Source organism: Hypanus sabinus, chromosome 29 (assembly GCF_030144855.1).
Source record: "Hypanus sabinus isolate sHypSab1 chromosome 29, sHypSab1.hap1, whole genome shotgun sequence".
In the NCBI taxonomy this organism is placed as follows: domain Eukaryota; kingdom Metazoa; phylum Chordata; class Chondrichthyes; order Myliobatiformes; family Dasyatidae; genus Hypanus; species Hypanus sabinus.
The window spans coordinates 30,982,241-31,126,419 of record NC_082734.1 but is presented as its reverse complement, the minus strand read 5'-3'; the positions used below and the strand labels follow the sequence as shown (position 1 = coordinate 31,126,419).

General features: G+C 44.9%; 1 protein-coding gene across 1 annotated transcript; it reads left to right on the top strand.

Annotated features, from left to right (window-relative positions):
* The first annotated feature begins 29,145 nt into the window (after positions 1-29,145).
* On the top strand, positions 29,146-123,728 carry LOC132383210 (transmembrane protein 184B-like). Its single transcript, XM_059954100.1, has 9 exons — positions 29,146-29,258; positions 59,622-59,837; positions 64,925-65,090; positions 82,019-82,109; positions 83,766-83,841; positions 89,768-89,859; positions 100,959-101,128; positions 108,301-108,495; positions 118,960-123,728. Exons 2-9 carry the CDS (start codon positions 59,622-59,624, stop codon positions 119,196-119,198), a joined length of 1,245 nt encoding a protein of 414 aa, XP_059810083.1. The 5' UTR covers positions 29,146-29,258; the 3' UTR covers positions 119,199-123,728.
* Positions 123,729-144,179: the final 20,451 nt, after the last annotated feature.

Genomic DNA, 144,179 nt, shown 5'->3' with positions numbered 1-144,179 from the left:
GAGGAAACTACAGCCTGTTTTATCATGTGTCTCCATGTACCCCAAAACCACATCCTTAACAATCGACTCCAACATCTTTCCAACCACTGAGGTCAGATTAACTGGCCTATCATTTCCTTCTGCCTCTCCCTTCTTGAAGAGTGGAGTGACATTTGCAATTTTCCAGAACCATTCCAGAATCTAGTGATCCTTGAAAGATCATTAGTAATGCCTCCACAATCTCTTCAGCCACCTCTTTCAGAACCATGGGGTGTAGACCATCTGGTCCCAATGACTTACCTACCTTCAGACTTTTCTGTTTCCAAGAACCTTCTCTCCAGTTAGTGTTAACTTCATGACCCCTGACACCTGGAACTTCCACTATTGTGCTCCACTGTAATGCATGCTGCATTCTCGCTGACTAAAGCATTGTGGTCAAGTGAAACACCTAGGCAAAAGCAGAGGAGAGTGAGCAGTTCTTAGAGAGGTCACTGGTTCATGTTGCTTTCCACGGAGCTGTTGGTTTGAATTGCTTCCCTCGGAGCTGGGTCCCAGTGCTCTTGGAGATGTTATCGAAATTCTGAGATTAACAGATTCGACTGTCTTTCAGCTTTATGTTTTTTTGTGTGTTTTTGCTGTAGATTGGCGGGCTGGAGTTTGGGTGATCTGTTAGTTTTTGTGCGAAAGAGGGGTTCAGGGTGTTTGGGTTTTGCAAGTTTTTGTTTCTTTTTCTTTTCGTATAGAGGGGTGGAATTGATGTCCCTCTTTCAACTAGTTATATGGTTTTTCTGCGACTATCCGGAGAAAACCATTCTCAGAGTTGTATTCTGCATACATAATTTGATAATAAAATGAACCTTTGAACTGCTAGTGTCTTCCATGGTGAAAACTGGTGCTAGATACTTATTCAGTTCATCTGCCAGTTCCTTGTCCCCCGCTACTACCTCTCCAGCATCATTTTCCAGTGCTCTGATATCTACTCTTGCCTCTCTTTTACTCTTTAAGTATCTCCTTTAATATTATTGGCTAGCTTACTTTTGTATTCCATCTTTACCTTAACGACTTTTTTTAGTTGCCTGCTGTTGGTATTTAAAAGTTTCCCAATAATTTCCATTAATTTTTCTCTATTATATGCCCTCTCTTTGCATTTTATAATGGCTTTGACTCCACTTGTTATCCATGGTATACAAGAATCCATGGTATTCTTGCTTTTAGAATACTTCTTCCTCTTTGGGATGTATATAGTGTGTGCCTTCCACATTGCTTCCTGATATTCCAGCCGTTGTCGCTCTGCCATCATCCCTGCCAGTGTTCTTTTCCAATCAATTCTGGCCAACTCCTCTCTCACGCTTTTGTAATTCCCTTTACTCCACTGTAATACTGATACATCTGACTTCAGCTTCTCCTTGTCAAACCTGATCATATTAAGATCACTTGTCCCTAAGAGTTCTTTTACCTTAAGCTCTCTAATCAATTCTGGTTCATTGACAACACCCAAACCAGAATAACTGATTCCCTAGTGGGCTCAGTCAAAGGCTGCTCTAAAAAGCCAGCTTGTAGGCATTCTAGCACCAACCGGATTTTCCCAATCTACCTACATATTGAAGTCCCCCAAGCCTATTATAACATTGCCCTTTTGGTATGCATTTTCTGTCTCCCATTGTAACTTGTAGACCACGTCTTCACTACTGTTTGAGGGTCTGTATAACAACTCCCATCAGAGTCATTTTACTCTTGCAGTTCATTTGCTCTGTCCACAACGATTCAACACCTTCCAAACCAAATATATATTCGAGGCATACAGGTAGGCAGACGTGGTGAAGGGGTTGAGTTGTTGTGCAGACCAAACAGCAGAATGGGGAAGAAATGTGATTTAAGTGACTTTAACCACTGGAATGATTGTGTGTGCCAGCAGAGGTGGTTTGAGTATCTCAGAAACTTATGATCTCCTGGGATTTTCATGCACAACGACCTTTAGTGTCTTGCAGAAAAAGACCACACTGGGTTCCACTCCTGTACCTAATAAAGTAGCTACTGAGTGTAAATGGCCCCTTAGTGTAAATAATTGACAGATGAATAAAAGGGAATTTGATGGACATGAGAGAGACACGGCAACTTTTGCAGGCAGTGCACATAACTTCTAGATGTACTTCCTCTGAACTACTATCTCTGCAATCTGCCCCCTGTAATTTCCTTTACAAAATCTACTTCTGAACGGTCTAAATGCAGTTTTATTTATTATTAATTTATTTATTGCCATTTTTGTTTGCTTTTTGTGTTTGCATAATTTGACTTCTTTTGCACATTGGTTGCTGGTCAGACTTTGTTTCCATGTAGTTTTTCATTGAGTTTTCTGTATTTCTTTGCACTTTCTGTAAGAAAATGAATCTCAGGGTAGTATATGGTGACGTATATGTACTTTGATAATAAGTTTACTTTGAACTTTGATGACATGAATAATGCTACCTCTAACTTACGGTGACCACTCCCATTCCCCACCATTTTCTGTTTTCCTATACCCCCGTGGTCCTGTTACACCTCTTTCCCCTCCCCCTCCTTCCCCTTCCTCCTCTTGTCTCCCACCTCCTTCCCCTATCCCATGGTCTACTGTCCTCTCCCATCAGATTCCTCCTTCAGCCCTTCCCCTTTTCCACCTATCGCCTCCCAACTTCACACATTATTTCCTCCTCCCTCACCTGGGTTCACCTATCACATGCTAGTTCCCCCTGCCTCTCCCCCCCATGTTTTATGCTGGCTTCTGCCCCTTTTCAATAGTTCAATAGTTCCATTTAATATCAGATGTTATACACATCCTAAAATTCTTTTTCTTCACAGTCATTCACAAAAACAGAAGAGTACCCCAATGAATGACAGTTAAAACTTTATAACCCAAAAGCCTCCCACTCCCCACTCCCACACACAAGCAGCAGCAAAGCAATGACCCCCCCACCCATGCACAAAAAAGCACCAGCACCCTCCACCCTTGGGAGGGTTTCCCTCGGAATCAATAAAGTATGTCTGTCACCCACCAAGCAAACAATAGCGAAGCCTCCAATGAAGACCGTGATCTGCAGTGCAACAAAAAAACATCGTTCACCCAACAATTCGACATACCACAGGCCCTCCCTCTCCCTAATAAAGGGAAAAGAGGTCTCCCCTTTCACAGTGAGAGGAGAGACAGGACAGAACAACTCACTGATTTACAGTGTTAAATGTCTGTCAGACCTCTTTTTTTCCGAGCTCTGTGACCCCAGCAACTGCAACAATCTCTCGCCACTAACGAGAGAGAGAGAGAGAGAGAGAGCACAACTCGGCAAGTACACAGACTCCGACAGCTGATCCAATGTTCCCTTCTCTCCCGCAACGCCTCAGTCGGAGGCACCGGCTTAGAATCAGCCCGTCCGCAGGGCTGCGAAGCCTCAGAAGCCTGTCTTCTAGGCCGCATCCTTGGGATAATGAAAAGCAGCTGGCCGTGAGCCCCTGAGGCAGGTCCCACACTGCGAAGAGCCAGGTCCAAGTGTACCTCCAGGTCAGAGTCTTCTGCAGACCCCATCCACCCTGAAAGGGAGAAGGAGAGACATCAAAGGCAGAAATTAAACTGTTTTCACAGATAAACGTGAAGGAGTTGCAATTTAGCACCATAGTGACTCCGCCTCCGCCTACGTCTTCCAGACCTGATGCAGGATCTAGACCTGAGATATTGACTATTCATTTCCCTTCATAGATGCTGCCTGATTAGCTGTATTTCTCCCAGCATTTTGTGTGCCTAGATGGGATCACAGAACATAGAACTGTAACAGCCCTTCAGCCCACAATGTTGTGCTAACCCTTTAACCTACTCTAAGAGCAATGTAACCCTTCTCTCCCACATAATTGATGGCATGAATAAGAAAGCACATAGTGTGCTGGCCTTTGTTAGTCAGGGGATTGAGTTCAAGAGCCGTGACGTAATGCTGCAGCTCTGTAAAACTGGTTAGACCAGGGGTCAGCAACCTTTACCACTGAAAGAGCCACTTGGACCCGTTTCCCACAGAAAAGAAAACACTGGGAGCCGCAAAACCCGTTTGACATTTAAAATGAAATAACACTGCATACAACGTTTTGTTTTGCCTTTATGCTATGTATAAATAAACTATAATGTGTTGCATTTATGAAATTGATGAACTCCTGCAGAGAAAACGAAATTACATTTCTGCATGCAACAAAAACATTTTGAACTCCGAAAAAAAGACGTTGGGTTGAAGGTTACTTTTAAGTAAAATACTCAACGTCTATTTGAGTCCTCCTTGTATTTATGAAAAACGCCAAACTTAAATTTGCCGCCAGCAGCAAACCAAAAATAACGTCAGCCAGCTGTCAACCTGAAAAATAAAAGGACTATTTCACTGAACAATGAAAACATATGAATATACGTAAAATAATACGCAATTAAAATATTTATCATACTTCTTCAGGTTGACTCACACCTGACAATGCAGTCGTATTCAGTAGGGATGGATCGATGCTTAGGGGAGTGACCGGGAAGGATAATGTGTTTTTTTCCTCTCTGAACTCACAGAAGCGTTTCCCAAACGATGTTTGCATTGCGATGATTGCAGAATGTAAATACTCCGAATTTATCATGTCGTGACATTGTTTGAACTCTCTCAAATTGGGGAAGTGAGACAATGTGCCTTTCTGTAAATCTCTGGCAAGCAACGTCAACTTGCGCTCGAATGCAAAACATCCTCCAACATGTGCAGGGCTGTACGTCCTTACCCCGTTGAAGAGCTGTGTTCAGCGTGTTCAGGTGCGCTGTCATGTCTACCATGAAGTGTAGCTTTTCCAGCCACTCTGGCTGTTCCAGCTCAGGAAAGTTGAGCCCTTTGCTGCCCAGGAAAGTTTTCACTTCTTCCAGACGCGCGACAAAGCGTTTCAGCACCTCCCCTCTGGACAGCCAGCGATAAAAACACGTTGTAGCGGTTGCTACACGCAGTCAGTAAACTGCAGTCAAAGATAGCTTTATTCGAACTAAACAGCCTTGCTTTTAAGCCTCCCTCAACCCGTCCCCCATGGGCGCGGATGCTGCAAAAGACACGTACTCACAAACCCCCGTAGGCTATCTCCCTTAGCCTGAACGCTGGCTAATTGTGAGCCGGTTCGGATGTGTCAGGAAATGGGTCGCCACAACGTCTTATTTAGATTGTACAAGATCACCATAATCTTCAAATTTAGATTTACATTTCAAAAACTAACAAACTAACATAAAATACATATTAATTAAATACTGACCATGTAGCGGTGTGCTACACGCAGCGCTAAAATTACGACACAGAGTCGGTAACTGCAGTCGAAGGAAAAAAATTTTATTCGAAATCTTCAGCCTCACTTTTAAGCCTCCCTCAACCTGCCCCCCCCCATGGCGCAGAGGCTCCAAAGCTCTGTGCTCGCAAACCCCCGTAGGCTATCTTATTGTGAGTCGGTTCGGATGTGCCAGGAAAAGGGTCGCCACAACCAATTATTTCCCAAAGCAACAGGGAGCCGCAGCACAGACGTAAAAGAGCCACATGCGGCTCCGGAGCCGCGGGTTGCCGACCCCCGGGTTAGACCATGCTTGGAATAATGTGTTCAGGTCTGGTTGCCTCATTATAGGAAGATCTACAGGATTAAGAGAGGGTGCAGAGGATATCTATCAGAATGCTGCAAGGATGAGACACCATATCTTCGGAGGCATGGTTAATGGTAGGGTTCTTTGCAGCAAGGAGGAACTCAAGTGATCTTTGAGTCCATGCCCATTAATTCCTCAAAGTAGTCACACAAAGTGATAGGGTGGTTAAGAAGATGCATGGTGTTGTGGGAGTTTCTTGGGGGAGTGAGTTCAAGTGACACGAGGTAATGTTGAATATGTCAATAAAAACCGCTGTAGAAGACCACACTTGGAGCACTGTGTTCAGTTCTGGTCACCTTCTCACAGGAAAGATGTGGAAGCTTTAGAGAGGGTCCAGAGGAGATCTACTGTCAGTATCATTTACAGAGTACTGTCATAATATACAGCGATCCCCAGAGGAAAACGTGATACAGGAAGTCATATATAGATATTTTTCAGGACATTTCACGTGAGCTTCTACTGCTGCTTCTCCCAATCGCTTACCATTGGTCAGATGATATGTCAATCATTGTAAGTGAGCCCATCCAGGGGTGGGTGGGCAGGGTGTTGAGGTGAATAAAAATCACCTGATTGGCCAATTCTGGGCTACACTCTCTCCCCACTACTCTTTTCCCTCGATTTCAGAAAGGAAATCTGTGCCGATGTCGGAAAACTGAAATTTAAAAAAAATCCTGACAGCACTTCACAGTCTGCGCAGCGTCTGAAACGTTTAATGTTTTCAGTTGATGAACTGAAGTACAAGGTTCAGAGTAAATGTATTATTGAAGTCCACATCTGTCACAATATACAATCCTGGGATTCATTTATTGTCGAGGTACGCATTCCGCACACACAAAATGCTGGAGGAACTCAGCAGGCCAGGCGGCATCTACGGAAAAGAGTCGAGTCGACACTTGGGGCTGAGACACTTCACCCTTCATTTATTATTAAAGTACATCTTGTGTACGTCACCAGATACTACCCAGAGATTCAATTTCTTGCTGCATTTACAGGAAAATAAAGAGGTACAATGGCACTTATGAAGAACTGTCCCTAAACAAAGACTGACAAACAACTAAGGTACAACCGAAGACATGGAACACCATTTCAGGATGCAGAGATGGAGGTCAGGTTGGGGGGTGGGTGGGGGGGAGAGGCAGATATAAAGAACCAAGGGCAAGGTCTGTGGTAGGGTAGGGACCAGGGGCGAGTAAATGATGTGAATAAGTATTACTCTACTATTAATATCTTCCCAAGATTTTCAACCCCTCTCTCAGCAATGCCACTGCTACGTTTTATAGAAAAGTACAAGCCCTTGTGCCCACAATGTTGTTTAACCTTCTCCAAGATCAGTCTAACCCTTCCCTCCTCCATGGGCACATGATAGAAAAATGGAGTTTCTTAAATATCCCGAATATAGCTGCTTCTCTCCAGCACCCTAGCAATGGGTTCGACGCACCCAGCGCTCTCTGTGTAAAACAAACTGAGTGAGAGAAGACTACAGCATAGAAACAGGCCCTGTGGCTCATCTAGTAGGTGCTGCACTATTATTCCACTTAGTCCCATCGACCTGCTCCCAGACCATAACCCCCCATTACACTCCCTCCTGTGTCCATTAAACTCCTGGTCTCCAACACTTCATCGTTTGTAACTTTTAATGCAAGTTTATTGACCTAAGCCATGAATAAAAACCCAAGATGCAGGAGGCACGTCAGGTCAGGTAGCATTTGTTGAGAGAGGAGCGATGAGCATTTCAGGTACCATTGTGTGCAAAGCAAGTTAGCTCTTATTAAACTCAATGTAGGATACACGGTCGGCACAATATTGTGGGCCGAAGGGCCTGTAACGTGCTGTTTCCACGGCTTGAAGGGCAGAATGTTTCTAGCAGATTCTGTTTATTTCATTGTCAATATTTATTTTCACTATGTGAAATTCCAATTCACCCTCCTACTCTGCTGAGTGTTTCCAGCATTATTGATCGTGTCTGAATCTGGTGGTTCAGCCACATGATTGGCCGATTAGATAGATATTTGTATTAATGATCAGGTGTACCCAATTAAGCGGCCACTTAGTATAAACTTCTAATCTGGAGTTAGGGAGTTATTGGAACTTATTGGTTCAGAGTTGGTTACAAGGTAACTTGGTGGGTTCGGGGTTGGTTACAGGGTAATAGGATCTGGCCAACTAATTTCTTCCTCTATCCCATTTTAGTCAACTTCATTGGCTTCTAATGTTACATACCCCGTAACTGGGTCACTTACCAGCAAAGATAGAGAGGTCCGTTGAAGTCTGATGGTACTATTTTTAACAGTATTTATTGATAAAAATACACAAAAATAATATCAATGCAAACATACATATAATATATGTCGTCAATACCAAATCTAAAAGCGCGGGTACACTAATAATCAATAAGAAATAGCTCTATCGTTGTCTAGGGGATAACGTATTGTCCGATGGAAATATAAAAGTCACTCAAGTTCATTCAAGCTGCAGCTTTTGGTTGGAGAGAGAGATGGATTAAAACTTGCCCATTCCTTTTATGATGTTGATCCTTCGAGAGTCGTTGGGGGCTGAATTCCCCTTTGTTGTTAGCTAAAGCCGTTCTTCCATGGCAAGGCCCACCAATTCCGAGGCAAATGGAAAAGGACTCACGTGGGATTTTCCACCGGCTTTCGCTATTACGCTGTTACAGGAGTTCTAGCGTTTCTTCTGGTGCGTCTGAAGGGGCTGTTCCCCAGACCCTCTTTTACCCCCACTCACGGGGTCTCAGATGTCAATCAGATTGGGATGATGCAATCCCTCCACCAAACCCCCCTCGGTTCATTGCCTGGGGGCTTTGATGAATCGTACAGTACACAATTCCGTCTTCAAGAGATAATGGCCGTTAACCATGGCTTTGTCTCTCGGAGGCCCAGGACACATTCCAAACGTTGAGGAATCTGCGTGTCTCTCTCTCATTTCCTGGGTCTCCTGGCCCGTATCAATAGCGATCCTGCGATTCTCAAAAAGGAGGGGGCCACTGGCGTAACACTACAATAATGCAGCAGTTTCACAGTCACTTAGTAGCACTTCATTTGGTGTCTCCCGCACCCACTGGAGTGATCACTGAGTGGAGATCCGTGGTTTCCTGCTGCTGGAGCCCAGCCACTTCGAGGTCTGGTGTGTTGTGCATTCAGAGAAGGTCTTCTGCACACCACTGTTGTCACACAAGGTTATTTGAGTTACTTTTGCCTTTCTGTCAGCTTGAACCAGTCTGGCCATTCTCCTCTGTCCTCTCTCGTTAACATTGTGTTTTTGTCCCACAGAACTGACTCTCTGGATGTTTATTTGTCTTTTACCCCACCATTTTCTGTAAACTCTGGGAACTGTTGTGTGTGAAAATCCCAAGAGATACTCGATCCACCCCATCTGGCACCAACAATCATTCCACACTCAACGTCATTTAGATCACATTTCCTCCCTATTCCAATGTTTGGTCTGAACAACAACCAAACCTAGTGAACAGTCTCAGCCCCAAGCGTTGACTGTTTACTCTTTTCCATAGATGCCCGCTGAGTTCCTCCAGCATGTTGTGTGTGTTGCTTGGATTTCCAGCATCTGCAGCTTTTCTCTAACTGAACCTCTTGACCATATCAGCATGCTTTTAAGCTTTGAGTTGCTGCCACATGATTGGCTGATTAGATATTTGCATTAATGATCAGGTGTACAGGTGTATCTAATAAAGTGGCCACATAGTATAAAGCTTCCAATCTGGATATAGGGAGTTATTGGAATTTAAGTTCCTAAGATGCCATGGTGGGAATTGAACTTGTGATTCCAGGTTAATGGCTTAGGACTACAGATCAAATAATGGTAAATGGAATAGAGCAGATGGGTTGAAAGACCTGTTTCTTTGCTCTTTGACATCTGGCTGTTGGGCTAAGAGTTAACATTCCACTACAAGCTACACAACTGCTACTTGTTCCTGCAGAAACGAGTCTCCAGGACAACATCCCACGCACCATCATTCTACAGGCCATGTCACTCAGGAATTTGGTCTGTTTATTACATTTTAAATTTTTCTCAGCTCAAGCTGGTGAAACCCAAGGTATGGTTAGAGCCAAGCACACTCATTTCTCAGTTGCTAGGAACTTTCAGACTATTCTAGTAGCTTTCTGGAGATTTACATAAGTACTGCTATGTAGGCCTAATTGTTTAATGCCATTGTGTAGTGGCTATGAGATGCTACCAGTTGTAGATATTACTATTGGGACAATGTATACTTTGATCATGTTCCATAGTCTTTCAATTTCCTCTCTTTAGTTCAGCATATTTCTGGTTATTGATCTCTGTATGTTATGTGTGTTTGGAATGGCTATATCTATTAAGTAAGTTGTTCTTGCTTGTTTATTCTGTAATATTATATCCTGGCAGTTATTATATATATTGCCCTATCTGTAATGATGGATCAGTTGTAATATAATTTGTAGGACACTGACTCTAAAATTATTCTTGTTATTTTGTGATAGTATGTTTTCCTGCTATAGTAATGATATGTGCTGTGCGCTGTTGGTACTGGTCTAGCGGCTTGGCCCCAGAGCAACACAGCTCCGTTTGGATGTTTTCTATTTCTGGTTGGTTGACAATTGAACTTGAACTCGACAGAGAACGTGAACCTTCCCGTATTTTTTAACCACCTAAAAACGTCCCAAGAGACTCCAAAAGAATAGCTGGGGAGACCTTTGACTGGGCATCTCATGGAAGCTGTCAGGATGGGTGACCAGAGAAGCAACTGGTGTTGAGGAAACAGGCTAAGATCTTCAGGGAGGGAACATGCTAACTTATTTCTCCCACCAGGCTGAAGGTACCACAGTATAAGAACGTGGACTGTTAAGCTTATGCTTTTAAACTTCTTCCTCTTGGCTGTGAGAGTTCTAAAAACCCCGTTACCACCCAGTGCACGTTACTTATGACAACACCAGTGGCAGTAATAGTGTTGTATATTTAACTATTGGTCATTTTTCCACTTTATGTCAACTTGTACATGAAGAGAATACTTTTTTATCTGTTAATATTATTTTATGTGCTGCATGTGGTCCCTGAGGAAGATTGTATCATTTAGCTGTATACATGTGTACGGTTAAGTGGCAATAATCTTGAATGTATTGCCCCCAGAGGCAGCGTGGGATAAATGGAATAAAATATTGGGGAAGGAAAGAGTTTGCTGGGTGTCGGATGATGATGACCTCTAACTCCCAGTGCTCAACTGCACAAATAACTGAAACACAAATGCTCAGAGGTCAGCCCAGAGGATTAGTCAGTGGCCGTGGAGGAGTGGTGTGTGCATTAGGTTAAGAGCAGTGTAGGATTCATCATCAAAGTGTCTCCCTCGTGTTTGTGATGTGAAAATAGGCAAGTGTGCCCTCCCTCCCACACCCCTTCCCCATCCCACCGGGTAAACCCTGATTCATATGTAAGGGGGACATAGTGATAAAACCATAACACCTTCAGCGGTACAGAACGAGGCCATTCGGCCCGTCGAGCCTGCTCCACTATCACGGTTGATTTATTTTCCATCTCGACCCTATTCTCCTGCCTTGTCCCCATAACCTGTAACCTGTGACACTTTGACTAGCCAGGAATCTAGCAAACTCCACTTTAATTACATCCGACGACCTGGCCTCCACAGCTGCCTGTGGCAATAAATTCCACAGATTCAGCATCCTCTGGCTGAAGAAATTCCTCCTCATCTCCGTTCAAAAGGAACATCCTTCTATTCTGAGGCTGTGCCCTCCGGTCCTAGGTTCCCCCACTATAAGGTACATCCTCTCCATGTCCACTCTGTCTAGGCCTCTCAATATCTAAAAGGTTTCAATGAGATCCTCCCTCATTCTTCTAAATTCCAGCGAGTACAGGCCCAGAGCCAACTTTAAATGCTTCATTCCTGGAATCATTCTCATGAGCCTCCTCTGGACCCTATCCAATGCCAGTACCCAATTTCTTAGATAAGGGGCCCAAAACTGCTCACGGTACTCCCCAAAGAGACCTGACCAATGCCTTATGATACCTCCGCATCTGAGGTGGGGGGGAGGGGGAAGAATTGTCAATGTCCTGGAACAGTTTTCACCCACTTCCTCCACAGATGCTGCTTGACCCTCTGAGTTCCTCCAGCATATTGTTTGTTGCTCCAGATCCCGACATCCTCAGATCCTTGTGCCTCCAAAACGATAGGCTGTATATCGCAGGGAGCTGGTACTAGATTTGTTCCAATAGAGGAATGTGACATTGGAAATACCCAGAAGGTTAGGCAGCACCTGTGGAGAGAGAACTGGAACCAGTGGTTTAGATTGATGACTCCTGTGATGTTAACCTCAACAGCTCTATGTCGTTTGTCGGCAAGCTGGAATGACAGCTGACGGACAGGGTGCGTGATTGCATCCTGAATCTCCACATGCTATTCCCCTGTGCCCCCTGCTTTCAATTCCCATTTTACCAACTTAGCTCCACTTCAGTTCTTTGTTTCTCCAACAGAACGATCAGGTGGTCTTGCTGTTCCCAAGGCAACGCCGTGGTGACGGTTGTTATCCTTCCTACTCTCTGTAGCGCAGAATGGGAACCTGGTTCATACATCCCTGTCTCAGGCAACTTCTTGACATCATGTTCTCTGTATTATTTACTAATTCTTTAATTAGTTATACAATTTGCCTTCTTTTTCACATTGACCACCTGACAGTCTTTGTTTATGTATAGTTCTTTTATAAATTCTATGGTATTTCTTAATTTTCTCGTAAATGCTTGCAAGAAAATGAATTTGAAGATAGCATGTTGTGACGTATACGTACTTTATAATAAATTACTTTGAGTTTGATTTTGATCATCTGCTTCAAGTCAGCTGGAGTCACCATGATGGTGTAGTGGTTAGCGTAACACCACTAAAGCGCCAGTGACATAGGTTCAATTCCCTGCCGTTGACTGTAAGGAGTTTGTAGCTTCTCCCCGTGACCACGTAGGTTTCCTCCGGGTGGTCTGGTTTCCTCCCACATTCCAACAATGTACAGGTTAGCAGGTTAATTGATCACATGGGTGTAATTGGACAGCACGGGGCCATTAGACCAAAGTTACTGTGCTGTATCTCGAAATAAATTCAAATCAGTCGATGAATGGATCCGAACTACTTCCCTTCTCAGTTACCTGATGACAAGTTCTTTGAAAATCATTCCACTGCAGATGCTGGAAACCCGAGGTAAATACACCCAATGCTGGAAACTCTCAGCAGGACAGGCAGCATCTGTGGGCAGAGAGACGGAATGAATGTTTTTCATTCCTCACTCACTCTGTCATACCTCCTGCTTCATAGATTCATGGATCAATACAGCACAGATACAGGCCCTTCGGCCCAACAAATCCCTGCTGACCACAGTGCCCACCCAGCTAGTCTCAATTTCCTGCATTTTGCCCACATCCCTCTAAGCCCTACCCCTCCATATATTTCTGAGTATTTCTAAACTGATACTATTGTCCCTGCTTCAACTACTTCCGGAGGAAGTCAAGGCATTGGTGAGATTTATTGGCCGTGACATTAATGTGATTGACAGAACAGGCTATTGGCCCCTCAAGCCTGTTCTGCCTTTCAATAGGGGCAGCTGCATGTCCACATTCGACTCCTCATTCCTGTATTGCCCCAATATCCCTCGCTCCTTTTAGCACCAAGGATAATATCAAAATCCTCCATAATCATTGCTGTTGAACTGCTGCCTGTGTAGAGAATTCTGCAGCTTCCCCATGTTCGGGAAGAAATTTCTCCTCATTTTGGTTTTAAATTGGTGTTGGTTTATTATCGTCACAGGAACTAGGAGGAATTTTTTTTTTAGCCAGTAGGTGATGAATCTGTGGAATTCATTGCTACGGATGGCTTTGGAGGCCAATCATTGGGTATATTCAAAGCGGAAGTTGAGAGTTAGGGTGTCAAAGGTTTTGGGGAGAAGACAGGAGAATGGGGTTGAGAAATCAGCTATGATGGTATCACAGACCAAATTTGATGGACCAAATAGCCCCCCCCCCTTTCTGCTTCTAACGGGATCCCACTACCAAGCACATCTTTCCCTCCCTCCCTTTCTGCTTTCCGCAGGGATCACTCCCTAAGCAACTCCCTTGTCCACTCATCCCCCCCATCCCTTCCCACCAATCTCCCTCCTGACACTTATCCTTGTAAGCGGAACAAGTGCTACACCTGCCCTTACACATCCTCCCTCACCACCCTTCAGGGTCCCAGACAGTCCTTCCAGGTGAGGCGACACTTCACCTGTGAGTCGGCTGGTGTGGTATACTGCGTCTGGTGCTCCTGGTGTGGCCTTTTATATATTGGTGAGACCCGACACAGACTGGGAGACCATTTCACTGAACACCTACGCTCGGTCTGCCAGAGAAAGCAGGATCTCCCAGTGGTCACACATTTTAATTCCACGTCCCATTCCCATTCTGATATGTCTATCCATGGCCTCCTCTAATGTTAAAATGAATCCAAACTCAGGTTGGAGGAACAACCCCTTATATACCGGCTGGGTAGCCTCCAACCTGATGGCATGAACATTGACTTCTCTAACTTCCGTTAATGCCCCTCCTCCCCTTCTTATCCCATCCCTGACATATTTAGTTGTTTGTTTGTTTTTTCTCTCTGCCCATCACTCTGCCTGTTCTCCATCTCCCTCTGGTGCTCCCCCCTCCCCCTTTCTTTCTCCTGAGGCCTCTCATCCCATGATCCTTTCCCTTCTCCAGCTCTGTATTACTTTCGCCAATCACCTTTCCAGCTCGTAGCTTCATCCCACCCCCTCCGGTCTTCTCCTATCATTTCGCATTTCCCCTTCCCCCCCACTACTTTCAAATCTTTTAATATCTCTCCTTTCAGTTAGTCCTGACAAAGGGTCCCAGCCCGAAACGTCGACAGTGCTTCTCCCTATAGATGCTGCCTGGCCTGCTGTGTTCCACCAGCATTTTGTGTGTGTTGCTTGAATTTCCAGCATCTGCAGATTTCCTCGTGTTTGAGCCTAACCTTTCACCTTTGCCTTATGGTATTAAGGACTTATCCTCATACAAATCCCTGGTTCTGGATTCTTCAACAACTGGGAATATCCTGCCTCAATCTAATCTGTCCAATTCTGTAGGAATTTTGTGTGTTTTTCCGAGATTCTCATCTTCCCTCTTATTTCTTCATTGACCAGTCACCCAGTCGGCTATGGCAGCAGTTTATCACCACAGCAACATCAGCCTTGTTCTTTCTTCTGGACATCTCTCCTTCATCATCCCTGCAACTTAAAAATAAACTGTTCGCTTCCTTTTCCAATTCTGACCAAGAGTTATGAACCTGAAAAGCTGTAGTTCCAGCCCAGGTTACATACCCACAACTGAAGGACACCCCACTATTGAGCACATTCACAGAGGGCCATCACAAGTGAGCAACATCCTTTATCGAGAACCCCCACCATCCAGGCCATGCTCCCATCAGGTCCCACACCACCAGGTTCAGGAACAGTTATTACCCTACAACCATCAGGATCCTGAACCAATGTGGATAACTTCACTCATCTCATCTCTGAACTGATTCCACAACCTGTGGACTCACTTTCAAGGCTCTACAGCTCATGTTTGCAGTTTTATTTATTTCTTATTTGTGTCTTTTTTTGTATCTGCACACTTCTTTTACACATTGGCTCTCCATCAGTCTTCGTGTTTAGGTTTTCATTGGTTTAGTTGTATTTCTTTCTTCTACCATGAATACGCGCAACGAAATGAATCTCAGAACTGTATATGCCGACATATACAATCTTTGATAATAAGTTTACTTGGAGTTTTGAACTTTGAACCTCTTGCACATGGGAGACCAGAGAGATGGATGGAATGGGTCTTCCCCCGTGGCTTCTCCCTTCACCCACCCTCGGCCACAACAATCGGGGGCCGAGTGGAGCCAAACAGCGTTGAGCAAGCTCACCGGCTCTCTCACCCAGTCGGTGAGTCTGGCTGGCGGCCACTCTTCCCACGCCCGCTCGCACTCCCGAAAGTTTCTGTGGCCCCCTCTCACACCGTTTGTGTTCCTTTCTGACTTATGAACAGTTCTGAGTAACAGAAACCTAGGGACTGCCTGCAATTCCCTGTCTACACTTCTCACAGCCTCTGTTAAGCAACCAGCATAGTCGAAGACCCCACTCCCCTCGGGCATTCTTTCTTTTCTCCTCTCCTATTGGGCAGAAGATACAACGGCCCGAAAATTCAGTGACAGCTTCCATCCCCTGTTATAAGTCTATTAAACGATCCCCTGATACAAAAAGATGGACTCCAGCTCATTAAGATTTTGCACTTCCTGCACTTTCTCTGTCGCTGTTACACTTTATTCTGCATTCTGTTATTGTTTTACCTTGTTCTACCTCAGTGTTCTGTGTGATGATTTGATGTGAATGAACCAAGAACAGCTCTGTACTGTATCTCAGTATCTGTGACAATAATAAACCAATTGCAATTCCAATCCAAACAAACTTTGGTTTCTCTTTCCACAGTTTCTGCCAGAGCTGCTGAATGATCTTTTTATTTAGTTTCTATTTTAAAAGCAAGTTTTTATTGCCACAAGAAGTGGGAGGAGGGAGTTGACCATTTAGCCTATTGAACCTGCCTCAGCATTCAATAAGATGATGGCTGATCCATCATTCCCCTCGTCCACTTTCTTGCCCTTTACTCACTTAGCCCTTGATTCCCTTCCATACTCTGCACCTCCTGTACGTTCAGAGCACCTCAAAGCTTTGCAGCCAGCAGAACTGCCATTGCGTAGGAAACACGGCAGGTAGATTGGGTAAAGCAAGCTCCCACAAATTGCCATGGGATCACGACGAGACAAAAAGCAGCTTTAGGGCAACCAAGATGCTGTAACTCTGAAATCTGATGAACATTCCTCAACCTGAAACATTAGCTCCGATTTTCTCTCTCCACCGACACTATCTGACTTTCTGGGTATCTCAGGCAGACTCGACAGGCCGAATGGCCTAATTCTGCTCTTCTGGTGTCATGCGAACAACCCTTCCCCACTGACAACAAAAGAGCTGGTCACTGACTTCAGAAAGGGGTTCTGTGCACATGTCCCTGCCTAAGTCAATGGTGCTGAGGTCAAGCGCTGCAAATTCCTAGGAGTGAGCATCAAGATTTGTCTGTCCTGGTCCAGCCACGTTGATGACATAACCAAGAAAGTTCACCAAAACCTCTACTTCCTAAGGAGGCTAAAGAAATGCAAAATGACCCCATCAACTCCTACCAATTTTTATCAATGCACCATATCAAAGCATTCTGTCTGGATAGGGCATCTGTTCTGTGTGTAACCACAAGGAAGTGCCGAGAGTTGTGGGCACATTCAGCCGTCCCTCCACGGACTCTGCCTATATTTTTCACTGCCTCGGGAAAGCAGCCAGCATAATCAAAGACCCGGACATTCCCAAAACGCCACCACCCATCGGGCAGAAGAAAACACAGTTCTGAGAGCTTGTAGCACCGGGCTCAAGGACAGCTTCAGTTCCACTATTGTACAAATCAGATTCAGGTTTAATATCATGGACATACAGAATGTTGTGAAATTTGTTGTTTTGCAGCAGCAGTGCAATACACGAAAAGAACTAAATTGCAACTTGAAATATATAATATAAATTAAATAAGTGGTCTGAAGAGAGAGCAAAAATACAGCGGATGTGTTCATTGTCCATTCAGAGATCTGAAGGTGAAGGGGAAGAAGCTGTTCCTAACATGTTGAGTGTGTGTCGTCAGGCTCCTGGATCTCCTCACTGATAGCAGCAATGAGAAGAGGGCATGGCCTGGGTGACGGGGGTCTTTAATCATAGGTGACGGCTTCTTGAGGCATCGCCTTTTGAAGACGTCTTCGATGCCGGGGAGACTGGTGCCCGTGACGGAGCTGGCTGATTTTGCAAGTCTTTGCAGCTTTTTCTGATTCTGTGCAGTGGCCCCACCATACCAGACAGTGACACAGTCAGTTAGAATACTCCCCATGGTACACCCGTAGAAATTTGAGAATGCCTTTTGTGACATACCAAATCTCCTCTAACTGCTGATGATATGCTTTCAGTAGGGGCCCAGGATAGATCCTCAGAGATGCTGATGCGCAGGAACTTGAGAGTACTCACCCTTCCCACTGCCAATCTCCTGTTGAGGACCAGTGTGTCTTCCCTCGATTTCCCCTTCCTGAAGTCCACGATCAATTTGTTGATCTTACTGACCATGAGTGCAATGTTGTTGTTCAGACACCACTCGACCAGCTGGTCTAACTTGCTCCTGTATGCCTTTTCCTCACCACCTGAGCTTCTGCCAACAACATCGGCATATTTTTAGATGGTGTGTGAGCTGTGTCTAGCCACCCAGCCATGGGCATAGACAGCAGAAGGCTAAGCACACATCTTTGAGATGCACTGGTGTTGATTGTCAATGAGGAGGAGATGTTATTTCTGATCTGCACAGACTCTGGTCTCTGAATGAGGACTATTGAATGGTTCCCTGTAGATAGACCCTTGGCTTTGTACCATACTGTCCACCTGCACTGCACTTACTCTATAACTTGATGCACCATCAATAACTCTCGGAGACAGGAGGCGAACGATAGGCTTTTATTAGCAGCAAGAGACTACCACACAACATCCTGGAGACTGAGGGGGGAGCAGTGCCTCCAATTGCCTTTACACAGGGGTCTGCGGGAGGAGCCACAAGAGCAGTCAGCAGAGGGGCGTGTCCAGACAGGTATATGTAGTTTACCACTTAACTGTAACACTCTATCCTGCATTCTGGTATTGTTTTCCCTTGTCCTGTCTCGATGTACTGATGGAATGATCTATACGGTTGGCATGGAACACATGAAGATTTCACTGTACCACACTCAGTACACGCAACGATAATAAACCAGTTTACTAATTTTTTCCAGTTTACTACCATCTGTATTTAGCAGACTCTTCTGTGCTGCATTTCTTTAAGGGGACCACATTTCCCATTCTCCAGACATCTGGTACCCCACTTGTAGCCAGCATACATTTAGAAATCTCAGCCTGAGCTCTATTAATCTCCTCCCTTGTCTTCCCTTGCAGTCCAGGATAAATCTCACCCGGCCCTGGGGATTTTGACTTCTTTAAGCCCACCAAGGCACTGAGTCTTTACTCACAGAAACTTGCACTCGAATTTCCCCTTCTTGGAAAAGTCCGGTGATGTCATTGTCGAGAATGGCAGCTTAAGTCACGAGCTCCTCCTGAAAAACGCGTATTAAGCCCCATTAACCCGTCAAACATAATATTTTTCAAAAAATATTTGAACTGAAAAGAGGGGCAAGAATGGGGAAAAAGAATGGAAATTAAAAAAGCGACTCTGCGGAGCCTGCGTCCGAGAGGAGTGCAGTGAGCGGCTCTCCGACCCGACCGCGTGTGAGCAAGGCGGCTGCTAGGCCTCGTTCAGGCGAAGCGGCGAATGTCTTCAAAATCCTGAAAGAAATAATGGAGGTCCAGAAAGAAATAAAGCAGCAGCTCCGTGATATTCAGGCAGAGCTCACCAGCGTCAATCAAAAAATAGCGGTGGCAGAGACTCGCATTGAGAAGGTGGAAGATCGCGTTCAAAACGTGGAATGGATACTGAGCAAGACAATAAAAATAATGCATCACCAAGAAGGTAAACTGTTTGAACTGGAGGGAAGATCACGGCAGAAAAATATCAGAATATACATTGTTCCTGAAGGAGCAGAGGGTTCGTCTATGGGAGTTTGTTGGAAAGTTACTGCGAGACGTGTTGGATCTTCCCTCGGCTATGAAGCTAGAAATCGAAAGAGCCCACCGCGCGTTAGTCCCGAAACCTACCCAGGATAGAAAGCCACGATCAATTATAATTAAATTCCTTCAGTACAGCACAAAGGCGGAGATTCTATGAAGGGCCTGGGGTAAGAAGAGAGTGTTTTTAGAGGATAAATTAATATATTTCGACCAAGATTACCCCCCACCCCCCGCGTTCCTCCAGAAACGCAAAGAATACTCCAAAGTAAAGCGAGTACTAAAGCAAAATAAGATTAGATTTCAAAATCCGTACCCTGCTAAACTTCGAGCGTTTTATGACATCAGGATGCAGTTGTACCAGACAGTGGAAGAAGCAACTACAGACATGAAGGCCAAGAGGGTTGCCCATCAGCATGACCAAAACGAAAGACAGCCTGGCTGAGGAATTGTCTCGCTTGGCTTGAGAAATAGTGTGAGAATCGAGAAGGCAGGAGATGGGAGGAAGCCGAGAGAAACATATCAGGAAGAGACCGGGAGTTTCCCAAAGACAGTCCTCACCCCTTTCAGAAGAGCCATAAGGTTTGGCTAACTTTAAAAGTACACGGTGATATACCTAACTCGAGAAATACTTATAAAATCCACATTATAATAATTACTTAGTTGTTATTCTTTATTTGCTCACTTACTCCTTTTTCCCCACCAAAATGAGAATATATATATATGTGTGTGTGTGTGTGTGTGTGTGTGTGTGTCTGTATGTATGTGTATGTATGCATATATATATTTGTGTGGGTGTGCATATATATTTATATGTATATATAGGAGGAGTACACAGGGAAATCTTTTCTGTGTAATGGATTTGTTCACTGACTTTTATGAATACTGCAATGGTATTCAACTCACAAGTAGGAGGGGTTATCCCCCACAGCTAGACATTAGCTCAATGCAGGGTCATTTACTAGAGACCTCAGCCTTGGAATCACACATTTGTTGCCATTTTTGTTATTATTTGTGTTTCTTGGTTCTTATTTGTTCAGGGAGCAGATCAATTAAGTTTTATCCTAATTTCAATCATACATTGACAGATAAATACAGAAGGTAAAATTCATTTCTTTTAATGTAAATGGGCTATTAAATCCAATCAAACATAAGAGAATTTTATCCAAAATGAAAAAAGAACAAGCCCATGTAGTATATTTACAGGAAACTCATTTAAGTGATAATGAGCATAAAAAACTAAAGAGAATGAGCTTCACTAATCTGTTTTTCTCCTCATTTAAATCAGGACATAGGAGAGGAGTTGCTATTCTTATCTCAAGTAAGCTAAATTTTGAAAAAATATTTGAAATGGGAGACAAAGAAGGCAGATATATTCTGGTAAGGGGGAATATAGATGGCAATTCAGTGACTCTATTGAATATATACGCACCCCCAGGAAGTGATATTGGTTTCTTTCAGAAAATTACTGATATTATGGTGATGGAAACAGAAGGTCTCCTGATATGTGGGGGAGACTTAAATTTACAATTACAACCAAACTTAGACTCTTCCAGTAGAAAACCTATGAAACAAAATCTTTTCATAAGAAAGTTAATACACTTTTTGAGGATGTTGGTTTAATTGCTATATGGAGGAACCTTTTCCCTTACAGAAGGGATTACACTCATTATTCTGCTCCACATTCTGTATATATAAGAATAGACTATTTCATAACATTTGGAAAAGACAAAGACAAAATAAACACCTGTGGACTTGGGACAATAGATGTAAGTGACCATGCACCTATATATTTATCTGTTGATTTTGACCTACAACCAAAGAATACTATTTGGAAACTAAATTCAAGTCTACTCAATGATCCATACTTTAAGGAACAAATTAAAAAAGAAATTGGTCTCTACTTAGGATTTAATGATAATGGAGAGGTTTCACCTCCCATTTTATTGGATACTCTGAAGGCAGTCTTAAGAGGGAAAATTATAGCAATATTTTCATATAAGAAAAAAATAAGGAATAAAACATTAGAAGAATTACAAAATAACTGAAGGAGCTAGAGAAAAAACACAAATTGAATTTGGCACAGGATACATTGGGGAAATTAAAAGAATTAGGAATGAAATAAATAATTTGGCTACGCAAGAAATCAGGAAAAACTTAATGTTTCTGAAACAGAGACATTATGAAAGTGGATTGAAATCTATGAAAATACTGGCGTGAAAACTGAAAAAAAAAGATAGCAGAAAATACAATACATAGAATTAGGGACCCAAGAATGAAAATGATAATAAATAAGCTAAGTGAAATTCAAGAAGCTTTTGAAGTGTTTTACAAAACGCTATATTCCAAAGTTCCAGGGGGGAAGCATAATCCAAATTGACACCTTCTTGAATTCTCTAGAGTTACCCACTTTAAGCGAAGAACAAAATAGAAGGATGACTGCTGACATAACTGAAGTTGAATTAAAAGCTGCAATTAGTAGGCTTAAATTAAGCAAGTCACCAGGATCAGATGGGTATATGGCAGAGTGGTACAAAGAATTTAAAAATGAGTTAATTCCTGTTTTACTCCCCACACTGAACTGGGCTCTAAAAAAAGCATAAATGCCACCCAGTTGGAAGGAAGCAATACCAAAAGAAGGCAAGGATAAAATGGAATGTGGGTCATTTAGACCCATATCCGTTCTTAATGTAGATTATAGGTTATTTACCTCCATCATGGCCAAACGGTTAGAGGAGTTTCTACCCATACTGATACATAACGATCAGACAGATTTTATACGACAACACCAGACTCAAGACAATATACAAAGGACACTTCACATTATGGATCATATACCAAAAAAAAAAAAATCGAAGCAATAGTGATAAGCATGGATGCTGAAAAAGCATTTGATTCGGTTAATTGGAATTTTCTTTATAGAGCTTTACACAGATTTGGTTTCCAAGGCACAATTATTAAAACGATACAGACACTATATGACAATATTACTGCTAGGATTAAAATCAATGGATATTTATCAAACAGTCTTATCCTAGAAAGGGGCACGAGACAGGGTTGTGCATGGTCACCACTACTCTTCACGCTATATCTGGAACCATTACTCAATACATCAGAAAAATGAAGGTATCAGGGGAATTACTATTAAAGGGACAGAGCATAAATTGGCTTGTTATGCGGATGACATTTTGATCTGTCTAGGGCAACCAACATTCTCCTTACCTAATTTGATGCAATCCTTTGAACAATAAGACAGATGAGCTTGAAGCTCAGATGAAAATGGGGAACTACGATATTGTTGGGATAACGGAGACATGGCTGCAAGGGGATCAGGCCTGGGAATTGAGTGTACCAGGGTATACGTGCTATCGTAGAGACAGAAATATGGGAAGAGGGGGTGGGGTGGCCCTGTTGGTGAGGAATGAGATTCAGTCCTTAGCAAGAGGTGACTTGGGAACAGGGGAAGTAGAGTCTGTGTGGATTGAGCTGAGGAACAGTAAGGGTAAAAAGACCCTAATGGGTGTTGTGTACAGGCCCCCAAACAGTAGCGTGGATATTGGGTACAAGTTGATTAGGGAGTTAACATTGGCATGAGCTAAAGGTAATGCAGTCGTTATGGGAGATTTCAACATGCAGGTGAACTGGGAGAATCAGGTAAGTGCTGGACCCCAGGATAGGAGTTTGTGGAGTGTCTAAGGGATGTATTTTTGGAACAGCTTGTGCTTGAGCCAACCAGGAACGAGGCTATTTTGGACTTGGTGATGTGTAATGAACAGGAATTGATAAGTGATCTTGAAGTAAAGGAGCCATTAGGAAGTAGTGATCATAACATGATAAGTTTTTATCTACAATTTGAGAGGGATAAGGGCAGATCAGAGGTGTCAGTGTTGCAATTAAATAAAGGAGACTACGGAGCCATGAGGGAAGAGCTGGCCAAAGTTAAATGGGTGGATGCCCTGGCAGGAAAGACAGTGGATCAGCAGTGGCAGATATTCTTGGGCATAATACAAAAGATGCAAAAGCAGTTCATTCCAATGAGAAGGAAGGATTCAAAGAGGGGGAAGGGGCCACAGTGGTTGACAAAGGAAGTCAGAGATTGTATAGCATTAAAGAAAAAGAAGTATGACAGGGCTAAGATGAGTGGGAATACAGATGATTGGGAAAGTTTTAAGGAACAGCAGATCTTAACTAAAAAAGCAATACGGAGAGAAAAAATCAGGTATGAGCTCAGTCTAGCCAGGAATATAAAAGAGGATAGCAAAAGCTTTTTTAGCTATGTGAAGAGAAAGAAGATAGTTAAGAACAATGTTGGCCTCTTGAAGAATGAATTGGGAGAAATTGTTATGGGAAACAGGGAAATGGCAACAGAATTTAATGCGTACTTTAGATCTGTCTTCACCAGGGAGGACACAAGCAATCTCCCAGATGTATGGATGGGCCAGAGTCATAAGATATCAGAGGAATTGAGACAGATTGACATTAGGAAAGAAACTGTGATGAGTAGACTGGTAGGACTGAAAGCTAATAAATCCCCGGGTCCAGATGGTCTGCATCCGAGGGTTCTAAAAGAGGTGGCTCAGGAAATTGCGGATGCATTGGTAATCATTTTCCAATGTTCCTTAGATTCAGGATCAGTTCCTGAAGATTGGAGAGTGGCTAATGTTGTCCCACTTTTCAAGAAGGGAGGGAAGGAGAAAACGGAGAACTATCGCCCTGTCTGACTTCCTTTAGCCTAACGTCAGTCGTGGGGAAGATGCTTGAGTCCATTATTAAGGACGAAATAGTGGCACATCTTGATGGCAGAAATAGGATTAGGCCGAGCCAGCATGGATTTACCAAGGGCAAATCATGCTTGACTAATCTGTTGGAGTTTTTTGAGGGTGTAACAAGGATGTTAGACGAGGGTAAGCCAGTGGATGTTGTGTACCTAGATTTTCAGAAGGCATTCGATAAGGTGCCACATAGGAGATTGGTGAGTAAAATTAGAGCTCATGGCATTGGGGGCAGGGTTTCAACATGGATAGAAAACTGGTTGGCAGATAGAAAGCAAAGGGTAGCAGTGAATGGGTGTTTCTCGGACTGGCTGGAGGTGACTAGTGGGGTACCACAGGGCTCTGTATTGGGACCACAGCTCTTTACGATTTATGTCAACGATTTAGATGAGGGCATTGAAAACTACATCAACAAGTTTGCTGATGATACTAAACTGGGTGGCAGTGTGACATGCGAAGAGGATGTTAGGAAAATACAGGGAGACTTGGATAGGCTGGGTGAGTGGGCAGATACTTGGCAGATGTCATTCAATGTGAATAAATGTGAAGTTATCCACTTTGGAAGCAGGAACAAGAGGGCAGAGTATTGTCTGAACGGTGTAGAGTTAGGTAAGGGAGAAATGCAAAGAGACCTAGGAGTCCTAGTTCACCAGTCAATGAAGGTGAATGAGCAAGTGCAACAGGCAGTGAAGAGGGCAAATGGAATGTTGGCCTTTGTTACAAGGGGAATTGAGTACAAGAGCAAGGATGTCCTTTTGCATTTGTACAGGGCCCTGGTGAGACCACACCTGGAATATTGTGTACAGTTTTGGTCTCCAGGTTTAAGGAAGGACATTCTGGCAATTGAGGAAGTGCAGCGTAGATTCACTAGGTTGATTCCTGGGATGGCAGGGCTATCTTACGCAGAGAGATTGGAGAGATTGGGCTTGTACACGCTGGAATTGAGGAGATTGAGAGGGGATCTGATTGAAACGTTTAAGATAAAGGATTTGATAGGATTGAGGCAGGAAGTATGTTCCAGATGTTGGGAGAGTCCAGTACCAGAGGGCATGGATTGAGAATAAGAGGTCAGTTATTTAAAACAGAGTTGAGGAAGAGCTTCTTCTCCCAGAGAGTTGTGGAGGTGTGGAATGCACTGCCTCGGAAGACGGTGGAGGCCAATTCTCTGGATGCTTTCAAGAAGGAGCTGGATAGATATCTGATGGATAGGGGAATCAAGGGATATGGGGACAAGGCAGGGACTGGGTATTGATAGTGAATGATCAGCCATGATCTCAGAATGGCGGTGCAGACTCGAGGGGCCGAATGGTCTACTTCTGCACCTATTGTCTATTGTCTATTGTCTAATATGGTCAATTATCAGGATAGAAGATCAACATAGATAAAACCTGATTACTTTCATATTACTATAGCCCACCAAGAGCAATTGAAAGTGAATACCCCTGGGCATGGCACACAGAGTCTTTCAAATATTTGGGCATCATTATGCCAAAAGATTTGGCAAAATTATCAGAATGTAATTATCAGCCTCTATATAAAAAAATTAAGGAAGATGTGGCAAGATGGAACCTGATTCCTTTTTTCAGGCTCAGTTCAAGGATTGAGTCTATTAAAATGAATATACTGCCCAGACTGTTAAATCTCTTTCAGACCCTACCAATTGAGATTAATCAAAATCAATTCAATGAATGGAACAAGATGTTATCAAGGTATATTTGACAGGGTAAAGGGCCTAGAGTTTGTCTCAAAACTTTGCAATTAGCAAAGGAACAGTGGGTCTTGCCTTCTCTTAGAGATTATTATTTTGCAGCACAGTTGAGAGCTGTGACATGTTGGTGCAATCCATCATATGACGCTCAATGGAAAAACATTGAGGAGCGGGTACTTCCAATCCCCATCCAAGCTATTTTGGCTGATAACAACCTGCAAAGGTACATTATTACTATTGATAATCCATGGGTGAAATTGACTCTTAAAATATGGAAAACCACTATAAAAGAATATAATCTAGAGGGAGATATTGCAATTCTTAAATAGTGTGCATATGACTCTGATTTTACACCAAATAAATTGAATGCTAGATTTAAGGACTGGACAGCTAAAGGAATAACAGTTCTCTGCAACATAATGATAGAAGGAACACTGTTCAGTTTTGAAATGCTTAAAGAGAAACACTTATTAGAAAAACAAGATTTTTATCGGTATTTACAGATGCGACAATATGCTAATAAGATGCTTAAAAATGTAACCAAGGCAAATACATGTTTGATAGAGCTCTTTAGAAAAGCATATAATTCAGATAATGGTAGTAGAATCATTTCAAGCATGTATAAGGGTAGTCAAATCTTAAAACACATTCGACTTCATACATTACAACAAAATGGGAGAAGGAAGGAGGGATAATTATATCTGAGGAAGAATGGACAATAATATAGAGATATCAATGGAAGTGTACCAATTCACAGAAATGGAGGGAGTTTAGATGGAAAAACTTGAAAAGATATTTTATTACACCCTCTCAGAAATCCCATTGTGATAGTAACCTCCCTGTTTGCTGGAGAAATTGTGGAAATCAAAATGCAACTCATTATCATATTTTTTGGGACTGCCCTGTTATCAAAAACTATTGGAGAGGGATACACAATGCCCTACAAGACATATTTAAATGTGAAATACCCTTGAAGAGTAAGACCATATATTTTGGATATATACCTCAAGAATGGTTGAAAAGAGAGAAATATTTAATGAATATACTGTTGGTGGCTGGTAAAAAGACTCTTACTAGGAAATGGTTATCACAGGAGAGCCCAACTTTAAATACATGAATGGAAATTACAATGGACATCTACAAAATGGAGAAGATAACAGCATCTGTTAATCACAAGCTGAAACAATTTGATTCATACTGGGGAAAAATAGTTTAACTACATAATGCCTCATAGGCCTGATTTTATTCTCACAAATCAATGAATCTGTTGTAAAAACAAGATCACTCCCTACTTGTACATAGTTCTTTCCTTTTGCTTGTTTTTCCTTTCCACTCTTTTCTATAAGTGTATACCTCAGATAAATACTTCGTGGAGATTTGTGATATATATGATTATATGATATCAATGTCTGAAATACATCTTATGGAAATGTTTGTTTGATGAACTTCAATAAAAAAATAAATTCCAAGAATTTCCCCTTCTTCACAGAGTCCACTTCCTCTGTGAAGTACAATGAAAACTATACTGTTGGGACCTCAGCTGGTTCTGGCTCCATGGAAAGCCACTCTTCTCCGTAACAGTCTCTACACTTTCACTGGTTATCTTCTGCCCTTAATTGATTCACAAAATGTTGGGTTAGAGGAGCCACCGTTCAGATTCCACCTTGGTCGTCTCCAATCCAATGGCAGAAACATTGATTTCTCTAACACCTCTCTCTTTCTACACCCCCCTTTGATTCCCTCATTCTAGTGACCTGCTCACCCCTTGTCTTCTAATACCTCACCCTCATGGCCTGCCCAGCATCTCTCTCTGGCACCCCACCTCCCTCCCTCTATTCCATAGTCTATCCTCTTCTCCTGTTAAATTTCTTCTTCTGCCCTTTGCCTATCACCTCCCAGCTTGTCACATCGTTCCCTTACACCTACCCCCCCCCAACCCAACCACCTTCCTCCTCTGTACTCACCCATATCCAGCCAGATTGTACTCTTCCCCCTCCCTCTGCCTCTGTCTTTCTATTCTGGCTTCTGCCCCCTTGCTTTCCAGTCTGGATGAAGTGTCTCGCTTAGCATATGCTCTGGGCACTGTGTAATGATTTGATCACTCTAACGGTATGCAAGGCTCCTTTTCACTGGACGTTTATTTTTTATTTTCTTTAAAGATACACCACGGAACTGGCCTTTCTAGCCCAGGAGCCATACCGCCCAGCCACCCACCTGTTTAACCCTAACCTAATCACAGGACAATTTACCAGTGTGTCTTTGGATACTGGGAGGAAACTGGAAGACATGAAGCAAATCACGGAAGAATATACAAGCTCCATACAAATGGCACTGGAATTGAACTCTGAGTCCGATACTCTGAGCTGTAATAGTGTTGCAGAACTGTGACGGAAACGTAGCACACAATGATTTTTGCTACATGTGACAATAATAAACAAATACTAATACCAAGACACTAACTATTCATTTTCCTCCTTAGGTGCTGTGGACTTGCTAAGTTCCTCTAGCATCAAGATCTGCACCATTAACACTGCTTCCATCCTCTTTGAGATTCTCTGCTTGACGCATCCCAGTTAGTCTGAATGGTTTCAACCCCTAGAAAAATGGAGAAATGTGATGGAACATCCATCCATCCAAAATCCACCCACATCTATCCATATCCATCTGCATCCATCCATTCACATCCATCCAAAATCCACCCACATCCATTTATCTGCATCTTACTACATCTATCCATCCACCCATCCACATCCATCCATATCCATCTGCATCCATCCATTCATACACATCCATCCATTTCCATTCATCAATCCACATCCATCCACCCACCCACATCCATCCATATCCATCTGCATCCATCCATTCATACACATCCATCCATATCCATTCATCAATCCACATCCATCCACCCACCCACATCCATCCATATCCATCTGCATCCATCCATTCATACACATCCATCCATCCACCAACATCCATTCATCAATCCACATCCATCCATTCAACTACATCCATCTATCTTCCTTCCTTTGCTCGTTGCTCCCTCTTCCCCCCTCCCCATTCCGCCATCACCTCTGGCCGGTACGCGGCCCCTTTAACAATCTGTAAGGGTGACGTCACCTCCGCGGTCCGGGGGAAACCAGCGGGAGTGCGCAGGCGCGGGGGTTGCAGCTCTTTAATCCGGGATCGCGGTAGCGCTGGGGTTGTTGTGCTGCTGCGAGAGTGAATGCTCACCGCCCCCCCCCCCCCAATCACCAATACCTCATTGCTTTTAGTTTTGCCCTTCCTCTCTCTTTCCTCACCCAATGTTGCAGCCCCCTCCTTTCTTATCTGTAACGTTTGAAGTTGCCCCTCGCTGTAATATTTCATCAGCGGAGTGACTACATCCCAGTGACAGCCATGCAAAGGTAAGAGGAGGCTGGGAGGGAGGCGAAAATAAAACACTCCTCTGAAGCAAATGCATCTCATTCTGATTAAATCGCCGTGATCTAATTAATAGCAACGCCGTTCTTCATAACTCCCACTGCAAAATCCACGGTTGGCTTAATTGCTGTTTTTTTCTCGTCTGCAGTAGTTTCGGCGAAGCTGTAAATCTGTGATGTGCGTTGAGATCAAATCTGTGTTCAAATGCATGTTAACGTCACACGTTGCAAAAAGAAAAAAAAATCTTCTGTCGAAGATTTTAATCAGCGGAGCCGGGACACGCTGTTCGGCAAAACTTCCTGGTGTCTGTACCGTTTTCGCGTGGGGGTCGTGTGGTGTTTGTTTCGGTCTGTCACGCCCTGTTTTTTTTAGAAAACAGTTTAAAGAGCATCTTTTTATAACCGCTGCTGGCATTCCTTTGCTCTTTTGGTTACGGTTTCGTATTAACAAACGTTAGAACGCTTTCTGGTGGACGTGTGTTATTTTTCTTTAAACTTGCACTCGCCGATCCTTCTTCCCCTCGAAGAAAATGTTTCTGAGGGGAGAGTTATAATCTGCCAGCGGTACGCCGTGCAGCGCTCTCTCTCTCTCTCTCCACTGCACCAGCCGGAGGCTTGTGAGGCTGTCGCCTGTTAGTCCGGCGGAGCTCGGGGGCAGCGAGCCCCCTCTCCAGCTGCGCTGTACGCTTCTGCCCATAAACAAAAATTCATCGACCGTGACACGCACCGAGACTGCAGGACGAGGCAGTAAAGCCGTCTCTCCCAGTTGTCGATGTAACAATCCGTTCTTTTTCTCTCTTTCTGTGAGATGGTGGAGGTGTTGGAGACATTCTGTTACAAGTTTCCGCCTTGATTTTGGTTCCATGTCTGAATGTTATAGTCACGAATACGCGTTTCCTTCTATAAGTGCAGTTTCGTTCGCATTTTGCATTTCAAAACAATTCTCTCTCCCCTACACCGTGGTGTTTTTATTTTGTTTTGTACCGAAGTTTCCCCCCCCCCCCATCTAGTTTCAAAATGGCTGCAACAGGTTTCAGACCAAAGTGGTCCAGAAAGCGACGTTGGCCAGTAGCCCAGCAGAGATATCCAAGGCCCAATTGACCTGACGTAGATTTGTCTTGAGTCTTCTTTTGGTGTGTAAATATTGCTGGAGTTTGTTCCCCATGTTCAGTGGCTCCGGGACAGGTGATGGCGAGACACTCCGATTTGTGTGAAGAGGGAGGCAGTTCCCAGGATCGGATCTTGAGATGATTTTGGACCCAACAGTGCATTTCCAGGTTGGGTGGTGTGCCATTTGGGATCCTGTGGGTGGTGGTGGTGTCCTCGGCGGTGGACGCTGTTGGTTTTGTGGGGGTACCATGGGTGGGTCACTGTTTGGGAGGTGGCGCACATACTAGTTTGGGGGAGGGGGGGAGGTGGAGTATTTATGCTTGTAAACGCAAGAGAATTCCAGAGAAGCTGGAAATCTGGAGCAACACCTACAAAATGCTGGAGGAACTCAGCAGGTCAGGCAGCATCTATGCAGGGGAACAAACATTCGACATTTTAGGCTGAGACCCTTTATCACAGCCTTTCTCAACCTTTTTGCCTGGAGGGATCCCTTGAAATAATTTTCAGGTCTCAGCAAACCCCTACATTAAAAAAAAATTATATTAGTGTGATCAGGAAGTTGATATACTAATCCAAAAACAATGCTCTTTTGAGCAGAGAATGAATTTTTAGCCCCAACCTTTCTCTCCCCCCCCCCCCCCCAAAGATAGTTAAGCTTGGCTTACCTTGAAATTAATCTTTCTTTTCCTTTTTTAAAATCTAAAAACTCAAACGTAATAAATTTCTGTTAAACAACTGGCTTAAGGCAACATGGGATTTTAGTTTTCTAAAGGTAGGCCCTGCCGCGCACTTGCCATACGGGCTGAGAGACCTCTAACGAGATGCTAATGGGGCAGCTCAGTCACTGCCCGCCACTGTGTGTCGCACGTTGCGTGAAATTCAAAAAAACGTTTATGGTTTTAATCACGATCTCTCTAGGGTTTCCGCGGAACCCCGGTTGAGAAACTCTGCTTTAATGAGATCAGAAAGGGAGGGGGAAGAAGCCAGAATAAGGTGGGAGAGGGGAGGGGGAAGGAGTACATGCTGACAGGTTGATAGGTGAGGGGAGTAGGTGGTGGGCATGCGGGGAGGCGATGAAGTAAGAAGCTGACAGCTGATAGGTGGAAGAGAGAAAGACCTGAAGAAGGAGGAGTCTGATAGGAAAGGAATAGACTATGGTGGAATGGGAAGGAGAAGAGGAACCAGAAGGAGGTGATGGGTGAGAGGGAAGAAAAGCAGGGAGAGGGGAGCCAGAATTCAGAATGGAAAAAGGGCGAGAGGGGTGAAATAACCAGAAGTTGGTAAGGTTGATGTTCATACCCAAGTAGAGTTGTTCTTCCAACCTGAGTTTGGCCTCATCATGGCAGTAGAGGAGGCCATGGACAGTCATGTTGGAATGAGAATGGGAAGTTGAATTAAAATAAGTGGGCAGTGGTTGCCTTTTAGTGTTGTGGATGAGGTGGCACTCAACTGAATTTACCGTGCCCTGGGTGGCAGAGAGACTAGGAGTTGCATGAGCCTCACTCATCCAAGAGAGGAGTGGGCTGTTGTACTATTAATGGTGGGAAAGCCTTCAGCTCTCAGGAGGTGATTCGCTTGTCACTTGTGATTCTCAGCCTGCTGTCCATGTTTAAGGTTGTCGTCGACAGTACACATTTGTACAGGTGTACCTTGGAGAGCATCACCGTCTGGTGTGCAGGGGCCACTGCGCAGGGTTGCAAACTCGGCCAGCTCTGTTGTGGACACTAGTCTCCTCACCGTCGAGGACATCTTCAAGAGGCGACGCCTTGAAAAGGTGGCATCACCCAGGATGCGCTCCTCCTTGTCACTACCACTGGAGAGGAGGTACAGGAGCATGGAGAGAGACCCTGAGAGCTGCTGCTTTCCCTCCTTCAGATTCCTGAATGAACAATGAGCCAACAGATGAAAAATGTAACTGCACTAATTTAATTTTTAAAGCATATTTCTTATTGTGGTTTGTAGGACTTGTGTTTTGCTCTGTACTGATGCTGCAAAACAAAATTTCTCAGTGATATTTAACCTGATTCTGAATAATCCCTAGCTTGTTGATAGTGAGGAGCTTGGTCTGGAAGACATGGATGGGTGATTGGACTTGCTGTCAATGCTTGGTGTTTTGTGAATGGCTGATTGGACTTGTGGGTGATGGTCACTGTTCGGTGCTTTACCAAGCCATGGCTGAATGTGGACATGGGCCGGCTGCAGCTGGCTGCGGGCTGCTTCGTCTATGATGCCTTGCGAATGGAGAGCATCCCACCCACGTTGAAGGAGCTGTCGCTGCTCTTTTTGCATCATGGTTCAGATATTTATCGCACATATTTGCATTAACAGTCAACGCAGCCTCAGGATGTGCTGCGGGCAGCCCGCAAGCATTGCTGCACTTCCCCATGCCAGCGTACGTAGCGCGACCACCGTGTTTGTAGAATGCACAGGCATCAACAGCAACAAAACAGTGAAACAAGCCACTTGCCTTCCTCTCATCCTCCTTGCAGTAGGCCATTCTGCCCTTGGGCTGTCATACTGCAAGATCAGAGCTGGTTTAAATGCTATCCCCATATCCCTTAATTCTGAAATATCCAAAAATCTGTTACTGTGCTCAGTGAGCGAACTCAATAACTGAATTTCACAGCCTTCGGGGGAGGACTATTCCAACTTCGCCATCCCCAGAGGAAAGAAACTTCTCCTTTTTGGTCCTCAAGCCAGCAACTCACTTTCAATTCTAGACTCACAGCCAGGAGAAGCAAGCAAAAATGGACCTAGTGCCTTTCTGGTATTTATGATGAATAAACTCTTCTCGGGTTAGTAAAGATGGTAGAGTTGGTCATTGAAAGATTGGTTGTAATCAAGTAGAATTTAAACTTCTGCAGCACTTGCCCCCTTGAAATCTCTTAAGAGTTTGACAGATTTTCCAGTGGAGGTTCATTTGTTTCTGTAGCTGAGAAGAGTGTCCACTGTCTCTGTTCCATGCTTATGAAAAATTTTATTTTCAGCCAAAGGAAGCGGGCAGGTTTGAACCTGGCTTCTGCTGGAGTTTGCATGCTGTAACCGTGTGGGGTTCCTCTGGGTGTTCCGGTTTCCTCCCACATCCCAGAGACCAGTGGCTTAGCTAGCCGCTGCAAATGGCCCCGGTGTGTGGGGCAGTTCATGAAATGTTAGGGGGAATGCAGTGGGCAACTTGAGAGCTCTGGATTGGCTTAGACCTGGTGGGCTGAGGAAGGGCTGAACATAAACCAACACGGTACTGCGCCTCAGGCCCACGGTATTGGGCTGACCTTTTGACCTACTCCAACGTGTCCGTGCTGACCAAGCTAGTCTCATTTCTCTGCTTTGCTCTGAGCCTTTCCTAGCTATGGGCTGAGCACGTACCTTTTTAAACGTCGTTATTGTACCTCCCTCTGCCAGCTCATTCCTTGTGCCCAGTGCCCTCCACCCTCTGCAGGAAGAGCTCTCTCACCAGGGTGTCTTTTAACTCTTTCTCCTCTCCCCGTAAATCTGTGCTCTCCTTCTTATTTGGTTGTCTTTGCTTGGGAGCTGACAGCATCAAAGCAGTCTCTATATGAATGCGCAGCGTCTTGGGCTTTGGGGGTGAGACCTGGTGCAGATAGGATCTTCCTGTGCAGCCTTCCAACTTCGTCACTGTCCCAAAGCAGGGAAATCCCAGCCTAGAATGGATTTCACAGTAAAGATATTCCTGTGACCGGATGGTCAGGACCATTTGCAGTCTCCCAGCCGAGACAAGCTCAGTGGTGGAGAAGACACAGACAACTGATCCCGGGTGCTACCTTTATCTCAGAAGTAATTGCACTGTGATCCTCGTGTCAGTGTGTCACCCCATGTGCAGCGTTTCCTCCTACAACAGCCCCAACCTCTCCCCCCCCCCCCAAAAAAAATCACACTAAATCACGGGGAAATATAGCATGGAAGTGGGCCAATCAGCCCATCCCATCCGTGCTCACCACTGGGCACCCATCCCAAGTAATTACTGTGTCCCATTATCTGAGAAATGCTTTGCTTGGGAATTGGTCCAGAGGAAGTTCACACTAATGTTCTTGTTAATGGAAGGGTTAATGTGATTGTTTGATGGCTCTGGGCCTGTATTTGCTGAAGTTTTGAAGAATGCGGTGGGGGGGGGGGGGGAGGGAGATCTTACTGAAACCTATGGAATGTGGAAGTGCAGACAGAGTGGATGTAGAGAGGATGTTCCCAATAGTGGAGGAGTCTGGGACCAATGGGCACAGCCTCAGAATAGAACAGAGATGAAGGTTTTTATCAGCCAGAAGGCAATGAGTCTCCGGAATTCATTGCTATAGACAGCTGTAGAGAGTATGTTACTGGGTATATTTAAAGTGGAGGTTGATAAGTTCTTAATTAGTAAGGGTGTCAAAGTTACACGGAGAGGGCAGGAGAATGGGATTGAAGTCATGATACAGGAGTCTGTATGGGCTGACTGGACCAATTGTGCTGTTGTATTTTATGGTACCCCTGTGTGCCTAAACAATTCGTGTTCTCATCTAAAGAGTTCTTAAATGTTGTGTACTGCTGTCCATTTCCCTCACCATTTTATGCACTTCAATCTCTAAATCCATCTGCAGTCAACACACACACACACACACACACACACACACCATCTATGGGTGGGAATGGCCTGGCGGTGTTTCGAATTGAGCCCCTTCAGCAGCACTGGAAGGGAAAGGGACAGAAGCCAGAGTGAGAGGGTGGGGAGGGGGACGAGTACAAGCTGGAAGTGATAGGTGAGGCCAGGTGGGTGGGAGAGTGGGGGGGGAATGAAGTGAGCAGCCAGGGAGATGATGGGTGAGACCAGGTGAAGGGGAAGGTGGGTGGATGGGTGGCAGGTGATGGGTGAGGGGTAGAAGGTGCGAGAGTGTGGGGGATGAAGTGAGAAGCCAGCGGGTGATGTGTAGAAGGACGAAGGGGTAGGAGAAGAACGAATGTGAGAGGAGAGGACAGTGGATCACAATGAGGAGGAGGAGGATGGGAATCATTTTCTTGGGAAGAACACCCTGCTCTCTGGGTAGAACAGGTCCTCTCTCTCTCTCCCCCCCCCCCATCTGAAATCAGAGTATAGTTTTATCTTTCTGAGATGGGGAATGTTTCTTGTGGTCTGCCTACTCTATTCCCCTGATAAATGTTATATATTTCAGTCATGTCCACTCTTCCTGAGAGAACAAACTTGGGCTTGCCTCTTTCTCGAAAGTGAAATGCTGCTCCACCCCCAACAACATCTTGGTGAATCTTCACTCCTCCCTATCATTCCCTCCTTCCTCCCCCCCCCCCCCCCCACCCTCGATCTCTTCAGAAGTCTTGGGTTACCTCTCCTGACTCTCGTCTAATAAAGGGCATCCTCAGTTTCAGAACAATTGTAGTGTGTTTTTGTCTTCAGTCATTCTGGTGACATTAGCAGGACCTGGCAGGCTTTCATTTTTCTGCACAAAGGCATGAACTCTTAAGTTCTGAACCCAGTATTTGCCCCAGTCGCCTCCATCCAGGCATCAAGATGGTACACCTCAAGGTGAACGCAGGAACCCAGGCATTGCATCTCTTGGGCTACATAGATCCATTAGATACGTAAAGGCGCCATAGAAAGCTTCGCATCTGGATGCTTCAGGGCTTTGTTAGGCGGCTGCCCAAGGACGCAGTAGACTGCTGAGTTGTGGACACAACAGAGCACATCACAGAAGCAAGCATCCCCTCTGGACTCTGAGTAAAGCAGCCAACATAATCAAAGATCCCACCCACCCTGGACGCTCTGTCTTTGCCCCTCTCCCATCGGGCAGAAAGTACAAAGCTTGTAACACCTGGCTGGAGGGCAGCTCATGTCCCACAGTTCTGATACTATTGAACAGAAAGGTTGTGCGATAAGTTGGATTCGTGACCTCTCAATCTCCCTCATTATGATCTTGCACCTTGCTGTCTACCTGCACTACCCCTTCTATATTTCAGACTTTGCCATTACTTTTCCCTTGAACTGCCTCATTGGGGTGAAATGATCAGTATGGATGGCAGGCGAAATAGTTTTCAACTGAACCTTGGTACAGTCAATGGGTAGTAAATCACTACATATCCACCAGGAAGGGTTAACTGGTGAGCCTGCTGTTCTCTGCAAAAGAGAAAAATTTGCATTTATGTCTATCCTTTGCAGGTTGTCACTCACCGAAGACAGAACTGTCCTGAGAAAAAGCTTTAAGATAACAAGCTTTTAGAAAATAAATAATTGTTACAGGAGGGACCAGAACCCAGTGGCATGAATGCAAGGAAACCACAAACGAGCTCAAAGCAAATGCACGAGAAATGTTAGTGGTTGGAATACAGAACTTGGCAAAGAATAATTAGAAACTTTGAAGAGGAACTCCCAATAAATGTCAGAGGGACCTGCTGTCATAGTCTCAGCAGTGTAGGAGACCATTTGCTCTTTGAACTCTTGACTCCTGGGACTCTCTGCAGAGATTGTCTCATTCCTGTAGTGTTAAGTTTCCTTTCCTACCGCGTTCATCGAATTTTCTTTTGAAACGATTATCAGTTGCACCATCCTCGGGAGCAGTGAGTTTCAGATTAATACCAACGGCTTGTGCAAATAAACGTCTCCCTGATGTCACCTTACTCGTGTCCTTCACTCTCAGCCTCGAACCTGTGCCTCTGTTTTTTCTGCTAACCTTGTCCAGCTACCAAACCACCCCTTGCTCCAAGTGAAATGAAGGGCAGCCTTGGAACTTGATGCACCATCAATAACTCTCGTAGACAGGAGGCGAACGATAGGCTTTTATTAGCTGCAAGAAATGACCACACAACATCCTGGAGACTGAGGGGGCAGGGGTCTGTGGGAGGAGCCACAGGAGCAGTCAGCAGAGGGGCGTGTCCAGACAGGTATATGTAGTTCACCACAGAACTCTTCTGGTAAACCTCCTCTTCCTCACTTCCTTCTCTGAGCAAAGACCAGAGAACTATGGTGGTCATGTTACTGAGGTGCAGTGTAACCTCCCAGTTTAGGCAAAGTGCTACACTCTTGCGTCCCTGTGCATTGGAGTTGCAACATTCATAGTTTAAAAGGTTAAAGACTAACTTTATTTGTTGCACGTGCATCAAAAATGTATCTTCTGCGCCAATGACAAACGCAGTGCGATGATGTGCTGGGGACAGCCCACAAGTATTGCCATGCTTTGAGCATCACCATGGCATGCCCACAACTTGCAAACCCTACTCAGTACGTCTTTGGTATGTGGGAAGAACTGAGAACCTGCAGGAAAGCTACGCAGTCAAAGGGAAAGCTAACTCTTTACAGACGGCAGCGGGAATTGAAGCTCGATTGGTGTTTTCTGTAGCTGTAAAGCATTGTGTTAACTGCTACGCCACCATACATTTATAGAAATTTGCTTGTGTTTGGCGACAGCCCAAATCTCTAACTTCCCAAGGAGGTAAAGATGCTGGTTTGCCATCCAAGAGATCGCTGGCTGACTAGAGTCGTGTCCCTCACGTAGGAGAAGCATCCAGTCTGAACAAATTCTTGCAAACACCAGTGATCATATTATCCGTTAGTGCCATTGACCTCCATGGTGTAAATGTTGAGTGAACGTGTTGTATCTGTGACATTGACCCCCGTGGTGTAAATGTTGAGTGAACGTGTTAATCTATTTATGACATTGACCCCCTTGTTAATGTAGTGTGAACATGTTCTCTATCTGTGATATTGACCGCTGGCATTAATGTAGAGTGAACTTGTGATATTGACCCTTGAATGTACAGTGAACATGTTAATCTGTGATATTGACCCTGGGGATGTTGATGTGAAACTGGGGTCAAAGTCACGAGAGACTGCAGATTCTGGCGGTCCAGATCCCTACACACAAGATGCTGGAGGAATTCCAAGTAAGATAGAGGCAGAAAAGTTTGTTAAGTGAGACTAGAACTAGGGGACAGAGTCTCAAGATTCAGGATGGAGATGAGGAGGAAGCTGTTTCTCCGAGACAGTAGTGAACCTGTGGAGTTCTCTGCCCAGTGGAGGTTACTGCTGTCCGTATATCTTGGACCCAGATAGATTTTTGCATAGCAGGGGAATTAAAGGTTTTGGGGAAAAGGCAGGTGGGTAGAGCTGAGTCCATAGGCAGATCAGTTATGATCTTAGTGAATGGCAGAACAGGCTTGACGGGCCAGTTGGCCGACTCTTGCTTCTGCCTTGTGCTCAGCTTCACACTTCGCTCGCTCACTCTCCAGTGGGGACAGGTCACTGGAAATCTGTTATAGAGCTGCCCAGAAACATCCCCTGATTTGATCAACGTGTTAGAACAGGTCCAAATACTCGAGAGGACACCACACATCTGCGTGATGCAAACAGCAAATAATTGGTATTCAGCGACTGATTGGGAGAAGCCCATTGCTGTCAGCTGACCTAGTTTAAAAAAAAACTCCTCTAGATGTTGCATATCTGAAATTTAAAAAAAAGAGAAATGCTGGAAGAACTCATCAGGTCAGTCTGCATCTGTGGGAAGTGAGATAGAGTTGGCAACTTTAGTGCTCTTTCAACAGATGTGTCATTATTTCAGAGGACCTCTCCTGGGTCCAGGATGTAAATACAATTACAAAGCAAGCACAGCAGCACCTGTACTCCCATTGAAGATTTGGCATGATGTCTAAAACTTTGCCAAACTTCTATAGATGTGTGGTGGAGTGTGTATTGGCTAGCTGTATCACGGCCTGGTATGCAAACACCAGTGTCTTTGAACTAGAAATCTTGTGTATAAAAAAAGTAGTGGATGCTACAGTCCATCAAGGGTTAACCCCTCCCCTACCATTGAGCACACCTACATGAAGCATTGTTGCAGAAAGCAGCATTCACAATCGGGGACCTCACCACCCAGGTCATGCTCTCTTCTCACTGCTGCCATCAGGAAGAAGGTACAGGAGCCTCAGGACCCACACCACCAGGTTCAGGAACAGTTATTACCCCTCAAACATCAGACCCCTGAACCATTTGGGGGTAACTTCACTCATCATCACTTGCCCCGTCACTAAACTGTTTCCACAAGATATTGGCTCACATGACTCACATTCAAGGACTCTTCATCTCATGTTCTCGATATTTATTGTTTTTTAGTTTGTTATTAATATGTCTTCTGTATTTGCACAGTTTGTTGTCTTTTGCACGTTGGTTGTTCCTGTCCTGTTGGGTGCGGTCTTTAATCAATTCTATTGTTTCTTGTACTTATTGATTATGCCCACAAGAGAATGAATCTTGGGTTTGTATAGGGTGACGTATGTGAACTTTAATAAATTTACTTTGTAATTTGAGCCAGACACAGGAGTGAACTGGGCCATTCAGCCTCATTCTTTGCCTTTCCAGACATTCTACTGTACTAGTAAAATTTTTGCTGGCAGTGTCACTCTTTCCAGTGCCAGGAACACACTGATACTGGTGTACGAAGGGATGAATCTGCATGCAGCAAACTTCTATGATGCTATGCCTGCCATTAAAGCACGCAATTCAGTCGTACAGCTTGGAGCCAGCCCATTAGGCCCACTGAATCTCTGCTGTCCATGGAGTTCCCACATTCTCGTCCGATCTCCCTATTCTGTGCATTCGCTTATCCGTTTGGAGCAGCCTATTACTCCGGTAACCTGCACATGTTTGGAGTGTGTGAGGAATGGATGATGGGTTTGTGATTGGTACATGTACTGATATTCAGTGGAAAATCTTTTCTCGAGAGCCATGCGGACAGATCATTCCTTACCGAGATTCTTCGAAGAACACAATGAAGGAGTGTTACAGCAGTAAGGAAAGGGCAGTGCAGGTAGATTAAGCAGGCAGCTCACAAGACTACAACATATTCTACCAAATGTACTTCAGAGCCACGATCACTGCAATCTGCACTTGAATTTGTCTAAATGAATGATCAATGTGGATACAATAGGGTCTTGGATAGATACACGGAGCTTAGGAAAATAGAGGGCTATGCGGTAGGGAAATTCTAGGCAGTTTCTAGAGTAGGTTACATGGTCAGCACAACATTGTGGGCCGAAGGGCCTGTAACGTGCTGTAGATTTCTATGTTTCTAATGCTATGGTTATTATACAGTTTTACTTTTGCACATTGGTGGTTTGTCAGTCTTTGTAGTTTTTCATTGATCCTGTGGTATTTCTTTGTAAATGCCTGCAAAAATGAATCTCGGGGTAGTAATGGTGACACAGATGTACTTTGAAGAGCCAGGGTCACAACAAGGCATATTTGGAAACCGGGAATGTACCTTCCAGTGCTGAGAGTCTGATAATGATGGGATAGATCCTGGCCCCGATTCAGGAACGCCCAGCATAAACTTGTGCAGTCACAGGGAGGACGTGCAAATTCCACGTAGACAGTACCTGCGTTCAGGATTAACCCTGTGTTGCTGTGGCAACGAGGCAGCAGTGATGTGACTGTGAGGGAGGGATACTGAAGCCCTTGAGAAGGTGCGAGTCAGAGTGGCGAGGAAGATTCCAAAAATGAGAGGTTTGTCTATTGGGAATGAAAAACAACCCAAGACTCTCAAAAAAAAAAGTTGAAGCGCACAGATCGAATGGACAGCCAGGGACCTCTTCCCGGGGCAGAAATGGTTAATACAAAGGGGTATATTCTTAAGTTGATTGCGCGCCCCCCCATACTTTCCCCCAATGTCAGAAATATTTTCTTTTAAAAGAGTGGGGAGTATGTGGAACGCTCTGCCGGGGTGGTGGGAGAGATGGATACATTAGGGACATTTAAGAGGCACTTGGATGAAAGAAAGATGGAGGGTTGTGCGGGAGGGAGGTGTTAGGTTGATTTTATTTTATTTTTAGAGATGCAGTGCAGAACAGGCCCCACGAGCTGTACCACCCAGCCACTCACCGATTTAACTCTAGCCTCATCACAGGGCAATTTGCAATGATCAATTACCCTTTGGACTGTGGGAGGAAACCGGAGTACCCAGAGGAAACTCACAGGGAGAACGTACAGACCCCTTGCAGACGGAGTGGGAATTGAACTCTGAACTCCCTGAACTGTGTTAAAATTGCACTAACCGCTGTACTACTGTTGTGCCCTTGAGTACAACATGGTGGGCTAAAATGACTAGAATGTCCCAGTAAGGTTTTAGAGTTCTGTCGAGGGAGTGCTCGCCGGGTAGGAAAGGATGTCGGCAGGAGAGAGTCACCGAGGAATCCGTTCAGAAAGGTTAACGACTCCGTGGTGTGATTTACTCTCACTGGCAGCAGTTTGGACAGGTGCTGTTGACGCATTGAAAGGGAGGCTGACCCGGGGGCAGAATTAGGCCATTTGGCCCATCGAGTCTGTTCCACCATTCACTCAACCCCGTTCTCCTGCCTTCTCACTGTAAAACTTTGACGCCCTTACTTATCAAGAACCTATCGGCCTCTACTGGACAAGCACTTGTGGGGAATGAGTGGGGGCACGCTGGCGGATTTGGCTGAGGAAGATGAAAGGTGTGAGTGTCGCGCAAAAACTAGCATGGAGTGATTGGGATGAAAGGCCTGTTTCTGTGGCGTACTGTATATCCAATATAACAGTGATTTTTCTTTCAGACACTGGCGGCAAGGACATCTCGGTGTATCCTTGAGGCTGTGAAAGACTGAATAAGAGCTGGCTTTTTGAGAGGCAGCAATATGCTGGAAGTATTTGTCCCTTTTTAACAGCCTGTCTTTTCCTGCACTGCTTTTCCCGTAGGTTGTCAGGGACTGACTCAGTACTGTGTGACTCATCTTGGCCAAGAGGGACTTTGGCCCAGTGGTGAAGCCAGATAACGCCATCCTCCCTCCTTTTAACAAAGGAAGCCCCGATGTTTACTTTGCAGTCAGTCATTTCCTGTCCTGTTGAAAGAAGGGCTAGATTTTCAGTCAGTCCTTTCCTGCCTTCTTGAAATAAGGGCCTGGATTTGCTTCTCCTGTCTGGATAAGCACCAAGTCCCAGTCTCGGCTTCCTGACCTGACTGGGGAAGCAGGGATTGACATCCGTCCAACGAGGAGGCGACTGCAGCAGCATCGTAGACATGTAGCATTAGAGATTCCAAGTTCAGTTTTATTTGTTATTTGTCCATGGTGAAATACACCTATTCCGGCATGGCATGGCATGATGCTCGGCAGTACAAACAACTGAGCAAGTCCCTCCCTCCCTCCCTTCCGTGCTCGTACACACACAGTCCTTTAACCCCAGCCTCCAGACCTTCCCAGTGGACTCTTTGAGACTTGATGCCTTGTCTCTGGCCAGAACAGCCCCCTGGACTTCAGCGGGCATGGACTCGGGCATGCAGACCTTCCCAGTGGACTGGCAGAGATTCGCTGTCTTGGCTGTGGCCTTTGGGTCTTGATTTCCAGGCGTCCAATTTGACCCTCAGGCCTCGATCCTTGGCATCAATCCCAGAACATGCCGATCACTGAACATTAGGCCTCAAGCAACCAGGAATTGTTCACCAGGAAAACATCCATTAAACCAATTAGACAAAAACGAGAGCATTTAAAACAAGTTTATTGCGGTACAATGGTCTTACTTTTGATATGATAGGCTGTCCAGCATATTCAGTGATTGGCAAAAGCAGACAGGACTGTAAAATGGAAAAGCTGAAGGGAGTTTCCACTGGGGTAATTCCACTCTCGTCCTGAGGAGTCTGGATCCAGTGAGAAGGAGGTTTGTCACAACTGGGGTCTTCTTAGGTTGCAGTGGACGACCTTGACCCTTTTCTGTGCCTTGTCCTACCCTTCTCGCTCCATGGGGTATTACGAAACAGCCTTCCTGTCCATTGTCTCACTGTTCTCATTGTCCCAGTCTGTCAGAGCTGACTTTGTATGTTTGACTGGTCTTGCTGGTTTGGTTCAGTAACTGATTGTTGAAGGGAAGAAGCCGTTATTGAACCTGGTGGTGGGAGACATAAGTTTCTGTACTTGCTGATCGATGGTAGCTGTGAGAAGCTGGCATGGTGGGGATCTTCTGACAATGAGTCTTGCCAGCTTGAGCCAGCACCTCTTGTCGATGCTGTTGATAGTGGGGAAGGATGTGCCTGTGATATATTGGGCAGAATCCACTACTCTCTGCAGCTTCTTGCATTTCTGAAGGTTTCTGAATGAAGTTGTATTATGTAGCACACATACTTCCTGATGGTTCGTCAGGGTGAGGTGATGGTGGGGGGGGGGGTGTTTGCCCACTCTCTTCGCCGTCGGGGCGAGGGGGGGGGGGACCATTTGCCCGCTTTCCTGGCTGTTGAGGCGAGGGGTTTCTGTTTGCTAACTCTCTTGGCTGTCGGGCAAGGGAGCAGTGTTGACAAGTGGAGCAAAACCAATCAATTCAGCAGGTAAATCAGTATCTATGTGGGCAAAGTGCTGGCCCATGTTTCAGTTTAGGACCTTGCATTGGGAACTTATGTTGCTTGACCCAAATTCAAAGTAAAATTTATTATCAAACTACATATATCTTGCCATAAAGATTCATTTTCTTGGGGGCATGCACATAAACCCAGGAAACAATAAAATCAATAAAAGGTTGCACCCAACAGGATGGACAGATAGGTGTGCAAAAGACCACAATCTGCGCACATGCAACAGAAAAAAAGAATAATTGATAAAATTTTCCAAAGTGTTACTTTCTCAGATTTTTTTTGTTTGATAGACTTTGAAGCTGAACATAAATATATGTTCAGACTACTTTTATCATGTAGGAATTTGGAGAAACAAGAATAACTTTCATCGAACAGAATGTGTTTAATTGCAGAACGGTGCAGATGCTTTGCAATAGTTCAACTAAACTAAAATGATTTTCGTTTGTACTGAATGTCTGAGGCTTCTCACTTAAGTGTCCAACAATAATCAGCCAGTATTGATGGATTCCAGTTCCCTGATACTGTTTCTCCATGACCGCAGTTCCTGTTGAAACCTTTCACCATGTTCGTCACTGACGGCACCAAGGTTTGCAGGGACGAAGTCGAAATGGAATTCAGAAAATGAATCTTCAATGACGTGTTGCTCTTCATGGTTTTGTGTGCTTGGAGCACTTTGTCAACCAGCTGCACGTAGTTTGGTGGTCTGTAGTTCAACAACCCTTGAGTTCCTTCCATGTCCTACTTTGAATTGCCTGTCACTGACCTGTTTGTGTTCCTTAAGGAAAAATGTCTCCCTAAATCTTGGCCTCAGTTATTCTGGGGAACATCAGTCTCAAATATCAAAATCCTTCATGGAGATTTATAGCCTGTCCTGCTGTATAGCATCCGCCCTGCCCTGACATGTCTACGAGATTGAAAACATTGTGGGCAACATTTTAATTGACTTGAAAATCATCGTGAAACTTCCCTATCACACACCATTTTTTTTTTAAAACAAAAAGCTTATATTTGACATTTTATTTCACAACTCATGATCAGCAGCTCAAAATCTAAGAGACCCAAAAGTATTCAGGAAGCAAAATCTTTGTCTAGTGTTATAGACAAATAATAAATATTAAGAGCATGAGATGAAGAGTCCTTGAAAGTGAGTCCATAGGTTGTGGGAACAGTTTAGCGATGGGGGCAAGTGAAATTATCCACTCCATTATCGAAGTACGTATATGTCAGCGTATCATAAACAGATTTTGCAGATGTGGGGAGGTCCAAAGCAACAGACACAGTCCGGGAAGAGCTTAGCAGGTCAGGCAGCATCTATGGAGAGGAATAACCAGTCAATGTTTTGGGCCAAGATCTTCATCAGGACCGGAAAGGAAGGGGGAAGAAATCAGACTGAGGCGGGGGGAGGGGTAGGAGTACAAGCTCGAAGGTGAGAGGTGGTCAGGGGGGTGGGGGACGAAGTTAGAAACTAGAAGGCGATGGGTGGAAAAGTTGAAGGACTAGAGAAGGAGAAATCTGATAGGAGGGGGAGAGTGGACTATGGAGAAAGAGGGGCACAGGGGGAAGTGATGGGCAGGTGAGGAGAAGAGAAGAGATCCAGAATGGGGAATTGAAGAGAGGGGGAGAATTTACCAGAAGTTGGAGAAATCCATCAGGCTGGAGGCTACACAGATGGAATGAGATGTTGTTCCTCCAACCTGGGAGTGGCCTCATTGTTGCTGCAGAGGAGGTCACAGACTGATGTGACCCATATGTTAGCCTTGAAACTCATTTTCTTTCATTTACAGGAAAATAAATGGAATTTGGAAAACTGTACATAAACTTGTTAGTTGTGGCAGGTGCCATAGAAATGCAGATGTTTGTTACTGAACTACCAGCTGAAACCGTACGTGGGGAGAGGAGCAGTTCCTGTATCTAATGAGATCTCCCACAGAGATGTGACCTTGTTTTCTTGAATTGCCTCTGTCAGTCAGGTTATTGGTGAAGCTCTGGTTTATTTCTGAACATTCCCTTTCCGCTGGGTGTCAGGCACTGATGATCTAAAACACAGCTGCTGGGCAAATGGAGGCTCCTTTAACTCACAGGCAGCCCAAAGCCCAGCTTTGACATCACTGGAAGAAAGACTAGCTTTATTTGTCAGGTGTATATCAAAATGCACAGTGAAATGCATAGCTCGTGTCAACGAACAGTACTGTCCAAGGATGTGCTGGGGCCAGCCCACACATCTCATGCTTCTGGCCAATGTAGCAAGCCCACAGCTTGTTGACCTTAACCCATCCATCTTTGGAATGTGGGAGAAAATAGGAGCACCCGGAGGAAACCCACGCAGTCACGGGAGGACCGTACGAAATCCTTTCGGACAGCAGTGGAAATCGAGCTCCAATCTTGTAGCTAACTGCTGCACGCTAATGCCAGAGATGTGACCAAATCTTCTACAGGGTCTTTGGAGGAGAGGGCAGTGCTGGTTATTCCCAGGGTGTGTGGCCAATTTGAAAAGGATGATGGGATACTGGAGGAGTAGTGGGTGAGCCAGCTTGATGGGAAGGTAATGGTGAGGTTTTTTTTTGTTGCAAGTTGGAATTGGTTTATTGACAATGTACAGAGATGCTCCTCATGACAGTGCTTTGAGCCTACAAGGTAAAGCAGTAATAATGCAGAATAAAGTACAACAGCTACAGAGAAAGTGCAGTGCAGGTAAACAATAAGGGGGCAAAATCATAACGAGGTAGATTGTGAAACTCTCGGGCACGTGGATGATAGAAAAATGGAGGACTCTGCTAGAAGGAAGGGTTGCATTGATCTTGGAGCAGGTTAAAAGGTCAGCACTACATTGTGGGCTGAAGGGCCACTGCTGGAGGAGCTCAGCAGGTCAGGTTGGCACTGCTGTACGGGTGATGTTGGGCAGCAATCGTCTGCAAACAGATTTGCCTCTGCTGGCAGATCACGAGTTGGTTCTCGACACTGATGCCAGGCACAGTGGGCACAGGTGAACAGCGCTGCCACTCGGGGCTCATCAGTGTTGGCCAGTGCCCAGCGTTACCTCGCTTCTGCTGATGGAGATTAAATACATTGGGCTATCCCAGAAGGAGTTTTGTTCAAATACTTACTTAAAAATTGATTTTGTACGCTGTGTGGTGATTTGCTCCCTCACAGCAGCTTGCCTGTTGGCTCAGTCGCTTTTACACCACCGTCACCCCAGATCGGGGCTCAATTCCTACCGCTGTCCAGAGTTTGTACGTTCATTGTGCGTTTCCTCCGGGTGCTCTGGTTTCCTCCCACGTTCCGGAGATGTACGGGTCAGATTATTGAGTTGTGGGTATGCTATGTTGGCACTTGTGGGCTGCCCCCAGCACAATCATTGCTGATCTGATGCACCTCACTGTCTCGAATCTAGGACCAGAGGGTGGTGAATCTGTGGAATTCATTGCCGCAGTTGTCTGTGGAGGCTGACAGCTTCTTGATTAGTAAGTGTCAAAGATTACGAGGGAAAAGATGGGGGTAATAAATCAGCTGTGAGCGAATGGTAGAACCGGCTCGATGGGCTGAATGGCCTAATTTTGCTCTTGTCCATTGAGCTATTGGACCATGAGACACATGGCAAATAAAGCTGATTTTTTTTTAACCTTTATCACACACGCTAATGAACTGAAGCCTGCGCTGATGGTTGAGAGATGTTGACGGCACATCGGAATGATGACCTGTGTTCAGAAACTGCTGATCTCCTTTTGATTTTCACACACGACAGTCTCTGGAGTTTACAGAGAATGGTGCAAAGTACGAGAAAGATAACCAGGAGAAAATGCCTGCATACATTCAGTGGCCACTTCATTGGGTAGAAGAGAGCACCCAGTCGTGGCCACTAAGTATGCTTTTTGTCCCCAAGGGCAGTAAGAAGCTGATGGACCAAATGACTATTTGAGCTATAATTGAGAGTTCAAATAATTCTGTAATTGTTAATTTGTGAATTGATTATTCTTCGCCCTTTTTCTCCGTCTCAGTCTAATAGTCAGGCCTGCACACTGGACAATTGTCAGTAAGAATTTGGATCCCACATCCCTAATGAGTATTTCAGATCCCGTGTCAGGTACGTGACCCATTTGTGCAGTAAGATTTGAGATTAGCTTTATTTGTCACGTACATCAAAACATCACAGTGAAATGCAACGTTTGAATTGAATTGACTTTATTTCTTGCATCCTTCACATACATGAGTAAGACTCTTTACGTTGTGCCTCCGTCTAAATGTGCAATCATAGTCATTTATAATAAATATTACAGTCAGTGTAACATAGAAATACACTCAAATCAGCATGAGTTAGTCAGTCTGAGGGCCTGGTGGAAGAAGCTGTCCTAGAGCCTGTTGGTCCTGGCTTTTATGCTGCGGTACTGTTTTCCGGATGGTAGCAGATGGAATATATTGTAGTTGGGATGACTCAGGTCCCCAATAATCCTTCAGGCCCTTTATTTTCACACCTGTTTTTGTAAATGTCCTGAATCATGGGAAGTTTACAACTACAGATGTGCTGGGCTGTCCGCACCACTCTCTGCAGAATCTTGTGATTGAGGGAAGTACAGTTCCCGTACTGGGCAATGATGCAGCCAGTCAGGATGCTCTCAGTTGTTCCCCTGTAGAAAGTTCTTAGGATTTGGGGGCCCATACCAAACTTCCTCAACTGTCTGAGGTGAAAGAGGTGCTGTTGTGCCTTTTGCACCACACAGCTGGTGTACAGACCACGAGGTCCTTGGCGATGTGGATTCCAAGGAAATTGAAGTAGTTTACCCTCTCAACCTTGGATCCATTGATAACATTAGGGGTTAACCTGTCTCAACTCCTCCTGTAATCCACAACCAGCTCCTTTGTTATTGCGACATTGCGGGACAGTTTGTTTTCTTGACACCACCGTGTCAGAGAGATGACTTCTTCCCTGTAGGCCATTTTGTTATTGTTTGAGATTAGGCCAATCAATGTCCTGTTGTCGGCAAATTTAATTACCAGATTGGAGCTGTGGGTGAGGACTCAGTCATGGGTATACAGGGAGTAAAGGAGGGGACTCAGTACACAGCCCTGAGGGACTCCTGTATCCGGAGTCAGAGGGGTGGAGGTGAGGGAGTCCACTCTGACCACCTGTCAGCAATCTGACAGGAAGTCCAGGATCCAGCTGCACAAGGCAGGGTGAAGGCCGAGGTCTCTGAGCTTCTGGTTGAGCCTGGATGGAATTATGGTGTTGAATTTTGAACTGCAGTCCAAGAACAGCATTCTCACGTAAACATCCAACTTCTGCAGAAGTGTAATTTGCATTGAATCAAATCAGTTGGGATGCGCTGGGGGCAGTTAGCAGCTGTTGCCACACTTCTAGCACCAGCGTAGTATGCCCACAACTCACTAACCAAAACCCGTACGCCTGGGAATGTGGGAGGAAACCCACACAGTCACAGGGAAAACATAAACTCCTTTATAGGGAGCACCGGAAATTGAACCTCGATTGGTGATCGCTGGCACTATAAAGTGATTGTGCTAACCGTTATTCTTCAGTAGAATAGTGACGAGAACACATCTGTCTCAGCTCAATATCACATCTTGAGTCCAAATGTCAGTAATACAACAGACCTCTTCTAAAGGTTAATTTGCAGATTGAGTCAGTGGTGAGGAAGGCAAATGCAATGTTGGCATTCATTTTAAGAGGACTATAATGCCAAGTATGTATTGCTGAAGCTTTATATGACTCTTGGTCAGTTTGCATTTGGAATATTGTGAGCAGTTTTGGACTCCTTATCTAAGAACTGATGTGCTGGCATTTTAAAGAGTCCAGAGGAGATTCACGAGAATGATTCTGGAAAGGAAAGGGTTTTCATGTGAGGATTGTTTGATGGCTTTGGGCCTGTGCTTGCTGAAACCTATCAATATTGAAAGGCCTAGATAGTCAATGTGGAGTGGATGTTTCCTATAGTTGGGGAGTCTAGGACCAGAGGGCACAGCCTCAGAATGGAGGGATGTCCATTTAGAATAGAGATGAAGAGGAATTTCTTTAACCAGAGGGTGGTGAATCTGTGGAATTAATTGCTATGGGGATGGCTATTGAGGCCAAGTCATTGGGTATATTTAAAGTGTAAGTTGAATAGTTCTTGATTAGTCAGGGCGTCAAAGCTTACAGGGAGAAGGCAGGAGAATGGGGTTGAGGGTGATAATAAACCAAAGAAGCTGGTTGTTGACTACAGGAGGAATGGAGACAGGCTAACTGCTATTGACATTAATAGGTCTGGGGTTGACAGGGTAAATAGCTTTGTTCCTTGGAATAAACATCACTGAAAATCTCATGTGGTCTGTACATACTGGCTGTGTGGTGGAAAAAAGATGGCTGAAGAAGTTTGGACTTCTTCAGAGAGTGGTGTGGACAGCCCAACGCATCTGTAGATGTGAACTTCCCACTATTCAGGACGTTTACAGAAACGGCTGCGTAAAAAGGGCCTGAAGGATTATTGGGGACCCGAGTCACTTCAACCACAAACTGTTCCATCTGCTACTATCAGGGATTCAGTCTCTGCACAGCTGGAGGGCTGTTGAACTGCTGCTGTTATTGGAACAAGTGGCTTCACATTGTGGCCTATTTTCTCCCAGAATAGCCGGGCAAAGTCCGGTCGTCTCTGTGATGTGAACAGGGTGACGGGTTCATTTTTTTTTAGATATTGTTATGGATGCCTGGAATGTGCTACCAGAGATGATGGTGGAAGCAGACATGATGGAGGCATTTAGAGATTATAAGGATAGGCATAAAATGCATCTATGGAGAAGAATAAGAGGCTCTTGGCCTGAAACGTTGATTGTTTATTCATTTCCGCAGATGCTGAGTTCCTCAGCATTTTGTGTGTGTTGCTCTGGATTTCCAGCATCTGCAGAACCTCTTGCCTCAGATAGGAACATGGATACACAGAAAATGGAGGGATATGGACCACGTGCGGGCAGAGGGGATTAGTGTGATTAGGTGATTTTACATTAGTTGGGTCGGCACATTTTGTGGGCTGAAGGGCCTGTTCCTGTGCTGTACTGTTACAGTCTGTTTGCTACTCTGGCATTTGGTGTTCGGGAGTCTACTGTCGGGTGGATGTGAGCAGCGGCATATCCAAGGAAGGTTCGCTTTGTGTCCAAAGGAGGACGTGCTGACCCTGGGCATGGTCCACAGGAAGTTCATGACCCCAGGAATGAAAGGGTTAACATGTTCAACATTTGATGTGTTTGGGCCTGTACTCACTGGTTTAGAAGAATGAGGGGAGATTCTCACCAAATGTTGAAGAGCCTGGACAGAGTGGATGTGGAGAGGACATTTCCTCTGGTGGGTGAGTCTAGGCCCAGAGGGCACAGTCCCAGAATAGAGGGACGTCCATTTAGAACAGAACTGAGGAGGAATTTATTTAGCCGAAGGCTGAAACTGTAGAGTTCGTTGCCACGGGTGGCAGTGGAGGCCAAATCATTGGGTGTATTTAAAGTGAAGGTTGATTGGATGCCGATTAGATAGAGAGTTGGAGGGTTCAGGGTTAGAATCAGGTTTATCATGGGTCGTGGGATTACTTGTTTTGTGACAGCTGTACTTTGCAGGTATAACATATTTATTATATTTTAAAATAAAATGTATAAAAGAGGAATAGTGAGGAAGTGTTCATGAACTCTTCAATAATCTGTCAGAAGGGAGAAGCTGTTCCGAAAGCGTGCTTGCGTGTGTGTGTGTGTCTGTCTGTCTTTAGGCTCCTGTGCCACCTCCTTGATGGTAATAATGAGAAGAGGGCTTGTCCTGGATGGTGAGGCTCCTTCAGGATGGTTACAGTGAGAATGGGGGAGGGGGGAGTTGTAATTGAATAGTGGAGCAGGTTTGATGGGCTGAATGGCCTAATTCTGCTCTTGCATCTAATGATCGTTTTGTCTTTTGATTAAACTAAAAGACTCTGAGTTTTTTTTTGATGTAGAATTCCTGCCCTGTTTTCCAAGCTTGGTTTTAAAAGTTGGATTGAGGATTCGAGTTCAGCACGAGTTGTGATTGCGTGCTTCACATTCTCTGCCCATTGGTCCAGCTCTCCTTAAGCCTCTCACAACAGCAATTCAGTCCCCTCGCTGATGTGGCCTGCTGAGGCGGAAGAATTATCAGTCCTGTGTTTGTAACTGTCACTGAGTGAATTCAACCAAGCACAGGCTGCCCGCTGTCTGACAGGTTTTGATGCTCGGTAACAATGTGTGTGACGCAGCTTACCATCACTTTACTCCACCGAGAGAGATGACTGAAACTGGGGACTGGATAAGGGTGGCATGGTAACATCGTGGTTAATATAATGCTATACAGCACCAACAATAGGCATTCAATTTCCCCCCCCCCCTCCAATGTCTCAACCTGGGGTCCATGGACCTCTCAGTTAATGGAAAGGCTCCGCGGTATAAGAGGCTGGAAGCTGGTCTGAGCATTTTCCTTGTGACCCCGTGGGTTTCCTCTGGGTGCACGGGAAGCTGTGTGGGTTAAGGTTCGTAATTTGTCAGCATGTTATGTTGGCACCAGAAGCATGGCGACATTTGTGGGCTGCCCCCAGCGTTGTGTATTGATGCAACGAGGCATCATTTTGATGTTTCAATGTTTAGATGACAAAAGTCTACTCTGGAGGACCAAACTGCAGTGAGATAGGAGGTGGATGTGTCTGACTGGATTGTCATAAAATAGAGCTAATATGGATTTGGAGGGTCAGATAGCCTCTTCCATGCTGCAGTCATCTTGTCGTGACTGCCGTGTGTTTCGCTGCCAACTGTATCCTGTGGCATTGCTGAAGGATAGGTGAAAGAGAGGCAAAAGAGTTTTGTTTGTGTGTGATCGGTCCCTGTGACGAGCTGCTGACGGAGTGGTGTTGAAGAACGGGTTTTCACTGCCCTCATTGCGTACATACACAGCTATGCAGTGAGCTAAACAACTTCTCCAAAATCACCTGAGAGCGAAGCGTTCTTCAAGGTTTTTAATGAAATCTCTTTTCTGTGGAACTGCAGAGAAGTTAAGTAAAACACCATAATTCAATACAGAATGGTTGTGTGCATGAATATACTAATACTCTTATTGGTAATTATTCTCGCAACCAGTGTGTAGTTATTGGAGTATACAACACTCCACAACTACATAGTGTAAACTCATGGCACAAGGATAGATTTAAAACATACTTCCTTCAAAATATATCTACTAAATGTTTACTAATATTGCCAAAAATGGAAGCTGTGCAGATATTGCTGTTTAAAGGGCAAATACAGAGTGGATGGAGATGGATGTCTTTCCACTTCAAATACGATAAAAACTAGCTGTTCAAGAAATTATATTTTTCAAAAAGTGAGCATCTCCGCTCCATCCGCCAGAAGTGGAACTTCCCAGTGCCCAAACGTTTTAATTCCCATTCCCATTCCAGTCCTGACATGTTGGTCCATGGCCACCTCTTGTGCCATGATGAGGCATCCTTAAGGTGGACGAGCAACACCTTGTATTCCATGTGGGTAGCCTCCAACCTGATGGTATGAATATTGATTTCCGATAAAATTATTTCTTTTCCCTCCCCTTCCCCACTTACTCTTCCCTACTCTGACATCTACCTTTTCTCACCTGCCTACTACTTCCCCCTGGGTTCCCTTCTCCTTCCCTTTCTCTTATGGTACACCCTCCTCTCCTATCAGAATCCTCCTTCTCCAGCCCTTTACTCTTCCCAGCCACCTTGTAGATCAGGGGTGTCAAACTCATTTTAGGTCACGGGCCGGATCAGTCGGGCGCGTGCGAACGCAGCTTTCATTGCCTCTGTTTTTCCAACGTGTCTCAGTCTCTGCTATAACTACAAAGTGTTTCACTTCACAAATTCCGTTTCTTATGAAGAAGACTGCTGAGCAAGCATTATTTTTATAATTGGTATTAACTTACAATCATAGGCTTCATATTGCCGGGCCATTAACAATTAAAATAATAGATTTATCTAAAATGATCTCACGGGCCGGATATGGCCCGCGGGCCTTGAGTTTGACACCTATGTTGTAGATTATCCTCCTTCCCCTTTCCCCATTTTATTCTGGTGACTTCCTCCTTCCTTTCCTCTCCTGAAGAAGGGTCCCTGGCTGAACGTCATCTGTTTATTCATTTCCATGGATGCCACCATGAATTCCTCCAGCTTTTTGTGTGCATTGTGATCGATACATTTTTTTCAAAACAGCTTCTGTATAGGAAGCGATGTTCATTCAGAATGAATTGTGCCTTGAGGCCAGGACACCTGATTATGTGGGAAGTGGCGTGTTGATAGTGTGCAGGGACGATTGCTCCGTTTAATTTTCCATGTTGTTCAGCACGGGTGTTGTGGGCTGAAAGGCCAGTACCTATACTGTTCTGTGGGGGAGATGTGAGACTGTTCTGCATCGTGGTCTTCCAAGCAAATGGAAAGCATACATTTACTTACTCCACTTTTATCTTGATGGAATCGTTTTATGGTTAAGCATGGTTGGTGGATCCACCTCGTGCCCAACGATCTGCTCCGGGGATTCGGATCTAAGGACTCAATTTGGTTCGGAATGCTGTTGCCATTACTCGCTTCTGTTCTTTGCACGATTTGTGTTTTTTTTTCTTTCTCTGTGCATTGGGGTCTTTAAATCTGGATTCTTGCTTTGTGGCTGCCTGTGAGCAAACAAATCTCAGGGTTGTATAACTTGTACATTCTTTGATAACTTTCTTTGGATCTTTGAAATGGGAGTAGGGTTGAGCCACTGTTTCTGTGAACTTGGCCTAGGTTCCACTTTCCGCACTATTGAAGGGAACAGAATTTTGAAAGGCCTAGGTAGAGTAGATGTGGAGAACCAGAAGTCTCAGCCTCAGAATAGATGGCCGTCCTTTTAGAACAGAGATGAAAAGGAATTTCTTTTGTCAGAAGGTGTTTAATCTGTGGACTTCATTGCTAAAGACAGCCATGGATGCCAAGACTTTGGGTATATTTAAAACAGGGGTTGATAGCTTCCTGATTAGTAAGGACATCAAAGGTTACAGGGAGAAGACAGGAGAATGGGGTTGACAGGGATAATAAATCAGCCATGTTGGAATGGTGGAACAGACTTCATAGGCCAAATGGCCTATATTGTATGGTCTCAAGATAATTCAGGCATCTGGTAACTGCTATTCACTGATTCCATCTGGACTGGTAATGGGTCTTGGCCTGAAGCATCGACTGTTTATTCCTCTTCATAGATGCTGCCTGACTTGCTGAGTTCTTCCAGCTTTTTCTGTGTTGCCTTTAAACGCCTCTTTGGTAGTTGCCTCCATTACCATCCTGAGAGTACATTTCAGACACCCACCACCTTGCCTTTCATTTAAAAAAAAACTTGCCCTGTAAAAACCCCTGTTAAATGCCCCCTCTCACTTTAGATATTTGTCCTCCAAACACTCCCTTGAAATCATTCTTGTGCAGGATTAACAACTGACTATCTCGTTGTGTCTCTTGCTGTTGTTACATCGTTGTGGATCTCGAAACCATTGGTAATGGCGAGTTTGACATTGGCAATTCATATGATGCCAAGTAGTGATGTGCTTTCTGAAGTGAGGTTGCCATTTCACAGAGAGGAGGTCTGCTGGACAGTAAGCTGAATGTGATCGTCAGTCATACCGCTCTAAAGCATGTAAGCTGGCCCTTCTGCCCATCTAGCCCATGCCAGCCTGGTCTTGAGCTTAGTCCCGTCTACCTGCATCTAGTTCAGAGCCCTATATATTCCTTCCATCTGTGTACCTGTCCCCATTTCTCTCAGATGTTACAATAGAGCCTGTGTCTACCACTTCTGCTGGCAGCTCACCTCACGGTGTCCCCACCCTCTGAGTGGAGAAGTTTCCTCTCAAATACCCCTTCAGTATATCATTTTCCACCTTAAACCAATGACCTCTAGTTGTAGTCTCACCCTGCCAGAGAGGGGCGAAGTGTGCATGCATTACACTATTTACGTCAAGAAGTTCTTGGATGTGATATGAAGGATATCTACAGTATTAGGACAATATCTTGGTCACTTGTTTTCTGACCTCCCAGGAGTACAGACTAAACTTTATCTCTCCTGAATGCAGTCCTCCCTCACTGCCTCACTAGAGCGTGTGGTTCTGGATGTTTGTGCGCAGATTCATGGAATAGATTTGAAGCCGCAGCCTCTTCTGACTCTGAGTCCTGAGGGTGATCTCATGTTATCATCACCAGGAGAGGTTTCAAAGGTACATGTCAGAGAAATATATACAATATACATCCTGAAATGCTTTTTCTTCACAACCATCCAGGAAAACAGGAGTGCCTCAAAGAATGAATGACAGTTACATGTTAGAACCCCAAAGTCTCCCCCAGCTCCTCTCCCTTCTGCGCGTAAGTGGCAGCAAGCAACAATCCTCCCTCCTCCCAGGGGCAAAAAAAAGCATCGGCACCCACCACCAAGCACCCGAGCATGCAGCAAAGACACAGACTTGCAGTACCCCAGAGACTATGCGTTCACCAGGTATTCGACATACCTAATAAGGGAGAAAGAGATGACTCCGCTTCACAGTGAGAGGGGAGACATAAGAAACAACTTGCTGGTTTACAGTGTTATAAGTCTGTTACGTTGCTTTTTCTGAGCTCTGTGCCCAAAGATCCCAGGTCTCTGGGCACACAGCCAAAGATCTTCCAGCTCCCACGACATACTGGTCCGGGAGAGTGACCTTCGATCCGCCCGTCTCCAGAGCTCTGAGATCCCCCAGGCCTCCGAAGGCAAGCCAAACTCTGGCCGCGCCCTTGGCACGTCAGATAATGACCAGTCGTGACACCCGAGAGTGGTTCCCACAAAGAACTGAAGTCAGCGTGTAACTCCAGGTCAGGATCTTCAAAAGAATCCCGAAAGGGGAAAATAGAGATATTAAAGATGGAAATAGAGCTGTTTCGAAAGATGCAAGCAAAGGAGTCACCTGTTTAGTGACTCTATAATTGCACATATTGTCGATTTGAAGTCACCAACAGCTAGCCTTGCTGAATATGTCTCGGTAGGTTAAGGAGCCAGAAGTTTGTGGGCTTCTGATCAAACTTGGAATATGAAGGTTTGCAGAAACTTTTTCAATTTCTCCTTCCTGAGAGGCAGTGAAGACTAGCTGGATTGCCCTCATAGGCAACTGTGGGAGATGAGGAACTGCTGCATACTTGTTCTTGTGGAAACATGGCTCCAGGACAGCATCACATGTACAATCAATCTTCAGGCCACGCCAATCAGAGACTTAGGCAAATAGTATTTTGTGACTGTGTTGTGTGACTATATGTACTGTGTTATGCATCTTGGCCCCAAAGGAACAATGTTTTATTTATCCATATACCTTTGTATGTTTGAATGATAATTAAACTTGAATTGGGGCTACTTAACTATACTGTGCCTCACTGGGTCCACATGCTCTCCTCCTCCAACTCTTCCTCCATGTTGGGAGCATCAGAACTCTGACGGGCTCTAGTGGTGTGAAATCCCAAGTTGGAATAGTCATAGACGAGTGCAGCACAGAAACAGGCCCTTTGGCCCATCTAGTCCATGCAGAACTATTTAAACTGTCTAGTTCCATTGACCTGCACCCACCAGACAATGGCTGTCCGTACCTCTGCCGTCCATGTACCTGCCAATCTCCTCTTAAACGGTGAAATCAAACTCCCATGCACCATTTGGGTTGGCAGCCTATTCCACACTCTCACCACCCTGAATGAAGAAGTTTCCCCTCGCACTCCCCTTAAACCCTTCACCCCCACACCCATGACCTCTAGTTGTACTTCCACCTAAGCTCAGTGGGGAAAAAGCCTGCTTGCATTTACCCTTTTTATACCCCTCTTAAGTTTGTATTACATCTGTCAAATCTCCCCTCTGTAGGGAGAAAAGCTGTAACCTTGGGCACCGCAACTGGAGTACCGAAGTGTTTGACTGACAAAGTGCAGTCCTCCTGAAGCGTAGCAGCCTGTATGAGCGTGGACAGCTCTGTTTTTGAGAGCAGGCAGCTTCTCCCTGGTGACACTGCCAATGTTTTCCTCTCGACTGGCACCTCTTAACGGCCAAGTCATCTGTTTTTGTCACATTGCTGTTGTGCGCGAGGGGTTGTCGTCAGCTGCAAATCATAAACATGAGATTCTGCTAACACTGGAAACCAAAATGCTGGAGGAACTGAGCAACTCTGGAGAGGAATAAAGAGGTGACATTTTGTGACGGGGTCCTTCAGGTGGTCGTACTGCCCCCCTCGATGTCTGGATCTTTGTCCTCTTAGACTCTCTGCGAGTGTTGTCAGCGAGCAGGAAGATTCTGGCATAGATTGGAGGAACTACTCAGTTGAGTACTTTTGCTTAGTCTCCAGCAAAAGACAGGATCTGCCAGTGGCTACCCATTTCAGCTCAACTTCCCATTCCCATTCCTGTTCCGATCTGTCTGCCCATGGTCTCCTGTACTGTCATAATGAGGCCACTGTCTGGTTGGAGGAGCAACACCTTGTATTCCGTCTGGGGTACCACCAACCTGATGGTGTGAACATCGATTTCTCCAACTTGTAATTTCTTCCTCCTTGTACCCCTCCCCACACTTCAATTTTCCCATTCCCCATTCTGGTTCCCCCTGACCCATTCTCATCTCCTCATCTGCCCATCACTTCCCTCTGGTTCCTCACCCCCTTTCCTTGCTCCCATGGCCTGTTCTTCTCTCCTATTGAATTCCTCCTTCAGCCTTCACCTGTTGCACCTGTCACCTCCCAGCCTCTCACTTTATTCCTCCCTCCCTCCCTGACCCACCCACCTTCCCTCTCACCTGGCAGCTTGTACTCATTCCCCTCCCTTCACTCCCACCACCTTCACTTTCTGACTTTTCCCTCTTTCCAGTCCTGAAAAGGTTCCTGGCTTGAAATGCTGACTGTTTATGCCTTTCTATAGATGCTGCCTGACCTGCTGAGGTCCTCCAGCATTTTATGTGATTGTCATGAGCTGCATTTCTTGCAAAACAGCACTGAAAGAACTTGGGGACATCCCAAAGTGGGAGGGACTACCTCCTGAGTGCTGTGTTGTTTCAAGGAACAGCTTATCTACAGAATCTTTTTGAGTCGTGTGTTACATCAGTGTGTTCTTCGCTGATTACCTTCCTTCAGCTCCTTTAATTTTGGTTCTTCTCTCTCCCCCCCCCCCCCCCCCCCCGTCTCCCTTTCTGGTCTTGCTCGCACCAGCCCTGCCCTCTGCACCTGCACGCTGTGCCCCTTTCTCATGAAAGGAAGAAGTCAGCAGAACTCACTAGTCTTCATCGAGGGCTCACTAGTGGAAAGGGCAAGAAGCTTCAAGTTCCTGGGCGCCAACATCTCTGAATATTTTTCTTGGGGCCCAATGTGTTGATGCAATCGTGACAGAGGCAGCCCAGCAGTTATATTTCATTAGGAGTTTGAGGAGATTTGGTATGTCGCCAAAGACCCCAGGAAATTTCTACAGATGTATGGTGGAGAGCATTCTGACTGGCTGCATCACTGTCTGGTATGGAGGCTTCAATGCACAGATTGACGAAAGCTCCAGTGGGTTGTAGACTCAGCTAATTCCATCACGGACTCTAGCCTCTCCACCATCTTCAAAAGGTGATGCCTCAAGAAGATGGCATGCATCATTGAGGAGCCCCATCACCCAGGACATGCCCTCTTCTCATTATTACTGTCAGGAAGGGCACACTGAAATGTTTTAGAAACAGTTTATTCACCTCTGATTTCTGAATAGCCCATGAACACTACCTCACTAATTTACAATCTTGTTGCTATTTATTTTTTGTTTTTATTATTGTAACTTATAGTTTTTTTGTACTGCACTGTACTGCTGCCACAAAACAACAAATTGCTGGACACTTCTCAGTGATAATAACTCTGATTCTCTGTCAGATGAACAGCAGGCCGCTTGACAACAACAACGAGACCTTCTCCGCGGCCATGGTGGCTCCCAAGCTCAGCTCTGCCACCACCGTGGCCAGCCCCAGCGTCTCGTGGATGCCTGACACCCCCACACCATTGGAGCAGCCGATTTTCCTGATGACTACGGCAGCCCAGGGCGTCTCTGGGTTCTTCGTGTGGACAGCGCTGCTTATAACCTGCCAGCAGGTGAGAGTGTGAGGATGTCCGAGTGTTCGTAGTCACGGGACGTTACAGCATTGAAGTGAGCCGTTTGGCCCATCTTGTCTGTGCTAGCCTAGTCCCATTTACCTGCATGCTAACCATAAACTGCATGCTGTTTTTACAGTCGAATCATTACACAGTGCACTGAACAGTAAAACAATAACAATGCAGAATAGAGTGTAAAAGCTAATGGAAAAAGTGCAAGTAAACAAGTCCAAGATCATAATGAGGTGGATTGTGTACTGTATCTTACTCTGCCTTACTGTACAAGAAATCCATTCAAGACTCTTATAACAAACAGTGGGATGGAAACTAGTGGGATGTGCTTTCAGGCCCAATCTCGTCATTTCCCCAGTGGATGAAGGAAGAAGAGAATATCTGAGATGGTGCAGGCCCTTGATGGGAGATGGCCGCTTTACTGAGGTAACATGAAGTACAGAGACAGAGGGAAGAAATTGGAATTAGTTTATGATTATTTTCACATGTACTGAGATACAGTGGGAAAACTTGTATTGCATACTGTTTCTACAGATCAGATTATTACACAGTGCATTGAGGTAGAACAAGGTAAAATGGTAACAATGCAGAATAAGGTGTAAAAGTTACTAAAGAAGTGCAGGAAAATGAAAAGAGAAGATCATAATGAGGTTGATCGTGAGGCCAAGAGTCCATCTTATCATACAAGAATCTTTTCAAGGGTCTAAATGGTTTTGTTGGGTTTTGCTTTTTCAGTAAGACCTGATGTGATCAATGTTTTCACCTTCTCATCCAAATTTTAATTGATTAATTGAAGTGATGGCGTCCCGTGCTGACAGTGATATTCCCCCCCCCCCACAACCCAGCCCCTGCACAAGTTCCACACCTGCAGTCCAGGGCTCTGGTGGGCAACTCCTGTGTGTGATATCTGCCTGCTGAGTTTCTGTTCACGCCTTAATTTCTCAGTCGTAGGAAGTGGCTTTAGCAGACATTCAAGTCTGGGTGAAGAAGCCCCCCCCTCCCCTCAGCCATCTGTTCCTTGCTGACTTCATCACTGACAGCAAACACCTTTCACAGATTCCTCTGTCAATTAGACGAGTGCTTGGAACATGGAACGTACACTCATTGGCCACTTTATTAGGCACAGGCATGCAGTCCCGTTTGATCTTCTGCTGCTGTAGCCCATCCACTTCAAGGTTCAACATGTGCATTCAGAGATGCTCTTGTGCACACCACTGTTGTGTGTTTATTTGTGTTTCTCTCACCTTCCTGTCGGTTTGAACCAGTCTGGCCATTCTCCTCTGACCTCTCTCATGAACAAGGCGTTTTGCCCACAGAACTGCCGCCCGCTGGATGTTTTGCTTTTTGCACCATTCTCTGTAAACTCTAGAGACTGCCGTGTATGAAAATCCCAGGAGATCAGCAGTTCCTGAGATACTCAAACCACCCGGTCTGGCACCAGCAATCATTCACAGTCAAAGTCACTTGGATCACATTTCTTCCCCAGTCTGAGCAACAATTGAACATCTTGACCGTGCCTGCTTGCTTTTCTGCATTGAGTTGCTGCTGTATGATGGGCTGATTCGATACTTGCATTAACGAGCAGGAGCAGCAATGTACCTAATGAAGTGGCCACTGAGTGTGGATCAGTAGAGCACAGGAACAGAATCTTCAGCTCACAATTCCTGCACTGACCACAACACAAATTGCTGTGTAGAGACTTGATCTGTGCGACAACCTCAGCACTATCTCAGTTCATCCCCGACCCCCCCACCTTCTCATTCTGGCTTCTGCACACTCTCTCTCCAGTCCCAACGAAGGGTCTCAGCCAGAAACGTTGACTCATTATTCCGTTCCAAATGTTGCCTGACTGGCTGAGTTCCTCCAGCATTTTGTGTATGCTGCCCGTGGTCTGTGCGTCTCCATTCCCTACCTGTGCAAACATCCGGTAGGATGTTCCTCCTTCCTCCAAATGTTTTATGCTGCTGCTAAGAGTTCACTGAACATTCCTCATCACAATTTTCGGATCTCCTTCCACCCTCTTCCCTGGCAGCACGTTCCAGGTGCCCATCATTGTAGTGTAGCAGTTGGCATAATGCTTCCGTGCCAGTGATCGGAGGATTGGAGGTCAATTTCCTCTGCTGTCTGTAAGGCGTGTGCACGTTCATCCCTTGACCTAGTGGGTTTAAAAATTAGTTGTATTTCTCACAGGTACAACGTTTACATTCATTTCAAGAGGGACAGAATATAAAAGCAAAGATGTAGTGCTGAGGCCACATTTGCAGTCTTGTGAACAGAGTTTGAGCCCCCTGTCTTTAAGAAAGGATGTGTTGAATTTGAAGAGTGTTCAGAAGGGGTTTGTGAGAATAATCCTGTGAATGAAATGGTTAACATATGAGGAGCACTTGATAGCTCTGTGCTTGTACTTGATTGAGGTTAGTAGAATGGGGGAAGGCGATCTCATTGAAACCTGTCGAATATTCGAAGCCTAGACAGAGTGGATGTGGAGGGGGGGGGAATGTTTCTTATAGTGTGGGGAGTCTAGGACCAGAGAGCACAGCCTCAAAATAGAGGAATGTCCCACTCAAAGCAGAGGAGGAATTTCTTTTACCCGAGTATAGCTAATCTGTTGAATTCATTGCCACATATGGCTGTGGAAGCCAAGACGATTAAATATACTTAAAGTGAAGATTAATTGATTCTTGATTTGTAAGGGAGTCAAAGATTACAAGGGGAAGGCAGAAGAATGGGGTTGAGTGGGATAGTCAGCTGTGATAGCATGGTGATGGGCCAAATGGCCTGTCTGCTCCTATCTCTTGTAATTCACACTCTCCCAACCCGACTAGCTAGTGATGGAGTGCCACTGAAGTTGCCCCTAGAAACTGGTTGCTAGGCAACAGCATTCACACCAGCAAGACGTGCACAGTTTTTGTAGTGCTGTCTCCTGGCCAAGCCAGTGTTCCGGGCAGCCAAGTAGATGCCTTGTTCCTTATTGAGGAGGGTGGATGTGGTCGGGGATGGGCTCTGTTGTGGTAGTCACCCTGTCTAAAACTGGCTCCCTGGGTAACAGAGTCATATCTGCCAATCTTCTGTTTGACATTGTTTCCATTGGACGGACAAACCTGATTCACGAGTGCCCTGCAAACAGAAATCAAGCAAGAATAGGCCACTCAGATTCGGCTGTATCACATGTACAGTGAAACGTGTGGACAGCCAACATATTTGTGGGGCAGCCCGCAAGTGTGGCCACAAATTCCAGTGCCTGCAATGTTCGCAGAACACAGCATGTGACAAAACAAGCCCCTTTCCTGCCATCTGCCATGCCACACACATGAGTCTGCACACAGACCGCTCACTCCAAAACAGGCCTTCTTCGCCTTCAGTCTCCAGCGCATTCGCTCGCTCAGCCCTTTGGCCCTGACTCCTGCCTGGTACCTGGGCCTCTGTCAGGACCCCCCCCAACTGGCCCCTCAGAAGTTTGAGAAAGAGGTCCCTGGCATTGAGAAAGAGTTTCAAAATTAAGGATTTTTCATAGTGCGATAATTGTATGTTATGCAACGAACCTAATTTGGATAGGGAGCTTAAGTAAAGGAACCATTAGGGGACCAGTGAACATACTATTATAGAATTCACTCTCTGCAGTTTGAGAGGGAGAAGCTAAATTTGGATGCTTCAGTAAAACAGTGGAGTAAAGGAAATAAGAGGTATGAGGGGGGTGCTGGCCCAAATTTGATTGGAAGGAAACACTAGCAGGGATGATGGCAGCGCAACAATGGCCAGAGTTTCTGGGAGCAATTTGGAAGCCGTAATATAGTTACAGCCAGGGAAGTAGTAGTATTCTAAAGGCAGATAATGCAATCATGGCTTACGAGAGAAGTCAAAACCAGCATAAAAGCCAAAGAATGGGGCATATCATAAAGCAAAAATCAGTGGGAAGTTAGAGGATTGGGAAGCTTTTAAAAATCAACAGAAGGCAACTAAAAAGTCATATTAAGATGGAATACAAAGGTAAACAAGTCAATAATATTAGAGGATACCAAAATGTTCTTCAGATATGTAGTGTAAGAGTGGTGAGTGTATATCAAACCACTGGAAAATGATGCTGGAGAGGTAGCAATGGGGTACAAGGAATTGGTGGAATAAGTATTTTGCATCAATCTTCACTGTGGAAGGAAATCGCAAAGTGCTAGAAGCTTGAGTGTGTTTGGGGTAGAAGTTATTGAAGTTGCTATTTCTAGGGAAAGGTTCTTGTGGGGAAACGGAAAGGTCTGACAGTAGTTAAGTCATTTGGACCAGGTGGTCCACACTACAGAGTTCTGAAAGGGGTGGCTGAAGAGATTGGGGAGGTGTTAGTAATGATCTTTTAGGAATCACTGGAATATGGAATGGTTCTGGAAGACTGGAAGATTACAAATGTCACTCCACTCTACAAGAAGGGAGAGAGGCAGAAGAAAGGAAATCATAGGCCAGTTAGTCTGACCTCAGTGGTTGGGAAGATGTTGGAGTGGATTATTAAGGATGAGGTTTCGGGGTACTTGGAGGCTCATGATATAAATATGCTGTTGCCAGCATGGTTTCCTTGAGGAAAATCTTGCCTGACAAATCTTGCCTGAATTCTTTGAAGAAGTAACAAGCAAGATAGACAAAGGAGAAGTGGTGAATATTGTATACTTGGATTTTCAGCAGGCTTTTGACAGGGTGCCACAAATGAGGCAGCTGAACAAGTTAAGATAGCATGTGTTACATGAAAGGTAGAGCACTGGCTAATACACAGGAGGCAAAGAGTGCAAATATAGGGAGCCTTTTCTGGTTGGCTGTCGGTGACCAGTGGTCTTCCAGTGTTGTGTGTCAATTATTTGGATTACAGAGTTGATGGCTTTGTGGCCAAGTTTGCAGATGATATGAAGATAGCCAGAGGGGCAGGTAGTGTTGAGGAAGCAGAGATGCTACAGAAGGACAGTCAGATTAGGAGACTAGGCAAAGAAGTGACAGATGGAATAGTGTGCTGGGAAGTGTATGGCCATGCACTTTGGTAGAAGAAATGAAAGGTAGACTATTTTCTAGATGGTGAGAAAACGGTCTGTCTTCTCTTGCAGATTTACATGCACCTTCGGTGTTACAGCGTGCCGAATGAGCAGCGCCACATCGTGAGAATCCTCTTCATCGTTCCGATCTACGCCTTCGACTCCTGGCTCAGCCTTCTGTTCTTCACCAATGACCAGTACTATGTCTACTTCAACACTGTCCGAGACTGCTACGAGGGTAGGTCACTGCGAGATTCACCCCTGCTACCTTGGTGCTTGGGGTGAGCTGTACCCCTGGACTTGCAGGTCCTGAGTTGAAATCTCACAGGGCAGCTGCAAAATCCGGTAGGCTGCTCCAGACAAGACTTTATAGCAGAGAAATCAGCATGGATACAGGCTCTTTGGCCCTCTGGTCCATGCTGAGCACGGTGACTACCCACCTAGCCCCAATTTCTTGCATTCTTTATCATTTTTTTTCTGAAAGATGTCCAGAGCTTACTAACTCTAACTTGTATGTCTTTGGACTGTGGGAGGAAACTGGAGCACCAGAGGAAACCCACACGATTGCAGGGAGAATGTACAAACTCCTTCCAGGCAACGGCTGAATTTGAACCCTAGTGCAGCGATTGCACTGACCGTTATGCTACCATGCTGCCCTAATTGCCACCAACCTTAAAAAAAGATTAAAGAGAGGCCTTATTTGTCACATCAACATCGGAACGTAGTGAAATGTTGTTTGCGTCAAGTTAGCAAGGGTGGTGCTGGGCAGTCCACAAGTATGGCTGTACATCCGTTGCCAACATAGCATGTCCACAGCTCTCAAACCCGTTTTGGCAATGTGGGAGGAAACCAGAGCACCCAGAGGAAACCCACACAGTCACAGAGAGAATGTACAAAGTCCTCAGAGGGAGTTGAACCACGATCGGTGCTAAACACTACATTACCTATTTGCCACCAATCTTTATTATTAAAAGCTAGCTTTATTTGTCACTTACACCAGAACATCGGCAATGAGAGTTGAAACCCGATTTTTAATCTTTGTGTCATCAGCAAACCTCCTAACCCATCATTCTGCATTTTACTTTTATTAATAATAAAAGTCTTGAGAGTTTTCTACCCTGAAGTGAGTCAGGTAAATGAGCTGGCCATTTTGTTCCAATCCTTTGCAAGCAGTTCGGCTTGAAACACAGTGCTTGGGATTCTGGACTGGGCTATGAGGACGTGTACTCTGGTGTGCTAACAATGCTGCAGTGTTTGGAGAATTGAACCCAGGTCCTCTGCCTGTTCAAATGGATGCTAAAACCTGTCACACAATGTTAATGTTTCCCTTGCCTCAACAGTCCTTCACCGTGCTCTCTCCGTTCAGAGTGAGACGAGGATCAGCTCATCAAGACTGTTCTGTCACTGACAATTTTATTCACAAGCCTTTCAACACAGTTGACTTGCCTGCAGTCCCGAACAACCAGACTCAGTTATTTTCCCCAGGCAGCAAGGCTGATCAACACCTCTGCCCACTAACCCACCCCTCCACACCCCAACCACCCCAACTTCATCATTTCCTGTCAGTCACCTTATGTACAGACTCTCCTGTGCCTGGCGTCATTTAGAATTGACATTAAATTATCTTGAATCTCTGAGCAACTCTGGGTGTAAGGGAGATGTTTGTATAAGTGCTGCTTGTCAGATATGACTAGTTGGGGTCAGTGGACAGCCCTTCTGTCTATGCTTGCTGTGTGTGGGTCAGGACTTCCCTGTGTTGGTCAGGGACTGAACTGATCTCATGCGGGTGAGGGGGTTGTCTGTTATATTTGCCCCCACAAATACCCCTGGCAGTTCACTCTTGGCACCCACTACCCCATATTTAAAATAGTATTTTTTTAAAAAAACTGCCCTACTCATCCCCCTTCCACCTTAAATGTGAGATCTGAGGGGATAATTGAACAGAGCTGTCTAGTAAATATTAGACCCCCCCCCCCCCCCAATGGTGGGAGGTAGACACCCCTTTATGCCTCTCATAAATTTCCAAGCTTTCAGGTTTCCCCTCAGCCTGTGCTACTCCAGAGAAAATGTCTGACCTGTCCTTCTCTCAGAGGCAATATCCTGGTAACTTGTCCTGCTCCTCTCAGTAGTTTCCATATCCTCATAAAGGGGCAACCAGCACTGAATGCGATACTCCAGATGTGGCATAACCAGTGTTTTATAAAGCTTCAGTGCAACCTCCTGACTCTTGAATTCAGTGCCTCGACTAATGTAGGCAAGCATTGCCATCTGTGGCCTTCGCTACCCTACTGAATTGTGTCCTGGCTACTCTTATTCATCGTTAGAAAGTTTCGGAGGGTTATCCGGTCACAGTTCATTGCGGGACCCTGTATTGTGTTGGTACATGGGCGACGTCCGATAGCACTGGGGAAGAAACTGCACTCGAGTCTGGCCATTCTGTATCTTTTAGGAGAAGAAAGAAGAGGGTATGGCTGGGCTGTCAGACGTCCTTGACGATACTGTTGGCTTTCCTGAAGCAACGCACTGTGAGGAAGTGCTGAGCCTGGGATGGACTGGGCAGTGTTTACCGCGCCCTGTAGGTTCTGTCGTTCCGGAGCAGTTGCTGTCCCGGGCTGAGAACAAAGCTCTAGCTCCTTGTCCAGACATTGGAAGCTGTTAATTATTGGCACATGTATTGAGATACATTGAAAAGCTTGTCTTGCATACTGTTCATACAAATCAGATAAATATACAGTGAATTGAGAAAGAACAAGGTAAAACAATAACAACGCAGAATAAAGTGTAGAAACTACAGAAACAACTGCAGGTAGACAAAGTGCGAGATCATTAGCAAGGTAGACTGTGAGGTTAACTGAGCTCTTATTGTACAGGAGGTCCATTTAAGGGTCTGGTAACAGTGGGGTAGAAGGTGCCTTTGAGCCTGGTGGGACGTGCTTTCAGGCTTTTGTATCTTCTGCCCGACGGCAGAGTGGAGGGGAGAATGTCTGGCGTGAGTAGGGGCTTTGATTTCGCTGGCTGTTTTACTTGAGACAGTGAAGAGTATAGACAAAGACAGTGCGAAGAAATTGGAATTGGTTTATTATTTGTCACGTACCGAGATGCAGTGAAAAAAGCTTGCCTTGCAACTGGCTTTTTATCTCCTCCCTGTTGGGGAGGAGAAGAGGGAGAGCAACACAGTTCTTGTGCGTGCGCGTGCGTGTGTGTGTCCCGCTCCCTCTCTCTGAGGCATGAACAGAACCTGGTCTCCATTGCCATTGGATCAGGGCCTAGCTCTGAAGATGTCCATGTGGAATCTTCTGTGTTGCAGCTCTTTCACATCAAACAAAAGAGCTCAGGCCTTCACCTCATGGAGTCGGGTCCCTACTGGCTAATCCCAGTGGCAGTAGACCAGGATGCCCTCTGTCTGGGAACGTGGACACTCCATTGACATGTCTTGTTTGAGAGATAGCAGGGAGCTTAAAGGGCAAGGGCGTGGGTGTAGGCAAGGAATGGAGCGTCACCTTCGCAATGCACTTTATCCCCTATCTTGGGATTTTCCAGGGCAGAGGAGATTTTTGCATGGGGTGATGGTAGGAGAGTCTGTCAGAGTGTTTGCTCCCAGAATATGGGATGGGTGAAGAGCCATTTCTTTGAAAGTTTGAGGAGATGTTTCTTGGAGAAAGTCAGCCATGATCTAATGAATGGTGGAACACGCTTAAGAGGCAAAGTGTCCTAAATCGTACTTTGATTCTTGTAGTTTCTGTCTCATTCTTCGGGTATTCCTTCAACCACCCAGCACTGTGTCAGTATAGTAGCAACAGTATGTATGGCCATGTTAAAGATAACAACCATCAGATATAGGAGCAGAATTAGGCTGTTTGGCATATGGAGTCTACTCTGCCATTTCATCACGACTGATCCATTTTGCCCCTCAGCCCCAATCTCCTGCCTTCTCCCCATATCCCTTCATGCCCTGACAATCAAGAATCTCTCACCTGCTGCTTTAAATATACCCAGTGACTTGGCCTCCGCAGCCACCTGTGGTAACGAATTCCACAGATTCGCCGCTCAAGATTAATGTTGTGTGTCTGTTGAAAGATATGGTGAAATGCATCATTTGTATCAATGACCAACAGTCCAAGGATGTGCTGGGGGCACCAACATAGCATTGCCACAACTTACTAAGCCTAACACATGTGTGTTTGGAATGTGGGAGGAAACTGGAGCACGTGGGGGGAAACCCATGAGGAGAATGTATAGACGCCTTGTGGACAGCGGTGGAGCTGACCGAACGTGCTGTTTAAGTGCTCTGCTAACCGATGAGCTACCATGTCACCCACATTGTGCCCTAATGGGCTTTTATTAGTCACAGAGCACAACAGCACAAAAACAGGTCCTTCGGCCCATCTAGTCTGTGCCGAACTACTATTCTGCCTAATCCAATCACCCTGCACCTAGGCCATTGCTCTCCCATTTACTTACCCGAAGTATTGAAATCAAACCTATAGCTATCACTTCCACTGGCAACTCGTCCCATACTCTCATGACCCTCTGAGTGAAGCATTCCCTCATGTTCCTCTTAAACACCTTTCACCCTTGACCTATAACCTCTAGTTCTAGTCTCACCCTGCCTCAGTGGAAAAATTATTCCTGCATTACTTTATCTATACCCCCCTTTGTATAGATAGATCTACAGAGGTATTTACACCTAGGAACTTGAAACTGCTCACCCTTTCTACTGCTAATCCCTTGATGAGGACTGGTGTGTATTTCCTTGACTTCCCCTAACTGAACTCCCACAGTCAATTCCTCTTTTACTGACTTTGAGTGTGAGGTTGTTCTGAGCACCAGTCAACCTTCTGATCTGTCTCACTCTTGTACGCCTCTTCGTCACCACCTGAAATTCTGCCAACGATAGCTGTGTCGTCGGCAAATTTATAGATTGTGTTTCAGCTGCGACTAGCTACATGGAGGGAGTTCTGCAGTGGGCTAAGCATGCAGACTTGACGTTTGCCTATGTTGATCGCCAGTGAGGAGGAAATGTTATTTCTGAACAGCATAGAATGTGGTCTGCTGGTGAGCAAGTCAAAGATCCAGTTGCAGAGGGGGTTAACAGAGGCCCAGGTTTGGAGCTTGTTGATTAGAACTGAGGGCATGATTGTGCTGAACGCTGAGCTATAGTCAGTAAACAGCAGCCTGACGTAGGTATTGCTGTTGTCCAGGTGATCCAAGGCTGAGTGAAGAGCCAGTGAGATTGTATCTGCTGTAGACCTGTTGTAGTGATGGGCATCTTGCAGTGGATACAGATCCTTTGGTAGTTGATTCTAACCAGAACCAACCTCAAACACTTCATCACAGTAGGTGTGAGTGCCACTGGGTGATAGTCGTTGAGGCAGCTCACCCTTATCGGGCACTGGTATGATTGTTACCCTTTTGAAGCAGGTGGGAACCCGTAACTGCAGCCGTGAGGGTGAAGATTTTCCTTGAAGACTCCCGCCAGTTGGTTGGCATAGGTTTTTGGAACCCTGCCAGGTGCACCATCAGGGCCTGAGGCCTTGCGAGAGTTCACCATTTTTTTTTAAAGCTGTTCTGGCAGATTATAAGGTCTCCAGATTCTGCAGGGATTCGCACAGGTGTTGTTTTATTCCCCCTTTCAAAGTGTGTGTAAAAGATTCACCTGGGAGTGAAGCATCACAACCATTCATGTTAGGTTTTGCTTTGCAGGAAGTAATGGCCTGCAAAATCTGCTAGAGCTGATGTGTATCAAATTTTGTCTCTAACCTCATTTATTCTTAAAATAGCCTTCTGTGTGTCATACCTACACTACTTGTGCAGTTCAGGATCACTGGTTTTCAATGCCACGATACGGCCCTTGGCAAACTAGCCGTCTCCAAGTTCATCCACGGCATTTAATTTGGCATGTTCTTGAAGGCGCACGCTCATCCACACAGGCTTTTTTTGTAATTTATTTTTTTATTGAAGTTCATCATCAAACATTTCCATAGGTACATGAATTATTGATAACCCATGGGTGAAATTGACTTAAAATATGGAAAGCTACTATAAAAGAATATAATCTAGAGGGAGATATTGCAATTCTTAAATAGTGTGCATATGTCTCTGATTTTACACCAAATAAATTGGATGCCAGATTTAAGGACTGGACAGCTAAAGGAATAACAGTCAGTTCTTTGCAACATAATGAAAGAAGGTACACTGTTCAGTTTTGAAATGCTTAAAGAGAAACACTTATTAGAAAAACAGGATTTTTATTGGTATTTACAGATGCGACAATATGTTAATAAGACGCTTAAAAATGTAACCAAGGCAAATACATGCTTGATAGAGCTCTTTAGAAAAACATATAATTCAGATAATGGTGGTAGAATCATTTCAAGCATGTATAAGGGGTTGGCAAATCTTAAAACACATTCGACTTCATACATTACAACAAAATGGGAGAAGGAAGGAGGGATAATTATATCTGAGGAAGAATGGACAACAATATGGAGGTATCAATGGAAGTGTACCAGTTCACAGAAATGGAGGGAGTTTGGATGGAAAAACTTGAAAAGATATTTTATTACACCCTCTCAGAAATCCCATTGTGATAGTAACCTCCCTGTTTGCTGGAGAAATTGTGGAAATCAAAATGCAAATCATTATCATATTTTTTGGGACTGCCCTGTTATCAAAAACTATTGGAGGAGGATACACAATGCCCTACAAGACATATTTAAATATGAAATACCCTTGGTGAGTAAGATCATATATTTTGGATATATACCTCAAGAATGGTTGAAAAGAGATAAATATTTAATGAATATACTGTTGGTGGCTGGTAAAAAGACTCTTACTAGGAAATGGTTATCACAGGAGAGCCCAACTTTAAATACATGGATGGAAATTACAATGGACATTTACAAAATGGAGAAGATAACAGCATCTGTTAATCACAAGCTGGAACAATTTGACGACTGTGGCACACTCATTCAGACTTTAGGAATGAATATTTGAGTATTGTCCAGTCCACCGACTGAAAGCAGTCCTGTAAGTGATCCAGCTTGGTCATCTTTGCCCTTGTCACTGGTGCCTTGGTCTTTAGTCTCTGTCTGTGAGCTGAGAGTATAGCCGGGTGATCGGACTTTCCCAGGTGTGGCCTGGGATGGCACAGTAATTGTTCTTGATGGTGGTACAATGGTGGTCAAGTGTGTCGGCTCCTCTGGTTCCAAAGGTGATACATTAGTGGTAATTGTTCGGACACTTCAAGCTGGCCTGGTTGAAATCTGCAATGATAGGGAAGGCATTAGGGTGTGCAGTTTTGCACCTGCTTTTTCAGTGCTCATCTCCTCTCGTGCTGGTCTACATTGGCTTTGGGTGGAAGTGGAGCATACACTGCTACCAGGATGATGGTGGAAAACTCCTTCGGCCAATAAAAATGGACGATATTTCACCACTTGGTGTTCTAGGTCAGCTGAGCAGGACCGAGGCAGAGCTGCCATGTTTGTGCACACGATGAGTTAATCAAAGCAGACTCCATCTCTTCTGCCTTTAAAGACTGAGCTGTCCTGTCTTTGTGGAGAATGGTAAGGCTGCGCACAAAATGGTAGGTGTGAGCCATGTTTCCGTGAAGCAAAGAACACAGCAGTCTTTGATGTCCCTCTGATACAACAGCCTTGCTCTGAGGTTTCCAGAGACTGTACATTCACCAGCAGGATAGTCAGGAGTGGAAGTCTACAATCATACCAGTAGACCATCTTGGCTTCTGCACTTCTACTTTCTTAAAGGAGAACCGCACTAGCGACTTGAGTCTGCCATCATGGTGTACATCAACTTTGAGTATCAATAGATTTTTTAAAAGAAGTCTTAAAATAACGTTCCTTACTGCAAATCCCATGTCTGTGACTGGATTTCAGCTGTCGTAATCCTGAACGGGAATATTTGATGTTTCCCATCAGAGATGCATGCGAACAGGCGCCTTTATCGATGCCATTTTGTCCCATGCCTTCATCAGTCTCTACCATTTCCTCAGCACTGTGTTCCAGGCACTTAACATTCTGTTTTTCAACCTCTGACATCTCTGCTAAACTTTCCTCCACTCGCTTTGAATGGGTAATTAAATCTGACTGCTGCTGTCCAGGGAGGGATTGAAGAGGTGATGGTGTGTTGTAAACCCCTTGGTTTTGTTTAATCTCTTGTCACTGTTGATTTAGGATGGATTTGTTCTTGTCTGAACTGGAGTTCAGCCTACGACCATACACCTTTAATTAAAAGCTGGATCTAATTTATGCAGGCATTTGTACTCTGGTTTTCAACGGTCTTGACGAGGCTATCTGTATGGATGTCACAAGACCAGCAGTGCCTTTTGTTAGCCACACAGACCAGTTTAGAGACAGCAGATGACATCTCCTGTGCCAGTAGCCATGTTTGTTTTAACCTGGGGCCTACTGGGAGGGTTAGATGTTTGCTCAAAGGCTGTTGCTTAGCAATGTGTTTTGATGAATCTTTCTAAGGGACTTGAGTGATATAACATCTGCTCTGGTTGCCTAGGTGATGGTATGGGATGTGTAGGCCTGGTGGGAGTTACTCCTCAGGCCTATTGCTGATTCTAGGATGAATTGTGGAGCTATTTAAATTTAAAAAAAATTGTTTTCAGTCTCAAGAGCATTTGGGATTTCAAACAATGTTTTTTATAGAACATGCAATCTCTAATGAGACTTGATCTTCAATTAATACTGCTGTAGTTTGTGAGAAAGCCTCTTTATTAGATACTTGGAGTTTTTAGTTGTTTCCAAGGAGAGCATTTGCCATCTCTGGATTGATTACAATTAAAACTGCACTTCAAGTTCACTTCATCCCGTGCTCCCTGCTTTCACAAACCCTCATTTCCTGTCAAAAGATCCAGATTACTTCTGAGAGACTTGACTTTGTAGCCAGATCCAGGAGCTCATAGAGCACTATAGCAAAGAAATAAGCCCTTCAGCCCATCTAGACCATGCTGAACTGATATTCTGCCTAGTTGCACTGAACCATACCTGGACTATTTCCTTCCATGTACTCATCCAGACTTTCTTAAATATTGAAATCAAACCTGCTTACACCACTTCAATGGGCAGCTAGTTCAACGAGATTCCAGGATGGGACGTTGCCTTCCAGGTGCGGGGATGGGCAGGAAGGAGCAAATGAGTTACTTGAGTATAAGAAATGTAAGAGGACTCTTAACAAGGAAATCAGAAGGTCTAAAAGAAGGCATGAGGTTGCCCTAGCAGACAAGGTGAAGGAGAATCATAAGGGCTTCTACAGAAGTATTAAGACAAAATTGGTCCTCTGGAAGATCAGAATGGTAATCTATATGTGGAGTCGTAAGAGAGGGGAGAGGTTTTAGATGGACTTTTTGCATCTGTATTTACTCGCGTCTGTAGAAGTGAGGCAAAGCAGCAGTGAGGTCATGGACCCTGTACAGATTACACGGGAGGAGGTGTTTGCTGTCTTGAGGAAAAAGAGGGTGGTTAAATCCCCAGGGCCTGCTGAGGTGTTCCCTCGGACCCTGTGGGAGGCTAGTGCAGAAATTGCAGGGGCTTAGCAGAAATATTTAAAACGTTCTTCGGCACGGTTGAGGTGCCAGTGGACTGGAAGTTAGCTAATGCTGTTCCACTGTTTAACAAAGGCTCTAAGAATAAGACAGGAAATTACAGGCCAGTGAGCCTGACATCAGTATTGGGAAAGTTATTGGAAGGTATTCTAAGGGACCAGATATACAAGTATTTGGCTCGACATGGACTGATTAGGGATAGTCAGCACAATGATTTTTGCACATTAGGTCATGTCTAACCAATCTTTTGGTTTTTTGAGGAAGTTACCAGGAAAATTGATGGAGTCAAGTCAGTAGATATTGCCTACATGGACTTCAGCAAGGCATTTGTCAAGGTCCCGCATGGGAGGTTGGTCAAGAAGGTTCAGTTACTTTGGCAATCAAGATGCGGTTATAAACTGGATTACACATTGGCTTGTGGAAGAAGCTAGAGAGTGGTAGTAGAGGGTTGCCTCTGACTGGAGGCCTGTGACTAGTGATGTGCTGCAGGGATCAGTGCTGGGCCCATTGTTATTTGTCATCTATATCAATGATCTGGATGATAATGTGGTAAAAAGAATCAGCAAATTTGTGGGTGATGCCAAGCTTGCTGGTGTAGTGGATAGCGAGGATGTCTATGAAAGCTTGCAGTGGGATCTGGGCCAGCTGGGAAAATGGCCGACGGTGTTTAATGCAGACACGTGTGTGGTGTTGCACTTTGGGAGGACCATCTCTCAGAGTAGGCCTTGAACAGTGAGGGATCTGGGAATACAGGTCCATATTTTCTTCAAAGTAGCATCACAGGCAGATGAGGTCAGAAAGAAAGCACATTGGCCTTCATAACTCAATATACTGAGTACAGGAGTTATATTGAAATTGTGTAAGATGTTGGTGAGGTCTAATTGTGAATAGTATGTACAGTTTTGGTCAACTACCCACAGGAGAGATGCCAATAAGATTTAAAGAGTGCAGAGGAAATTTACAAGGATGTTGCTGGGACTGGAGGAGCTGAGTTATAGGGAAAGATTGAATAGGTTAGGACATTTTGCATTGGAGAATGAGGGGAGATTTGATAGAGGTATAGAAAATTGAGGGGTGTAGATAGGGTAAATGCAAGTAGACTTGTTCCACTAAGGTTGGGAGAGACTTGAACTAGAGGTTGTGTTGACATTTAACAGAAATTTGGATAAATATGGAAGGCTGTGTCCAGGTGCTGGTCAATGGGACTAGGCGGATTTATAGTCCTGCATGGACTGAAGGGCCTGTTTCTGTGCTGTAATGTTCAATGACTTCACCCTCTGAGTGTGTAAGTTTCCCCCTCATGTTCCCCCTAAATATTTCACTTTTCATTCTTAACCCATGACCTCTAGTTCAGGTTTCACTCAACTGCAGTAGAAAAAGTCTGCTTGCTTTGTGCTGTGTGTCTGTGCAAATACAAAATAAATTATAATAACTAAGTAATAAATATCAAGTACATGAGTTCTTAAAAGTGAGTCCATAGGTTGTGGAATCAGTTCAGTAATGAGGTGAGTGAAACTATCCCCTTTGGTACGAGAGCCTGATGGTTCTTGTATTATCCCTGAACCTGGTGATGTGGGACTGGAGGCTCCTGTCCCTCCTTCTGAATGGCAGTGGTGAGAAGAGAGCACACAATACTCCAAAGAAGATCTCACCAACATCTTGTACAACTGCAACGAAACATCCCAATGCCTGTACTCAATACTTCGATTCATGAAGCCCAATGTGCCAAAAGCACGTCTACCACCCATCGACGTGTGATGCCACTTCCAAGGAATTGTGGATCTGTAGTTGCAGGTCCTTCAGTGACCACCTGTTCATTTGTGGACCCATTAGATTTCCCAGGTAGTAACGGGTAGTGTGTTTTAGCTGAAGGATCAGGGTTAGATGCCAGAGGAACACTCGACTCTCAGATTCCTGTCCCCACCAATCCCAGCCCTCTCCATGTTTATACTGGCCATCTTGCCTCTGTGTACTCAGGCCTGATGTAGTGTTTTGACCCGAAACATTGATAGCTCCTTTTAGCCCCACCCCCCCCATTTCTTCCACAGGTGCTGCATGCCTGTTGAGTTTCCCCAGGAGACTGATAGTTCCTCTGGATGCCAGCAACTGTAGTCTGTCTCTCCACTCTGGCTTGTAAGATGTTTCGGGTCCCTCGGGACAACATTTGGGCGATGTGACCTACTCAATGTCATCTGGCTGGGCACTGGAAACGAAATTGGGAAGGAGCAGTGGAGGGTATGGATCTGCCATGAGTTAATCAGATAGAGGGTCTGGTTAGAACGTCCTTTTCCTATCCTTTTGGCCCATCTCCATGTGTGTGTTTTAGCTACCTTTTGACCACAGTTGGTTTGGGATGACCAAATCGGCTCCTTGGCCAAAACCTTCTGCTGGTGATTGGTTTCCAACTCAAGAACCTATTCAATTACAAGTGGCTAGTCCAAGTTTGGGTTAGTCAAGATATATCAGGCAGTTACAAGGGAAATATATAAAATCATGAAGTCTGTAGATAAGATGAAAAGCCCTCGTCTTTTCCCCAGCATTGCAGAGGGTAAACTAAATGACAGTGTTTTAAGGCGAGGGTACAGATTTAAACAGGACCTAAGGAGAAGTGTTTTCACACATAGCTGTGTGTATATATGCAGTGAGCTGCTAGGTGAAGTGGTAGACAATTTCAATGTTTAAAAGATTTTTATAAACATTGATAAGAAAGGTTTGAAGGAGATGGGCCAAATGCAGGCAATTGGGACAAGCTTGGGTGGGTTTCTTGGTCAGTGTGGACAGGTTGGACTGAAAGCCTGTTTCTCTAACTTGAGTTTTTAAAGTTACTACTACACCGCAGGTTTTGGGAATCTCAAAATTGAAAACTAGAAAGTGATTGATTAAATATATTTAAATCAACACGATTAAATCAAATGAAATTGCTTGAAACTTGATCTCCTCTGCATTCAGTGTAATGGCATTCACTGATGTGACCAGGATAAGGCTTGGGATCTTTGGAAGCTTGTTTTTCCTGGTTAAACCCCTCCCCCCCCCCCCCATGAGGTCCAAAGCAAATTATTATTGCACTGCTTTACATGTTACTATATACTGCTGCCCTGAGATCCATTTTTTTTGTAGGTATTCACAGAAAAAAAATACAATAGAACTTAGGAAAACTATACACAAGACAAAGTCTAACAAATTACCAATGAGCAAAAGACAAACTGCAAGTAAAAATAATATTGAGAACATGAGTTGTAAAGAGCCGTTGAAAGTTCGTAGAATCAGATTAGAGTTGCAGTGATTGAAGTTATTCACATTGGTTCAGAAGCCTGATGGCTGAAGGGTAATAACTGTACCCAAGACTTCTGCAGCTCCTACCTGATGGTAGTGAGAAGACAGCCTGGCTTGTGTGGTGGCATTCTGACTGGGTAAAATTTTGTGGCTTCTGTCTTCATGTGTTAGTCCTGTACTTGTGGGGAGAGCCATGCGTTGGGTGGGGACCAGGAAGCGTCTGCGAGATCTCAAGCAGACCTGAATGGTGACGTTCTGAACATGGCAGACAAGCTGGCTGCATCGAGGCTGTCTCCTTGGTTAAATAGTTATAGAGTCACAGTTCCACAGCACGAGGCCCGGCCCTTTGACCAACGCTTCCATGCCAAGAGTTGTGGCCTCTGGTCAAACTTTCAACCACATTCAAAGAAGAGGAAAATGTCTTGGATTATGGATCCCATTCCTGTCAAGGTGGTCATCCACCCTGAGGATGCTGAGGCTCTGGGTAGTAAGTGAGATACATCACTAGTTCTAATCTCAGTGAATTTCTGAGCAGTCTTGCAAAGGTGATTAGCACAACTTTGTCTGGAGGGAAGTACAAGGAGGTAGAATTTTTTTTACAGGGGTGGGTGCATGGGTGGTGGTAGAGGCAAATATATTAGGGGCATTTAAGAGACTTGGATAGGAACGTGGATGAAAGAAAAATGGAGGCCTGTGTGAGAGGGAAGGGTGAGATTGATCTTGGAGTGGAAGGTCAGTACTGCACTGTATATTTTACATTCTTAACATTATGATGTCAATGTGTTGAAGCGTGTTCTGAGTGAAAAAAAAATGGTGTGAGCTCTTCTGAAATTGTCACAGTAGCTGGGAACTGTTTTGGCACATCGTTTGGGAATGGTGTTCTGAATTGCATCCAACACAGACACCACCCAGAGTGGGTAGAATTCAAATGAGTTATGTGCTTTGTTTTTTAGGATTGAATAATTTATTAAAGCAATGAATGTATAACACGTGTGGGTTTACTAATTTATAAGTGATTAAATTTTCATGTGTTTATATGCCTGCATTTATACAACTCTTGTAATGAGTACAATGAGTCAGTAATGCTTCATGGAGGCACAGATTGACGAGTACTGAAGGTTAGCCACTAAAGGGGGGGGGGGGGGTAGTCAGGTGAACAAGACCGTGAATAAAGGGTAAATTTTGATCAGCATTTTAAAGAAAGTGGGAAGAGCGAATGGTGGGAAGCAGAGAATTCTGGAGTCTCGAGAGGCTAATGGCCCAGCTACTGGTGGGAAAGGGGATAGCTGCAATGTTAGGGGCTTGCGGGTTAGAGGGGCTTATCGGACACCGTTGTCTTCCGACAGTAGGTTAATATGGAGAATCTCTTGCTTCATGAGGAGTGGTGCAGATCTTTGTGGGAATAGATAATGAGCTGCTTTGGATGAGCAGGTTTACAAGAGTGATATTGGCGATGAAAAGTTTAACTTACGAGGAGTGTTTGGCTCTGGGCTTGTATTTAAATGGAGTTTAGAAGGATGATGTGGGAATCTCATGGAAGTTCAAGTTTATTGTCATTCAACTGTACACATGTATACAGCTAAATGAAACAATATTTCTCTGGAAGCAAAGTGCACAATACAATGCATACATCTCATAAAACAGTATTAACACAATATTCATGTTCTGTAGACGTACAAGTTGAAATGAAATATACGAAGTATAGTTAAAAATACAACTAATATGCTGGAAAGGTTTCACTGCTAATGTAATGGTTTGTGGCAGCAATGTTTGGGTTATGACTAGAGATAATGGGGTTTTGGAAAGTGGGGTAGATATTCAAACTCTGGATGAATTGTTAATTTGTTTATTAAGTGCTGTTAAAGTTGCAATTGAGGGGTTGAGAGTTTGACTGGGTGGGCGGCTGACATTGTGAGAGCCATCAGGTTACAGTAAACTTGGGGAACGACGTCATCAGAAACCCCCAATTGATCCACCGTCCTGTTCTTTTTTTTTCTCCAAGGGAGGGTAGCCTCACAAAAGCTGATTCAACAGATGACTCACTTTTCCACAGCCTTTCACGAGCCTACAGAACTAGGCTGTGAGCGTCTGTGTTTGTTCCTTGGGTATTACTGTCATGCTGTCATGAATAATGTGCAGTGAGTGGTAGCAGGGTGTAGAAAGCCTTACAGCTGGGTGAGGAACAGCCTAGCAGGCAGCGTTCTTATTCTAAAGGAAGGAGGTGAAAGAGATTGTGGGACAGATGGGAGGGGTCCTCGACAATGCCTCGATGCCTACCGAATATCAAAAGGGCTGGGTAAAGTGGATGTGGAGAGGATGTTTCCTACAGGGGCCGAGTGCAGAGGAAGTGGTTTGGGCAGATACAATGGTATCTGATCCAACTTGCAGGTGGAGTCGGTGAGGAAGGCAAATGCAATGTTAGCATTCATTTCGACAGGGCTAGAACACAAGAGAAAGGAGGTAATACTGAGGTTTTATAAAGCACCGGTCAGACCGCTCGGTGCATTGCGCGCGGTTTTGTGCTGGCATTGGAGAGGGCCCAGAGGAGGTTCTCGAGAATGATTCCAGGAATGGAGGAGTTAACATGTGAGGAGCATTAAATGGCTCTCGGCCTGTACTTTCCGAAGTTTAGAAGAATGGCGGGTGGGGTGGGGGGAAGAATCTCGGTGAAACCTACCACTATTCAAAGGTCTAGATAGAGTGGACACAGAGGCTGCATCACCATCCGGTATGGAGGCCCTACTGCACAGATTCCTTGCAGATGGTTCAGAATTGAACACCAGATGCTCCGAGCTGTAATAACGCTTCAATAACCACTACGCTACTGAGCATTTGGCCTTTCATATTCTTTGTAATTGATTTTGTCTTGCACTTTACTGCTGCCTTAAATCAACATCTTTCACAATATATATCCATTATAATGTGTATTGGAAAATGCTGCGGTGTGTTGTAAACTCAGCCAGGTCCACCAAGGGCACTCGCCTCCCCAGCACCGAGGACATCTTCAAAACGGTGGTGTCCATTATTAAGGACCCTCATCACCCAGGACAAGCTCTCCTCGCTGGTAATAATGAGAAGAGCTACAGGAGCCTGAAGAGAGACACTCGAATGTTTCAGGAACAGTTTATTCCCCTCCATCATGAGATTTCTGAATGTATAATGAACCCATGAACACAACTTCAGTATTTTTGCGAGACTCATTTATTTTTGTTCACTTTATTTGGCGATTATAGAATGGTGTAGGCCCTTCCGGCCCTTTGAGCTATGCTGCCCCAGTAACTCCTGACAAACCTGATTTAACCCTAACCTAATAATGGGACAATTTACAATCACGGTACACCTTTGGAAAGTGGGAGGAAATGGGATTGTCCAGGGAAAACCCACATATTCCACAGGGAGAGCATACAAACTATAACAGACGGTGGTGGAATTGAACTCCAAACTCCGGAATACCCTGAGCTGTAATAGCGTCGTGCTAACCGCTACACTACTGTGCATTTGGCCCTTAATATATGTGGTAATTTATAGTGTATTTTGTCTTAGAAATGTAGAAACATAGAAAATAGGTGCAGGAGTAGGCCATTCGGCCCTTTGAGCCTGCACCGCCATTCAGTATGATCATGGCTGATCATCCCAACTCAAAACCCTGTACCTGCTTTCTCTCCATATCCCCTGATCCCTTTAGCCACAAGGGCCGTATCTAACCTCTTTGCACTAACTTCCTCTTGCACTATGCTGCTGCCTCAAAACAAAACTTTAATAAACTTTGATAAAGATTCAAAGTACATTTATTATAGATTGTGTGCAGTATTGAGATTCGTCTTCCCTCAGACAGCCACGAAACAAAAAGATCTATAGAACCTGGTCACAGAATAAACATCGAATCTCCCAATGCACAAAAAAACGTGCGAATTGCAAAAAAGAGTGAAAAACGAGTCCTGGCGTATTCAATTCGTTATGTGCGGGCTGGGCCAATCAAAAATCACCCAAAATCAGAACCGAAGACCAGAAACCAGAAATAATAGACCTGATCTGAATTCTGATTCACGGCAGCATTATTTTAAGATGCTTATTTTTCTTTTTATAGTAATTTTTAATGTATTCTGTACGGAGGGTGTAAAATGTATCTCGTGACATATATCAGTGATAATAAATCTGATTCAAGTTTGTATTCACTGGTTCTGCGGTGAGCTTTTAAAATTTGTTATTAAACTATTTAAGCTGTCAGATTGCAATGATTAGCTTGCTGCCTGTACTGATGTATAGCGATGATTTTTGGATTGATGCATAGTAACTGGTTTGTCACTGACGTTCTCTTGCAGCCTTTGTCATTTACAACTTCCTGAGTCTGTGCTACGAGTACCTCGGAGGCGAGAGTGCCATCATGTCGGAGATCCGCGGCAAGCCCATCGAGTGAGTCGCCTGCCAACTGCAGTCTTGTTCCGACTTTGCCGCCAGTGTCTTGCCTTTGGAGCATGCTGGGAACATCCAGCAAGCCGGGCAGCAGCTGTGGAGGGAGGAACGGACATGAGGTTCTGCAGATACTGGAAATCTTGGAGCTGGAGGAACCCAGCGGGTCAGGCAGCATCTGTGGAGGGGAATAAACAGTTGATGTTTTGGGCTGCGATTCTTATCCGGATGCTGTATTCATTTTCCTCCACAGACGCAGCCTGACTTGCTAAGTTCCTCTAGCTTTTTGTGTATATTGAGAGACAAACTGTTAATGAGATGATGCGGTATTGTAGCAGTTAGTACAACGCCAGTGACCCAGGTACAGTTCCACTGCTATCTGAAAGGGATTGTACGTTTTCTGCGTGACCGCTGGGCTTCCTCCGGGTGTTCTGGTTTCCTCTCACATTACGAAGACATATGGGGTAGTAGGATAATTGTTCACATGGGTGGAAGGGGCTGTTACTGTGCCATATCTCTAAAGTACTCAACCCCCCCCCCCCCCCCCAAAAAAAAAACACACTAGGTTAATGGCCCTTTGTCAGGTCCCTGCTGAGCCTTTGGTTTTCATTTTGGGTTTCCAGCATCTGCAGTTTTTCCTAAATCTTGTTTCAGGAATCTCCCATCTATGCCTCCTTCCTGCATTTACTCAGTCCATGGTTGGGTGCTGGATAGGTACGTGGATGAGAGGGGTATGGGGGGCTATGGTCCAGATGCAGGTCGATGGATCTAGGCACAAGATTGCGTAGGTATGGGCTGAAGGGCCTGTTTCTGTGCTGTAATACTCTAATAGAAGCAAGAGAAGGCCATTTGGCCCTTCTTGCCTATTCTGCCATAAGGTCACAGCTGATCGTTTACCACTGCAACTCTTGTTAAAACTAACCCATATCCTTTAATATCAAAGACACAATGGGGCTATGGGAGCAGCCGTGCTTGGGGGATTATGAAGACCCTTAAGACAGGAGGAGAATTAGGCTATCTGACTTATCAAGTTCAATCGTTTACCATTCAATCGTGGCTGATTTATTTCCCTGTTGCCCCCATTCTTCTGCCTTCTCCCCATAAACTTTGATGCCCTTACTAGTCAAGAACCTGTCAACCTTATACCCAGTGACATGACATCTGCAGCTGTCTGTGGCAATGAATTCCACAGATTCACCATCGTATGGCCAAAGAAATCCTCCTTATCTCTTCTAAAGAGATATCCCTCGATTCTGAGGCCATGGCCTTGGTCCTAGTCTGCCCCACTATTTGAAGCATCTTCCCATATCCACTCTATCTAGGCCTTGCAGTATTTGATAGATTTCAGTGAGATTCATTACCGCCCCCCCCCCCCCACCATTCTTCTAAGCTCATGAAGACAGTAAACAGGCCCTGAAAACGAATTTAAAAATAAAACTGACCTACATCTCAGATCCTGAGCAGAGTGAGTGTCTCTGTGGTGAGAGAGAGTTCCTCAGGTATTTTCTCCACGTGCTTTGGATTAGAGATGGCCCCGTTTGGTGCACGAGTGGTTCCTGGGATCAGTGGGCAGATCCTCAAGGGAGATGGTCTGCCATGACGTTGCCATCTCTGAGTGGAATATATCTGACCAATGTGTCTCTGTCTGTCTCCCCACAGGTTGAGCTGTTTGTATGGGACCTGTTGCCTCTGGGGAAAGACCTACTCCATTGGGTTCCTGCGCTTCTGCAAGCAGGTACACACCATTCCCGCTTCACCCCAGTGTTCCCAGGTTTCTAACTGGCTTTTTCTCTTCAGGAATCTGCTTCCCAAAGGCCTTTTGGGGGTGGCAACGAATCGTGGGATTAGACCCCACTTCCCACTTGGCCTGCTCCTGCTTTCTGCCTTGCAAAGAGCCATCTTCCCTCATCTGTGCCCAGAGGCGCTGGTTAGGCGCCGGTGAATCTCTGCACGTGGGAGGGTGTGGTTACACCTCATCACGTAGTGGTCGTGCAAACAAGCCTTTTATTCTTGCCAGGCGCGAAGTGCAAAGGCTTTTTTTCCCCTTGGGTAGGGTGAGACTAGAACTAGAAACGGTAGGTTTAAGGTGAAAGATAAACTATTCCAGGGGAATCTGTGGGTGGGTGGGAGGGATGGGGAAAGGGCACATTCTCGCTGTTGTGGTCTTCCTTTCTTGTGGCTTGTGTTCTGTGGAACATAGTGGACATGCTATGCTAGTACCGGGAGGTGTGACGACACTTGTGGGCTTCCCCCAATTGTCCTTGGGCGTGCTGGTTGTTAAGCAACGCATTTCACTGAATGTCTCACAGAAACATAGAAAACCTACGGCACAGTACAGGCCCTTCGGCCCACAATGCTGTGCCAAACATGTACTTTAGAAAATAGCCCTTTATTTTTCTAAGCTCCAAGTATCTATCCAGGAGTCCCTTAAAAGATCCTTTTGTATTGGCCACCCCTCCTTCACTGGCAGCCCATTCCATGCACCTACCACTCTCACGTTTATATAAAAAAAACTTACCCCTGACATCTCCTCTGTACCTACTTCCAAACACCTTAAAACTGTGCCCTCTCGTATTAGCCATTTCAACCCTGGGAAAAAGCCTGTGACTATCCACATGATCAATGCCTCTCATCATCTGATACACCTCTATCAGGTCACCTCTCATCCTCTGTCATTCCAAGGAGAAAAAGCCAAGTTCACTCAGCCTATTCTCATAAGGCATGCACTCCAATCCAGGCAACATCCTTGTAAATCTCTTCTGCACCCTTTCTATGGTTTCCGCATCGTTCCTGTAGTGAGGCGACCAGAACAGAGTGCAGTACTCCAAGTGGGGTCTGATGAGGGTCCTGTATAGCTGTAATATTACCTCTCAGATCTTGAACTCAATTCCACAGTGTATTGGCCTTCACGGTTGAGGCACTGTATGCTGCCTTAACCACACAGTCAACCTGCGCAGCAGCTTTGAGTGGCTTACGGACTCAGACCCCAAGATCCCTCTGATCCTCCACACTGCCAAGAGTCTTACGATTAATAGTATATACTGCCATCATATTTGACCTACCAAAATGAAACACCTCACACTTACCTGGGTTGAATAACTGCCACTTCTCAGCCCAGTTTTGCATCCTATCAATGTCCCACTTTAACCTCTGACATCCCTCCAGACTATCCACAACACCCCCAACCTTTGTGTTATCAGCAAACTTACTAACCCATCCCTCCACTTCCTTATCTAGGTCATTTATAAAAATCACAAAGAGTAAGGGTCCCAGAACAGATCCCTGAGGCACCCCACTGGTGACCGACCTCCATGTAGAATACGACCCGTCTACAACCACTCATTGCCTCCCGTGGGCAAGCCAATTCTGGATCCACAAAGCAATGTCCTCTTGGATCCCATGCCTCCTTACTTTCTCAATATGCCTGGCATAGGGTACCTTATCAAATGCCTTGCTGAAATTCAATTAGGCCTGTAAGGCACAACCTGCCTTTGACAAAGCCATGCTGATTATTCCTAATAATATTATGCCTCTCCAAATGTTCATAAATCCTGCCTCTCAGGATCTTTTCCATCAACTTACCAATCACTGAAGTAAGACTCACTGGGCTATAATTTCCAGGGCTATCTCTACTCCCTTTCATGAATAAAGAAACAACATCCACAACCCTCCAATCCTCTGGAATGTCTCCCATCCCCATTGACGATGCAAAGATCATTTCCAGAGGCTCAGAACTCTCCTCCCACAGTAGCCTGGGGTACATCCCATCCAGTCCCAGTGACTTATCTAACTTGGTACTTTCCAAAAGCTCCAGCACATCCTCTTTCTTAATATATACATGCTCAAGCTTTTCAGTCCACTGTAAGTCATCCCTACAATTACCAAGGTCCTTTTCCATAGTGAATACTGAAGCAAAGTATTCATTAAGTACCTCTGTTAACTCCTTCGGTTCCATACACACATTGCCACTGTCCCACTTGATTCTCTGAAGTCTTATCTGCGTGCTCTTCACATACTTGTAGAGTGCCTTGGGGTTTTCCTTACCAAGGTCTTCTCATGGCCCCTTCTGGCTCTCCTAATTTCATTCTTGAGCTCTTTCCTGCGAGCCTTGTAATTTTCTGGACCTCTATCATTACCTAGTTTTTTGAACCTTTCGTAAGCTTTTCTTCTTGACTAGATTTTCAACAGCCTTTGTACACCACAGTTACTGTACCCTACCATCCTTTCCCTGTCTCATTGGAACGTACCTATGCAGACCCCATACAAGTATCCTCTGAACATTTGCAACATTTCTGCTGTACATTTCCCTGAGAATATCTGCTCCCAATTTATACTTCCAAGTTCCTGCCTGATAGCTTCATATTTCCCCTTACTCCAATTAAACGTTTTCCTAACTTGTCTGCACCTGTCGCTCTCCAGTGCTATGGTAAAGGAGGTAGAATTGTGATTACTATCTCGAAAATGCTCTCCCACTGAGACATCTGACATCTGACCAGGTTCATTTCCCAGGTCTCAATGCACGTGTGATAAATAAATCTGAATTTGAATCATTCAGAATGGTGAGTATGGAACGAGCTGCCAGCAGAAGTGGTGGCTGCGGGTTTAATTGTAACAATTAAGAGGGGTTTTCATTGGTGTGTGGATGAGAGAGGTATGGAGGGCTATGGTGTGGGTGCAGATAGATAGGATGAGGCAGAAGACCAGGCTGGCATAGACTAGAAGGGCTGAAGGTCCTGTTTCAGTGCTGCAGTGCTCTGACTAGAAATCGGCCACTTAGTGCAAAGCATGAGATTGCAGAAGCTGGGATCTGGAACAACAAACCATCGGTTGGTGGAACTCAGAAGGTCGAGCAGTGTCTGTGTGGGGGAGGTAGCAAGGGTACAGAACCCTGAGGTGTACACACAAAACGCTGGAGGAACTCAGCAAGTCAGGCAGTATCAATAGAAATTAATAATAAAAACATTGTTTCAGACTGAGATCCTTTCTGATGAAAAGTCTTGGACCAAAATGCCGACTATTTATTTCTCACCTTAGATGCTGCCTGCCCTGTTGAGTCCCTCCAGTATTTTGTGTGTGTTACTCTGGATTTCCAGCCTCTGCAGGATCTCTTGTGTTTCTGACCTGCTGAGTTCCTCCAGTACTCTATGTGTGCATGTGCGCGAGTGTGTGTGTTCTATCATCTGCAGAGTCCCCTATGTTTACAAGCCTGAAGTTCTTCATCCACCTCTCAACACCTCTTTTTCCTTATTTTGTCTGTATCTCAAATCAAGTCAAGTAACTTTTTATTGTCAGTTTGACAATAACTGCTGGTACAGTACACAGTAAAAACAAGACAACGTTTTTCAGGACCATGGTGCTACATGAAACAGTACAAAAACTACACTGAACTATGTAAAAACAACAAAGAAAAAAAACTACACTAGATTACAGACTTACCCAGGACTGCATAAAGTGCACAAAACAGTGCAGGCATTACAATAAATAAATTACAAGACATTTGGACACAGTAGAGGGCAGTAAGTTGCTGTCAGTCCAGGCTTTGTGTATTGAGGAGTCTGATGGCTTGGGGGAAGAAACTGTTACATAGTCTGGTCGTGAGAGCACGAATGCTCTGGTGCCTTTTCCCAGATGGCAGGAGGGAGAAGAATTTGTATGAGGGCTGCATAGGGTCCTTCAGAATGCTGTTTGCTTTGTGGATGCAGCATGTAGTGTAAATGTCTGTAATGGCGGGAAGAGAGACCCTGAAAGATGATCTCAGCTGACCTCACTATCCGCTGCAGGGTCTTGTGATCCAAGATGGTGCAATTTCTGAACCAGGCAGTGATGCAGCTGCTCAGGATGCTCTCAATACCACCCCTGTAGAACTTGATGAGGATTGGGGGGGGGGGGTGGGAGATGGACTTTCCTTTGCCTTCACATAAAGTAGAGACGCTGCTGGGCTTTCTTTGCTATGGAGCTGGTGTTGAGGGATCAGCTGAGATTCTCTGTCAGGTGAACACCAAGAGATTTGGTGCTCTTAACAATCTCCACCGAGGAGCCGTCGATGGTTAGCAGGGAGTGGTCGCTCCTTGCCCTCCTGAAGTCAACAATCATCTCTTTTTTTGTTCACATTCAGAGACAGGTTGTTGGCTCTGCACCAGTCTGTTAGCTGCTGCACCTCCTCTCTGTAAGCTGACTCGTCGTTCTTGCTGATGAGACCCACCATGGTCACGTCATGACTAGATGATGTGGTTCGAGTTGTGTGTTTCAGCACAGTCGTGGGTCAGCAGAGTGAACAGCAGAGCTTCATCTATCATTCACCTGCCAACTGCACCCCCCCCCCCCCGCCCCCGATCTTCTTGATTAAAATGCAGGTCTCTTTCTTTGACTGGGAGAAAGGATTGTGTGAGGCAGGACCTGATGGGTTGTTGGCCATGTTTCCTTGCTCTCTTTGGGGATCTGGGTGAACAACAGCCGTGGTGGCTGATGTGATTGTTCTCTGACTTAATTCCAAATCAAAGCTGAGTTTATTGTCATTTGCACAAATACATATGTGCGCAGGGCAATGAAAAACACAAAACATTCACAAGAAAAATGTAAATTATACACAATTTTACAAGGAAGAACAAAGTTCAAAGTAAATTTTTCTTTCAAATTTCATGTCTGTCAGTGTATACAACCCTGAGATTCATTTTCTTGTGGGCGTACTCAATAAATGCAATAACTATAATAGAATTAATGAAAGGCAACACCTAACAGGTGCAAATACAAAAGAACAGAATTAATAAATGAATAAACAATAAATATCAAGAATATGAGATGAAAAGACATTGAAAGTGAATCAGTAGGTTCTGGGAGCAGTTCAGTGATGGGGCAAACAAATTTGAGTGAAGTTATTCTCACTGGTTCAAGAGCCTGATGGTTGAGGGGTAATAACTGTTCCTGAACCTGGTGGTGAGTGCTAAGGCTCCTGTACCATCTTGATGGCAGCAGTAAGAAGAACGCCTGGCCTTTGTCGTGGGGATCCTGGTGGCAGATGCTGCTTTCCTGTAACAGTGTGTAGATGTGCTCTATGGTGGGGAGGGCTCCACCCATAGTGGACTGGGCCATTTCCACTACTTTTTTTGGAGTTTCCTTTCGAGGGCATTGGTGTTTCCATACTAGGCTGTGGCTGCACCTGTGGCGCAGTCAATATACTCTCTTCCGCACATCTGTAGGAATTTGTCAAAGTTTCAGATGTTACACTAAATCAGTATTAGTGTAAGAATCCCACAGGTGCAAAGGAAATGTTACATGCAGCAGCATCACCCCAGGTATTCAGTATCAGATAAACATCACTCAAGAAAAAAAACACACAAATTATAGATGAGGGAACCAATTGGACCAAAAAGTTCATTGTGGTGCAAAGTGGTCAAAGTGGGGTAGTTATTAGGGTTTTGCAAGAACCAAGTAGTTGAAGGGAAGTTGCTGTTCCTGGACCCGGTGGTGTGGGACTTCAGGCTTTTGTACCTCCTGCCTGATGGTATCTGCGAGAAGATGGCACATCATGGATTAGGGGATGGGTGTCATGGATCTTTGCGTATCTATGTCTTGAGGCAGCGTCTCCTGTGGATATTACTGATGGTGGGTGATGGTGGAGCTTGAAGTTTAGTCGTTGAAACATCGTAATTGTTTTTCCACAGGCGACCCTTCAGTTCTGCGTCGTGAAACCACTGATGGCCATTATCACCGTGATTCTACAAGCTTTCGGCAAATACAAGGACGGTGACTTCAAGTGAGCAATCTCTAGCCTTCCTCTTTTCCCCCTCCCTCACCAACGTCCTGGTCCATTTATTCTCCTGAAGGCTTTCTCTCGAGAGATCACTGTGTCACTGAAGCCATGGTTGCATAAGTATTTAGGGAGACTTGCTCGCTGAGGGTGTCCATGCCAGAGTTTTGGATATTAGGGTTAATCGGGTTGGTGCAAAATTATAGCTTTGAGATGAAGGGCCGGCTGGGACTTCATTGAATACTTGAGCAATTGCATGTGGCCCAGTGACCTAACCTTCTATGTCCTGTGTGATTATCTCTTAGCCCTCAATGGCCAAGATTGAGTCCTGTACTGAAGCTGTTCACATCCTAAGGAGTAGTCTAAATTCACTCTGAGATCTTGAGCAACATGCACAAGTTGCTGGAGGAACTCACTAACTCAGCCAGCATTAATTGTGGGGAGTGATGTTCATGTTGTCAGGTTGGAGGCTACCCAGAGATATTGCTCCTCCAGCCTGAATGTGGCCTCTTCACAGAACACTTACAGCATAGTAACAGTCCCCTTGGATGCCAGGTCTGCAACACACTGTTATTCTGCCCAGTCCCAATCACCCAAACGTGGACCGCAGCCCTCCATACCTCTCTCATCCACGGACTTGTCCAGTGTTGAGTCGAACACCCATCCACCACTTCACCTGGCAGCTTGCTCCCCCCTGAGTGAAGATGTTACCCTTTGTGTTCCACTTCAATAATTACCCAGAGGGTAATTCCACTGAGGGTAATTTCCACTGAGGGAGGGGGAGGCAACTAGTTCTAGTCTCTCCCAATCTCAGCAGAAAAAGGCTTGCTTGCATTTACTCTACCCACACCCTGCTCCCTTTTCTTTCCACGTGATTATCCACAGCCCTGTTGGTCCCCTGATGTTTCTACGCTGTTCCCAATCGTTGACCATCCCCAAATTTAATTGTGCCTGTGCTGCCCAGGCTTTGCGCTGTAATTTCCTTTCCAAACCCAATCTACACATTGTCCCTGCTCCTCAAACTCTCTTGTCACCCAAGTACTCTCGTTAGATAGCTCTGCAAGTTTTTATTTACACAGAGTGGTGGGTATGTGGAACGTGCTGCTAGGGGTGGCAGTGGCCGATACATTAGGAACACTGAGGAAATATGAGGTATGACATTGGGTCTAATCTCATTGAATAATTGAGCAGGTGTGCTGAGGCTGATTAACATAATTTTAAAGTGATTGAAGGAAATTGTAAGGGAGTTGTCAAAGGTAAGTTTTTTTTAAACAGTGGTGGGTGTGTTGAACGCTCTGCCAGGGATGGTGGTAGAAGTAAAAGCATTAGGGGAATTGTAGAGGCTCTTGGTTAGGCACGTGGGTGAAAGAAAAAAAAGGATAGAAAAATGGAGGGCTGTGTGGGAGGGAAGGGTTAGATTGATCTCAGAGTAGCTTGAAAGGCTGGCATAACAGGGAAGTAGTAACACGGTATGAGTGTGAGTGGTGGGAACATTCTGCTCGGGGGTGGCAGAGTTAGCTACGTTAGGGACATTTTAGAAACTCTGATTGATGAAAGAACAATGGAGGGAATTGTGGGAGGGAAGGGCTGGCTTGATCTTGGAGTATGTTTAAAGGTTGTCATAGCAGGCTGAAGGGGGCTGTACTGTGATGAAATGTTCTAGGTTCCATCTCTTTGTTCTCTCCCTTCTCCCCTCTGCACCCCTCCCCTCCATTTTCTCTCTTGATCCCACAGGCCCTATTTGCGTCCCTCTTTCCTCTCCTTCCCATCCTCCCTACCTTCTCCCATTAATTCCCCTCCCCATCTCCTTCGCTTTATTCCTGGCTGAGGTTCTGTCATCTTCAGCCTTCCTATCACCACATCCACTCTGTTGCATCCACCTTTCTTCTGCCAAGCCCTTGCTTCGCTCCCCTCACCCTTCCCTCCCTGGTTCTGTACTGGTTATTTCTATCCAGATGAAGGGTCTGGATCTGAAACATCAACTGCTTCCCTTCACAGAGTTCCTGCATCACTTTTTGTGTTGATGTACTGTTTGGATACTCCTGTAGACCATAGGAAGAGTTATTCTATAGGAAACTACACTGTTGCTAATTTTTGACCATCCCCAAATTTAATTATGCCCTTGGCTGCCTGGGCTTTGTACCTGTACACATCTCTTTCCAAAATCTCTTGCTCATCATTCCTGCTGTTGGAATTCTGCAGATGTTCGAAATCCAAAGCAACACACACAGAATGTTGGAGGAACTCAGCAGGTCAGGCAGCATCTGTGGAGAGGAATAAACAGTTGGAGTTTTGATCCTGATGAAGGGTCTCGGCCCGAAACATCGACTGTTTATTCCTCTCCATAGATGCTGACCTGCGGAGATCCTCCAGCATTTTGTGTGCGTGGCTATTGTCTGTTATTGTTGCTTGTATTGTTCTGCTAAGCATTCTATGTCAACACCAGACTGTGTGGTGACACTCGCTGATTGCCCCAGTGCAAACTTGGGTTGTGCTGGCTGTTAACGTAAACAACACATTGCACTGTGTGATTTCATGTTAAGGCTCGGGTGCGAAGTACTTAATATGTATAAAACATCACACACAAAAACTGCACGAACTAAGGTCTGGTTAAAACAGTCAATTTTAAGGAGACTTAGTGAGACTGTCAGGAAGGAGAGCAGATGATGGGGCAAAATTGCAATCAGTGGGATGAGTTGCAGTGTAAAACATGGACAAAATTGAAAAGGGTGCCAGATACAGGACTGAGGGTGTTGTATTTGAATGCATGCAGTATACAGAATAAAGTTGATGATCTTGTAGCATAATTAGAGATTGGTAGGTAGATTTTTGTGGACATCACTGACTCGTGGATGAAAGAAGATCATAGTTGGGTGCTTAAGTCCAAGCATGCACATGTATCGTAAGGACAGGCAGGGAGGAAGAGAGGGTGGGGTGGCTCTGCTGGTTAAAAAATGAAATCAAATCCATAGAAAGTGGTGACGTAGGATCAGAAGATGTGGAATCGTTGTGGGTTGGGTTAAAGAACTGCAAGGGTAAAAAGACCCTGATAGATGTTATATACAGGAGCAGTAGCCAAGATGTGGGCTACAAATTACAGTGGGAAAGTAGAAGAAGCATGTCAAAAGGGCAGTGTTAACGATAATCTTGGGGGATTTCAATATGCAGATAGATTGGGAAAATCAAGTTGGTACTGGATCCCAAGAGAGTACTTGTGGAATGCCTACGTGATGGCGTTTAGGAGCAGCTTGTAGTTAAGCCTCCAAGGGGATCAGTTATTCTGCATTTGATTTGGAAGCTTAAGATAAAGGAACCTTGGGAGACAGGGATTATAATATGATAGAATACACCCTGCCACTTGAGAGGGAGAAGCTAACCTCAGATATTACAGTATTACAGTGGTGTAAAGGGAATTCAGAGAGGTTTAATGTCACTGGCAAATGTTGAAATCTGTCATTTTACAGTAAATGTATATATCAAAAAGAGGAAGAAAAAAACAAGTAGTCAAGTAGTGTTCATTGGTTCAATGTCCATTCAGAAATCTGCTGGCAGAGGAGATAATGATATTCCTGAATCGCTGAGGGTGTGCCTTCAGGCTTCTGTACCTCCTTCCTGATGGTAGCAGTGAGAAAAGGGTATGACCTGGTTGATGGGGGTCCTTAATAATGGATGCCGCCTTTTTGAGGTATGACTCCTTGAAGGTGGCTTGGATACTACGAAGGCTAATGGCCATAATGGAACTGACTGAGTTCACGGCTTTCTGTAGCTTATTTCGATCCTGTGCAGTAACTGTCCCCCACCCCCACCCCATACAGACAGTCAGAATGGTCTCTGTGCTACCTCTGTAAAAATTTGCAAGTGTCATTTGTGACATACCGAATCTCCTCCAACTCCTAATAAAATATAGCTGCTGTAATGCCTTCTTCATAACTGTATCGAAATGTTGGGCCCACGATAGATCCTCTGAAGTGTTGATACCCAGGAACTTGAACGTGCTCACCATTTCTACCTCTGATCCCTCTGAGGACTGGTGTGTGATCCCTCATTTTACCTTTCCTGAAGTCCAGAATCACTACTTTTGTTGTACTGATGTTGAGTGCAAGGTTGTTGCTGTGACATCTCTCAACCAGTGGATCTATCTCGCTCCTATATGCCTTCTTGTCACTGTCTGAGATTCTGCCAACAATAGTTGTCAGCAAATTTAGGGATGACATTTGAGCTGTGCCTGGCCAGAGAGTTAATGGGTTAAGCACACATCCTTGAGGTTGCCCCCGTGTTGATCCTCAGTGAGCTGGAGATGTGATTTCTGATTTGCACTGACTTAGTGGATTACATTGGCATGAGAGGGGAGCTGGTCAAAGTTGATTAGAAGGGGGACACTAGCAGGGATGATGACAGAGTAGCAACGGCTGGTGTTTGTGGGAGCAATTTGGAAGATGCAGGATTATCTTGGAAGTCTGTTGGGAATGACTGTGACATCAGTGATGTCTCTTGAGAGCGAAGCCCGGATTGGGAGGCGCAGGTTGGACATGTTATGGCCATTGAAGGATCGGGTCATTTCTCTTTGCGGTCCTGGTGATTTGGATCGCAGTCCTTCAGCTGCTTCTCTTCGAATTCACTGGTGCCTTTGTAGCCTGCCAGGTGCCAGGCATTGCAGTCTTTGGCCAAGGCCTCCCAACCAGTCATAGAAATATTACGTGCCTTCAAGGATGCTTTCATGCAGTCTTTATAGTGTTCTGTGGGGCCTCCCTGCTATCTGGTGTTATGTGCTAGCTCAGAAAAGAATCCCATCTTTGGAAGGCGGTTGTCTTTCACCCAGATCACATGTCCAACCCATTGAAGTTAAGCCTTCATGATAAGTGCGTCTGTGCCAGAGCTCTCGGCCCTTCATAGCACTTCTGTGGTGCAGACTCTTGTCTTGCCACGAGTTGCCTGTGATCTTGTGAAGGCATTGCAGGTGGAACTGGTCAAGCACCTTGACGTGCCTGTGGTATTGGGTCCATGTTTCACAGCCATACAGCAGAGAAGTCAAGGCGACTGCTCTGTAGACTGCCATCTTGGTCTTCAGCGAGATGCTATGATTTCCCCACACACGTGTCCCTAGACTGCCAAAGGATTCCCCAGCTTCTGCAAGTCTGGATCTAGACTGCGGGAGGAGGTGAGGCAGCTTCCCGGGTAGGTGAAGGCGTTAAAAGTGTTGAGCTGTGAGCCTTCACTCTCAATTCATGGTTCCACATGATCGATATGGGGTGCGGGCTGAAGTAGAACTTCTGTCTTCTGCAGGTTGATAGTTAGGCCAAGATTTCTTGCTGCCACAGCGAGCCCCTGCAGTTCCCTTTCACTGAGCACTGCAAGAGTGCAGCCATGTGCAAAGAGGAAGTCTCTTACTATTGCTTCCAGCACTATGGTCTTGGCCTTGAGGCGTTGCAGATCAAAGAAGTGTCCGTCAGACCTGTAGTGAACTGTTATTCCCGTATCACTCTGAGAGAGAACAGCAGACTGAAGAGTAGATGTGAGGACACAGCTTGACACCGTTAGTTACTAGAAAGGGGTCAGAGGTGAAGCAGTTTTCGATGACCCTGGCCACCTTGCTTTCGTGGAATGACCTGCCGAGTTCTGGGTTCCGGCACTACTCCTGGACTGCAAAGATCATGCCCTGTGTTAGATCTGAAACCACATTGGCTGTCTGATGCAATGTCATCAAGGAGGTGAGAGGTAATCCTGTTCACTATGATACGGGCCATGATCTTCCCGGCTATGCTCGGGAGAATTATACTTCTGTGGTTGTCACAGGATGCCCTGAACCCTTGTTGTCGTACAGGTGGATGATGTTTGCATCCATAAAGCCCTGTGGTACGCAGGCTTTCTCCCAGAACTGCTGCATGAGCTCTGTCAGCCTCTGAAGGGTGGTTTTGCCACCCTCCTTGAAGTCTTCCTGTGGGATCCCATCCGGGCCAGGGGCCTTACTTGGCTGCAGCTGGTGAACTGCCTTCCTAGCTTCTATCGGTGTGGTGGGGTGTCAAAACTTCAAGGGTCTCCAAGACTGGGCACTGGGGCATCTCTTCTATGGCCCAGTCCTCTATCTGGGATGGCCTGTTCAGCAGCTGGTTGAAGTGGTCTACCCAGTGTTGGACAATGTCGCCTTTGTCAGTGAGGAGCTCTCCGTCCAAGGAGCGGACTGGTGCTCTGCTGTCGGAGGACGGTCCGTACACTGCCTTTAGACCTTCAAAATACCACTTTGTGTTGTTCTGGTCAGCGTGGTGCTGAAGTTCTACCGATTTTGGCCTCCCACCACTGATCTTTCAACTTCCGTAGCTCAGCCTGGACCTTACTACTGAGGTGCTTCAGTCGGTCATGTTTGGAGGTTGACTGCTCATCACTGAGCCAGCTTGCAAAAGCTTTCCTGTTTCTGCTCGAGAAGGGTGACGATATCAGAGTTGTTCTCATCGAACCAGTCCTGTCGTTCCTCTTGGACTGCCCGAGAACGTCACTTCCAGTGCTGTATGGGGTATCTCTGAAGACAGTCCGTGTTGCTTCTGGCTCTGCTTCCTCAAGCAGTTGCTCAAGTCTGTTCAGCTTCCGCTTAGAGGCAGCCTGCTGGTGCTTGTACGCCCTGGTGATCTGACATGACAGCTTGCTTCTCAGTCCAGCAGTCTGCAGCCCTCATCGCTCTGGTGTTGGTCACGTCCCTGATGTCCCGGTGCCTTGTGTTCACATAATCAGTCAGGGTGCATTCAGGCTGCCTTGTGGATGTCTGGAAGCTGAGAGGGGATGTTGGTGATTGTCATCCTACTTCCTGTGCAATTCCCTTTTCCAAGGCCATGCCAATGACTTCCGGCCAAGTCACTGTCTTCTCGGGCAGTAAAGTTGCCAAGAAGCAGGATCTTGTCATCTTTGGGGACAGAGCATATTAGCTGGCCGAGTTCTGTTCAGATGTGTAGGTCATGGTGGGTGTGTAGACACTGATCAGAGTCAGAGGTAGCTTCATTACTGTGAGGCGATCATCGATCCCTCTGGGGAGCGACTCCAGTTCCTGACGATTGTGGTCCGGAATGGCAAAGCCAACTTCGGCTTCTCTAGCCACCTCCTTTATCTCACCACTCCAGAAAAACGAGTAGCCAGCCCCTGCTTCTGTGATTTCACCGGTCTCAGCCAGGCGTGTCTCACTGAGCGGTACAGTGTCGATGTTGTACTTCTGAAGCACGTGTCCTACAAGAGCAGTTCACCTCTCCGGTCTGTTACTGGTCCTTGTTGTCCATGAGTGTCCTGACGTTCCAGGCTCCAACACCGAGTTTGCTCAGCTTTCTGGTGGTTCTTCCTTGTTTTGTGGTTTTTGAAGTAGTTCCACTACAAAATAGATGTCCAGTCAGCTGCGGTATGCTGACAGGGTAGGGTGAGGCAAGCTTTCTTTAGGTCACCTTTTCCAGACCCTTGCCCATGAGTGGGGCTGCTCCATTGTCAGGGTGGCTGCTGAACACTGCCCTTGCCTCGTGAGAAGAGAGCGACCGTCCTGCCTTGGCCACCTGACTAGTGGCTCCCAGCACCATCTTGTGCCTGCCACCATCGCCACTTGCTCATCGCCCCAAAATCTTGAGTAGGTTGTGGAGATTGGCGCAACCAAATTCTGGACAGGAGGTGTATAAATACCGTGAGTTGCCCAAGCATCACGATCCTCCTCTTGGTTCAGATGCTGATGTCAAAAGGGATGCCAGGCATAATATTTTGATGACGGCTGAACTGCAGGAGCTGCCAAAATGACATTGAATCAACTTCAGACTGTCTTAGGGGCTCCAATCCAGGTTTCTTCCTTTGTTTACTCCTGAAGCCTTCCCTATGAGTGGGTATAGCCGCAAAACAGCGGAGGTTTTAGATCAGTTTTCCTTTTCCTAGATGTGCTGCCTTCCCAAGTTAATGAGCCCCACCTGCCTGAAGCAACAGGTTTTAAGGTGCCAGTGACCCACCTTCGCCCCTATCCTGTCAGTGTAAACAGTTCTGCCATGTGAAGGCCAGGAGCTGGACTTGGTTGTCAGAGGCTAATTTGAGAAGCATACCACTTTATAGGTAGTGGGAGCTTATCCGCACTACCACCCCAGCTGTGGCAACCATCTGGAACGCAGGGTAGATACATCCCAAAGAAGTAGTATTCTAAAGGCTGGATGATTCAGCTGTGGATAACAAGGGAAGTCAAAGCCAACATTAAAGCCAAAGAGAGGGCATATAATAGGGCAAACATTAGCGGGAAGTTAGAGGATTGGGAAGCTTTCAAAAACCAACAAAAGGCAACTGAAAAAGTCGTAAGGATGGAAAAGATGAAATATGAAATAATAGCCAATAATATCAAAGAGGATACCAAAAGTTTTTACTGATATATAAAGAGTAAAAGAGAGGTGAGAGCAGTGTGCTGGAAGTTCGAGAGTGTCGAGGCAGAAGTGAGTGCAGTTGCTATTACTAGGGAAAAGGTGTTTGGGAAGCTGAAAGGTCTGAAGGTAGATAAATCCTCTGGACCAAGAAGAGTACACCCCAAGGTTTTGAAAGAGCCTAAACTGATTATGGAGATATTTGGAAATGGTCTTTCAAGAGTCATTAGATTCTGGCATGGTTCTGGAGGACTAAGATTGCAAATGTCACTTCACTCTTCAAGAAGGGAGGGAGGCAGAAGAAAAGAAATTATAGGCCAGTTAGCCTGACCTCAGTGGTTCAGAAGATTTTGGAGTCGATTGTTAAGGATGAGATCTCAGTACTTGGAGACACATGGTAAAATAGCCCTTGAACAGCATGGTTTCTTTAAGGGAAAATCTTGCTTACCAAATCTGTTGGAATTCTTTGAAGAAATAAACAAGGTAAGAGCCCATAGAAAGCAGGAAAGATACAAGTGTGGATGGAGCATTGGGAGAAGGCAAAGAGCGGGAAAAAGGGAGCATTTTCTGGTTGGTTGCCGGTGACTATATGTCAGTTATTTCGATGATGGAATTGAGGGCTTTGTGGCCAGATTTGTAGATGATATGAAGATAGTGGAAGGAGTAGGGGCACTGCAGAAGGGCTTGGACAGATTAGGAGAATGGGCAAACCTGTGGCGGATGGAATGCAGTATCGAGAAGTGTATGGTCATGCACTTTAGTAGAAGGAACAAAAGCGTAGACTATATTCTAAATGGGGTGAAAATACAAAAATCCAAGATACAAAGGGACTTGGGAGTCCTTGTGCAAGATTCCCTAAAGGTTAACTTGCAGGTTGAGTTGATGGTGAGGAAGGCAATTGCAATATTTGCATTCATTTCAAGAGGATTAGAATATAAAGACAAGGATGTAATGCTGAAGCTTTATAAGGCACTGGTGAGGCCTCACTTGGAATATTGTAGCAGCTTTGGGCACCTGGTCTGAGAAAGGATGTGCTGATATTGGAGAGTGTCCAGAGGAGGTTCATGAGGATGATCCAGGAATGAAAGGGTTATTGTATGAGGAGTGTTTGGTAACAGTAGGCCTGTACTTGCTAGAATTTAGAATAATGTGGTGAGATCACTTTGAAACCTATTGAATGTGTAAGGCCTAGATAAGAGTGGATGTGGAGAGGATGTTTCCTATGGGTGGAATTCGTTGCCACAATTCACAATACACCCAATGACCTGTGTAGGCCAGGTCATTGGGTGTATTTAAGGCAAATGTTGATGGTGATAGTTTGTTGATTGGCATGAAGGGATACGGGGAGAAGACAAGGAGATTGGGGCTGAGAAGGAAGTGATCATGGTGGAATGATGGAGCAGAATTCGATGGGCCAAATGGCCAAATTCTGCTCTGTGTCTTATGGTGTCTCTTAAAGTAAAGGTGAAGAGGAAGGAAATCCAGAGTTCAGGACCAATGAATTTTTTTTTCTTGGGCATTAAAGGTTGATAAAAGTTTATAAAATTGAGAGACAATGATGGGGTAGACAGTTGGACCTGCCTGCACTGTTTGCGTTAGAAGAGGAGACAGCAGCTGGAAAGGTTGGCTCACCCTTCGAATGGAAACTGGCCACCCTCTGCTGCATACAACACCACAAACCACTCCTACTGTTAACCTCATCTCAGCTTTGTGTAGGTTCAGCTTACCCCCGAGTTAAACAGAGATGGCTTGTACAGTGGTGTGTGGGGAGTCTAGGACCAGAGGGCACAGCTTCAGAACAGAAGGATACCCTTTTAGAACAGAGATGATGGGAAGTTTAGCCAGATGGTGGTGAATTTGTGGACTTCGTTGCCACAGATGGACGTGGAAGTGGATATATTTGAAGTGGAGGTCGATAGATTTTTGATTAGTCAGTGTGTCAAAGGTTACAGGGAGAAGGCAGGAGAATGGATTAAGAGAGAAATGGATCAGCTAGGATGAAATGACAGAGCAGATTTGTTAGGCTAAATGACCTGATTCTGCTCCTCTATTTTATGGTCAGGATCTTTTACCCAGGGTGGAAATGTTGAATACCAGAGAGAGGGGTATTAAAAGGGGATGTGTGGATTGAGCTGCCAGGAGTGTTGCAGATTCGATAGTGATGATCAGGAGGCTTTTAGATAAAAACCTGAATATGCAAGGGATGGAAGGATATAGATCATGTGCAGGCAGAAGGAGCTAATTTAATCTGACATCATGCTTGCCACAGATGTCATGGCCAAAGGGCTTGTGTCCTGGCTGAAAGCATGATACCAGATTGTCTTTGTTTGTCACGTGTGCCTCAAAACACAGTGAAATGCGAAGTTTGCATCAACAGCCAACGCATTCCAAGATTGTGCTGTGGGGATTCAGCAAGTGTCACCATGTTCCCGGCACCAATGTAGTATTCCCACAACTTCCTAATCCGTACCCCTATGAATGTGGGAGGAAACCTGAACACCCGGAGGAAATCCATGTTGTCACAGGAAATAATGTACAAACCCTGTACGGACAGCAGTGGGAATTTAGTCCTGTAAAGTGTTTGCCTAACTACTACATATCTTGCTGAGTCTAGAATGATTATTTGGGGATGAGTAGGAGGCTAGAATACAGAAACCAGGATATGATTCTGTGGATAATTAGGGTAATGAGATTGCAGTTTTTCTTGTTTTGGGACTAGGTTAAATCTGTTTCCCTCTACACCCCCAGCGTTGCCAGTGGCTACCTCTACGTTATGATCATCTACAACATCTCCGTCAGCCTCTCGCTCTACGCACTGTTCCTCTTCTACTTTGCCACGAGGGAGCTCCTGAGCCCCTACAGCCCCGTGCTCAAGTTCTTCATGGTGAAATCCGTCATCTTCCTTTCCTTCTGGCAGGGTGAGTGCACACGTTGCTGTCTTCGGTGAGCATGGTCATGGTACTGCAGGACTTGGCGATAGAGGGGAGTGGGTCCTGTTATGTTGGTTTCAAATGGATCATCTGGTCATTGTGCTGTCTTTCTGGGTCCGTTCCCCCCCCCCAATACCTTCCGCGTTTCCCATTGACATCTCAACAGAAAACATTGGAAGGAATAATTTATAGGAAACAGGATTTGACAGATCACAGGTGCATGTTAGTTTGTTGGCATCTGTCTGTCTTGAAGAACAGTGGGTGCTGATCATCATCGTTGCAAGCCTGGGCGAAAGGCATGGAGATCCTGAGATACCCAATTGTTAAGATCCCAGTGTAGTCCAAAGGAAAGCTTATGAAGCGATACGTTTGGCTGCAGGAATGCCGGAAGGACATTCAGTGACGTCCAGTCGCCTTCGGGTCTCCTCTCTGGATTTGCTGTTTGGGTTTATTCCTGTACCCTTCGTCTCTCCCTCGAGGCAGTGGGGCTATTTTACCCGTAGGTGGAGATCTCCATCATACAACAGGATTAATACAGTATTATGCAGAGTATAATCTACATGTAGGCTGTAAAATTCCAGAATGATCGATCAAGATGGCATGCAAATTTATTTTATCAGCAATACATTACATTAACTGGCCCTTCTAGCCCAAGGAGCCACATTAGCCAAGTACACCCATGTGACCACTTAACCTACAAACAATATCTTTGGGAGGTGGGAGGAGCATCTTGACAAAAACTATACAATCAGACAGACATACTTTATTGATCCCGAGGGAAATTGGGTTTTGTTTTAGTCGCATCAGCCAAGAATAGTGTAGAAATATAGCAATATAATTAAATAATAATAAGTAAATTATGCCAAGTGGAAATAAGTCCAGGACCAGCCTATTGTCTCAGGGTGTCTGACACTCCGAGGGAGGAGTTGTAAAGTTTGATGGCCACAGGTAGGAATGACTTCCTATGACGCTCAGTGTTGTATCTCGGTGGAATGAGTCTCTGGCTGAATGTACTCCTGTGCCTAACCAGTACATTATGGAGTGGATGGGAGATATTGTCCAAGATGGCATGCAACTTGGACAGCATCCTCTTTTCAGACACCACCGTCAGAGAGTCCAGTTCTACCCCCACAACATCACTGGCCTTACGAATGAGTTTGTTGATTCTGTTGGTGTCTGCTACCCTCAGCCGGCTGCCCCAGCACACAACAGCAAACATGATAGCACTGGCCACCACAGACTCGTAGAACATCCTCAGCATCGTCCGGCAGATGTTAAAGGACCTCAGTCTCCTCAGAAAATAAAGACGGCTCTACCCCTTCTTGCAGACAGCCTCAGTGTTCTTTGACCAGTCCAGTTTATTGTCAATTCGTATCCCCAGGTATTTGTAATCCTCCACCATGTCCACACTGACCCCTTGGATGGAAACGGGTCACTTGTGCCTTAGCCCTCCTCAGGTCCAGCACCAGCTCCTTAGTCACGGGGAGAACATGCAAACTCCTTGCAGACAGCGTTCTCACTGTAGTTGCAATTGCATTAAGCTGACTGCTACATTACCATGCCACCGTGTATCTCAGTGCATGTGACAATAATAAGCCAATCAAAGTCGAGGAGGCTGAAGATCAGCCATAATCCTGAATGACAGATAAACAGCTTGCTGAAGTGGAAGATGTTCATAGAGTGTATTTGAGACTCTGTTCCTGATCATTGTGTTTAGGAACCAACGGTGGGGTGAAGGGCCTATTTTGTGCGATGAGAAAGGCTTGGTCTGTAATCTTGAGGGGCCTTCTGGGAAAGACTGACCACAATGTGACAAGTTTATTGTTGGGAAGTGATGTGGTTCAGTGCTGAGGACTGGCTCCTGATAAGCCATTGTGGGCTGAATAAAGGAAAATTTCTTCACTCGTAGGGCGTGGCGGATTCTTCATTTATCTACCCTGAGACCTGTGCAGGCTGCCTGATATTCATTAAACAATGGATCAGCAGATTAGTATGCATTTCAGAGAATCGAGCAATATGGGGATTAAAAGAAATTAAAGATGAACGTTATTTGTTACATGCACATTGAAGTGTACAGTGAAATGTATCGTTTGCATCAGTGACTAGTTTGACTGCTGTGCTGGGAGCAGCTGTAACTGTTGCCACATTTCTAGTACCGATGTAGCATACCGCGTGTTACCAACCCTAACCATAAATCTTTGGAATATGGGAGGAAAATGGTTAGGGGGAGAAGGTACAGACAGCGGTGGGCATTGAATCCTAATAGAGATCGCTGGTGCCGTAAAGCTTTGTGCTAATCAGTACGCTATCATGACGCCTAGAAAGTGCAGGAAGATGGTACTATTTGTGTACTATTACTATTTGTGCTGTACTATTCTATGTTCTAGAGTGTAAAGGTAGAAAATGAGCTTTGGTCCTGAATGGTGTGGTTAATTACTCATTTATTGTCACAGGTACTGAGATACAGTGGGAAAACTTGTCTTGCATACTGTTCATGCAGATCAGATAATTACACAGTGCACCGAGGTAGGGCAAGGTAAAGCAATAACAGAATACAGAATAAAGTGTAACGGCTACAAAGAAATGTGGAGGGTTATGCAGGAAGGGTTAGATTGATCTTAAGAGTAGGTTAAAAGCTTAACAAACATCATGGGCTGAAGGGCCTGTACTGTGCTGTAATGTTCTTTAAGTGGCTTCAACTTTGCTGATAAAACTATTAGGTGGCATCTTATCAAAAGTCTTCTGGAAGCCCATCAACCCCTTTACACTCACTAACTCTGTTACCCCATCAGAAAATCTCTATCAGATTGAGCATAATTTGCCCAATGAACGGGTGCTGGGCTGAGATAACTAAGCCACTTTGCACACGTGACTATTAATCCCATCCCCGACCAAGGGTTCCAAGAGCTCTCCCACCATTGAACTTGAGATGAGTGTTTTGCATGGTTTATTATTGTCACATGTACCAAGATACAGTGAAAGGCTTGACTTACTCGTACAGATCATATCACAGTGCAATGAGGTAGAACAAGGCCATTTCCCGCACATCTGCCCTCACCCCATCTGCCCGCCACCCCACTCGGGATAGGGTTCCCCTTGTCCTCACCTACCACCCCACCAGCCTCCAGGTCCAACGTATAATTCTCCATAACTTCTGCCACCTCCAACGGGATCCCACTACCCAGCACATCTTTCCCTTCCCCCCCCTTTCTGCTTTCCGCAGGGATCGCTCCCTACGCGACTCCCTTGTCCACTCGTTCCTCCCCCCCCCCCCCCCCCCCCCATCCCTTCCCTCCGATCTCCCTCCTGGCACTTATCCTTGTAAGCAGAACAAGTGCTACACCTGCCCTTGCACTTCCTTCCTCACCACCATTCAGGGCCCCAGACAGTCCTTCCAGGTGAGGTGACACTTCACCTGTGAGTCGGCTGGTGTGGTATACTGCGTCCGGTGCTCCCGGTGTGGCCTTTTATATATTGGTGAGACCCGACGCAGACTGGGAGACCGTTTCGCAGAACACCTACGCTCGGTCTGCCAGAGAAAGCAGGATCTCCCAGTGGCCACACATTTTAATTTCACGTCCCATTCCCATTCTGATATGTCTATCCATGGCCTCCTCTACTGTCAAGATGAATCCAAACTCAGGTTAGAGGAACAACACTGGATGGGTAGCCTCCAACCTGATGGCATGAACATTGACTTCTCTAACTTCCGTTAATGCCCCTCCTCCCCTTCTTACCCTGTCCCTGATATATTTAGCTTTTTACACCCCTCCTTTTTTCTCTCTCTTTCTGCCAATCACTCTGCCTGTTCTCCATCTCCCTCCTTCTCCAGCTCTGTATCACTTTCGCCAATCACCTTTCCAGCTCTTAGCTTCATCCCACCGTCTCCGGTCTTCTCCTATCATTATGCATTTCCCCCTCCCCCCACTGCTTTCAAATCTCTTACTATCTTACCTTTCGGTTAGTCCTGACGAAGGGTCTCAGCCCGAAACGTCGACAGCGCTTCTCCCTTTAGATGCTGCTTGGCCTGCTGTGTTCCACCAGCATTTTGTGTGTGTTGTTAAAAAAAAGGCTGATTTATACTTGTGCGTCACATTGACACTGTAGGTAACGCATACCCTACGCCATACCTACACCGTAGGGTGACGTTGACCTCTCCAGAAAAGTTACTCATGCCCTGTGGCAACGCAGACTGCAACAACTGTGATTGGTCCGCTTGGTAGCATCAGATTTCCTCCTACGCATTTCTGGTTGCCGCGTCTCCGCCATTTCTGTACACCGATGTGAAACAGATGAACCAAATTGTCAAATCTACCTGCCGACATGCAAAAATGTTTGAAATGCATTTCCTCGTCCATGTCTCTCACGACGAAACTCTACATAGTGGCATAGAAACTCCACTGCCAACTCGCGTTTTGGCGCACACCAACACATGCTCGCTATGGCGTAGAGCGATGCAAAAGTGAAGATGAGGGTTATGGTGTAGGCTGCGGCGTAGCCTGTACACACAAGTATAAATCAGCCTTAACAATGCGGAATAAAGTGTAAAGGCTTCTGAAAAAGTGCAGGTAAATGATCAAATACAAGATCATACCAAGATAGTGACACCAAGAATCCATTGTATTGTACAAGAGATCCAATCAGTGGCAAACAAACTGGGCGAAATGGCCAACTCATTCTGTTCTTAAGGATGGTTGGGGTGGGAGATGCACCAGCTATGGGGGAACAGGTTCTAGATTAATAAGCATGTAAAAGGTTAAAGTGAGAAGGCAAAAGAATGCAGTAATGGGACTGAGAGGGATAATAAATCAGCCATGATGGAATGGCAGAGCAGACTCGATGGGCTGAAAGGCCTAAATCTGTTCCTAGGTCTTGTGGTCTAACAACAAACTTAAGGTCTAATGTTCTGTCCAGTTTGGACTGGGCACCTTATAGCAGATCTGCAGCTTCAAAGTGTCAGAGCCCTGGAGGGCAATGTAATTAGGAGAAATGTACAATATTCATGACCACCAACTTGAGTTGGGGTTTTGATTTAAGAGGCTAGTCTGACGTGATGATGTTATTATGTAAATAGTTTTTAGCGCTTTGTTGTATAAGTTTTTCCAGTTCAATAAACCATGTTATGGGTTTAGTTAAACATAAAAACCCCTTATTTTGTTTTATTTGCGGAAACCCTACAGACCCAGCTTCAACTCTGACCTCCGGCGCTGTCTGTGTGGAGTTTGTTTTCTGTGTGAGGAATGTTTTTAAAAAAATGCACACAGACCGTGCCAGAGGTCAAAGTTGAACCTTTCAGGCTATGGATATGGTGGTTGATGCCCAAACTGGGGTTGCATCGGCTTCCTCCCACATCCTAAAGGTATGTGGGTGGTTAGGTTATATTGTGAGTGTAAATTGCCTCTCGTGTACAGACTCGATGGGCCGAAGTGCTTATTTTCATGTTGTTTGGCTCTGCAACCTCGTGATTTAATTAGCCTGAAGGATTCACTGATTGATGGGTGCCAGGCTGCAGAGTGTAGCTGCAAGTGCCCTCTGCTGTTGAGGAGGTGAATTGCAACTAGGGACTCACTTAATAAATATTTAATTCTGGGAATAGCTTCCTAAAGGTTAGGTCAGGCACATAATAATTGGTTTAGAATTGGTTCCTTCTCTGGGGATGGTAGCCTAGCAGGCAAGCTAACTGCATTGGCATCCAGAGGTACGGACAAAAGAATTCTGAATCTCCCAGTGGCCTCCTCAGATCGTAAATTCAAATGAGTGCATTAAGAATCAAAAGAAAGATTCCAGTGGCACTCACAAGACCACTATATAACTGTAAATAGATGATTCACTGCCCTGGGATTACTGGCTGGGTTTTAATTGGATTTCAGTAATTTCATGGCCCACTTGCATAGAATTTTTTTTCCATCGTAATTATTTAATTCCCATCCCCACTCTGACATGTTGAGCTATGGCCACCTCTAATGCCGCAATTCTGTCTGGGTAGCCTCAAACCCAATGGTGTGAACATCGATTTTTGCCAAATTCTGGCAATTTCTCCCTTTTTTTCCTATTCCTCATTCAGGTTGCCCTCTCAACTGTTCTCATATGCCCCTCACCTGTCTCTGATTCCATTTCTCTTCTTCAGTTTGCTTTGGTCCACTCTCCTCTCCTATTAGATTCTTTCTTTCTTCAGCCCTGTATATTTTCCACCCATCACCTCACAGCTGCTCGATTCACCCCCACCCCCCTTCCCAGACACCTTCCCTCTCACCTGGGCTCACATATCACCTGCCAGCTTGGTTTCCTCACCACCTTATTCTGGCTTTTGCCCCCTTCCTTTCTAGTCCTGATGAAGGGTCTCGGCCTGAAACATCAACTATTTGTTCCTCTCTACAGATACCTGCTGAGTTCCTCTAGCATTTTGTGTGTGCTGCTCAAGATTTCCAGAATTTGCAGAATCTTTTGTATCAATTTAATTCTCTAGCTGCCCTTGTGAGATTTGAACCCATGATCCCAGACGATTTAGGGCTGTAAATGATGGTCTGGTAATTTAACTATTGTGTTACTGTGTGCTATCTCCTCTTTCCCCTCTCACTCACCCTTTGACCAATTTCGTTCCTGCTTACATCTATGGAGATATTTGAAGAGAAATTCTATTGGTCATTTGCAGCTCCCCATGTCCGATCCCACCCAAAGTTAAGTTTATTGTCTGTGTACATACATGGACTTCTACAGTTGCAAGGAGAAACTTGCTTGCAGAAACATCACAAGCATAGCATCGGATAAGTAGCATTCACATTTTAAAAAAACATTTTAAATACTATTTTAAAAGAAAACATAAAGTGCATTGTTGCCCTACTGAGATAGTGATAGGGTCATGCAGGTTGGTCCAAGAACTGATTGGTTGAAGGGAAGTAGCTATTGCTAAACCTGGTGTGAGACTTCTGGCTTCTGTATCTCCTGCCCAGTGGGAGTTGCAAGAAGATAGCACAGCCTGGATAATGAAGATCTGTAGTGGACGTTGCTTTCTTCAGGCAGAGCCTCCTTCAGGTACTTTTATGGTGGGGAGAGTCAAGCTGGTGATGTACTGGATTGAGTCTATTTCCCTCTTGCGTTTCTGCCCTCTCCGTCCCTTGCATTAGTAGGTGTGCTGACCTTTCATTTCCTCCCCCCATCAGGAATGTTGTTGGCTATTCTGGAGAAGTGTGGAGCCATCCCCAAGATCGCAGCGGCCGACGTCTACGTGGGTGAGGGAACAGTTGCTGCAGGCTACCAGAACTTCATCATCTGCATCGAGATGTTCTTTGCTGCCATCGCTCTGCGGTACGCCTTTACATCCAAGGTCTACAGAGACAAGCGAGTGGACTCACAAGGTAAATGTAACCAAAGGAATTCAGCAAGTGATTGCCCTACTCTGGGTGGCCAAGAGGATATCGTTGGTGAATAACGTTTAGGCAAAACCCATCGACTGAGAGAAGGATACTTAAGGTGGCTGGGTTTCTCATCTGTCCATCACTGGTGGTTCAACCAGCCCTCAGTGGCTTGGTCAGATACTTGGTGTCAGTCAACTCTGAGGCAAGGCCACGTGGCTCCTGAGAAACTTGTCTCCACCCATTGCCCACTGGTCGCTCAGAGGGAGGGAGACAAGGAAAGAGGATGTGGGTTCAAACTTGCTTCTGGGAGATGTGCAAGATTAAAGTGGGCAAAGGTGGAGTTCGCAGCCAGCTTCTTACTCACGGGGTGGAAATGGCTGACAACAGAGGGCATTTAAGGTGATTGAAGGAAATTATGGGGATTGTTGGAGGTGAATTCTTTACATAGAGTGGTGGGTGCATGGAACACCCTGCCAGGGGTGGTGGTAGAGACAGGTACATTAGGGAGATTTGAGAGACTCTTAGTTACATGAATGAAAGAAAATTGGAGAGCTATGTGGGAGGGAAGGGTTAAATTGATCTTGGAGGTTAAAAGGTCAGTACAACATCATGGGCCAAAGGGCCTGTAATATGCTATACTGTCCTATGAAAGTGTGGAGATGTGGAGCCCTGAGTTTTACCAGTGCCTCCAGAGGACAGGCAGTCTCTGTAAATACAACTCACAAGTTGTTGGATTTGTCTGTCTTGATCCTACCTGTTAGACCAGGGGTGGGCAAACTTTTTGACTTGAGGGCCACAAAGGGTTCTAAAATTTGACAGGGGGGCCGGACCAGGAGCAGATGGACGGAGTGTTTTGGTAATACACCTCATAAGAGAAAATAAAATATCATGGGATATGTAGAAAACATGTGCTTTAATTTCAACTGAAAATGAACAAATGCATTACAACAAAATATCTGTCTTTGAAGTCCCATGGTATTTAGCTATTTATTGAAATGTCTTTTAAAACACTGAAAATTAAATGAATAAAATACAGCTTTTTTAAATAGTAACAGTTATTATTTTAAAGCACTGAAGATTCTGTTATCAAGATATTATCATCATCACTCTCCTCCTGACTGTCTTTATTTCAAAAACGGTAGGAGATGCAGGTCTACTTGTCCTGCTCCTTCTTATTCAATTGTCCCCTGTGCCAAAACTCAACAACGACCCGCACAATGACAGAACAGTGAGAGCGCGCCAATATGTGGAGCTCTGTGCTCGCAAATCCCCGCAGGCTATCTCCCTTAGCCGGAATGCTGGCTAATTGTGAGCCGGTTCGGATGTGCCAGGAAATGGGTCGCCACAAGGTCACAAAGTAAAGCGCAAATGTGGAGTAATACGCTGCACCTCAACAAAGGTCAATGTATATAGAGTGCGTCATCTATCGGGAAGACGCCAGAATTGCGGGGAAAAAACGTTAACAAGGTTTATTAATATAATTTCATCAAGTTCTGCGGGCCGGATTAAAAAGCTTAACGGGCCGCATATGGCCCGCGGGCTGTAGTTTGCCCATGCCTGTGTTAGACTCTCCCTGGCTGTCCTAGTACTGCCCCCTAGAGTTACCCAGTTATAACAAAGGGCAACCAGGGAGGTCCATTACCTCATCTCCTTGTGCAATACTACATTTATGATTGATCAAAGGCAGGTATACTGTGGAATCGTTCTTGTACTTTCATAACCAGTGCTCTTTACAGGGGCAGGGGACCTTTCTCTCACCCTCTCTCACTCTATCTTTCTGTCTCCTTCTGCCAATCTTTCACCTTGGATAGTCCTGGCGTACGGGCCCTACGGTAGGCAGAATTTAACTTTTTATTCTCTGTGCTGCTGTTGAACTCTGCTCTGTGAATGTCCCATGTTCTGTTTGGGGCCCCCTACCTAAGAAGGGATGTGCTGGCGTTGGAGAGGGTTCAAACAAGTTTTGTGAGAATGAAAGGGTTAATCAGTGAGAAGTGTTCAGGATCAGTTTAATATCATACGTTGTGAAATTTGCGGTTTTGTGGCAGCAGTACAACGCAATACATAAACTCTACTATAAATTACAATAAGAAAGTTTGTCCTGGAAAGTGGCATCACAGGTAATTCCCATTTTCCTTTTGGGTTTCCAGCATGTGGAATTTTTGAATTTTCTGTTCAGGAATTGTTTTTTAAAGTAAAGCACAGTTGAATCTCCCTTCAGAGACCTTTCTCCAAAGGAAGCACCCACCATTTGAAAAGAACAGATTGCACCAGGAGTTAGTTTTATTTGAGACAATAAAAAGGAGCGTGGCGTAGGCAGAGCGGCCAGTGGGCCAGTGTTAGAGGCATCCTTACCCTCTGCGTGTTGCGCCTCAGCCTCCCACTCTGAGTCATTTGCTGCAGTTGATTTTTGACTGTGGAACTTAGGCTTGAGAAGTTAGAGCCAAAACTATAACAAGCTCAATGAGAAGAGGGCGAGTGAGTGACCTAAGTGAGGGTGAAACTCAGAGGTTTCAGAGAGAAGGTGCAGGTAAGCTTTATTTTATTGTCTGTAAATCCTTAGTCCTTCATTCAGTGTAGGCAGGATGGTAGGTAGGGCAGTGGAATACTCCTGTAAGGTGTGAGATCTCAGTGTTCCTGACAGTTACCCTGATGACTGCATCTGCAGGAAGTACACCTAACTGACAAGGAACTGGAGTTGAAAGTACTGGAGGACCACCCAGGAAGCTGGAAATCTCCTTGATGTAACTTTTCCTGAGGTGGTTACACCCAAAGCACAGGTTTCAGATAGTAGTTGGGTGACCGCCAGAAGTAAGGAGAGTAAGCAGTTCCCATGTGGCCATTTCCCTCAGCAACAAGTATACCCCCTTGGATACTGCTGAGGGTCTGGCCGGTTAAGGCACAGCAGCAGCAACCAGGCCAGTGATGCTGTGTCCGGTTCTGAGGCTCGGCAGAGAAAGGTAGAGTCAGGCAGAGCGATAAGTGTTACACTTCATTGTTATGGGTTTCTCAGAGAAGCCAGGATGGCGTGTTGCCTCCCTGGTCCTGGGGTCTAGAAGGTCTCAGAGTAGCTGAAGAATATTCTGAAGGGGGAAGGTGAGCAGCCAGAGGTCATAGTGCACATTGGCACCAATAACATGGGTAGAAAGGGGGAAAGGGGTCCTGCACAGAGAGTGAAGGGAGTTAGGAAAGAAAGCTGAAGAAGAGGACCTCCCAAGTAATCTCTGCATTACTTCCAGCATCACATGTTAATCAAGCCAGGAATAGAATGATAGTACAGATGAATGAGTGGCTGAGGAATGGTGCAGGGGGCAGGGTTTCAGGTTCTTGGATCATTGGAACCTCTTCTGGGGCAGGAGTGACCTGTACAAGAGGAACAGGTTGCACCTAAACTTATTCTGGTAAGGAGGTTCACTAATGCTACTCGGGAAGTTTAAGCAGGGGTGTGGGAATTGGAGCACCAGATCAGAAAGTGGATGGAGAGGAAACTAGGTGTCAAAATAATAGATACGATGGGACAGTTAGTTTGAAGTGTGTGTATTTTAATGCTAGGAGTGTAATGTGTAAAGGAGCATGGATCAGTACATTGAACTATGATGTCGTGGCCATTAAAGAGACTTGGTTGAGAGAGGGACAGGAGTGGGTGCTTATTGTCCCAGGGTGTTTGATCTTTTAGAAAAGATAGAGAGGGAGGCATGGTAGCATAGTGGTTTTCCACATTGTTTTACAGTACAGGCAATCCAGGTTCAGTTCTCACCACTGCCTGTAAGGAATTTGTACGTTCTCCTCGTGACTAAGTGGGTTTCCTCTGTGTGCTTCGACATCCTCCCACAGTCCAAAGACCTACCAATTGATAGATTGACTGGTCATTGTAAATTCTCTGTGATGAAGCTAGGGTCAAACCAAGGGATTGCTGGGCAGTGTAGCTTGGAGGCCCAGAAGGGCCCACTCTGTGCTGCATCTCAATAAATAAATAAAGGGGATACACAACTAATCGGGGACAATATCTCTGCTACACTCAGAGGGGACATAATGGAGGGCTCACCCACTGAGTCTATGTGGGTAGAAAAAATAGGAGGGGTGCCATCACTCTGGGATTGTAATACCTTCCCAAAGGCCACTGGAACATTGAGGGACAGACATGCAGGCTGAATAAGGAAAGGTGTATAAACAATAGGGTTGTTGTCGTGAGAGCCTTCAAAGTCCCTAATATAAACTATTTAAAGCAAGAGGGCTAGATGGCAGAATTTCTTGGGTGCATCCAAGAAAGTCAACAAAAGGATGGTTTGTTCTGGATCTAGCACTGGGTAATGAGCCTAGCAGGTGAACAGCTTTTCGGTGGCTGAGCAACTGGGGAACAGTAAGATGGTCATAGACAAGGATAAGTATGGACCTTGCGGGAGAGTCAGGAGCAGGTAGAAGTGTTAGTGGGTGCTTAATGGTCACTGCAGACTAGATGGGCCAAAATGCTTGTTTCTGTCACTCTGTTAAGGACTCTACACGCATTGGGAACTGGGGTGAGGAGGGATCAACTTCACCCTGCAGTAATGTTCCCTCTAATTTGTAATGGCCAGTGTGCACAAAAATCTTGTGCTGTTCAATTTTTCACCCAATGATAACGTGTGCACTGAATCTTATTTATGGAGGTATTCATTTTGACAGCTAGCAAAACATTGCCAGTACAAACTTTGACCACCTCTGGGTTTGATCATTTTTGCACTTCTTCTGCACTTTCACAAAACATGTAGCAGGCCTGTAGCGGGTCATGAAGGATTTTCTCACTGGAGCTTTTGTACATTGTCCATATGTGATTTGCATGCGAAATGACACTTATAAAAAGTCATAACACTTTAAATGAACTAACAACTCTTTCGCACTTCACGCCCTTTGCTTTTTTGGAATTTGAAATAGTGAACCAATAATTTCTTCAATAAAAATGGTATAAATAAGCTAATTCTAAAATCCGTAGACAAATCAACACAAACTCCACATTGTCAACATCAGAAACCGGAAAAGGAAATGTAATTGTGTACAATTGTGAAATATACTGAACATGCCAACCAGGTAAACTGACAACCTTTTGTGTGCAGTTTAAATTCCTTTGTATGCTAGTAGCAAATGACGTGTGTTCATGCACACCTTAGAGGGAAGCTCTGGGGATGGGGCGGTGTGGTTGCTAAATCTTTGTACTCTACCCAACAGAGGACTCAGTTACAAGAGAGGGATCCATTGGTGTTTTTTTTTAATATACAAACAATTGCTGTGAGAGTGGAGTTGAGGTAGAGTCAGCTGTGACCGTATTGAATGGCAGTGCAGGCTTGAGGGACTAAATTGCCTTGTGTTGCTTTTTGCTAGGTCTTTGCTGTTTGTGGGATCTTGCTGTGTCTCTTGTGGCATCAACTGTGCTTCCAGTGTGGTGTGTTATAGACTGAGGGTGCAATTATAAACAATCCTGGGGATGGAGCCAATGCATGGGGGAAGAACCTGTATTGAGCCTGGAGTCTAATTTTGCAAAGGGTGTTGTTTCACCTGGAGGTTGCCACTTGTAGAATCTCCTCTGGGTAAAAACATATGCTCCTTTGAGTACGAGTCAATTTGTTTTTCCCTCATTTTTCTCTTGCTCTGCATTCTTTCCTTTTTCTTCAGCTATCTGGTGGCAGGGACTTGGATGCAAAGCCTGGACTTTCAAAAGGCCCTGTTGCATCATTCTAAATGACAGCCCCGTGCTCCCAAAACTTCTCAAGATACTGCAAGTTTACTGCCACCGATTGACAATGTCCTGCAGCATCTGCAGAATCTCTTGTGATTCAGAATTCCCCATTGTCTGTGATCATGGGGAGCAGAATTTGACCCAAGCTTGACTACTGGACACAGTTGGCACCACCATCTTCCCTCTCCTTTCCTGGAGCAAACCCACACCATGATGGAAACTGAATTTGTATAGAGGCAATGAACAGCCAGAGTTTTGGAGAGGTACAAATTCAATTTCCATCATGGACCATGGGAATTTGCATCAAGTAATTAAATCTGGAAGAACACACACAAAATGCTGGAGGAACTCGGCAAGTCAGGTAGCATCTATAGTGAGAAATAAACAGTTGATGTTTTGGGCTGAGACCCTTCATCAGGACCAGAAAGGAAGAAGGCATAAACCAGAATAAGGAGGTGGAGGGAGGAGTTAAGAGGGAGGGGGGAGAAATTACCAGAAATTAGAGAAACTTATGTCCATGCCATCAGGTTTACAATCAGAATCGAGTTTATCACCGTACAGTACATTGTGAAATTTATTGTTTTGTGGCAGAAGTACCGTGTGATACATAAATTACTATAAGTTAGAAGAAATATAAAAAAATTAATCGAAACAGAGCAAAATAGTGAGCTAGCGTTTGTGGGTTCATTGTCTCATGACAACTCTGATGGTAGAAGGAAAGAAGCTGTTCCCAGTATGTTGAGTGTGTGCCTTCAGGCTCCTGTATCTCCTCCCTGGTGGTAGTAATGAGAAGAGGGCATGTCCTGGCTGATGAGGATTACCTAGTTGGAATGTGAGGTGTTGCACCTGAGTTTTGCTCCATCATGGCAGTAGAGAGGGACATGAACCGACATGTCGGAAAGGAAATGGGAAGTTGAATTGAAATGGGTAGCCACCAAGAAATCCTGCTTTTTGTCTGGCAGACGGTGCTCAACAAAGCAATCACCCAATCTGCATCAGGTCCTGCCGATGTAGTGGATACCTGACGTGATAGACTCACAGGTGAGGTTCCTTTCACCTGGAAAGACTGGGCCCATGAATGGTGTTGAGGGAGGAAGTGAACGGTTAGGTTGTAGAGGTAGGGGCCGGGAGAGAATTAGTAGGGAAGATGAATGGAGAAGGGAGTTCATTGGTTGCTGAATTGGTGGCAGAATAAGGGGGTAGGGATGGGAGCAGACTGACCACTGGGAAATAAACAGGAAAAATTGAATTGATGGGATTGTTCTGAGAGCTGGCATAGACTTGGCAGGTTGAATATCTTAAGTATGACATCAGTGGACAGGAAAGTGGAGCTAAGTCCCAGGTCAGGTGGGAGTGGATCTCTTTGTTAAAGGAAAAACATCATTAAGTGGGAACAGTGAAGAATATTTTTGAGAATGTTGCCAGAACTTGAAGGGCAGTTATAGGGAGAAGTTGGGCAGTTTATTCCTTTGTGTACTAAAGGGTGAATGCACACACTTCTTTTCCAAGGGAAAGAGACCTAAACTGGAGGGTCGTAGGTTGAAGATGAGAGGGGAAAGATTTAAAAGGAATGGACAGGACTTGCTGGTGATGTTCACACCATGTGAATAAGTGAATTAAATTTCCCATTTGAAACCTGCAGTTGTTCTGACAAGAGCACTGGACCAGCGATTAGAAACTCGTTTGACAGGATCCTGTGTGGGAAGTTGGACAAGATGGTTCAGTCACTCGGTATTCATGATGAGGTAGTAAACTGGACTAGACTTTGGCTTTGTGGGAGAAGCCGGTCATAATGGATGGTTGCGTTTCTGACGGGAGGCCTGTGACTAGTGGAGTGCCATGGGGGTCGGTGCTGGGTCCATTGCAGTTTGTCTTCTATATCGATGTTCTGGGTGATAATGTGGTTAATTAGTTCAGCAAATCTGTGTGTGGACAGCAAGGAAAGCTATCAGAGCTTGCAGGATCTCGACCAGCTTGAAAATTGGGCTGAAATTAAATTTAATGCAGACAAGAGTGAGGTGTTGCACTTTGGTAGGACTGTCCGGGGGGTAAGTCTTAGTGAGCAGCTGGGCACTGAGGGGGAAATCTGGGAATATAGGTCCACAATTCATTGAAAGTGGCATCATAGGTAGTTATGAGGAACATGAGGGGAAACCTCTTCACTCAGAGGGTTGTGAGAGTGTAGAACAAACTGCCAGTGCAAATGATGTATGCAAGCTTGATTTCAAAGTTTAAGAGAAGTTTGGATAGGTACATGGATGGGAGGGGCTATGGCGGGTTGTGATCCTAATGGAGGTCAAGGGCCTGATTTTATGCTGTGATATGGTATATTTATTGCATGTGGATTTGCTTAAGAACAAAATCAGCTCACTGCAATGATGTGGACCCTGGCAAGACCAGACCTGGAATATTCTGTGAAGGTCTGTGCTCCTTGTCTACCTGTGGCAGAAGGAGTGCAGGAAAGTTTTGCCAGATTGATCCCGGGGATGGCGGGATGAAGCAGAACAACTTTGAACCCTGAATTTTGAAGAATATTTGCTCTTTGCTACCATTGTGTAGAATTGTTCAGGAGCTTGAAGACCACACTCAGCGTTTTAGGAACATCTCTTCCCTTCTGCCATCGAATTTCAGAACAGGCAATGATCCAACCTATAAACACTACCACAGTATTTTGCTCTTTTTGCACTACTCATTTTCATTTTTAACACACACGTTTCTTATTGTAACATAGAGTGTATATAGATGCCTAGCAAAGAATACAACAGGATATAGATCATTTGTAGATATGGATGCAGAATTGGTGGTTCATTATTATTATGTGACACAGGAGATCATGGTCTTCTTGGCAAATATTTCTGCAGAACTGGTTTGCCTTCTATGGAGTTTAAGCTGACCACGTGAAATGTTATACCTTTGTAGGTCAAATGTAAAGAGACAGTAAAGCAAGACCGTTAACAGTGTTGATGAGCAGAGGGATCTTGGGGTTGGAGCTCCTAGCTCCCTGAAAGTGGTTACACAGGTTAATGGGAATGTTAAGAAGACGTGGCATGCTTGCCATTTATTAGTCAAGCCATTGAGTTTTAAAGTCAGGAAGTTGTGTTGCAGCTTTATAAAATTGCAGCAATGTGCACAAAATGTTGGAGGTTAGGCAATGTGTGTGAAAATGAACAGACGATGTTCTGGACTGAAGCCTTTCTTCAGGACTGGAAAGGAAGGGGGAAGACACCAAAAACTGTAGTTAGGCCACATCTGGAGTATTACATTATAGGAAGGCTTTGCAGAGGGTGCAGAAGAGGTTTACCAGGATTCTGTCTGGAGTAGAGGGCATGTGCTCCAAAGAGAGTTTGGACCAATGGGTTGTTTTCTCTGGACTGGTGGAGGCTGAGGGGAGATCTAATAGAGGTTTATAAGATTATGAGAGGCATAGATAGAGTAGACAGTATCATTTTCCGAAGGTTTAAATGTCTAAACCCGGAGTGCATGGTTTTAAGGCGAGAGGAGGTAATTTCAAAGGAATTGTGAGGTGAGGGGCAAAACCTTTACATGGTGGGTGCCTGGAACACCCTTCCTTGAGTGATTGATGGTAGAGGCAGATATATTAGGGGAAGGATAAGGACATTGTGTATCCAGAAGAGATTAGTTACTGATTTATTTGGTCTGTTCCTGTGCTGTACTGTCCTGAGTTCTGTGCTGCTGCAAAACAACAAATTTCATGATACATGTCAGTGACAATAAACCCAATTCTGATTAACTTCTCCTACATACCAGGGCTCAATGAAGTTCCTTACCTATGTGAACCTCTCAGGGTGAGTGAATCATAAAGACGAGAGGTCTGGAATAACAGTAACACACACAAAATGTGGCCTGCTCCTCTAGCACCTATGGAAAGAAATAAACAATCAACGTTTCATCTGTGACCCTTTACCAGGGTTTCTTGGCCGGAAATGGTGACTGTTTATTCCTCTCCATAGGTCCTGCCTGACTGAAAGAGTTCCTCCAGTGTCTTTGTGTGTGTGTTACTCAGAGTAAGCAGCATACATGCTAATGAGAACTACAAATGAGTGTAAGATAAGAGAATGGTGTTTGAAAGGAACTGCTAAAGTGGCAGTGGAATAACTGTCAGAGGTGGAGTTAAACAAGGCAGCACCACCAGGGAGGGGGATGTGGAAGAGATGATTGGCTTGGGAGTCTGCAGCAGTGGGGAGGAAGCTGTTCTTGAGTCAAGACCTCTACGTTTTCAAGCTCCTATATCCTCTCTCAGAAGGTAAAAGAGAGAAAAGGGAATGGCTGAGGTGGGGAGGGGGGCAGGTATCCCTAATGATACCAAAAACAAGGCACAATGAAGATCGGAAGTGATCAGGACCAGGATTACCCAGAGAGGCTATGGAGTGGATGTTTTCCCAGGCCGGGGTGTCTAGAATTGATATCGGTCTCAAAATAAGGAATGGGCCTGGGCCATTGGGGACCAAAAGATGATGCATTTAAGGTCATTCTGGAGGATGTGAGGGAAGCCAGGGAGAGTTTGAGGGAGGCAAGGTAGGAGGCATTGAACAGTGTGAAGAAGGGGATGAGGGAGGAGGTATTAAAGTGTGGGGAGGGGATGGGGTGGCAAAGGAGGGGATGGGAAAGGTATTGAATGATGTGAGGGAGGAGGTATTGAATAGGTGTGAGGGAGGGAATGAATAATGTGAGGAGGAGTAGTTTGAGTGCTGTCGTTCCTGTATCCTATGCTGACTTGCCCCTGGTTTCTCCTCCAGGCCGTTGTGCCCCGATGAAGAGCATCTCCAGCAGCCTGAAAGAGACCATGAACCCCCACGACATCGTGCAGGACGCCATTCATAACTTCTCGCCTGCCTATCAGCAGTACACCCAGCAGTCCACCCTGGAGCACGGCACGCCCTGGCACAAGGGGCACACTGTCTCTCGCACACACAGTACTGCCAGTATCCGTGACACAGAGAAGACCCTCCTGCTGAGCTCTGATGACGAATTCTGAGCCTGCCCTCCAGTGGGAGGAGTTGTGGACGGGGTTGGGGTGTGTGGGTGGGGGTGGTATGGTGTGTACCAGCAGTAAGCAGCCTCTCACCCGACTGTGTTCCTAAGCTCAGGCTGTGAAGGGCTGTCGCCGATTACCAGCAAAAAAACTGGGAACTAGTTAATCTGCTCAGTCAAACTAAAGCAACTGGTCTGTACATCTGATGGAAATTGGCTTCCAAATTTATTTTAACCCATCGATCTGTGGTCAAATGTGAGTTGCATTTGGATATGAAGACGTGGGTCTCTGATTGAAGGTTAAGAACTCTCCCTGGCTGACTTGGCATTGTTTTAGAGTTTAAGCAATTCTTTTTTTTTAACATTTTGGGATCGTTCTGTTTTTTAATGTAGTTAGTCGACAACCAAATGCTGTGGGCTCTGAGTTTGTCTTGTGGGGGACAGATGGCACATTGATGATGGGATCTTGGGGGGATCTTTATCTCGGGGCCAGATTTGGTGGTCTGTGGCCATTACTTGGCTATCCATTCCAAAACACAATTCCATAGTGAGAGGAGATGACATATATCCAATACACAGATCCATTCGTATCCATAGCCACAAGATTCTGCAGATTCTAGAAAGCTTGAACAGTGCACACAAAATGCTGGAGGAACTCAGCAGATCAGGCAGTATCTATCGAGGGGAATAAACAGTCGACATTTTGGGCCAGAACCCTTCATCTGAAACGTTGATTGTCTATTCCCCTCCATTGATGCAGCTGAACTTGCTGAGTTCCTCCAGGATTTTGTGTGTGTTGCTCAATATACTGTTGGTTTCTGGAGCTCAGGCAGGAGGACACAAGGGGAATTTTACCACTTTCTTGTATTGTGACTTTCTCTCCAAGGGATTTAACTGGAAGTTCCCAAAGATTCCTTCCTCTGCACAGAGTGAGGTAGGACACAGGGCATTGTTGTTACTGGGACCTCAAAACCGCTTTCCATGAGCGGAGCTGTATCGGATAATCATCTCCACTCTGTGCCTCAGCAACCCCCTCCCAACACCACATGATTCTTTCCCCACACACATTGCTTGGGATATGGACCATCCTCCTGTTTAGGCATAACCAGCCACATGGCGGAACATGCATCTGTTGGGAGATGGCTGAGACTACTATGTCTCCCTGGTATCCAGTTTGGTTCCTTTCATTTGGCTTCCTTCCCAGCTATTAGATGTCCGCTGAGGTTACTCTTCCTCTTGCAATCTGGCTTTCTGACCACTTCTGAGCCATTCTTTCTCCTCAAGGGTTTAAACTGGAATGCTTTGCTCCTGCTTTCTGCAGGCAGTGAGTTGGGATGCAGTGGCAACACACAAGGAATAGTCCAGGTGCACTTGTTCTGTGGCAAGAGGCTCGCAGTAGTCAGATCCCAGCGGGCTTTCTCCCCTTTCCAAAAATGAGGCAAATTAAAAAGAAAATGCCCTGTAGATGGATCTGTTGCTTGTTGAGAGAGTGCCATAAGTTGGACATGTTGAAGAGTTACACCACCCTAATTTGCACTAGGCACCTGATTGACTGTGAAGTGTTTTGGGGTGGTCCAAGAAGGATGTGAATGAGGCTATGGCAATGCAGGTCTGGGTAGTTGCTTGTTTGCCCTGCAGTACTTGGCTGCCCAGTATGGATCTGAGTTACTAAATCATTAACAAGCAAGGTAAATTTTCATCCAGCATCACCCACTACTGGTGTTCTGAACATTGTAACACTGGTGTATTTGTGTACCAGAAGCCCCCTACTTTTCTGTTTAATCTGACTCATTTGTGAAATGCGGCCAGAATTTCTACTGCTAATTTTTAAGCATTTCTTTTTTTAACGTTTTGGAATTGTTCTGTTTTTTAATGTAGTTAGTCAACATGCAAACGTAGTGGGCTCTATGTTTGTCTTGTCAGGAAGAGATGGCAGAGGATTGGTGATGGGATCTGGGGAGATCTTTATCTCAGGGCCAGTTTTGGTGGTCCAGGCTTACAGAGCACCTATTACCCATTGGCCCGGATGTGTTTTCACACCCCAAAAATTTGCCCTTGATCATGCCTTTCAGAAGCCACAGGAATTCAAAGTTCAAAATAAATTTATTATACAACCTTGAAATTCATTTTCTTGCAGAAACCACAGAGAGAAACAAAGAAATGTGACAGAATCCATGAAAAACCACACATAACATACAATGCACAAAAGGGGACAAGTAAAGTGAACAAATAATGAGCCTGAGCTGCAGAAACCCCAAAGGTGAGTCCACAGGCTTGCCAAGTCAGTTCAGTGCTCCTTCCTGCCTCACTGCAGTATCCCAACTTACTTCCAACCCCCCTGTGAAAGCCAGATATCTCATCTGTGCTACACGTTGGCCTGACCTCATTCTCCACCGAGATGGAGTTTCTTTTCCTTTACTAATTTAGATCCTGGCATCATGTGCCTTAATTGAAAGCTGGAAAGAAGGGAATTTTTCTTCTTTTGTGGAACTGAACACTTCATGGCTTTCTTACCCTTGTCTATTATTTTTTGGACTTCTACCTTGTGAGCAGTTTGGGTAACCCTCGTGTAATTTTTTTTAACCGACCCCTCCCCTTCCCCAGAGGGAGTAGTGTTCAAGTCCTGTATCATCCTAATCTCCAGTAGTCAACCAGAGCATTTAATTTTCTCCTTTTTAAACAGAAGGCTGTTATTCGAGTCTACTGCATCCATGTCAATTCCCAGGAGAGCAACCTACCAGATCCATTTTCCCATCATGTTAGTGTGACACTATTAGAGCTCGGTTTGGAGGTCAGTTCTGACATCCTCCAAGAAAGTTTGCACCTTCTCTCCATCGGATTCCCCGGGTGCTCTGGTTACATCCGATAGTCCAAAGACCTACCATTGGTAGGTTAATTAGTCATTGTAAATTATCCTGTGATTAGGCTTGGGCTAAAGCAGAGGCTAGCTGGGCAGCACACCTCTTTGGGCTGATAGGGTCTGTCCATGCTCTCCCTCTAAATAAAATTAATTTCCATATTTCGCTGGCCTGGTATAACATACCATCTTTAACCAGAAAGCTCCCTTTGAATCATTATCCCACCTGCCTACTCCAGGGTATTTTACAGTAGCCAGTCAATTACTGACCCAATCAAACCAATCTTTCTACCTGGAGTAGCTCAACCCATGGCTCTGCTGAAAAATGCTTCTCAAAGGCAAATGTTGCCAGGTTGATGGTATCAGGAGCAAGTAACTTTCCACTAAGCTGCAGAGGTAAAATGGATCCAATCTTGTCTAAATTTTGTCGCCTCCCAACTTCTCACTTCATCCCCCTCCCCCACCCGCACCCACCTACCTTCTTCACCTAGCTTCACCCATCACATTCCTTCACCTCCCAGCCCCCATTTTATTCTGGTTTCTTCCCCCTTCCTTTCCAGTTCTGATGAAGGGTAAACCCTAACCCTAAAGTCTGGAATATGGACTCTATTCCTTTCCATAATGTTGCCTGACCTGTGTTCCTCCAGAATTTTGTGTGTGTTACCCTGGTTTAACATATTAATTCTTTTTACACTAACCTAGATTTTATTTTGTTCATTGCTTGTAAGAGGGTAGATAAATCCTCAGTGGAGTATTTGAATCAAGGTTGTTAAGTATTCCTTGCCCATATTGAGACCATGGCAGAATTATCCATCGTTAAGTATGTGGGCTCCACATTCACCATGGCAAGCTAATGAGCCCAATGAGTCCTTACTGAGTTGTAGGTTTTTTTTTGTTTTATAAACAAGAATATTTTCTCTCCTGACTGCCTTCACAGGGAGCATCTTCCTGGTTCAAGTTCCAATGTGGAAAGCAATGTTGCCCCTCAATGTTAAACAGGAGAGATTCCTGATTTATATTTTTCTTTTGGCTGTTCTGCTTGAGTAAGGCAATGGTTTGAAGAGAAATGCTGCGCCTTTAGTAGTCTTGTCTGTAACAATGTTCCTGTACAAGTTGAGGTACTCTTTTAAAATAGTCACCCTCTTGCCCCATTCTTTGGATGTAAATGGATGGTCCACTCCACGCTGTGCATCGGGGTACAGTCTTGCACAGATGAGATGAGAAGAGGCTCGTGCACGTTGGTTGTTCTGTGGACGATTAAGAGCTGTTCTCCTCTCACCAGTGAACTTTGCAGTAACTCTCCATTTTTGGGGGTAACTATCTTTGTTTTGTATACTTAAAGGATCCAGCTTGTACCTCCAGGTTTCCATGGAGACCCTGTGGGGTAACTGGTCCTTTCCAAATTTTTCTACAGGGTCCCAAAGATAGCTCAGAGACTGGTGTCTCTGGGAATGATGGGGATGGGACAGAGGATGAAAATGTGTATTTATGGCATTATGGTGTGATAATGTACATAATTATATATATTGAAATAATGTATGATATAAAGATGACAGAAACACCTAGTTTTGTATCTTTAGCTGTTGTTTGTGTATATGAGCTCAAGGAAACTGCTTCTATTTTGGTTCTTGTGATGTTTCTCCTCTAAGAATTAATAAAAGATCTTATAACAATTTATTTTTCTCGTTGCTTTTGTAACTTGGTTGGAGATACCTCTGAGCTCGTCTTTCTCCCTCATCCCTAAGACATGCAGGTCGGTAGGTTGAATGGCCGCTGCAGGTAAATTCCTAGTGTGCACAAGATTTGGATGGGGGTGGAGAGTGAGTCACAAATACACTAGCAGAGGAAAGAAATTGCTCAGTAAGCAGAGCTAGATAATGGGCTGCCTTGGTGAACACTGTGCAACAGGGTTATAGACTTCAGACCTCAGACAGTCGGGATCCTCCCCATCACCCTCAACATGGTACACCCCTGGGTTGTGTTCAGAGCCCACTGCTCACCCAGGATAGCACGACCAAACACTGACGTCAAGTTCACTGATGATATGATAGTGCTGGGTTCTTCAACAATGGGATGATCTACAGAGAGGAGGTGGAAGAGTTTGGGGCCTAGAACCAGGCAAATAACCTCTTCCTTAATGTCAACAAGACAAAGTAGGTGGTTCTGAAATTTAGCAAAACTTTCATCACTCACGTCCCTCTTGCAGCAGTCAGTGGAAACTGTAAACAGGTTCAAACTCCTGACAGCGCAGAACACATTCTACACAAGCAGGAAAGATCACCAATGCCTCTACTTTCTGAGAAGGTGGAAGAGAGCTGGACTGTGCACACCTATATTCACTGAAGATAGAGAGCATCCTAACAAGCTGATCGCTACATGATACAGAAACTGCACTGTGGCAGAGATGAAGGCTCTACAATGGGCAGTAAGAACTACCCTACACAACATCGGCACCAGTCTGCTGCCATCAAAGAGAGCCACAGGTCACTACACCAGAGAAACTGGCCCTTTGGCCCATCTGGTCTGTGTTGAACTATTAATCTGCCTAGTTCCATTGACCTACACTCAGATCATAGGCCTTAGACCCCTCAACCACCTCTCCCTCAGGCAGCTCATTCCATGCTCTCATAACCCTCTGAGGGAAGAAGTTCCCTCCCATGTTCCTTTTAAACATTTCATCTTTTACTCTTAACCCATGACCTCTAGTTCAATTCTCACCCAACATCAGTGTAAAAAGCCTGCTTGCTTTTACCCTATCGACCCAACCCAATTTTGTATATCCCTATCAAATCACCCTGCACTGTGGGGAGTAAAGTCCTAACCTACTCAATCTTTCCCTGTAACTCAGGACCTCTAGTCCCAGCAACACTCTTGTAAATTTTCTCTGCAGTCTTTCAATTTTATTTACATCTTTCCTGTAGGTAGTGACCAAAACTGCACACAATACTCCAAATGAGGCCTCACCAACATCTTATACAATTTCAACATAACATCCCATCATCAGCACTCGATTTATGAAGGCCAATGTGCCAAAAGCTGCCTTTATGACCCTATCTAGCTCTGATGCCACTTTCAATGAATGATGGACCCATATTCCCAGATTCCCCCCTCAGTGCCTTACTGGTCACTGTATAAAACCTAGCCTGTTTGGTCCTCCTAAAGTGCAACACCTCACACTTGTCTGCATTAAATACTATCTGCCACTTTTCAGCACCTTTTTGCAGCTGATCCAGATTCTACTGCAAGCTTTGATAGTCATCCTTACTGTCCACGTTCCCTCTGCAAATTTGCCGATCCAATTACCACAATATAATCCAAATCATTCATATAGATGACAAACAACAATGGACCCAGTATGAATTCCTGCAGTACCCCACTAGACACAGGCCTCCAGTCAGAAAGGCCATCATCTACTACCACTTTCTGACTTCTTCCACAAAGCCAATGTCTAATCTGATTTACTACTTCACCTTGAATGCCAAGTGACTGAACCTTCTTGACTACCCTCCCATGCAGGATTTTATCAAATGCCTTGTAGGGAACATCCACTGGCTTCCCTTTATCAACTTTCCTGGTAACTTCCTCAAAATACAATTGAGATTGGTTAGACATGAATTGCCAAGCACAAAGAACTGTTGACTATCCCTAATCAGTCCTTGTTTATCCAAATACTCTTAGAATATCTTCCTTAAACAACAGAACAACATTAGGAATCCTTCAGTGCTTTGGGACCCCACCTGAGGCCAAGGATGTTTTAAATATCTCTGCTAGGGCCTTTCTTAAAGTGAATTAAGGAAGATACTGAATGACGCCACAGCAGAGTTCAAGGATGGCACAGAAAACTCAAACAAACCAAGGGTAAAATAGCACTAAGTGGAAATGCCACATTCAAGTTTTACAAAGCACATCCGGTTCCTTATCCCATTTGTAATAAAGAAACCAGTGAGCTAGATCGCAGTGGCTGAAGGAATTCTTTCCCAGGTTGAGTGGAGCCCATGGTCAACGCCAGTGGTCTCAGTAGCCAAGAAGAATGGGTCTGTCCGAATCTATGGTGATTTTAAGATCACCATCAACCCAATACTGAAAGTAGATCAATACCCTCTGCCCAAGACAGAGGATATCATTGCAAACCTTACTGAAGAGAAACTGTAACGTTCTCCTTCGCGTGTAACGAAACGCCGAATTAAACGTCGAGATAAACCACAGTCAATAAGAACCAGATCGCAGTAAGATTGACCATTTACTGTTCACTCTTCACATTAACATATGGTGAAAACTGTTGATAAAACAATACAAGATTGATACAGTATTTGTTCCTTCCTTAATATCACATTTCAATTGTAAATACTTGCAAAGGTGACTATAACTACATTACACTAAGGTGCAGTATACAGGGAGAGTTTACCTGCTCCATTGACTACTTTAAATACACTTCCATGCAAACTATCCGCAACTCTTTAACTAACGAAAGCATAAACATTATCGACCGTCGTTACTTCTAACAGGATCGGCATTAACATCTTTTATCAATATATCGATTATCTATTAACTTACAGCGTTGCTCTCACTGTGATTTCTCATGCCTGCAAAACAACTTCTGCTCAGGTGAGCCTCGTGGTAAGCCCCCACCCTCGCGCTAATTTCAAACCGGTATTTTCCCACAAGACGCGGCGAAACCGGATGTGACGTCATCGCATGCCGATATATTTTACATGCAATGAATATACTTTAAACACTTCTAATTCTAACTAGAAAATACTATTGAATGAATTACTAAGCGAAAATATTATAAACTAAATAACTGTCATAAGGACAGCACAGAAACACTTCAGCAAAGTGGACTTAGCTGGAGCCTACCTACAGATGGAGATCACACAGATACAATAGAATTGTTCCCTGTTAATTTAAACCTGGGGACCCCCAAATACCCAGATACAAAATAGAAATCAGAGAAAACTAGAAGTAAGGAAAATGTTTCTTTGAAATGAAGCCTAGTTGGCACCAGCAAACCAAGGGTGATATCCTCCAGACAAAAATACGACTTTCACTTTCTACAAACACAAAGACCTACAGATGCTGGAACTCCGAGCAACACCCACAAAATGCTGGAGGAACTCAGCAGACCAGGCAGCATCAATGGAAAAGAGTACAGTCGATGTTTCAGGCCGAAACCCTTCAGCTTTCACTTTCTACTTGTTTTTCTTTCAATGTGGTTCCGCTATTTTTGAAGCCTGTGATCTACATTTTAATGGGGTGTTTACGGACTGATTGAGTGACCTGGAGGCCAAGAAACCTGGAGGGGGTTTCTCGCTGATTAAAGTGTTGAGGAAGATAGAGAAGCATCGAGGATGAGAGCAGGTGGTGAGCTGGTGCTCAGTGCTATCTACCTGCGGGTGACCGATCTGGCTCCCCCTCTTGTCTGCTGCTCCCGGAGGAAGGTCCCTGTGTTCGAATGGCCTCACTTCCTCTCGCTCGATGCTGCCAGACTCCTGGGTCTTGGGCACGGTTGAATCAATGCACTTTGTGGATTGGCTCTGTAGTTCATGTTACAATGTGTTTCTGGTCACTCCGTTTTTGCTGCTATTTTGATCAGGGCATCTGGCCTGGCAGCCCGAAGTTAATGAATGACACAGCGTTAGATTGAACTGAATATGCCTGTGTAGGTTTCTGCAAATAAAACTCCAGCAGTTTCAAAGCAATGACATACTCTAACTCTGGAATCGTCCTGGAGCATCGGGGTCACCAATGTAGGTTTTCACAAATAAAACGGCTTGAGGTGTATTATGCTTAACGAACCCTGTAACATATTTTATTGAACTCCAAACCTTACATAACAAATACATGCTAAAAACCTTTTACATAATAACGTCATCACGTCAGACCAGCCTTTTAAAACAAAATCCCAACTCAATGTCAGTGGTTGTGAATTACAATGGTTTGTGGTTTGGTGTTTTTCCATGATTTTTTTTTTTTGCTGTTTGCATGATTTTTTTGTGCATTGGGGATTTGATATTTTTCTTTGAACAGGTTCCATGGTTTTCTTTGTATCGTGGCTGTCTGTGGGAAGATGAACCTCAGGGTTGTTATCTGCATACATACTTTGATAATAAATGCACTTTGAACTTTGAAGAAGAGTCGAAAGCACGGCTTCCCAACCTGGGGTCCGTGGACCTCTTGGTTAATGGTGAGGCTCCATGGCATAAAAAGGTTGAGGAACCTGGTCTAAAAGTGTTCATCACCATAAACACTCACACAAGACGTTATTACCATAATCGGCTTATTTTTGGAATAGCATCTGCACCTACTCTGACAGAAAGCTATGGACTAGGTGGTGCAAGGCTGCTCGCTGTTACCTGGATAACCAGTGAGGAAGGCAAGGAACCTCACCAGAATCTCAAGACAGTGTTAAAAAGATCAGAGGATTATGGGCTCAGAGCATGATGCAACAATTGTGACTTCTTTAAAGCAAGTATCACATACGGTGGTCACACCACTGACACACAAGTATGCTGAGAAAATTCAAGCTGTGGTGGATGCTTCAAGGCCAAAGGATGTGTCACAGTTGCGTCTTTTTTTGGATTATTAAATTTGTCAAAGTAGGTTCCTGCCAAACCCTACTTTTGTGCTCCATCACTTGAACTCATTACTACAGATGGGGAAGAAATGGCAATGGACAAAGCAGAGTGAGGTGGCTTTCCCCAAAACAGTGATGTCAGACACTGTACACACACATTTTGATCCACATCGTCCAGAGGAGCTTGCCTGTGATGTTTCGTCTTATGGTACAGGTGCAGTCATATCGCATGTCATGAGTGATGGAAGTGAACACCCTACAGCCTTTGCATCACATTCCCTTACCGCTGCAGAGAAAAATTACTGACAGAGAGGACTTGAGTCTGGTTTGGAGAGCAAACTGTTCCAACCAATACCTGTATGGGAGAGAGGTTACTAATGGTCACTGATCAACCTTTAGTGTTCATTTTCAATCCACAGATAGGTGTTCCATTAACAGCAGCAACAGCATGAATGTGGAGATGGGCTCTGTTTCTTGGAGGATGTGATTGCAAGATTGAATTCAAGAGGACAACTGATCATGGAAGTGCTGATGGATTGTCCCGTTTACCCTTGGAAAAGGAAATACTTGAAAAATAGGAGCTGTTTGGCCTCTGTCTCAGTGAGGACCAGGCCCCAAACTGTGGAGTCACCTGCTTACAGCCGCCCATGAGGGAGGGATGGAGTCAGTGTGTTCCACTGGAGTGCCGGAGACAGCGTGGTACGGCATCCAAGCTGGAGTCAGTGCTCGGCAGAAGACATGTTGGGGATGCAGAATCAAAAAGGGTAACAAATACAGTACTCAAAGTGTTATATCACAGAAAACAGAGTACAAGAAATAAGGTGGATGATCTTGTTGCACTATTACAGGAATTTAAAGGAAATTATAGACCAGTTTGCTTGGCCTCAGTGGTTAGGAAGATGTTGGAGTCAATTTTTAAGGATGAGGTTATGGAGTACTTGGTGACACAGGACAAGATAGGACTAAGTTAGTAGGGTTTCCTTAATGGATAACCTTACCTGATGAACCTTTTGGAATTCTTTGAGGAGATTACAACTAGAATAGATAAAGGGCATGTAGTGGATGTTGTATATTTGGATTTTTAGCAGGCCTTTCATAAGGTATCACAGGAGTCAGCTAAATCAAGTTAAGAGCCCATGGTATTACAGGAAAGTTACTAGCATGGTTAGAGCATTGGCTGATTGGTAGGAGGCAGCGAGTGGGAATAAAAGGATCCTTTTCTGATTGGCTGCCAGTAACCAGGGGTGTTCCACAGGGATTAGTGTTGGGACCACTTCTATTTATGCTATATATCAATGATTTAGATGATGGAATAGATGGCTATGTTGCCAAATTTGCAGATGATATGAAGATTGGTGGAGGGACAGGTAATGTTGAGGAATCAAGAAGGCTGCAGAATTAGGAGATTAGGAGAATTAGACAGATTAGGAGAATGGGCAAGAAAAGTGGCCAATGAAATACAAAGTTTGAAAATGCATAGTCCTGCGCTTTGGTAGAAGAAAAAAGTGCAGCCTCTTTTCTAAGTGGAGAGAAAATCCAAAAATCTGAGATGCAAAGGGACTTGGGAGTCCTTGTGTAGATTACCCTGAAGGTTAACTTGCAGGCTGAGTTGGTGATGGGGAAGGCAAGTGCAATGTTAGTATTCAGTTCAAGAGGTCTAGAATATAAGGTCAGGGATGTGATGATGAGGCTTTATAAGGCACTGGTGAGGCCTCACCTTGTATTGTGAACAGTTTAGAGCTCCTCTTCCAAGAAAAAATGTGTTGGCATTGGAAAGAGTTCAGAGGTGGTTCACAAGGGTGTCTCTGGGAATGAAAGGGTTACATATGAGAAACAATTGTGGGCTCTGGGCCTATTCCCAATGGAATTTAGAAGGATGAGAGAGTAATCTCACTGAAACCTTTCAAATGTTGAAAGGTGTGGACAGAGTAGATGTGGCAAGTATGTTTCCCATGGTGGGGGAGTCTAGGACAAGAGGGCACAGCCTCAGGATAGAGCAGCATCCAGAGATGCAGAGAAACTTCTTTAGTCAGAGGGTGGTAAATCTGTGGAATTTGTTGCCACGATTGTCTGTGGAGGTAAGTCATTGGGTGCATTTAAGGCAGAGATAGAGGGGTTCTGGCAGCGGAGTTGAAATGACTGGAAGAATTGGAGCAGACTTGATAGGCCGAATGGCCTAATCCTCCTATGCCTTATGGACTTATATAGTCAGGTCTCAGGGTGTGAAAGGCTCAGGGATCACACGGTGATGTCACATGGTGTGATAGGGTCAGGAATCTGACAGTAGTCAGTTTGCAGGGTGAAATAGGATCAGGAATCACAATGTTGTCTGGTCTTAGGGTGGAATAGAGTCAGGAATCACAGTATAGTCAGGTCGTGGTGTAATATGGTCAGGGATCACATTGTAGTCAGGTCTAAGTGTGTAATCGGGTCAGGAATCACACTATAGTCAGGCTTCATATTCAGGAAACACACAATAGTCCTGTCTCAGTGTCAGGGATCACAGATTAGTCAGGTCTCAGGTTGTCACAGGGTCAGCAATCACACTGTATTCAGGTCTCAGGGTGTAATAGGGACATTAATCAGTGTAGTCAGGTCTCAGGGTTTAATGGGGTTAGGATTCACACCGTAGTCAGGTCTCAGTGTGTAATGGCATCAGGGATCACTGACTGTTTTCAGGATTCACCATGCAATGTGGTCTACATCATACACACTGTTCTTGAGATTCAGGGTGCAACGAGGTCAGTGATCACACACTGGGGTCACATCTACGTGTGTAATAGGCTTAGGGATTACACACAGGGTAAAAAGACCCTGAGGGGAGTTAAATAGAAGCCTCTGAACAGTAGCCAGGATGTGGACTACAAATTCTAACAGGAGATTGAAAAGGCTTTTCAAAAGAGCAATAGTCATGGGGGATTTCAATATGTGGGGAGATTGGGAAAATCATGTCGGTGTTGGATCCCAAGAGAAAATTTGTAGGATGCCTACATGATGGCTTTTCCGAGCATGTTGTTGAGTCCAATAGGGGATCAGCTAGTGTCTGGATTGGGTCTTGTGTAATGGACTGGATTTGATAAGGGAGCCCAAGGTAAATAACCCCTTAAGAGGCAGTGATCACAATATGATAGAATTCACCTTGCAATTTGAGAGGAAGAAGCCAGGTGTATCACTATTACAGTGGAGTGAAGGGAACTACAGAGGCATGAGAAAGGAGCTGGTCAGAGTTGTTTAGAAGGGGACACGAACAGCAATGGCTGGAGTTTCTGGAAGCAATTAGGAAGGCACAGGATAGCTACAACCCAAAAGAAGTATCCTAAAGGCAGATGATGCAACTGTGGTTGACAAGGGAAATTGAAGCAAAAGCAAAAGAGAGAACATCTAATAGAGCAAAACTTAGTGAGCAGTTAGAGGATTGGGAAACTTTTAAAACCCAACAGAAGGCAACTGAGAAAAACAGTGTGGGGGGGGGGAGGAGGTTTGAGATTAAATATGAAAGTAAGCTAGCTAACAATTTCACAGGGAGAAGTGTTGAGGTGATCAAAGGCACGTGACACGCCGTGGATATAGGGGGGAAGGGACTGAACTAAGGAGGTTAAAATGGAGTCAAAGTATGCCGAGACAAGTTCAGTGGAGCAGCAGGAGCACGCAGAAACAATGGAACTAACTGGACAGTCAGGTTTGTGGATCTTGTGAAGCGAGCAGTGCAGAATAAGGGAAATCAGCAAGCCCTTGTCTGTGGGTTTGATAGTGAGGTTGGGATTGGTGCGGAGAGTGGTGGGCAGTGCCTTCAGAGGAGTTAAGGTTCAAAGAGAAGCATGCCACATGCCTTCTTAACCACCATAAAACCTGTGTAGCCACTTTTGAAGAGCTATGAACTTGGACCCTAAACGCCCTCTGCTCATCAATACTTAAGGGTCTTGCCCTTAACCATATACTGTTCCTTTATATTTGACCTGTTAAGGTGTGTTATGAGTGATGAACAGACCTGATGGAAATGGGGCGAAGAGTTAACTATTCCCCCCCCACCCGAGAACTATGAACTATTGGTGTTGCTATGCTGTTAATGAGAGAGAGAGAGAGATAAAGCACAGAGGCAGGAACATCTGCTACAGATAAGAGGGAGAGAGAGACGTTGATTTATTGTATTTTGACTCTTCCTGGATTATTTACCTTTCACTACAAGGACTTTACTTTGCTCGTTAACATTCCTCAGGAGACAGCAGGAATGGCCTGATTTGATAGACACAGTCATTTAGAGTTGATGGATGGCTGAGACCCCGTTAGAAGGGATAAAAGACAGGTCTGGGGAGACACCCCTCAGACATACCAGTGGACACTGACTGAGTGTTGTGAACCCACAGGAAGGTGGGGGCTTTGAGGATTGGAGCAGGAGATCAGACAATAAAGCTCTCAGTGTGACGGCAGGGCCGGTGGGGACTTGTGTGTGTGTCCACTCGTGCCAGAGTGACGAGTCCACCACAGAAGAACAGTCTGGCTGAGAGCAGAGGGGTCATAACTGAATGACCACAACGATATGATGGAATAAGAAAGCAACACAAGGTATGCCTGCTGCAGCTGTTACATCTCGCTCGCTCTCTTTCTCTCTCTCCAATGATTACAACACAACCATAACTACCTCAGCACATGAACTGAACTTTATACTCTTCTATGACAATCCATTTACCCCTAGACATCGATAGTGTGTTGTTGTTTATTGATAGAGCTTGTTTATTATTGCTTATTATTATTCCTACACTTCTATGTTTATTATTGCTAACTTGTTTTATATGTATATTTGCATTTTTGATACTGTATTGTGTAGTTTACTAATAAACACCTTTAGTTTTGGTACCACCAGACTCCAATGGATACTTCTATCTTTGCTGGTCTGTAAACCCAGTTATGGGGAACGTAACAGGTACAATACTTCACATTTGGCTAGGTTAAACTCCATCTGCCATTTCTCCACCCATAGTTGCAACTGATCTGTATTCGACTGTGTTCTACGCCATCTTCAACACCTGTGTATGGTATGCAAACTACCTAACTACCCATCTACTTTTTTATTCGGGTCATTTATATATATGGATCCCATGCATCTCAATCTTCTGAATGAGCCTCCCATGAAGGACTTTGTCGAACACCTTACTAAATCTATGTGGACAAAATCTACAGCTCTACCTTTATCAACCGCCCATGTCACTTCATCAAAAAACTCAATCAAGTTAGCAAGATGCAATTTGCTCCACACAAAACTACGCTAGCTCTCCCTAATTAGGCCAAGGGTTTCCAAATGCTCATTAATCTTATCCTTAAGAATTCTCTCCAGTGATTTCCCTACCATTGATATGAGACTCACTGGTCTATAGTTTTCAGGATTATCTTTGGTTCCTTTCTTGAATACTGCAACAATGTAAGTGGCTTGCCAGAAATCCGGGATCTCACCTCTGGCTAGAGAAGACACAAAGATATTGGTCAAGGTCACAAAATCTCATCACTTGCCTCTGTCAATAACCTGGAGTAATTCCATTATGCCCTGGGGTTTATCCACCTTAATGCTCTTTAAGAGACCCAACACTACCTTCTCTTTTACCTCAAAATGCCTGAGCATATTAAAACTCTCAGCACTGAAATCCCTATCTCCCATATTCTTCTCCTTGGTAAATACTGATCACACACACACACAAAACCCCTTTTGCATCTAAGCAAATGTTCCCCTTTCCCTGCCTTATCCTAAGCCACTTATACTAAGAAGGTATCCATTAAAATTAAGAAAGTTCAAATCCCCCATGGCGAAACCTATTGTTTTACATTTTTCCTTTATCTGCCTGCATAACTGTTCCTTAATGTCCTGGTGGCTATTGGGGGTGAGGGGTGGGTGTCTGTAATACAATCCCTTCACAGTGATTGATTGCACCCTTCCTATTTTTGAGCTCTACCCATATAGACTCTGGATGAGCCCTCCATTATGAGTGCTGCTGTAATATTGTCCCTGATTAGTAGTGTAACTTTCTCCTCCCTCCTCTTCTTTTTCCTCTCTATCATTCTAAAACATCCAAACCATGGGCATTAAGTGGTCCACAGGAATGTTTACAGAACTTGTACTAGTCCACAGCCTTGAGAGTAGATAATGGTGAAAAACATGTTAGGCAATATCTTTGTGCATATGTTTTTTAAAATTTATTGTAAACTTCAGCTTCACAAACTAAGGCTCTTGTTGATGATTTGTGGAACCAAAGCCATGTCTTGTGTAACTCAGACAGAGAAGCCTGCCAGATCTGAATAAGGACAATCTAGGACGAGGCTTCTTGATTCCTCAGTGCAAATCTAATGCTCTGTTACAGGGATCAGTAAAGTTTTGTTTATTCTTTCCTTCTGTTAGTCATAAAGTGTCAGAGAGATACCTGACAATAACTTGACCTCTCTAACAAGCTGAAGGTTATCTCCAACCTGGTGGCCTCAACATCAGTTTCACTAGACAGGGAATTGAGTAAGAGTTAAAACATTGTGTTACACTGGTGTAAGTCATGTTTATTTGGTAAATTTTTGACGAATTTTTAAAACTTGACCATTAGCTAACAAGCTTCTAGCATTCATGGTAAGATTAGACAAACTATTAATAACCCTCTTATGGATTCTAAATATTATTTAACCCTCCTTGTAAACTATCATTAAAAACTTCTACAATGAACTCTTGCAGCCATTAGTGAGACTTGGTTGCAGGAGAGAGCAGGACTGGCAGCTCACTATTCTGGGGTTCTGTTGTTTAGACATGACAGAGTGGTAAGGATTAAAGGGTGAGGGGTGGCATTACTAAGGAAAATGTCACAGCAGTGCTCAGTCAGGACAGACTGAAGAGTTTATCTCATGAGGTGTTATGGGTGGAAATGAGGAATTAGAAAGGTCTGACCATGTTAATGGGGCTATATTACAGACCACCCAACAGTCTGCAGGATATAGAGGAACAAATCTCATAGAGATTTCATATAGAGAGATCGAAGACTGCTGTAAGAAATATAGTGTTGTTATAATAGGTGATTTCAACTTTCCACATATAGACTGGGACTCCCATACTGTAAAAGGACTAGATGGGATAGAGCTTGTCAAATGTGTTCAGAAAAGCTTCCTTAATCAGTACGTAGAACTTCCGAGTGTGTGATGATCTCCAATGAGGAATGAAAAGGGGCAGGTAACAAAAGTTTGTGTTGGGGAACACTTTGTATCTAATGCCATTAGTTTCACACTAATCATGGAAAACGACAGGTCTTGTCCTCGGGTTGAGGTTCTTAATTGGAGAAAGGTCTATTTTGATGGTATCAGAAAGTATCTGGCAAGTGTGGATTGGGACAGGATGTTTTCTGGCAACGGTAGTAAGTGATTGGCCTTTAAACATGAAATTTGGAGAGAGTACAAAGCTTGTATGTGCCAGTCAGAATAAAAAGGCAAGGATGACAGGTTCAGGGAACCTTAGTTAGAGAGATGTTGAGGCCCTGATTAAGAAAAAAAAACCGTTGCATAGTAGATATAGGCAGGAAGGAACAAATGACGAACTTGAGGAGAACAAGAAATGCAAAAGAATACTAGAGGAGGAAATCAGGAGGCCTAAAAGACATGAAGTTGTTCTAGCATACATGGTGAAGGATAATACGAAGGGATTCCACAGATATAATAAGAGCAAAAGGCTTGCAAAGGACAAAATTGGTCCTCTGTAAGATCAGAAAGGTACTCTATGTGTGGAGCCATAAGAGATGGGGGAAATCTTAAAAGAATATTTTGCATCTGTATTTACTTAAGAGACAGACATGAAGTCTATAGAAGTGTGGCAAAGCAGCAGTGAGATTATGGACCCTATACAGGTTATAAAGGAGATGGTGTTTGCTGTCTTGAGATAAATTAGGGTGGATAAATCCTCAGGGCTTGACAAGGTGTTTCCTCTGACCCTGTGGGAAGCATGTGCTGAAATTGCAGGGGCCCTAGCAGAGATATTTAAATCAATGTTTACCTACAGGTGAGCTATTGGAGGATTGGAGATAGCTAATGTTGTTCTGCTGTTTAAGGAAGGCTCAAAAAATAAACCAAGAAATTTTAGGCCAGTGAGCCTGACATTAGTAGTGGGAAAATTATTGGAAGGTATTCTAAGGGACTGGATATACAAGTATTTGGATAGACATGGTCTGATTAGGGATAGTCAGCATGGCTCTGTGCATGGTAGGTCATGTCTAACTAATCTTATGGTGTTTTTTGAGGAAGTTACCAGTAAAGTTGATGAAGACAAGGCAGTGGATATTGTCCACATGGACTTTAGCATGGCATTTGACAAGGTCGCACATGGGAGGTTAGTCAAGAAGGTTCGATCACTTGGCATTCAAGATGAGGTAGTAAATTGGATTAGGCACTGGCTTTGCAGGAGAAGCCAACGAGGTAGTAGATGTCTGCTTCTGTGACTAGTGAGGTGCTGCAGGGGTGGATGCTGGGTCTGTTCTTGTTTGTCATCTATAACAAGGATCTGGATGATAATGTGGTTAACAGCAAATTTGTGGATTACACCAAGATTAAGGATGTAGTGGACAGTGAGGAAGACTCTCAGAGCCTGCAGCAGGTTCTAGACCAGCGGGAAAAATGGCAGATGGGATTTAATGCAGACAAGTGCAGGGTGTTGCACTACACTAGGACCAACCAGGGTAGGTCTTACACAGTGAATGGTAGGGCACTGAGTGCAGCAGAACAAAGGGAGCTGGGAATACATGTCCATAATTCATTAAAAGATGTAAGTTAGGTTGAAAGACTAGAGAGAAAATTTACAAGGATGTTACTTGGATCGCAAGACCGAGTTAAAAGGAATGATTGAATAGGTTAGAACTTTATTCCTCAGAACATAGAAGATTTGAGGGGAAATTTAATAGAGATATGCAAAATTATGAGAGGTACAGATAGTTAAACCCAAGCAGCCTTTTCCCCACTGAGGTTGGGTGAAACTATAACTAGAGGTCGTGGGTTAAGGGGAAAGGTGAAAGGAGAACATAAGGGGAAACCTCTTCACTCAGAGGGTCTTGAGAGCATGGAACGAGCTGCCAGCAGAAGTGGTATATTGAAGCTCAATGTCAAAGCTTAAAAGAGAAATTTGGATAGGTATGCAGACTGTAGGGGTATGGAGAGCTATTGTCCCTGAGCAGGTCAATGGAACTAGGCAGTTTAAACGTATCGGTGCAGACTAGATGTGCTGATGGAGCTGTTTCTGTACTGTACTTCTCTATGACCATCTTACGATGTTTTTCTCCAGCTTTTAATATAATTTTAACGTTTGCTGTCCCACCTTTAGTTTGTACCGTATATCTATCATGAAAGTGACAAGCTTTAGTTAATTAATGAATCCTTTGTTTCAAAATCATGCATTTTACACACTGTCTTTAATCTGTATTCTGCATATTAACAAATCCCATTGACATTGCATCCTGTACTTTTTGCAGAAACTCCGCATATATGTCTATTTCCAACTGAACACGCCACAACATAAACACTTTGAGAGAAATGATTCTTAAGGAGTCCATTTAGAATGTGCTGACACAGAAAGAACGTGCAAAGCAACTTGCAGGGCAACGTATAAACCAATTTGCAAAATCAGGATGAAACAATAGCTTGCTGATTAAAGAAGCGATACAGGTAACGGGAAGACATGCTTAACGGTTGAACAATAACGGTGTTAATGCGCTGAGGCTGATAAGTGGGCCAAAGGGTAATCACATTTGTAATTTTGTAATGAGATTAAGGAAGAATGTCTGCACCTCACATGGGTGCAACTCACAAAATCGTAAACAAGTAGGGTATAAAAAACTGTGCAAAGTGTAATTCGGGACTCAATCTAGCAGGAGCTGGTTGGGTCCGACTCTGCAGACTCGAAAAATAAAGTTTACCGTTCTGCAAATTGCTGAGACTCAGTGTGTTTCTGACACACTTCCAGACTCTCTGCATAAGCAGAGCTGCGTTCTCATCCACAGTTGATATTTAGCCCAACGCCTTCTCCAGCACATCTACTAAACCGCATTTTACCGTTCTACACGGTCAAACTTCTTGGCGTTGAAAACATCTGAGAGGCCGCAGCACGTAGACTCCAACCATATAACCCAGTATGTAGATCACCAACATTTCATTCAAAGTTGCCCAGCTGGGTAACGAACGAAACGTCTGCAAGCTAACAAGCCAGCTCGGCGAGCCACTCAACAAGATTTTCTCATGCTTGGGATACTTTTTTTTTCCAAATCCTTAGTCTAATTAGATTGGTATCAGACACTGATCCACATTTAAAACTCAACAAAACCTGAAACAAGACAAAGTGCTGGAGGAATTCAGCAAGTCAAGCAGCATCTATGGAAATGAAGAGTCGTCAACTACTTATTCATTCCCATTGATGCTGCTTGACCTGTTGAGTTCCTTCAGTATTTTGTGTGGTTTTTTTTTTACGGACTTCCAGTAGCTGCAGACTTCATCGTGTTTATAATTTGGTTAAAGCCTTCCTTCGTTCTTGTATTTGAATCCTGTCTATTTGCATTCACTAATGGACGATAAAGCACCACAATCCTCAATCGGGCCACTTATCATTTCCGTTTCCCAGAAACCTCCCATCGCTAAATAACATCTCCCGTTCGCTACCTCCATCGATTCCTCCCCGAGAGGAGACTCCCGACATCCGCTCAGTCCTCCACCCCGGCCGGCCACGGAGGATAGCCGAGCGGCGGAGCTGTGGCACGTGGGCCGCCTGTGATTGGTGGTGAGCGTGTCACGTGGGAAGACGCGTGCCCGCTGTGGGAGCGTCACGTGGGTCGCAGGAGGCGGGAAGCGCCTGTTAGCGGGCGGCCGGGGTTGACCGGCGGTCTTGGCCCGGGGGGCGAGCAGCGCCTCTCTCGCCGCCGTTACCCATGGCAGGCCACGTCAGAGCAGTGGGACTCCGGGGTAGCCGCCGGTCGGTACGGAGGCCTCTGCTACGACTCTCCAGTATGCAGGGGGTTCAGAAGGGCCGGTGGCAGCTTCCTGAGGGTGAGACTCCGAGGAGGAGCTCCGGAGAGAAGCCTTCCTCCGGATAAGGCCGCTGTCGAGACCCTGAGCCCCTCGCTACACCCGCGAAGGTCGGCAGGCGGAGCCTTGGCCGCACCCGCTGCATTGTGGCTGAGGTGAGGGCAAAACCCAAGTGAAGTAAGGGCAGCCGGCAGCCTCCCTGATGCAGCACAGTGTAATGTAATAATGGATGGGCCCACAGTCCAGGAATGACTACTCTGCCTAACGCTGTAAGATACAGGAGCAGAATTAGACCGTTTGCCCCATCGAGCCTTCTCCGCCATTTCATCATGGTTGATCCATTTTCCCTCTCAGTCCCAATCTCCTGCCTTCTCCCCATCCATGCCCTGACCAATCAAGAATCTATCAGCCTCTGCCTTATATATGCATAAAGACTTGGTCTCCACAGCTACCTGTGGTACAGAATTCCAGTGAGTAGAGGCCCAGAGCCATCAAACCTCCTCATGATGAGAATCCTAGAATCATTGTTGCGAACCTCCTTTGAACCCTCTCCAATGTGCACATCCTTTCTTAGAAAAGGGGCCCAGAGCTGCTCAACATATTGTAAGTGAGGTCTCACCAGTCCTTTATAAAGTCTCAACATTTCAAAATGAATGCTAACATTTGCATTTCCCTTCCTCACCATAGACTCGACCTACAAGTTATCCTTCAGGGAATTCTGCATGAGGACTCACAAGTCCCTTTGCCCCTCAGGTTTTTGAGTTTTCTCTCCATTTAGACAATAGCCTCTGCTTTTATTCCTTCAACCAAAGTGCATAATCATACACTTCCCACCACTATTCCATCTGCCATTTTGCCCATTATCCTGTCTAAGGTCCTTCAGTAGTCGTCTGTATCCTCAACACTACCTTCCTCTCCACCTATATTTCAATTCATCCACAAACTTGGCCACAAAGCCGTCAATTCCTTCATCCAAATAATTGACATATTGTGTAAAAAGAGCTAGTCATTGGCAGCCAACCAGAAAGGCTCCCTTTATTTCCACCCTGTCTCATGTCAATCAGCCAATGCTCTAAGCACGCTAGTATTTTTCCTGTAATACTTGTTTTAACTTGTTAAGCACCTGGTCAAAGGCCTTCTGAAAATCCAAGTACACAATGGCTACTGCATCTCCTTTGTCTACCCTGCTAATCTCAAAAACAATTGCAATAGGTTAGTCGGGCAGGATTTTCCTTTCAGGGAACCATGCTGGCTTTGGCCTACCTTGTCATGTGCCTTCAGATACTCCATAATCTCATCTCTAACACGATTCCAACAACTTTCCAACCACTGATGCCAGGCTAATGGGTCTATAGTTCCCTTTCTGCTGCCTCCCACCTTTCTTAAACAGTGGAGTAACATTTGCAGTCATCTGATACAATGCCAGAATCTATTGATTTTTGAAAGGTCATTGTCAATGCCTCTGCAATCTCGACAGCTACTTCCTTCAGAACCCGAGGGTGCATTCCATCAGGACCAGGAGATTTATCCATTCTCAGACCATTAAGCTTCCAGAGCACCTTCTCATTCGTATTTTTCACTGCACATACTTCACTTCCCTGACACTCTTGAACGTCTGGTATACTGCAGATGTCTTCCACTATGAAGACTGATGCAAAATGTGCATTCATTTCCTCTGCCATCTCTGCATCTCCCATTACAGTATCTCCAGCATCATTTTCTATTGGTCCTATATCTACCCTTTCTTTCACCCTTTATATACTTACAAAAGCTTTTAGTATCTTTGTTACTAGTTGCCAGCTTCCTTTCATAATCTGTCTTTTTCTTCCTAATGACCACCTTAGTTTCCTTTAATAAGTTTTTAAAAGCTTCTCAATCCTCTGTCTTGCCACTAGATTTGGCTTCATTGTATACACTCTCTTTTGCTTTTACTTTGGCTCTGACTTCACTTTTCAGCCACGGTACTGTCCTTCCATTTGAACATTTCTTATTTGGAATATATCTGTCCTTTTAAGTACAACAGTTTGCTCTAAAGTTCCAGAAAAGCAGTTGGTTCTACATAAACCAGGAAAATATCCCTTCACTAACAAAATATTTTTAAAGGAAATTGGAATTCACATCTAGATAAGGGTGTGTTAGATTATGTAGTGGCCATCTAGTAATTGCCTAGTTTTATTTTATGTGGGGATACAGCATGGTGTTATGATCCCAGCCCCCTCCTTTGTGAGAATCGCAAGAGCACCTGTCGAAAGGGGGGGGGGGGGTCAGTAGACCCAGTCGGAGAGAGAGAGAGAGAGAGAGACATGCCAAATTGCAGGTACCACCAGGGATACAGAATAAAGACAACAGCGACTATTGTCTCATGGAGACCATGTGAAAAGCCCTTGGGCAAGGTGGGCTGGTTGAGAGAGAGATTGCATCATCCCAACCTGATTGACACCTGCGACCCCGTGAGGAAGTATAAAGGAGAGTCTCAGGGGGACAGCCCCCTCAGACGCACCCAGAAGACACGAGAGAGTGATCCCGCAGCAGCGGGAAGCCATTCTGAAGGAAGCCACGTGCGTTAGATTCCGGGATTGGAACTTGTGGCTGGAATCACAGAAAACCGCTTTTAACTAACATCGGGGAGAGGAAACCAACGCTCCCCCCGATTTCACGGAAGATTCATCAAGACTCGGCAAGTTCTTTCTCTTCTCCCCCCAATCTCTCTCTCTCGGTCGCCCCACGCAAAACACAGCGATTTTCAAAGGGCTGAGGCCCGCAGACTTTCAGAGTGACTTTTATATTTCCAACAGACAATCTATTAACCCCTAGACACCAGCAGAGCTCACTTCTAAATGATGATGATTACTATACCCGCGCTTTAAATTGAATGTTGACGATGTGCACTATCTGAATGTATGTGTTAACCCTACTTTTGTGTCCCTTTATAAATAAAAACGTTTGAAAATAGTGACAACAGACTTCAACAGACCTCTCTATCTTTGCTGGTAAGTTATCCAGTTACGGGATACGTAACAACTGTAACAAGCCATTCTGGCTCAACAAGTCCACACCGCTCACCCCACGTGTCTTTGGAATGTGGGTGGTGTTGGGAACTACATATACCTGTCTGGACACGCCCCCCCCCACCCCGCTGACTGCTCCTGTGGCTCCTCCCACAGACCCCGGTGTAAAGGCGATTGGAGGCACAGCTCCTTCCTCGGTCTCCAGGATGTTGTGTGGTGGTCGCTTGCTGCTTGTGCTTTCTTCCAGCCAATAAAAACCTACCTTAACTCATGTCTCCGAGAGTTATTGATGGTGCATCAGGTGGAAACCAGTGAAAACTTACAAACTCCTTGCAGATAGGTGGAAATTGAACCTGTGTTGCTAGCTGCTATTTCATTACACTAAACTATGCTTTTGTGGCAATGTTAAATATTTATTAGGTCATTTGTAGAAGTCTACCAGTGTCCAAAAGCATCAGTTATTCAATGACTAATTACTGTTAAGTTGTAGAAAATTTGTGTGGTTTCTTCAGCACACTGAACTTTTGACACAAGTGCCTCCTTTCTGGCCAGTTCCCAACATCAATCATCAGGTTATCCAAATCCAGTATATGAAATGATAACTTTTTCATAGCTGGTTTTGCTTCAGAAATCCAACTATTGTTAGAGCAAAATAAAATGACATTCCTTTAGATCAGAGATGAGAACTTTCTTTAGCCAGAGGATAAGGAATCTGTGAAGTTCATTGCCACAGATGGCTGTGGAAGCCAAATCATTGGTATTTTTAAAGGGGAGGTTGATACGTTCTTGATTAGTCAAGGCATCAAAGGTTATGGGGATAAGGCAGCAGTACAGGCTTGAGAGGGAAAATAAATCAGCCATGATAGGACCATGGAGCAGACAGACTTGATGTCCTGATGGCCCAATTCTGCTCCTGTGTCTTTCGCAAAAAGGTCGTCAGTCTGTGGGATTCATTGCCACAAATGGCTGTGGAGGCCAAGTCACTTGTTACATTTAAAGTGGAGGTTGATAAGTCTTCTGAGTAAGGCCGTCAAAGATTACAGGGAGAAGGCAGAGGAATGGGGTTGAGAAGGGAAAAAATCAGCCATAATGGAATGGCAGAGCAGAGTTGATGGTCCAAATGGCTTAATTCTGCTCTTGTGTTTTATGGTATTATGGTTAGAAAAATTAGGATTCATGGTTAATGCAGAAGTCATCAAACATCTATCAGAGTTGTATTTAGTGGTAATGGTTCAGAGGCATGGTGGGTGGCTCTCCACCCTCTCCCCTTGAGGGTGTCCTGTGAGTCTGAATTGATTATGTGATTGAGTTGCTGTTTCTCATGGAAAACCATTTTACTGAACTGCTGCAATTTTACAACTTAAAAACATGAGATTCTGCAGACGCTGGAAATCCTGATGCTGGAACTCAGCAAGTCAGGCACAATCTATTGAAAGTCTTGGTCCAAAACATTGACGATTGCCCTCAATAGATGCTGCCTGGCCTGTTGAGTTCTTCCAGCATTTTGTTGCTCATGATTTCCAGCATCTGTAG

Excerpts from the sequence above, each read along its gene's own strand:
- LOC132383210 (XM_059954100.1), top strand. The coding sequence starts at position 59,622 with ATGAACAGCAGGCCGCTTGACAACAACAACGAGACCTTCTCCGCGGCC. Across the intron at positions 59,838-64,924 it reads TGCTTATAACCTGCCAGCAG|ATTTACATGCACCTTCGGTG; the intron begins GTGAGAGTGTGA and ends CTTCTCTTGCAG. Across the intron at positions 108,496-118,959 it reads CAAGCGAGTGGACTCACAAG|GCCGTTGTGCCCCGATGAAG; the intron begins GTAAATGTAACC and ends TTTCTCCTCCAG.